The 144,179-nt window shown below is 34.5% G+C and overlaps 4 protein-coding genes across 4 annotated transcripts; 1 reads left to right on the top strand and 3 right to left on the bottom strand.

Annotated features, from left to right (window-relative positions):
• Positions 1 to 25,163: 25,163 nt before the first annotated feature.
• Positions 25,164 to 29,038, bottom strand: LOC132556956 (uncharacterized). Its single transcript, XM_060221420.1, has 3 exons — positions 28,805 to 29,038; positions 28,104 to 28,500; positions 25,164 to 25,570 (listed from the first exon to the last, which is right to left on the bottom strand). Exons 1-3 carry the CDS (start codon positions 29,036 to 29,038, stop codon positions 25,164 to 25,166), a joined length of 1,038 nt encoding a protein of 345 aa, XP_060077403.1.
• Positions 29,039 to 41,166: 12,128 nt separating this feature from the next.
• Positions 41,167 to 68,753, top strand: LOC132556955 (protein FAM135A-like). The gene is made up of 21 exons (XM_060221419.1): positions 41,167 to 41,243; positions 41,479 to 41,558; positions 42,192 to 42,331; positions 48,124 to 48,194; positions 48,395 to 48,571; positions 49,069 to 49,156; positions 51,453 to 51,600; positions 52,094 to 52,143; positions 52,512 to 52,667; positions 53,121 to 53,194; positions 53,404 to 53,589; positions 57,769 to 58,874; positions 58,962 to 59,394; positions 59,783 to 59,842; positions 60,314 to 60,417; positions 61,054 to 61,145; positions 61,707 to 61,801; positions 62,391 to 62,542; positions 63,436 to 63,546; positions 65,049 to 65,165; positions 68,548 to 68,753. The coding sequence occupies exons 1-21, from the start codon at positions 41,167 to 41,169 to the stop codon at positions 68,751 to 68,753; spliced, it is 3,723 nt and encodes a 1,240-aa protein (XP_060077402.1).
• A 12,362-nt stretch (positions 68,754 to 81,115) lies between these two features.
• Positions 81,116 to 91,507, bottom strand: LOC132557011 (IQ motif and ankyrin repeat domain-containing protein 1-like). The gene is made up of 14 exons (XM_060221476.1): positions 91,393 to 91,507; positions 89,772 to 89,974; positions 88,934 to 89,098; positions 88,442 to 88,571; positions 88,091 to 88,215; positions 87,779 to 87,841; positions 87,235 to 87,374; positions 86,724 to 86,778; positions 85,967 to 86,059; positions 85,117 to 85,231; positions 83,851 to 83,953; positions 82,439 to 82,573; positions 81,617 to 81,745; positions 81,116 to 81,329 (listed from the first exon to the last, which is right to left on the bottom strand). The coding sequence occupies exons 1-14, from the start codon at positions 91,505 to 91,507 to the stop codon at positions 81,164 to 81,166; spliced, it is 1,737 nt and encodes a 578-aa protein (XP_060077459.1). The 3' UTR covers positions 81,116 to 81,163.
• Positions 91,508 to 99,389: 7,882 nt separating this feature from the next.
• Positions 99,390 to 142,298, bottom strand: LOC132556989 (R-spondin-2-like). The gene is made up of 5 exons (XM_060221453.1): positions 141,859 to 142,298; positions 108,953 to 109,144; positions 104,196 to 104,345; positions 103,639 to 103,824; positions 99,390 to 99,837 (listed from the first exon to the last, which is right to left on the bottom strand). Exons 1-5 carry the CDS (start codon positions 141,944 to 141,946, stop codon positions 99,572 to 99,574), a joined length of 882 nt encoding a protein of 293 aa, XP_060077436.1. The 5' UTR covers positions 141,947 to 142,298; the 3' UTR covers positions 99,390 to 99,571.
• Positions 142,299 to 144,179: the final 1,881 nt, after the last annotated feature.

Here is a 144,179-nt window from a genome sequence, read left to right as displayed (position 1 = left end):
ATCATTCCCTGGTGTTGTTACCATATAAGTAAGGATAGCCTTAGGTGCTAGGCCTTTCTTATGCATATATTGAATCAAGGCTCCTTTAGCGATTTTGTCCATTTCGAAAAATTCACTTGCTACCTATAAACAGTCTGGGATACATTGTACATCAAGTTAAAAAGTCAAATCTGACATTTTCGTCACAGAACCATACATATTATCACTAATAAAGTAGGTTTTAAATCAATTCAATAATGGCTTATATCAAACGTGGGTCAAATAGCTAGAAATTTCACGTCAAATGCTTGTTACATAAGTGTTGACATTACATAAGTTGATATGATGTTACATAAGTGTTGACATTACATAAGTTGATATGATGTTACATAAGTGTTGACATTATATAAGTTGATATGATGTTACATAAGTGTTGACATTATATAAGTTGATATGATGTTACATAAGTGTTGACATTACATAAGTGTTGACATTACATAAGTTGATATGATGTTAAATAAGTGTTGATATTACATCAGTTGATGTGATGTTACATAAGTGTTGACATTACATAAGTTGATATGATGTTACATAAGTGTTGACATTACATAAGTTGATATGATGTTACATAAGTGTTGACATTACATAAGTGTTAACATTACATAAGTTGATATGATGTTACATAAGTGTTGACATTACATAAGTTGATGTGATGTTACATAAGTGTTGACATTACTGATATGATGTTACATAAGTGTTGATATGATGTTACATAGGTGTTGACATTACATAAGTTGATGTGATGTTACATAGGTGTTGACATTACATAAGTTGATGTGATGTTACTTAAGTATATTATAGTATGTTACATAACAGTATAGTATAGTACATTACATAAGTTGATATGATGTTACATAAGTGTTAGTATAGTATAGTATAGTTATATGATGTATACATAGTACAGTACAGTACAGTACATACAGTACAGTAAGTAGATGTATAGATGTTACATATAGTATATTATAGTATAGTATAGTATAGTATAGTACAGTACAGTACAGTATAGTATAGTATAGTATAGTATAGTATAGTATAGTATAGTATAGTATAGTATACAGTACAGTACAGTATATAGTATAGTATACAGTATAGTACAGTACAGTAGTATAGTATAGTATAGTATAGTATAGTATAGTATAGTATAGTATAGTATAGTATAGTATAGTACAGTACAGTACAGTACAGTACAGTACAGTACAGTACAGTACAGTACAGTACAGTACAGTATAGTATAGTATAGTATAGTATAGTATAGTATAGTATAGTATAGTATAGTATAGTACAGTACAGTACAGTACAGTACAGTACAGTAGTATAGTATAGTATAGTATAGTATAGTATAGTATAGTATAGTATAGTATAGTATAGTATAGTACAGTACAGTACAGTACAGTACAGTATAGTACAGTATAGTACAGTATAGTACAGTATAATATAGTACAGTACAGTACAGTAGTACAGTAGAGTACAGTACAGTACAATATAGTATAGTATAGTATAGTATAGTATAGTATAGTATAGTACAGTAGTATAGTATAGTATAGTATAGTATAGTATAGTACAGTACAGTACAGTAGTACAGTATAGTATAGTATAGTATAGTATAGTATAGTATAGTATAGTATAGTATAGTATAGTATAGTATAGTATAGGCAGTACAGGTTTGTAGAGTGTAGTGTAATAGAGAAGAGTAGAGTAGAGTTCAATATTGTCCATATAATTGGAATGAGACTTTCATTGAAGTTACAACCAATACATAACGACACATCGTTACTTTCGCCTCGTAAATATAAACATCTTAATGGACTCGTGTTCATTTCGTGTCGTAAAATCCCAATTACACCACCAACTTCACACGCAAGGTCAACTGTATCGAGTACAGAACGATGTTATTTTAGTCCTGAAGTGATCACATGGACCATCGCTCAGACTAATCGTTCGAGATGTGACAATATCGAGCTTGGTCAGATCACCATGGCACTGGTGTTTCTCTCGGTCACCCAAGTACACGTAAACAAAATCAAGGCTTTGTTGTGAGAAATGTCAAGAAATTCTGTGTACTGGGTTAGAGTGGTCTTAAGTAAATTTTAATGCCATTTTCAAGTAAGGAAATTTGAACTTATCTTTGCAACAGTATTGATAACTTGGTAAGGCTATAGGGATGGAAAAAACTTAACGAAATATGTGTATATTGTATCATCTGAGATAGAGTGTTATTATTGATGTACAAACATTCGGGGTTCTTTCTTTTCTTGTGAAACAAAAATGATCCCTTTTCCTTTCGTGACTTATATAATAGTTTTCGACATTGCAGATCATTTACAGCTAAAATGAAATATCAAGGTCGAATTAATTGTAAATACAAAAAAATTGAGAAAGCATGACACCCAAATGAAACAAAAATGTATTGATATTTGTTCTGGTAAACTTTCTGTCCCAGAGGTTGGCAGTTGGCTACATTTAATTCATCCGATTCGTTATACAATGCAGATATACTTGAAGTACTTTATTAAAATTACGAAATTTATACAATTTTGACGACAGTGCACCTCCTTATAAAGATTCCGACATTTCTTTCGATCATTTTCAATTTTACTTAGTCACTTCATAATAGTCATACTTTTGGCCCATATCAAGATTGCCGATTCTTAGAAATACGAACAGCTGAATGATGTCGTTCAACCCTTTATCTGGCACTACTGTATCTATTTCGGTAAAAGGTGCTGCTCAGTTGTATTTCTTCAAAGTTCTCCATCATTTAATTGATGCATTTGAACAAATTAAAAATTAGCCATTTAAATAAAGAGATGGGAAAAATCAAACAGGAAAAAGCAGAGGACAATGAAACCAAGAAATGAATGGTGAACCCTGTGTCTCTCAATACTGGCCAGTAGTTCACGATTAGCAAATGTTGGTATTGACTGTTTTGGAAAGTACAACAACTTCTGCTGAAACTGCCGGGAAAGCAGCATTATCTACCAAACTCATTGAAATAGAGAAGAACTGCAATTGTTTTCGGATTTTCAACCAATTTTTAGTTTATTTCTGAACTGAAAAAGTCTTGTCACTCATGATTTCCCAATAGAGGAAAAATATCGACAGTGCTTGATGTTTGAGATAAATTGATTTTAAAAATCTTTCTATGCAGATATTAAGGAGACTCGTAATATTTTACAGCAAATTTGTACTTAGATTGATACAATATTTTAAGAGAGCATACGAGATATGCTAATCATGACGTAGAACGACTGCATAGATAACGTTCACCAACTTTATTGCTTTACAAAGGTCACTGAATTGTTACGGATATCACGAGAACAACCTTGTGTTAACTAAGAGTACTCTGCTTAGATACACACGTCACAAGTTTTGACCGACGTAAACACGTTATCAGATGTACCATGTTCTGATATTGTGATTAGGTATAATTTGTGTGTACTAAACTGGAATGTTAAAGGAAAAATAACATTAATCACGGAAGTATGTCCTGAATTTAAGTACAGTACAGATATTATTAGAGTTCAAGTCAAATATACGTACTCTTAGTAATGTATTTAAGTGTAAACTGGGATATGAAATTACAGTTACCTTAAAACATCAGGAAATTAATAATTTTGCCGAATGTAGCTGATTCAAAATATCATAAATATATATAGATATATGAATTAATATATCATTTCACCTATATTTGTTCTAAGGTATACTTTGTCATTATATAATCCTGTACTTGTAACTTTCAATATAAAAAGACCCGGTTTCCCGCCGTCGTCTCCTAGGTGTTAAAATCAAGTTGTATGATGCAGTTTAATTCATTGTTTGGCTCGATTGCATCTTATTCTAAATAGGTGTTGAAAGGCGCTATTCACTTGTGTGTCTTTAATACAATCTTTTAAATATTTAAAATCTGTATTGCTATCAAAAAGCTATGCTAACAAAGTTTATATATAAATACACTTACCTATTGCTAATTTAAGATTTGATAACACTTACATCACATTTTCTCTACTAGAGAGCAGAATGATATTATGTCCCGAAAGAAAATAAACAACTACTTATGCAATGTTCGAGCTTGTTATTCGTTATAGATGTCACAATGACATTCCGCTGTACAATGTAGACTTAAGAAAGATATTGAACACGGAAAATATTCCGTGATCGGTGACGGCTTTGATCGATCGCAATCACAGGTATATTTGTATGTGGTTCATGTGAGTAACAACAACTCGTGCTGAGTACGTTCGGTACAATAAAGGGTGTTCGATTAATTTGGTTTGATTAAAATTATCACGCAATCTCACATTTAGTGGCATTTGTATTATCTGTAGTCTTCGTGTGTTATTTTAGTGACTGTTGTCCCTGAAGGTCCCTTTTACTTTATATTTCCCCGAAGATAACGATACTGATATCATATAAAGTGATCTGGGGCCAAACTAGTATCATAACTTGCAGTGTAATCGTCCAAGATTGACACAATCACCCAGAATAAAATAAAAACAAAGGAAATAAATCGTATGTATAATTTGGGGAAGGCGACATGGTGGTCATGAAGGTACGGGGTCAACCATCCATGCCCCCTCCTCCACTCAAAATGTCAAGACATCACAGTGTGTGAATGATTGTTCGAGAATGACACACGTGGACAGTTCTTTCAGAATTTCTAATTGAACTGTGATTCTGCAATGTTCTGAAGATACAAAATCAGTGAAACCATGGATATAATCTTGTCACAATGATCTCAACGGAAAATGCCACTTTCTTTACAATTTTTTTATCGTTAGTGCCCCGCCCCTTTTCCTGTATTCGTATTTATTTATTTATGTTTTGGTAATGCAATGCATTGTGCACGAGATTAAAAGAGTCGAGTAACGTTACTGTTTACATCTTGACTGTGGTTGTATACTAGATATTTGGCAGAACATAATGTATTGCGAACTTGCTCACCGCTATCAGGTAAGAATTTTTTTTATATATAAAAGCGTTCTAAATCAGTTGTGGTTTTACCTTTGGCTAACCATGCCTATGTCGACAGTGTGTCGACACGATGTTATCTTGTGGTTAAGACTTAGTATCTAAGACGTTCGTAGTTTACAAGGCTTAATTCAAAATTCCATTATAATGTGTATAATGCGCCTAATTGCCAGAGTATATCAATTATAACGAGTACATAGCAACAAAACTCATATGAACTTAAAAAAAATAAAATGTCATGTTTTTGTTTTACAAAAGTTGAGGTTCTTTAGTATCAACAAGCGATATATGTAAATACGCAAAAAGGTTTTCCCTTTTTATCTATTTAACTCATTAGAGGCTCGCTGAATTAAAAAGTTGTAATAAATAAATCCCGTTTGATACCGAAATAATATTTATAGTAAACGTCTCAAAAATATTTGATGAAATTGATCACGAAATGACATTTTCGCTGACTGAGTTAAAAGTCTTATCAAAGTGTTATTAAATATTATTTTCATTTTATATAAACTGGTGTTATAACGCTGATAGCCAAACCATTGTGTTGTTCTAATGAAAAGTGGGCGTGTCTCTTGTGATTGATAATGATAGGATCGATACGAACCTCAAACGACAAATCAAATAGTGTTTGTAAATATTTTATTAATCTCGTTATGGTGTTCAACTAATTTAGGAAACTTACACACTCTCTGACATAAGCCTGTTTATGAACGGCGTGAATAGCATTCTTTGGCAAATTGATTGTTCTACTCAACTTTATATATTGGCCAATGTTTAAATCAGGGCGTCTATTCTTCACATGTTCAGTAGTATGAAAAGTTTGGCGCCATGGAGATTGGAGAGATTTTGCGAGATTATAAGTAATCATTAAATAAGGGCAGTTACCTCTGTTAGCATTATATGATTAATTATATAAATCGACCGTGTCCAGAAAGAATATTTTCGAATTTTCAAATCAGTATGCACATTTTCAAAGCAAAATATAAACATAAAAGACAATACAAGTTCATTACATAAAAATACAAAGAATCCCAGCTAGTTGTCCGTTCATTTTGTAGAAAACAGGTTACAAAACTTTCTCAGATATAGTTATGAAACAATGACTACTGATAGCATCTTATTTTATATAAAACACCAATGTGACTTACGAAATAAATAATACATATTTATGCGCAGTAGTTTGTAAGTGTTGTGTAAAAATTGAATATCTCAATCAGTTACGATGAAAACATCGTTACAATTTTTATGAAACGAGTTTTTGAGAGCATGAAGACAATGGTGGAGAAAATTCGACAAGTTTGCATCATATCTGTTATTTATGAAACGAGGTTTTACAGAGGTCATAACAATCACATACTAATCACTAAAACGTGTCCGTGATTATTTTTACAATATACAAGTCGAGCTGAATATTTTCAAGAACTTTGACAGTGATTTTGATAGCCTGTATAATAATAAAACACCAATGAACCATAGTTATAAACAATAGTTTTTGTAAAGAAATCATTTTTCACGTGACACATACCATAGAAGCTGATGACGCAGTTCATTACAACGGCAGGTTATTTAACGGCGTGTGTTTAATGTACCTACTCAATGTAAAATTCCAATATTAACTTGGTAGGAATTATTACTAATTAATGACGATTCACATTTCATCTACTTGTAACAATAAAATAAAGACTGAGTAGGTCATTTTTTCCATTAAATGTTAGTTCAGCACCATAAGGTTAGGTAATGTTGTAATCCCCCACAGTGATTTCTACCCGATAGGGTTGGTAGGTCTCAAGCGTGCGTGTTACCCTGCGCCTTCCAGAACGTTGTGTTGTTGACTCTTCTACACAGGTCCTTTTATTACATACTTAACTTGATCTGATTCTCCTCATACTCTTTCCAGAATCTCTTCTTTTGTTTTGATTTCATTGAATTGAGTGTAGACTAGAATTATGTTGACGTGTTGGTGTTTTCTTGTTGTTCTTTCCTTGACCAACATGGAGAACTTAAGAGTAAATGTATGTTGGAAGCGATGAATTCTGTATTGTAAATGTTTTCTTGGCAATACAACGCTTGATTCCAAATATGTTTATGGTCACATATCGCAGTTGATACAATATTCCAATTCTTCTTACCATGGTTATGGTGTTGAAGATGGACGAAGTCAGGTACATGAAGTAAGATGTTAGGTTTAAAATGATTGAAGTTTCACTGATTGGACGAAGTCAGGTACATGAAGTAAGATGTTAGGTTTAAAATGATTGAAGTTTCACTGATTGGACGAAGTCAGGTACATGAAGTAAGATGTTAGGTTTAAAATGATTGAAGTTTCACTGATTGGACGAAGTCAGGTACATGAAGTAAGATGTAAGGTTTAAAATGATTGAAGTTTCACTGATTGGACGAAGTCAGGTACATGAAGTAAGATGTAAGGTTTAAAATGATTGAAGTTTCACTGATTGGACGAAGTCAGGTGCATGAAGTAAGATGTTAGGTTTAAAATGATTGAAGTTTCACTGATTGGACGAAGTCAGGTGCATGAAGTAAGATGTTAGGTTTAAAATGATTGAAGTTTCACTGATTGAAAATGTCTCATTGTACCCCTGCCTGAACTCATCCTTTTCATCTTCGTATACATTATAGTACAGGTCAGTGCTGTGACGAACTTCTGTTGTTCTAATCCCCTACCTAGTCGATATTTGCTTAGAATTTTAGCTTTGTTTATCGTCAGTGTTTGTTTGTTCATAAAGTAAGTTATATCACACAATTACTAAATAGATTCGAATAATCCTTTGCATTATATATATATCGGATTCCAGACTTGGTAACTTTGTGATGTCTTGTTGAGATGAAAACAAAGGGGAATCTATCTTTAAAGTGTTCCAAAAACATAAAATATTTAAAACGAGAGGAATCAATGGTGGGAGACTGGGTGATGATGTGTTCGTGATGCTGATGGCTGTACCAGAAATGTATTTTTTTGTCTCCATTTTGACCTAGTTATCTATAAAAAGTTCGTCGAGTTAACAAGTTTCGTTTAATGAATTAATCATGTTATGAAAATCTTGATCTGGACCCTTATTCGTGGGCTTTTGATAAATGTTTGTACAAGTGCAATAACAAGTACTTCTGACACACAAATAGCTCACATTACATGTCTGTGTCTAATTTACCTAGGATCTCTCGCGCATTTGTAATTGAGCTCAATGACCGCAAACTTATTCTTCAACCAAAGGAAAAATAAACTGACTCTAAATTTTCTATTTCTGTAAGGAAATTATGGAATTTATGATGGTGCTATTACACTGTATAACAGACTGAGTATATGATGGTGTTATCACACTGTATAACAGACTGAGTATATGATGGTGCTATTACACTGTATAACAGACTGAGTATATAATGGTGTTATTACACTGTATAACAGACTGAGTATATAATGGTGCTAACACACTGTATAACAGACTGGGTATATGATGGTGTTATTACACTGTATAACAGACTGAATATATGATGATGTTATTACACTGTATAACAGACTGAGTATATGATGATGTTATTACACTGTATAACAGACTGAGTATATGATGGTGTTATTACACTGTATAACAGACTGAGTATATGATGATGTTATTACACTGTATAACAGACTGAGTATATGATGATGTTATTACACTGAATAACAGACTGAGTATATGATGATTTATTACACTGTATAACAGACTGAGTATATGATGATGTAATTACACTGAATAGCAGGCTGAGTATATAATGGTGTTATTACACTGTATAACAAACTGAGTATATAATGGTGTTATTACACTGTATAACATACTGAGTATATAATGGTGTTATTACACTGTATATATGATGATGTTATTACACTGTATAACAGACTGAGTATATGATGATGTTATTACACTGAATAACTGAGTATATGATGGTGTTATTACACTGTATAACAGACTGAGTATATGATGATGTTATTACACTGTATAACAGACTGAGTATATGATGATGTTATTACACTGTATAACAGACTGAGTATATGATGATGTTATTACACTGAATAACTGAGTATATGATGATGTTATTACACTGTATAACAGTATATGATGATGTTATTACACTGTATAACAGACTATATATGATGATGTTATTACACTGTATAACAGCCTGGGTATAAGATGGTGTTATTACACTGTATAACAGACTGAGTATATGATGGTGTTATTACACTGTATAACAGACTGAGTATATGATGGTGTTATTACACTGTATAACAGACTGAGTATATGATGGTGTTATTACACTGTATAACAGACTGAGTATATGATGATGTTATTACACTGTATAACAGACTGAGTATATGATGGTGTTATTACACTGTATAACAGACTGAGTATATGATGGTGTTATTACACTGTATAACAGACTGAGTATATGATGGTGTTATTACACTGTATAACAGACTGAGTATATGATGATGTTATTACACTGTATAACAGAGTATGATGTATTACACTGTATAACAGACTGTATATGATTGTTATTACACTGTATAACAGACTGAGTATATGATATATGATGTATAACAGACTGAGTGTTATTACACTGTATAACAGACTGAGTATATGATGATGTTATTACACTGTATAACAGACTGAGTATATGATGATGTTATTACACTGAATAACTGAGTATATGATGGTGTTATTACACTGTATAACAGACTGAGTATATGATGGTGTTATTACACTGTATAACAGACTGGGTATATGATGATGTTATTACACTATATAACAGACTGAGTATATAATGGTGCTATTACACTGTATAACAGACTGAGTATATAATGGTATTATTACACTGTATAACAGACTGAGTATATGATGGTGTTATTACACTGTATAACAGACTGAGTATATGATGGTGTTATTACACTGTAAAACAGACTTATAACGATGGTTTACACTGTTTGAGTATAAGTTATTTATGATGTTTGATAGTCTAGTTATATGATGATACATTGCATCCTACTGTACAATAGCCATAGTGTTTTACACTATATAACAGAATGATAGAAATAAATGTTCTACATTAGACACATTTTGATTTCAATCTTGGTGATTTCTTTTCTTAAGATTAAGAGAACGTGTCAGGGCTTTGTTATTTTCAGCAAATATTAGCAATACTGATCACATGATTATTATTTCATCTTTTAACACACCGTGAAAATGTTATTTAAATCGTAATATTGTGTCCTGATATCTTCAGTCAGGGCACAATTGAAGGTGAAACTATTGGTTTAAAGGGACAGCGAGAATATAAAGACGATTGTGTTTCTGTATTCAGGTAAGGTCGTTCAACCATTACGGAAGTGCGTTGGAGTTGTTAAACAACAATTATTTGTTATTATGGCGTCTTACGGTTAACACATAATATCTATTTTCTTTTGTAAAATGGTAAATACGCGAAAAGTTTTTAAATTGATTTCCATTTTGTGTGTTCTGTGATAAATGCAAGACATGCGGTAGTCTTTGTTGTCGGCCATTAGCCAGTAGGTGACAGGGACTATTTAGTCCGGTGATCTATTGTTTGATGGTGTTATAATGTTCAGTCCCCTTCAGGGAAACTCCACACTTCCGCAGTGCTATTATTATTAACGAATTTCCTTGCCACCAAATCACCACTTTATATCCTTTCTCTTTAAAGGAAAAATCGGTTAATGTCTGTTCGGAAAGGTCGTCCATTTGTGTAGTAATTGTGTTAACAAGCGATTGTCCCGCATACTGCTCTGTTGTCCTGTGAACCGGAAGTATACACCGGAAGAGGTGTCTGAAGTCACTCACACATGTAAAGTAATTCACAGCGCGTCATGCAACAATGACTATGGTCAGGAACAAGGGTCTATTCTTTAAATGGGAATTTGGTGGAAGGTTCAGTCAAGTAATTACATACAAGAATGGGAAATTACTGAAGTCCATATATATGATCTCTACAAAAACTTTCACATATAGGAAATCAATAGATACGCATCGCGTGAGTCAGGAACGGTATATAAAGAGGTGGGGATGGTAAACTGTACTAGCAGATAGAGTTACGCACGTGAAGGAGTAGTAGCAAGTGGTGGGTTCACACACAACATCATTAATTATTGAAAACCGAAAGGTAGAGAATACGAATTTCAATGGAAAAAAACACACCAGAAATAACCTTACTTCAAAATTGTTGGATGCTAGTTCACCGATAACTTCAAACTATTTCAGAAAGAAAAATATCAGGTTTTAAACAAAATAGTGCTTTTCAGTTTAAAATGAAAAACTCGGCAAATGAACATTTTAGGTATTATCTTCATCGAAATTCTCTTGAAGAAAAAGAGTTAAGGCTTACGTTGGCGAGGATCGATGAAGCAAAGTGTGAAAGCTTAAGTAAACTGCGAAAGAAGAAAGACAGTTTTGTTGAACGAAATTCCAGACGTATGTTTATGCTGCATACGGACGGTACCCGTAATGGAAAATGGGCCGTGAAATCTAACATTTCAGCCGGAATAACAAAACGTGAAATAATTGATATCCAATCAATGGAACGGATGAAACGGTCTACAATTCGTAGAGAACAAACACTACTATGCAAGCGAGAGCGAACAACGACAGTTGCGTCTGTACAACTGTCTACACCGGGAAATCATCGTCCCAGACTTGTAAAGCATTTAACTGAAGACTGTATCAAACTACCTGTCATTAAACACCATCAGGCATGTCCTCGTGGAAGACCTGTACAAATACTTCGACCCAAACAAGGATCGAATGTCAACAGTATCAATGAAACCGAAACTTCTGACGATAAAGTCGAAGACGCTACAGAAGAGTTACAGGAGAAAATATCACACTCAGAAAAACTTGTCAGAACAAAAAGTGAAATGAGTATCATGAGTATAATACCTGGATCAAAACTTGAATTGTTTCGTCAGTTAAGTCATCGAGTGAATACCAGTTCAACCTGGACCTATCTATTGCGGAACGTGTTCGAAAGACTTACAAATGGTCATAGCGACCCTGTGCCTGGACAACACAGCAAACCTTTGCCTGACATATATGACCAACTGAAAGCGTGTCGATACCTCCGCATGCCAATTCTACACAAAATTACACCTACCTATATGTATGATGCTGATGACGAAGAGGACAGCAATGAAAGAAATGATAACGAATCTGATGATGAGAACAGCTTTGATGAGTGACTTTGAATGAGTCAGTGCATCTGTTTGGCGACGATGAACGAAAATTGTTTCAAACACAATGAAAGTGCAATTCTAAAAGCTGCCATCGTTGAAAAAAGGGATTTACTTCCATGCAATAACGTTCGAGAATTACATAATATGTAATGTACAAACAATTTTATCAACATCCAGGAAAAGCCTTAAACAGAAATCAATTGATATGATTTGATTTCGTGCAGAACATCGACAGAACAAATGCATTTATTGACCGCCATGCCAATTCTTAGTAAATTTATTCATAACTTCAAAGTGACAAAACACATCAATAAACGATGGATCAAGCGATTTTTCCGTCGAGTGGGTCTTTTTCTCTGGAGAATGTGTGATTTTAATGTTGTTTACATGTTGAATGCTGTTTGACTAACGTTTTCGCCCACATTACCTATTCTCCCTGTAGATTTCTTGCCATAAACGCCATGTTTCGTGATCGTTATGTGTTTAGGTGTTGCTGTATAACGAAGGAACACGGTTTGTGCATTGCGGTGCCTTATTGAATTTTTTATTAGATATAAGTATTATCGATGTTATAAAAATCAATAATTTTTCAAACTATGAAATATATTGGTCGATATGAAATCATTCGTTGTTTTTCGTTTTTTGTTAATATCAAATAGAACATTTTTACATTTTCTTTTTTCAAGGGGAATGGTAGGGTGGAAGTGGGGAGGGGGAGGGATATAAGATTCCAACGATACATCGGCTTCAAGGTTACCTTTTAACGGATTTAGGTTTAAATGTTATCTTTTCATCAAATAGTCCGTCTGTTATTCAGTGAACTATCACAACTGATATAATTCACTAACGTACTTCACCTTGGAAAGATTTTTACTGGCTGAGCCAGTCAGAAATTCACTGTAAATTCATAATATGGACATTGACCTGAGTTTTCTGAGATATGATTTTAAAAGCAGCTTAAATTTCTGGTTTTCAATGTTATGCGAGATTATATGAAATTCGCAAAAATAAAAACTTCAAAGACTCGTTTAGTTCTATTACCTTTGAATGAAAACTCATTTAAGGTCCTATATTTCTGAGCAAAAGATATGGAATATATGAAGTGTCCATTATCTGTAAGCCAATAACATTTGCTATTGTTATTTATTTTCTAGACATTTACTTATGCAGTAGATAATAAAATTGATCCTCTTAATACCATTCTTCATCCCAGACTGATTATTATTGGTATAAGTTGAACTGATTTAGAAAATGTAAATGTAAATAATTTATGATGAATTTCTATTTTGGTTGACTTTGTTGCTACTCCAAATCCACGAATAAAACAAAAAAAACAAAAAAAAAAAAAAAAAAAAAAACAAAAAACAAAAAAAAAAAAAAACAAAAACAAAAACCAAAAAAAAAACAAAAATCATGAGGATATATTTTTATTGTATGTACTTATAACAAATCACATTTCTCCTTGCCGAATTTTTCTTAATATTGCTTCAGGTTCATCTATATATTCCAACCCATGACCAACATTTCTTCGCTCTACAATCATCACTGGTGAGTCTGAAAGGCAGAAAAGTCTCATGGTATTTCATCAGTTTTTGCTAACCAAATGTATTACCACATTATTGTTTTAATAAATAATATAAAATGCTACTATGAAAGTTTGCTTTTGTACGACTAGGATCCTGTCAAATCAATATTGTGACATGTATGGATTTTACCAATGAATTTATAAGCTTTGCAGGAAACATTAGCTATTTCGCGTTAGAATAATATGTCATGTTTGTCTATTAAAACAACTACAGTGCCATACAAATGACACAAATGAATAGATTATTTTAATAACATACAACATAGCTAAAAAATGAATCAGGATGTACCATACAGCTGTTTCGTATAACTAGGACTTGTCATTGATGCTAAGGGACTAAAGTGTTGCAAACTAGGAGGCGATTTGGAAAATTCAATAAATATTACAATATAGGTGTGTCGGTGGAGAAACCCGCTAATAAAATTTGTTTTGATGAACTTCATGTAGAATTAATTGCATTTATTTAAAAATCAGAATGATCAAGTGATGTATATCATCTACAAGACTTTAAATAAATAGCGCCACATGTGCTAATGATATTACATACATCAATATTGTTTAAAAGTAACACCTTCCCCTTGTAGTGCCTCTTTACTCGCTTCTGATTTATTTCATATTCAGATTGAATTGAAGATTGCCATCAGATAGAATTACCATCAAACATTTAGAAACATCGTAAGATACAACTTCGTGGAGAAAAAAAACGAAATTCACCACAAAAACGAAACCGAAAAAAAGAGTGCTCACATCAAGTTGACAACGTAAAATGTTTCGCAAGGAATATGCCAAATAGAGGACAATTTGAAATGTAGAACCATTAAATCCACTACATTCTGATAAGTTGATATTTACTCACGTTAACTCTTCGTTTTAATGCGTTTAACTCAAATCAGTGCCCTCATTTACTTGTTATCAACCTTATATAAAATAATTATTACAATGGATTGGCAAAATACAAAATACACACATAAAGCTTTTTAACACAAACTGAAAATTGGAAACAATATATCAAACAATTATACTTCAACATGCTGTTTTTCTTTTTCTTTTATTTTTTATTTTTTTTTGTCCTTCAGTGATCCTTAGGGTATAAAAGTCGGGAGGCAACAGCGAAAAATTCCCATTGACTCGTTGAATTTTTCATGTGCTTCAAAAAAGACAAAAACATATTTATGAATCAAAATCGAAAACATTAATATGAACATAATACTCATATCTGGCTTTGCTTTATGTGGGTTTAATTCTTAAGACCAACTTCAGTATTTAGTCGTTAAATCCTGCCAGAGAGTGTGTTGTTATTGTATGATCTACGCTGACCTTCAGGTAAGGTAATGCCATGGTCAATATGTTATTAAAACACTTGTGAAGATTATCATATTAAATCACCTATTCATATTTTACATTAGTATTACATCGATTATATAAATATGTTTACTTTAATGTTATGAATTGAATCATCCCAATAATTATACTCGGAGGCCTTAGCATGTGTTGATTACTGTCATAATTTCAGTTTTTGTTTGGCCTTAACTTATTAATCGTTGTTTTCCTTTATGTTTGCATAAAATCTACGTGTTATTTCATGAAAATCAAAAATTAAAAACAAAGGAAAGATTTATATGGATACAATCAACTAGAATCAAATTATGTGTGAATGTCTTCTGCTTTAACTACACCCAGCAAAATGTCGATCTAGGTATTTAAGTTATCATACACTCTGAAATAGAGAATCATAGCACATTAACAGAACATTTTACTCTAATCATTAACGGACAAACCAATATCTCATCTTAATTCAGACCATTAGATATTCATTACTTTATTATTTTATTGCGTGTCAGTGCTATTTTCATCAGCACGACGTTTACTGTACGCATATTTCTCGCTCGCTTCCTCTTTCCTTTCAAGCATATCCCAACATTTACGAAAACAATATAAATCAAGTGAGAAGAAAGCGCGGGAGGGATTTCAATGTTGTTTTCCTAATGCTGAATATGTGGACCCCAAATATGGAAAAAGTCAATCAACATGGATAAGTTACAATATGTAACGACTGGTTAATGAATAGATATGTTTAAGGTTAACTCACAATATGAAATATGTTTGAAATAAACAATATTAGCTTTCATTCAGTTTAAAATTCAATAGTAACGTTTCAGTATACCAGAAAAAAACTAATTTTGATCTTTACATTGTTGCATGCATTCTAAAGAACCACAAATCACATTGTCAAAATGATTAATAAGAAACTACAAATATAAATAGTATTGTTTAAACCGATTTTCACATATATGTTTAAAAGATAATTTAAGTTGTTTGAGTATTAAAGAAACCATTATCTCCATATAAGAGTTTGTTAAATGGACGTTTATAGCTTATAATAACTTATTTTAATTGTATTAAAGATAAGAATAATCAATTATCTTCTAGGATGTGAAAAATCATTATCATCTTCTTAATCTTAAAATTCGTCTTTCGATTAGTTCACTTCTCATTCAACACGAAATCGGATCCAAACAGACTGGTTTCTTTATTTGTTTTTTTTTTCTTCTTTCGTTTACACAATAAAAATATAGCTAGCAACGACGGATTTAATTTTGGGAATTTTACATGAAACCTTAGTTTAACAGCAAGGTGTCGTTGACTATTGTTTTTGATACTAGCGATAGCATACTATCAGTCACTGTTGAGTGCTGGTTTACTAGTTGTAAATTAGTTATATATTAAAAAGATGTTAAGCTTTTCGCGTTGATTGTTTTAAAACTCTATTTTTGAACATTTTGCATTCTTATTATACGTTTTCATACTGATGTTGCCGAATTGAAGGAAACGGAAAATCACGATGTCTTCTCTGTTCGTCCAAAGTACTTTGGTGTGCTACGGATAAAATTAAATAAAGCGGAGGAAGCAAAATCAAAACCTTTACACATAGAACATATACATTTGCCTCATTAAATACAGTCCACTCCTAGGTTTCAATTTAGGCCCTTTGTATTCTGACAAGTCCAAGAAAGACTAAACAGCAGTTTCATTCATCATTTGGTTCCATTGAATTTATTTCTAAATTGTATTAAACTGTGCTGTCAACATTCGGTTTTTTGTACAATATTGGACACTGCTAGTGAACCCCGACGTTTGTCGAAGCCAGCATGCCACGTTTTGAGTCATTCTAATAGTTGCACGGTTCAGAATATACACATGTGCTTTACGTGCATCTGCAATGTTCTGATTTGTGAAAATTTCGAAATGAGTTGAATTATCATGCTAGTATATCTAACGATCAATTCGGATATTCCTCAGTCGCCTCCTAGGCTTCAAGGTTTAGGCCCCCTAGCATCACTTACAGTTCTAAATTATATGTATGATGCATTATTTGGCTCTATTGAATCTAAACTCCAAATTTTAATTATTGCGTGTTATTCACTTGTGTGCCTTTTAAGACGATACGATCATGATAATATAAGTGTGAATAGTTCTCTCCGAATGTAGTAAATTGATATCCATTTCCGACATGTGGATTTCTTGTCTGATTATATATGTACTGTTAGTGCAAGTGTGGAGCTTTATAGCGATATGAATAGATACATACATAGTAAAACGTAAACCGTTGGATTAAACATATTGATTTACTTTGATCAAGTACCATAGACACCTTTTCGAAAGCTTATCCGTCAAATTGACTTAAATTTTGATTACTGGCCCGCAGAGGTCGAATTGTTTGTCATTGCCAGAACACTCTATAGTTAATCCTAATCTCTCCTTAAATTCAGGACGTAAATTTGTTTACGGCTTTGTTATAAAGTATGGAGTAATTGTAAGGTTAATAGTGAGGTCATGTAATAGAGTACATAAGACCAGCCAGCGGAAACATTTTTCAGACCTGGTACTAGACGAGAAGAGAGTACATCTACAACAGAGACGTTTCATATCACTGACGTATCAGATCCACATCAACAAAGACATTCGAGAAGAAGTCCATATTTTTACATAGCGTTTTCAGCGTACGTTTGATGAGACATATTGTGATACTACGATCTTATTTCGAGATTAATTCTCATCTGCAACATGTTGGAAGGCGAAACGGATTTTAAGAAGATGTACCGTGACCACGTTCAGGAGCACATCGATCTCAAAAAGCATGTCAACAATTTAGAAGCTGCGAAAATGAAAAAACTCCAAGAAATTTCGCAAACACAGAACTCTTTTCTACGGAAATATAATAAATATGTGGACGGCTCGTTACACCCAAGCAAACGAAGGACGAGTGGATTACATAGTCCTGCTCCACTCCCTGGTATTACAACACTTGGAGGACGACGTAAAAGTGTCAGTGATATTTCAGTAACGAAAAATTCGGGAGCATCCATGCCAGTGGATTCACCGTATTCGCTGGAGTCCTGGCATACTCTTGTGAACAATGGATGCCGAGATTCAACAGCAGAGGATCCATTAAAACTTCATCGGGACCAACTGGTTCGAGCGCCCGATCCCCATGTTTTAAGCCTAGAAGAAGAAAATAAGTCAATACCACATACGCCAAACAATTCCAGCGAAGTGTCTGTGACAGTCAAGCGGAGACACAGTAAAGACCTGACATCTTTGGATAATTCTTCCAGTGATCAAAGTCAAACATACAAAAAACAATTAAGAAGGCGATCTTCGTTGGATATTTCAGATAATAGTTTGTTATTAAGACGAGAAAGAACTGAAGTCCCCAAATCCTGCTTAAATACAAGCGCTCCTAGCAAACGAAAACCTCAAGACAGACACGTGACAATAGGTGTGGATGCTGATAATACAGTTGAAAATTTGACATTGGAAACAACACAGGTAAAGTTACCTAGCATCGATCCGGACCATTCATTGAAACAGCGTCGTAATACTAATTGCGATGGTGGTGCATCTGTTGATATGCCACCAAGCACACCTTCTACTTGGTCAGGCATGACACCAAGGGTTCGACGAGGACGAAGCAACAGTTTGGCGCCAGGTATGCTTCAAAGCTTCCAAGCAACGAAAGGCTTCAACACAACTTCTCCAATTAAAGAACAAGACGAAACGGGAATAATGAAGAAAGTGAGAAGTAACAGCAGTGGGGAAATTGAGGAAATTAGAAAGAAACTTTCATCGGCCATTAAAGAAACGACTTCAGTGGAAAAAGCAGCACTTCAAATTATGGTCGAAAACAGCAAAGGAATTCACAAATTTAAATATCTCGCTAAAATGGTTAACGTTGGACTCAAGGAGATGAAAACAAATGAAAAAGAAAATAACAAATCGAAACAAACAGTTTTGGATCAGGATATCTTTTCATGCCGTTATCTCCGCATGCCCCGTGGATCCATCAGTGGACCTACAGGTGGAACAGATGTCCAATAGTTAGTTCATTAACCTTTAATGGAATCCTTGCTATTGTTTGTGTTGTATTTATTAAATCCTTTAAATTTTACATGACGATCCAATATTTAATTTTTAACACAAATTTATAAAGGTATATGAATTGATGTAGATAACAATATTTGTATGAATGTCAAAGTTACGAGGAGTTTTAAATGTTAACTTTTGATACACAATTCCATGATGATTTCATTAACGTGTCATTACAAACTGTAAATCATTTTTCATTTAATTGAATCATTAAAATGGTAATGACTTAGAAATGATCTTGTTTTGCTGTTGATGGTCATGTTTTAAAAGATATTGATGATACTTCAGCTGAACTTGTATCTTTATAATTATCATCAAAGAAAGAGCTGTGGCATAAAAGTTGTTGTATCCTATAAATTTTGTTTTGGTTTATTTATCAATTTTTTTTCTTAATGTAATCATTGTCCACATAATTGCACTCCCATGACAATCGTAAAGATTTGACAGAAGGACATCTTGCAATTATATCGATAATAATTACATTCATAAAATACTTTATTGGCTTCATTACCAACATCATTTTAGGCAAAATTTACTAGCTGTGTATTGTTAAAATGAGAGAAAATTATGCTCGCAAGACCACTGTGACGTCACACCAATGTATGTTTCAGTTATAGTCTCTAATAATTGGATACAATAGATTGATATATATTATAATCGCAATAACTTTCCAATCAAGTTCAGTCTGGTGAACCGGTGAACGTTTATTTCGTAATAACAAGATAAACAAACATGTTTTTCTCCAAATGGACAAGATGGCACACGGTCTAAATTATGGCAGATGAAAAATCAATCTATTGGAATTTATTTAATAGTATTAATCAACAGCAGAAAAGATAAAACTGGTGTTGCTGCGTTACAAATAAATAAATCACACAGATAAGAAATTTTAATTGATATATATTCGACGAAAGATGTCATGTAAATTTCAGAAGTAAAAGAACCTGTTCTAACCAGGAGCTTTATTTTACTGTTATAGATAGATGTTAATGTAATTCCCATTTTCAATGTTTTTGTTTTCTGAACAGACTTTTTCATCTCCATTACCTTGTGTTATTAGTGTTTAACACGTACTCTTTAGGTCCTCACCTGCTGGACATTTACCTAGATGTAAAAACTTCAACAGTTTTTCTCATCAAACCTTAGTAAATACCGGAAAATATTTAAATAACAGGAAAGATGTCTTTTATCAGTGGTTTTTCTCATCAAACCTTGGTAAATACCCGAAAATGTTTAAATTACAGGAAAGATGTCTTTTATTAAATTGACGCAGAAGTTATGTAACCTAACGTTGAAATATGGCACTGAAAAAATACGTTAATCTCGAAAAGTTCGTATTACCGTTTGGTGATACGTGCATATAAATATATAGGTATATGTATATAATATGATCAGTAGTTCCACGTGTAATATGGTAACGATCGGAACAAGGTTTCTTGTGAGAACTCGGTTCAAGTATTTGTTTTGATGTTAAGCAGATTAAGAATGGACCTCAAAATCTATTGACGTCATTTACTTTCATGTGATATCGGTAGGGTACTTCCAAACGCTTAGATATGGCTCAAGTTCAGGCGAACTTCACGAGAGCGATTGTATATTTATTGCATATTATAATTATGTTTTATTCATGTGCTATTTTCACAGTATACATTTCTTAGTACTTAGAAATCAATGAAAGTAAATTTCCACGGAGAAGAACGTGTTTTTCGTCTCAGAGACGATAAGAAGATGCTAAGGCCTCTTATCTTAAATCTTTACAAATTTTCCAGCCGACTATTTTAAAGCAATTCGTCTTGACATTTTTTAAAGGATTTATTTCAATATTGTTTACAATTTGTATAGAGTTTGGTTAAGTTATTGTTGTTTTACGTCCTCTTAACAGCAAGGGTCATTTTAAGGACGTGCCAGGTTTGGGTGGAGGAGGAAAACCGGAGTTCCCGGAGATAAATCACCGACCTGCGGACATACCTGCCCCACGTAGACCTCGAACCCGCGAACAAGAGATGTAGGGCATGTGATCAGTAAATTTGAATCTAACAGCTAATGTACATATTTAAGGTATGTCAAGTAGATAAATCATAGAAAGCTCATTAACATATCTCAGGATATCAAAATCAATTTCAAAATCAATGAAACGGGTGTTAAGTATGAACAAAAATATTCAAACGAAGACCCTTCAAAACATGCAAGGAATATAACTGTTGGTCAATCCAAACGAAACGACATTTAACTTTATATATTAAAAGCTAATGGGAATTTTTCCAGTGAAATCGTACTGACAACCTTAAAAACATCCCGGCTGTCTTTGTCAACCTGCATCATCAATTAAGTTTCCTATGTTATTAGCTGTATATTCTTTATAAAAAAATTGGCTGTGAAAGTATGTTTGTTTCTCTCTAAAAATTTTAATATCACAATAGGGAATATAAAGTATCCCGCTTTTCTTTCGGTTTCTATAAGGTAGATTAAAACGGTTTAAATCATTCGTAGAGCATACCTTACAGAATCCCTTTATTTCCTTCACGTGCGAAACATATTCAGGATGAGATATAAATGACAACGTGAAACAATATTTTTCCATATATGGAAGTGGACTAAATTTGATGTCTAACGGGTAATCTGAAAAGTGGTTAATTATTTGTCAGAAATACTTTGAATAGATGACGTGTTGTTGATTTCAGTGTTGAAATTGGTACACATAGTATCAACTTATTAACGAGATTGCAATGTCATCCACTTGCGTAAGAGTACTCAATATCTCCTCGTAAGCCTTGAGGTACACTACATAACGTCTTGTAAACGGCCCACGACGTTTCAAGACTCTTGAAAAAAATGGTGTCAAATAATTCAATTCATTTATAATCTTTATGTTTTGTTCTTTGTATCATTATTTTGAAAATAAACATTCTTTTCACCACTTAATGTTGCTGTAAACAGTAGGGACTTTATTGTGGAAGAATAATGATAAGTAGACTAACCGTCGTGTTTATAGTTTGTACTTTCACTTTTAAACTACCGAAGTGTTATCGAGGTACTTGTTCATATACTGTGGTATCAGTAGTAATATATGGTAATTTGGCCATGCTATTGGCCTATTTACTCTCTTCAGCGCGAGGGTTGGTGCTAAAGCTGATCGATAGCATACAAAACAGTTGTGTCCTTCGTTGCTGTTGTTGTCAGGTTTAACCAAGGCACAAGCTAACATACACGTGCACGTTCTAAGAAAAAGAAAGACATGTAAAGTATGAGCTGACAGGATATATCTCAGGATACTTAAATAAATATATGTCTTCAATAAAAACAGTAAACTATTGTCTGATGATTTAGGGGAAATACTTCACTAAATCAAGTTATAAATTCAATTCTAACATTTATTTCGACAAAGATAAACAATAGCATCACTATGTGAAGACTGTATATTCCATTTACAATGGAAGGGGAGTAACTCTTCCGAGTTTAAGGAACCAAGGTGTATCGATGATCTGAGATAGAGGGGTTTATCAAACTAAGTTTAGGATTGGATTTTTTTTAATCAATGACGAAGTCGCTCTTAATCTTATATATACGAAACACAGCTGAGATTCGACAAAGCCAGGCAAGTTATCGGACATCTTGCGTACGATACGATTTTTACAATAATATCTAAACATTTTAAATTAAGCGCTCTTTTCACACAATTGGGTTAGGAAATTACATAATATCACAATATGAACAATTAGGGATGTGAATATAGTTTATATCTTAGTAGTAAAGAGCCAGATGATCAATTTCGTTATAATATTGTGTACGCTATCATACTGACGGTCGACCCGGAAGATCAGTTGATCGGGTTTAACTAGAAAACTTCACAATTACGTCGTAAATGGTTTTCCCCATAAAATATACTGCCATTCTAGTCTTCTTTGCGCCAATGCCCAATTATAAAGGAAGTAGAGTACCTGGATAATGTAAGCAAAACTCACCCGAAGTGGACGACGCCATTTTGAATTTGTGTGTGTACCTTACTTTATGGTCACGTAGCTTCTACACATTGCTATAGATACACCCTGGTGGTATGTATATGGAATCCATAGGCACGAAAAAAATATAGGTGAATATGTGAACCTCAAAATAGCCGTTACAGTGTACTATTAGCAGAATTTCATCAGATAACTTTCTCATTTGGTACTTTATCTTCCATTATTACGCTATTTTTGGAGATATCCTGATCGTTCATTCCAAACAAATATCGGTAATAATTGTGTTTTATACCATAAAAATAACCAAAAGATTAGAAACCAATTAGGATAAACAAGATAACAAGAACTTCCCATTTTTATCTTCTTCTTTCTTTCTCTCTGATGTTTCTAATATCAATATTTAATGGGGTTTAATATATTTTGTTAATACCTGTTATCTTTGTAGTCATTGTGACTTGTAATGTTGGGAGAGAACCTAGTAATTTTGAAGAAAGTTTGCCCAATCCTTTTGTTATGCTGCAGAACATATGTTTTAATGAAGTTCCGTGACTCCTAAAGGGATGTTTTTCTTCTAACAAATGTGATGATATTAAAATTGAATAGTACTCATAATTGGTATTTTTTTTTATATTTTATATATCTTTACGGTTTCTGGTCTGAACGCATAACTCAGTTGTAGTTTGCCTACCATAGGAGAAGTCAGTTCAGCTCAAACTCCGCCCAAAAATTGACTGAAAGTCTCGGTAATCTCCGTGGGATTCTCATATAGAGCTACATTTGTATTTCATTTGATTGGCACCGCGGATAGCGAAGGGAGGATAAAGACGTGGACGAGTCTCAGTCTACCGAGGTCTTGTCATCGACAGTCAAAATAAAGGCACACTGTTCTGAAAAGAAGTTCAATATACTTTTTTCATTTTACGTACTCCATAACTGCAGTACGCCAATAATAGGTTGCGTGCGCAGAGTCAATCAGACGAGAGATGGCCGAACACCCTGAAATCTGCGAATGACTGTTTCCATCAAATGGTCTCACTTGGAGTACATTTATGAATCCTGTGTTTACAAGTATTTTTTAATGTATTGCTATGATAAACATGTAGTTCCTCTCGCCCAGACCCATTCCATACACCTTGTGTCGGGAAACCAGAGAGATGCCATGTTCCGCAAGTCCTTGCTTGTATACTTATTACTGAATCTATTGAGCTACGTTTAACCATGAATTCAGGTGTCAACGAAAAAGTGATTTCTCGTAAACCCACGGAAATGTTATCGCTTGCGGTACTTCTGCTTTGCAGGTAGACGTGTAAAAAGTATACCTACTCTCCCCAGTCCCCATTCCACTATTCGTAAGAGGCAAATCAAATAGAACTGGATCTAATCTTTTCCTTTGAAACATTTGCACCTGATGTCTCCCTTGACACTTTTTCCCACTTTTGGCCTTTAGACGACTATTCGCCCTTGTAATGAATGCCTTGGGTTTTGTCCTCTGGCCGAGACATAGTAGTCTTTAAGATAGTAAAGTATAATGTTACCAGTTGTGGTGTCCTGGTGGGAATATCTCAGTGTAGCAGTACAAAAAATTCGCCATTAGTTCTGCAGTATCACAACGTAAAGACGTAAACACGCACGCACCTCCCAAAACACACGCACTCATCATATACTCCTACTTCGCATAATTAAGACATTAATCAATATTATTTTCGTATCAAAAGCTTAATATGATGTAAAATCTGTAATACAAATTCAGAAAGAATCACAATTTGAATGCAAAGAAGTTGATTTTATTAGCAGAAATAAGAAAACACGTCAAAAAGATAAAGGAGTAGGGGTATTATTACCCTTTTTTTAAAAAAAAAAAAAAAGTTAATTGGTTATTTTTTGTCAAAGTTCAATAGTAGTTACAATCAGTTCAATAGTAGTTACAATCAGTTCAATAGTAGTTACAATCAGTTCAATAGTAGTTACAATCGCAGTGTTTCTTGCTACAGAATCCACCGTTACACATGTTTTCGCAAAATTCATTTGGTTGTGGCATTATGTCAATGTATCTGCCATACATGTAGGTACACTTTCTCTCCTGGAATTCGCACCTGCATTTACACCTATCACTGGTACATGCGTTCGATTTGGCCTGGCATTCGTTCGTGCACCAATCAAGCAAACAATCAACAGCGGGCAGAGGTGCCACAGGCGTGCATTTGAGTACGTGGTTTGGTGGACAGGAAGTCAAAGTGGCCTCAGTAGGGGCTGGTGGAGGGGCTGGTGTAGGTGCCGGTGGTGTGGGGACAGAGTCTCCTACTATTTCAATATCCATGCAGTTTCGAAACTGCTCTTGCGGATTGCCACAGCAGTTGTTGCCTGTAAAATGATACAAGATTGGTTCCTGCTTGTATTCAATTGATTTCTCTTTTTCTCAAAAAATGTATAGAGAAACATGTATGTATGATTAATAGATACGGATACCCACTGACTCGATAGAAAATGTTTGATAAAAAAAATCCGAAGAAATGGACCGCATCCTCCTTCTCCATTCTACATGGATCTACAGCTCTTATCAGTTATACCTGTATTGTACCAGTGAAAGAGACCTCGTCTGACCAAACACATGCATTTTTTAACATGTGGTGTTTAAAAATGGATTTTCAAAATTGAATCTTAAAAATCGGCTTAAATGGAATAATACGTAAATACAGACGATTGTGTTCACTTAAAACAGTTTCTCTTTCTCCAATATTAAATGACACGCGAATAAGCAAAGATCTTTCGCACAAAAATCACATAGTCATTATGCGTGTGATTGACTTATCAAGCGATAGAGTATATATAATACAAGAAAGTTGATATGTCTGTAAGGATAGTGTGTGGCCATTAGTGGAGAAATGACACGCACTTTCAATATCCGCTTTCATTCAGTAATGTGGGTCAAATTAAGTATTGGCTTCAGTCACGCACTTTCTTCGTTAAATTTAGGTATATCGTAAAAACTATAAAATCGTTAAAGAGCCAGACCCACTCCTCGACCTATATTATTTTATATAAAAAAAATCATGATTTTCTATTTTTCTCGGGTAGAAAAATTTCTGACTTACCCTGTATTACCGCAATTTAAAATTAATCGCTACCAATCTAATGAATAGATTTAAAAAAAAATTCGAAACGACTCGGTGCTAATTCATAATTATGCGGGAAGTCATGCCCTCTGACGCATGCGCAAAGAACTGGAAATAAATCTGCCGTCTTTCAACATGGCAGAAAGCGTGCGAGGGAAGCGGGGAAGAAAACGTGTTTTGACGGACTCTGGGGCGAAAAGAAGGAAGATGGCTACTTCATACTCTGTATCGCTCTCTGTTTGGCTCTCACGTGTAATATCACTCTAAAATCATATTCATAAATACTCTTATCATCGAATATTCGCTTAAGATAGATCCATTTCGCGATGTTCTATTTGTTCGTTACCGTATCGTATCCCCAATTTGAGGGCCTCTTTGCAATTAATCATATTTAATCTGCACATTTTTGTGTCATATCTAAGCATTCAAAGATGTAATTAATACATACATTAGATGATTTCCATACAGGATATATTGATTGCATTTATAGGTAAAATCTCTTTACAAGCGATGTCACATGGACGTACTACTCGCCTCTTCTTCCATTTTTGTTTTGGTTCTGACCGCGTCTGAACGTATCACGTGACTTTTCCTAGTCAATATTGATATCCTGGTGTTGATTAATGAGACTAATTCCGACACCTATATCTACGGTACCCTTTCAATTTCAAGTTCGAAACTTTATACAAGTCTTTATTTATATATTATCTATTAGTATACAACGACATTTCCAATCAATAAAATATGAAAAAAATATCTATAACGGAGTGGGTCTGGCTCTTTAAGTTTGGATACGTACGTGTGAGCTGTTTTAAAAGAACTGTATTATTTATCATTGAGAATATATATCTAGAAAAAAACCTGTTTATTTATACTTGTGTTCTCGAATATTTTAGTAAAACAGCATGATAATACACTTTAGAATATAACATGAAATTGTAATTGAAACTATAACAATATAGATTGTGCTCACAATCAGAACCGGATGTCACGAGGTGCCACCTTAATATATCTGTTTTTATAAAGAAGTGTATTTACCGAACAATAATTCAATAATTCTTACTACGTGCATCGTAATTGTGCGAAATAATCTGCTGAAAGAAATCCATGTTTTTTAACACGTGCATACAAACAGTACGGGCTTTATCTGTTTAACATATAGTGTGATTTCAAATACATTGTATGGTACCATACAGCGTTGTTCATCCATGTGTATCAATCAGCGGCAGGTAGGGAAGACGAAAAGGGAGGGGAAGGGGTAGAGCATGTGGGTGTCTATTTTTGAGGTAAGATACGACCTACACCTTTATACTAATACAGACACCGAGGAGAAAATTAAAAGTGACATGTAACGTTATGATAAGCAGTAAGTGTAACCTGTATTTTGTGAATGTGTGTTTAGGGAAAGTAAAATACTATGTCTCCAAAACTGACATGCTTTAAAGAGGATGGATTGAAATTTGTAACTGATTTATACATATCTGTTACCTCTTTGGTAATGTTAAAGACATGGCGAATGTCATAACTGGATATGTACAATATGTTAATGACCAGCATTGATTTAAATGAGGCGCATCGGGTTGTGTTTCCTTCACAAGGCAAAGTTTCTACGAGAAACCAATTTAAATGCTTAACGAGGTCTTGGATTTTATCATGGCATTTTCCGGATGGAGCAGAGAAGCCATGGAAGTCATATATAAAATCATGAGGATTTCAAAAATAATTCTGTTTTATGAGATTTATACCATAACTATACAACCGATCAAACAAAAACGCCATACCTCCTATCCAGTCCCAGCGGAGAACGCAATGGGCACACGTGACACCAGTTGGCAACACGAGCTCTAGATTGGTAATATTGCCATTTCCATTTCCCAATGGCCATACCTTGTCCCTTGTTCCCGTGATAGTATCAATGATGTCGAGAGGATATTCGTTTAGACATTGCTCGAGTTCTTTTGTCCGTCTTGTAACATTGGCGCTAGGACAGAGTTTGAAGTCGAAGAAACCCTTGTGGTTTGCCGTGACTCTAACTACTATAGAAATTGTCTCCCCTTCGTTATAGGTCTTTCCGATCCCTGCTTTACCATATTTGCCTCCCTCTTCCATATCTCGGGGCATGCCTTGAGTTATGTCGTCACCACATGGTCCGCATAGGCCACCGTTTGCTATTTGCTTCTGTAAACAAAAACAAAAAGCATTTCACCAGCATGATTAATTATCAGTTAAGATTTTTATCGTGAAATCAGCTCCTATAATATAAGACACAGACATGCTAAATATTGACATCAAACGATACACTGTTCAGAAATATGGCGAGAGAGAGAGAGAGAGAGAGAGAGAGAGAGAGAGAGAGAGAGAGAGAGAGAGAGAGAGAGAGAGAGAGAGAGATAAATCAGCAACATCATTCAACATGTAACGATAAACCGCCACAGTTGACTCCCCATGGGGTGTGGTATTTACCAAGCAGACCCCTACTCACCGATAAACCGCCACAGTTGACTCCCCAGGGGGTGTGGTATTTACCAAGCAGGCCCCTACTAGGTGGATCGATCATGTCAGCATGTCCGGACACATGCGCTACAAAACAGATTACCAGTACCAAAACGTCGACTGACCACATCTTTCTGGCAATGTTGTTCTGTCCCAACTCCTGCTTATGTGGTTCATTCCATGATGATGCGGTTTGTATACTAAGTCCCCTCAACCATAACATTGTTCCCAATAATAAAAAACATGTGAAAGTCACGACATCGTTTCAATAGTGTAAGTGATTAGATTTCATGTTGTGACTCATAAGAAGATATGGTACACCGTACGGCCCAGAAAATAGTGTAACGTTTCCATTTTGTTTATTATCGCCGTTCAATAACGTTTCCATAATGCTTCATTATCGTCGTTAATAACGTTTCCATAATGCTTCATTATCGTCGTTCAATAACGTTTCCATAATGTTTCATTATCGCCGTTCAATAACGTTTCCATAATGTTTCATTATCGTCGTTCAATAACGTTTCCATAATGCTTCATTATCGTCGTTCAATAACGTTTCCATAATGCTTCATTATCGTCGTTCAATAACGTTTCCATAATGCTTCATTATCGACGTTCAATAACGTTTCCATAATGTTTCATTATCGTCGTTCAATAACGTTTCCATAATGTTTCATTATCGTCGATCAAAATTCAAAATTTGTCCGCATTTTTTGGCTAACAATCCTTTATAGTTTTAAAGATAAAACACAAGAAAAAACACAGCCAACAAAACAACACTGAACAAAACGAACAAAGATCCAATTCATATTCCTTGTAGACGTAGAGAATTAACGGATGCCATTACAAAGTTTCGGTGATTTCTGGGTGTTCCGGAAAGGACCGACCGAGACTTACGATCGAATCGTATTGTAAAGTTTGTGAGTGTTCCGGAAATCATCAATCGAAATCATATATAGTGAGTAAAGATCGAAATACGATAGTTTAGTCTAAAAATAGCAACAAAAGAATATTAGTTGATATGGTGTTCAAATATTGAACATCATGAAATAAACATACATTTTTACAAAATCACTCTCTAAATGAACGTAAAAATGACGTTTAACAATGTAAATAACCGTTGAAATAAGCAAGTTTGAATGCTGCAATGAACAAGTTTATTTTAAAAAAATCATTAAATAGCTGTCATATCCGGTGAAATTTGGAACTATAATTCTGCGCGGAGCAATTATTTTTGCTTAAGCTATCAGGCAAAATTCAGTATAACTTCAACGTCAGGTAAACACAGATTGAACAACAAAACTATTTAAGTTGCAATGGTCTGATTTTCAGTCAATGCTCCAGGATAAATCGAATACATGGCCAGTGTCTTAAAACGTAAGCTGCATTACAGCTTTCATTTTAAGACACTAACCATGTATTCTCTATGTACGTACCAACCACTTTGCACAAGTTCCTGGCGGAAGCAAGTTCAAAACCAAATGCACTTGCAGTTAAAATAACTTTGACGCGACGTCTTAATGAATATGACAATTTAGATCGTCTGCTTGTCGTCATTTCATGGAATTCATTGGTCCTTTGATATTTGATCGAAGTTCATTTGTTTCTTTGTTTGATGTCAGAAGCCATGATCACCTATATCTGGTCTTACCTAGGTATCCGTACCTAACATCCAGAATTTGGAGATTAGATGGATGGCACAGCAATAGAATTAAAAGAAAAACGGTCAAAAGCTAGAATTGTGCATCAATAGGCGACAGTGGTGTCCCTAAGTTTTTGTTTGAAACTGATTAGGGACTCTGAAGATCCTACGTCCAGAGCGGTATTGTTTACGGACAGAAGCTGTATTTATAGTTTCGGTTTGGAAATGTTGGTTTTGACAGTGGTGAGTAGAACGAGTGAAGACGACTTGAGGCTTCTTGTAAGAAAGTGGATCTATTGAAAGTTATCTATCTTGCATAGGATAGTTTGTTTGATGTGATTTCTACTTTTTTCGAGGGATTCAAGCACGCTTACCTCGGGTTTAGTGATGTCATAAGCTTAGAAGTTGTGCACACAATCCGATTCATATAACTAATATGTGGACAACAACATTATTCTTACTGGTGATATGGGGCAAAATGGGTCACGAGCTCCGGCCGATCTAGACGGCAGTTTCCTACCAAGACTTGTAGCTCCACATACAACTCTATGTAGAGATTGGGAAGATCGAATTGACAACAATTTCTCCCAGAGTGCAACGGGATATTAAACGTGCATTTCACTCATCATATCTCGGTTGAATTGTACCTTAGGGATAGCCATGCATTCTTGAAGCAATTCATCTGACACAAAGTTGTTGCTCCAACGGCCACCGTAGTTTCTGAAGCGGACAAAAGACGATTTTACTCTCGAGTTACCTTTGTGTGTAGGTGGTGGAAATATGTAGACAAATAACTTATGTTCCAATTCGTGATCAGGAGTTAGGATAGCGTTACAAACTTCACGACAAAGTGTTTTATTTAACAGTATAGGGTTTATTTACAAGTGTGCAGGTCATGATTGGTAGTAATCTCTGACCTAAAATTCAGCTTTTCCATCAGTTATCATTACTGTGAATTACACCGAAAAACGTTTTTAGTGAAATTATATATACATTCAAAACATTTTCATGACAACCTAGATCCGAAAATATGTTGCAGGATGTTTTGTTTGCTGTAACACTATAAGGCTTATCATCATCATCATGAACCTTTGATAATCATTTTTTGTTGTCATCTGGCAAAGGAAATAAGATAAAATTATTCGTCGTTCTGTCGATTCTCTTGGTTACACGACGAATAGAGTCATTGTTTCGCTCTTTGAGGCAACAGGAAGGAGGTAATTATAATAACAATGATACCAATTCAGACACTGCAGCACGTGACCATTGCAGCGTCATTAATATGTATGGTTCATAAAAGGCGGTTCATTCAACGAATACTGTGATTGTTCCATTTCGGTGATTTCAGAACGATCGTTTTCAAACAAAATTACATTTGGTATGGGACTGAACATGTGATGAGAGTGTGAATACGAGCATTGCATGGTCTTGTTATGGCATGTATGGTTTATATAAATGACAGTTCGTCGCAGACAAACAAGGAAGATGTTGTCACAAAAAGTCTGCAAAAAGTTGTCATTTACCATAGATACCATAAGATGCAGCCCAATGTTAGATAAGGTCAACATCTAAACAAATTACCTACAACTAAGCATAAATAAATACATGTACATGAAAAAGAATGCACGTGCATGTATGGAATTCTGGTACATGTACTTTGTTTCATATTTAAATGATACAATAAAAAAACAAGCATTGACAGCACAAAAACTCCTTGGTGGATAAACATATTAAAAAGAAACTTGTTTCATCCAGTGTTTTTTTTTCAGAAACCATTATCAGCTGTCAAGATATCCAAAGTGTGCAGGCATTAAGGGGTTGCATGTGGAATGGATCTAGAGATAATATATTTGTATATACCGTGGGTTGGTAATCTTTCTGATAGCTATTTTCACATCACATGTGGGAGATGACTATGGACGTCGCTGAACATCGAGGGAATTTTGAAGATATCATGACACAAGGCCTAAGATAGTCCTTCAATTTCCTGATTACGAGTGAACAAAAGCACCTATATGTCACTTAGTCTCACTAACTTCCCGTATCAGATGGGAATGGTCTCCCCACCACCTACTGGCCCCCCACCGACGGCCCCCATGCCACGGGCCAAGTGTCTCATTTCTAAAGTTGATACCATTGAACGGGTCATGCTGGAATTGAGTGATGATGCTAAACGTTTAAAAACCCGCATGGCGGATGTGGAAAAGTCCCAAGAATTTCTTAACGCAAAATTTCAGCAGAGTAATGTCGGAGGGGATCTAAGAGACTTGAAGTCCAGTACTGACCGTGCTGCGGACGACATTTCAGACCTGAAGTGTAGGTCGATGAGGGAAAATCTGTTGTATTTTGGGATGGAAGAACTAGAAACGGATTTCATCAAAGTAACGAACGAGCAGGGGAAGGAGAGAAGGGTACCCACGGAGGACATAATAGTAGGTGATATCCAACGTCTGGCTAGAGTCAAAATGGAAATTCAGGGACCAATTGGAATTGATAGGGCTCACAGGATAGGGCAGAAGAAGAACGGACACATCAGACCAATTGTGGTTAAGTTCCTTTAAAGATAAAGAGTAAATGAGGAGGAATTCCAAGAAACTTGAAGGGTCAGATATATATATATTTCGGAACAGTTCCCTAAGGAAATTCAGGAAATCAGAAGGAAATTGTGGCCAGTTTGTCAGAAGGCGCGCAAGGATAATAAATGGGCTGTTTTGTGAAGGACAAACTTTATATCAATGATAAGTTATATACCGGACCTATTCCGGACATCCCCCCGCACGGTTCAGGAAAACCGCCCCCCCCCCCCAACTCCCCACCCCCAATCGCGGGACGTCGACAGTCGACAGAGTGACCGACAACAGTCCAAGCCACGTTAGGACAGTGAGGAGAGTAGTAAGAAGTTTCTCAATTTACTGGCATGGAATATCAATGGCGGTGTTGAAAACAAATTAAAATCTAAAAATTTCTTAAATTTCATTAAAACTTACAGTATTGTCAGAATGCTGGATAGCAATTGACTTTCAGGTTGACATTGAAGGTTATTCTACACTAGTTATACTAAGAAAACTTTCACCACATTCACAAGGTGGTGGAATATTAGTTATGATTAACTCTAGTATAGCAAAATATGTATCAGTCTGTGAAATTAATTTTGATTCAGTTGTGTGGCTAAAAATTGATAAAAATCTGATTGATCATGATAAGGATGTGTATTTAGCATGTGTGTATATACCACCTGCTAGTTCTCAATTTTATAATATGTACAATTGTGATTTGTTCTTTGAACTGGAATATGGTATTAGCCATTACTCTACTACGGGTGACATTATGATGTTGGGAGACTATAACAGTCGTACCAGTAACTTGTGTGATTTTGTAAAAAAAATGATACTGTACATGACAGTGTTCAAAGTCGGCCTTCAGATATTTTTACATATAAAAGTGACGAATTGGTTTCAGAAAGAGTCAATTCTGATTCTGGGGTTAATCACTATGGTAACCGTCTTATTGATTTATGTAAAGCTTGTTGTTTACGTATTTTCAATGGAAGAGATAAAAATAATTTCTCCAATGACTTCACATATTGCGGTCATAATGGAGTTAGTGTTATTGACTATTTGATTTTGAGTCCATCTTTACTTTCATTAGTTTACCAGTTCCTTGTTGGTAATTTCAATGTATTATCTGACCACGCCCCCTTACACGTGCAACTGTTTACTCGGTTACCTGTATCAGAGACGTATATAACACAGTGTTATATATGTCTCTGCCTGTATTGAGTGATTTTGATGTAAGCAGGGCACACATGAACAATACAATACAATACAATACAATAACCTTTATTTTGTGTCGTATATGATAAAAAAAGTCAACATTAGCTCAGAGGAGCTATTATTACGACAAAACATATCAATATAAAAGAAAAAAAAACAAAATGTGAAACATACGTGTATGGACATAAAACATGCACAGAGTAGTAACTCGAGATGTTAATTACGGGATTTCCATTGATTAAAATGTACATAAAGACACAGCATATTTAAGTTATGAAAGCACTAATGGTTATAAATTAAAATGGCCCAGAGGTCTGGTAAGTTGGGCCAGTATAGTCCCCACAAACCAGGTCCCTAGTCCATAAAAAATATATAGAAACGAACAGTAAGAAATAAACATTGGCAACATAGACCAAATGACAAACACACACAGAAAGCAGATCAAGGTTTCATTTTGGCACAGATAGAACAGGAACATATCGGGCCATCCCAGGTGTGGATCAGCCTCCTGAATTCTGGGTAGTATTCACACTTCCGTAATTCATTCGGAAGGCTGTTCCACACCCGTGCTGCCTCAAAACTAAACGATTTCTGTCCATACTTGGTAGAATTTACATTTGGCACAGTGACTGTGTAGTCCTTCCTAAAATTATAAATAGACTCTTTAAATTTCACCAGATCTTGAATGTTTTCAGGGGACAATTTGTATAAAATTTTGTAAACTTCACAGCCCATGTCTTTAAGTCTCTTGATGTGTAAAAGAGTAGTTTTACTGTTTGTTAAAAGCTGAATAAAAGACGACTCATAATCACTTTCAACAAATCTTAGAGCACGCTGATGGATCTTTTCCATCTTTCGCACACTTTTCATACTTGTAAAATTCCAGACTAATGGGCAGAATTGGAAATTTGAAAATATAAAAGAATTACTCGGGAATACCGATTCAGGTAGTGAACAGTCTACCTACCGATGGAAAGAGGATGGTATGGAACATTTTTTATCGGAACTTGTAGCACATCGTAGGGATATTGATAAATCTGTTTGTTCCCCTAATGAGATTACTCAAAATAGCATAGACGATAATGTGAATAAGTTTACAGAAATCCTAACACAAGCCATGCACCCTTTTCTTGTTACAGGTAACACACGTGTGGTGTGTGATCGTGTAGGTGCAGTAGGGCGTGACAATGTAAACAAACAAGGAAGGTGTGTCGTAGGCACACTATTGCAGGAAGACAATCCATGGTTTGACCCCGAATTAAAAAATGTTTTGCATATGTATAAAAATGTTTTGAATGTATTCAATAGTTGTAAATCTAAAAAATAAATTATAAATTACTGGAGAAAAATAAGAAAAGAATGTATTTGAAATATGAAGGGAATATATTGGAGTATCTTAGAAAATATAATCCCAAGCAATTTTATAAGAAATTTGCTTCACCTAAGGCAGCTGGACCTCAGATGAGTATGGAAAATTTATATTTGCATTTTAAAAATTTGTCATCAGAGGCTGTTAACACTTCAGAGGCAGCAGTTAGTGGTGTAGATGTTAATGTTATTAATGATATTAATGATGACTCTATTCCAATTTATGATGAGTTAGATTGTCCAATTACATTGAATGAAATTTCTGCAGCTAATTGTAAACTGAAGCGTGGAAGTCTCATGGCCTAGATGTGATTTTAAATGAATGTCTCCTGGTGGGTAAAGATATACTTCGGCCAGCTTTTCATGTGTTATTTAATACAATTCTGAATTCGGGATTTTTTCCATCAGAATGGTCGCAGGCAGTGATTACTCCTGTACATAAGAAAGGTGTCAAGACTGACCCTGATAATTTCAGAGGGATTAGTTTATTAAGTTGCCTTGGAAAGTTATTTACATCTATATTGAGTATTAGGTTGGTTAAATGGTCAGAATCTTGTGAAATTATTACTGATGCGCAGTTTGGTTTTCGCTCAGGGCTTAGTACATTTGATACTGTATTTGCCTTACATTCTATAATAACAAAGTCTTTTAGTGAAAATAAACGCCTTTACTGCTGTGTTGTAGATTTTAGGAAGGCATTCGACTGTGTTGACCGGATAAATTTATGGTATAAACTATCTAAGTTAGGAATAAAGGGTAAACTTCTGTGTGTCATTAAGTCAATAAATAAAAATGTGAGGTCTTGTTTGAAATTTAATGGCCGCATATCAGATTTTTTTTGCTAATGACATCGGTTTGATGCAAGGGGAAATTTTGTCCCCAATTCTATTTTCTATGTTTGTAAATGATTTTGAATCTCATTTCATCTCAAATTGTAGTAACCAATATAACTTTGGTGAAGTAAGTCTTTTTCTTATGTTATATGCAGATGATTTAGTTCTGTTCTCTGAGACTGTTGAGGGTTTACAGGAACTACTAGACAATCTTGCTAGCTATACTGAGCAATGGAAGCTATCTGTTAATATAGATTAGACAAAAATTCTTGTTTTTCGAAACAGTGGGAAAATTCGCAACACTGAAGTTTGGTCATATAAAGGTAATCCAGTTGATTGTGTCGATCAGTTCTCGTACCTGGGTGTGTTATTCAAATACAATAACGAGTTTAATATTATTCAGAAACATTTATCTGAGCAAGATCTTAAAGCAATGTTTGCTTTGTTGTCGAAATGTTCTACTCGAAATCTTAACTGTACAACTATGTTAAGTTTTTTTGACACATATATAAGTAGCATATTGGTCTATGCATGTAAAATATGGGGATCCATAAAGGCACTAAATATAGAAAAAAATCACTTAAATTTTTGTAAGAAAGTTCTTAAAGTAAAAAAAACAACATGAAATGTTATGGTTTATTGTGAACTTGGGCGTCTGCCATTAGAGTACATGAGAAAATATAGAATTATCAAGTATTGGTTTAAGTTGCTTGATACCGAAAATTGTATTTTGAATTGTGCACATGAATTTTTACGAGATAGACCCACAGGTACCTGATTTAATTGGTTACATTATGTGAAAGATCAATTGTTTTTCTTAGGTTTTGGTGGTGTTTGGTTAGCCCAATCTCCATTCAATATTAATTTCATTTTACCTCTTATTCGTCAAAGAATTATTTATCAAGGCCAACAACACTTAAGAGGCCTGCTAGAAGCTTCATCCAAATGTTTCCTTTATAAACACCTTGTAGACAATTTATCCATACAGTTTTACTTAACAAGATATATTCCTAAGAAATTAAGAATAAATTTAACAAAATTACGTTTGTCTGCACATTCCTTAGCGATCGAGACAGACAGATACCGAAATATTGCTCGATCCCAGAGATATTGTATATCATGTAATTCAAATAATGAAGTTGAAGATGAGTATCATTTTGTTTTAATATGTCAGTCATATCGAAATTTAAGAACACTATATATAAAGAAATATTATTGGAAAATACCATCAATGTTTAAGTTTTCACAATTATTAAGTACTAGGAATACAAAAAGAACTATGTCAGCTTGGTAAATACATTGTTGAAGCTAACAAGTTGAGAAATGAATGTCTTCTTCTTTCATACTAATAATATACTACTCTCTCCACTGTAGCACTGTGCGTCGTGCCAATATGCATGATTTGTATGTATATGCATTGTACTGATGAGCCGGAAGGCCAAAAGTCAATAAAATGAAAAAAAAAAAGAAAAAAAAATTGAAATACAAACTTAAATACAAACAGAAGTACTAAGGGAGGTAACTCTTACTTAACAATATGCAGAAAAAGGTCGTTCTATTTCTCCGTGCATTACTGACTACATACTCGATATTCCAGGGGTTACGATTACTTTCGCTCTCTGCACCCCGGGAACATGTCATGGCAAAATTAAAAGTTCCATGCGCGACACCTTGTGAACAGGACAAAAAGAATAGTTTGATCCTTTGATGTACATCAAACGAATCTCGAGGTCGCATAAAGGTATATTGTAATTTGTAATGGCATTTAAGTTGCTTCTTTGTAATTTCAAAAGGAGCGTATCAGTCGGCGATTGGTCTGTTTTTTACTCCTGGAACCAATCAAATTATTTCGCTTTTGCCTTCAATTTTGCCATCACAGGAAGAGAATGTGACCGTAACCCATGGAGTATCGAGGATGGAAAGGTACATGTACATCACTTGCTGTCGCTAATTCTGCTAATATAATGAAATTATTTCTACAGTCCAATTTCCCACCATTCATTTCGCATGTTGCGTTTTGTGATTTTTATGTAAATTGTATTTTGCTTTTCGTAGTCTAACTCGGGGCATAACATTTTCGATCGCGGAATATTAAGTAAACAATGTCCTGAGAGGACGTATGTCTGATCAGAGACGTATGTATCACGTGTTATATATGTCTCTGGTCTGATGATGGAATTCCAGTTCATCATTCTTGCAAGAAATTGTCACTTGGTAAATTCTACATTGTGCTCGCCGGGTGCACACCACATCTCCACCGGTCTAAGGTCATTTAAAATTCTTCTCTTCCCGTGATAACGACCTAGTCACATACCGATTGAAACCGGAAACGTTTTACGAAATCAATGATGTAAAGGGGCGCCAGACCCAGTATTTTCAGAAGGTTTTGGAATAGGTGATGACTGACCCACCACCCCATCCCCAGACACACACACACCCTCCCCTCTCACACATCGTGCCACACAATAAAAATATCCCTAAGAACATTCACAAGCACCAGATAATTTTACATGTTCATCCATATGTCCCTTATCAATATTGTGTGGAAATCAGGGCAATTTTTTCTAGCAGAAACTGAGAAAATGGTGCTATAGCTGTATTTTCATGCATGACTTCGAGATTTGATTGTACTTACAAACAGAACTTTGTATAAATCTAAAGCTTTCCTGAAGATTTTTCTAGTGTTTGTTGTTAGTAATTTTAGGTCAACAGAATATTTCCCGCCAGAATGTCAAGCGGTCGGAAACCCTCTTACGCATGTGCAAAATTACAGGAAGTGGAAATCTGTCTGGCATGTCAGTCAGTTTACATTAGACATGATTGCTAGGGTAATCTTAAATTACGCCCAAACTTGGCATTTATGGTGAGGGTTTTCTGGGAGAGGATATACCGAAGCACTCACAAGGTTTGTAGTCAACACGAAATCGTACAGTTGAGAACGAGAGATAAATGTTTGATAAAAATGTCTGCCGAAATGTCAACACGTTAGGGTTCAGTGATTCACATCGACAAAATGACAAGTAAAACCTGTCCCTGTTATGTCACAGATACCTGACCAATTATATATTGATAATGTGATACGGGTTTGGGGTGTGGAAAGGAATTCAAATTATTTCAGTGATGTAAATGTTTCCTGTTATGTTTTATCACGCATAATCTGTACTGTAAATAAGTTGTACAGTGCTACAGTACACATAATTGTAAATTAAATGTTTAGAGTCAATGGCAGACCAGTCTCTCGATAGTGATATCAAGCACCATAATAAAAAGGTACATGTATTGTGGTATTAAAATCTGGTTTCATTTTCTGTTATCTTCTTCCTCGTTAGGACTTAAGAGAGCTCAAATGTCTTGGTTCTTTGTTATGTATCTTTAAAGAAAGAAGAGCTCCACTTCGTTTTGTATTGACTTATTCACAACATACCATTTATATACATATATAGATGCCATATCCTGTAGGAAATGAAAGGAAAAATCGGTCATACATGTTTGCCCCACTTCCTGTATATTTTTGTTATATGTATATATAAAATACCCCCTTAATCACTGTTTCCAACGTTAAAACATATTTTTTTCAAAAAACATGTTAGTGATGATATTATTTACATAATCAGTTAGTCAAAATGTTTGCAGATTTGTCACTACATATAGCTGCAATTATATATCTGAATTATTAACATAAATTACAGTCAAATTGTTTTCAAAGTCTTGGTACATGTTATGTTGATGCTGCAAATTTTTTTAATTTAATTTCACCCAGATATGAAAAGTATTAGAATGATCATTAAATGAGTCCAAGACTGGCTTTAATTTTGCCTTTCAGTTTGCAAGTATTACTATATGACTTACCAGTGTGGCATATTTAATCTGCCAGTTCAAACTTCAAATCTGACTCCATGCATGTGGCCATGTATTTATCCTGCAACTGGCACTGCCGTTGTCGGAACACATCTACCATATATATTTTGGTTGTATTTGTCATTGATGGAAAACAGCTGTATTTTAGGATGTTCATTAATTTTGACAGTACTTCTTCCTGATTTGCATAATCATTTCAGTCAAAGTATAAAAATAACTTTTTTAAGCTAACTGGTTTGTTGTTACAAAAAAACATTTTCCGGGAGTGTGGAACTATATTTCCAGAGGAGCAATTATATTGATGTGCCTCATCAGGCACGATTCAGCATAGCTTCAACGACAGGTGAACAAAGATTGCATAGCCTGTTGAAATTTCAGTAGTCTGAATTTGAAATAAGCAGGATAAATAGAATATATGGTCAGTGTCTTAAAATATAAGCTGTAGTTTACAAAGATGAAGAAAAACAGAAGTGGCGAGTAGATAACTTTATGCAATCATGAATAACATGTTCTCACCACATTCTCATAAATGTCTTTAACTTTGAAAATTAGGTCCAGATTCTCGATTTCTCAATTATTAGTGATATCACAAATTAGAACAAGTATGTTTTGCTAGAATTAATCTGTAAAATGTTGATACTACATCTATATTTGCATTTTGTATATAACTGAAATAAGGTGCATGCTAGCCATGCCATTTAAGACCAGATTTTGATTTAACAATTTTTTTTTTATCCAGTTCCACCAAAAAGTACAAAAATTGATGACAATCTTAATTTGGTATAAAATGTCTTTGTTCTAAAGGTTGTATTCATCATAGTCCACTTTTATTACTGGCTAATGGTGATGAAATTCTATTTCTTGTGATTTCAGAGGCATGACAGAACTTCAGGCTACTCTCGAGTTCTCGGTGGAGTACAACAAGTTCTATAATGTAGATCTCTTTCAAAGAGGGTAAGTTCTGACATTAGCTTGTATTGTTTTAAGGGACCAATGATTGTAGAGATTTGAAATAGAACAGGATATATATACAAGATTGTATGAGAAAAGAGAGATCCTATCAGATACTTTATTCAGCTCTAATTCCAAATATTACTCAGGTCACTAATTAACATTTTGAAATAAGAATATCAATGCTTTTCATGAAGTATCCACCAGTAAGTTCAAAAGTTATTTCATTATTTTACAGGTATTATAATATCAGAACCAGTCTGAAGACAAGTCCAAGAACTCCAGCTAAAATAGAAGTGACCCTAGCCAAGGCATCAGGTATTGTATTTGAATTCAACTCCATCTTCATTAAGATTATCATATAGTTGCACTGAAAGGAATGGGCCATATCTAGCAACTTAATGTCAATTTCAAAATTCAAAAGGTCTGTGTAAATTAAAAACTATTTTTGTAAAATTGGAGATGTGTTATAAGGGGATTCTCACTACATGTTCCTTCAGGATTTGTTGTTATGACATTTCCTGTCAGGGTAATTGAAATTTTTATGTAATTTAGTGTTTTTCAGAAGCTCTGTCCCGTTTTCATAGTAATTTCACTAAAATTTTGACTTGCTACATATTTTGAGGTGGTGAACTTTTAATGTTAAAACCAAGCAATTAGTTCTTTAGGTTGGCTTTTGACTTATGACAAATTTTTAATTCAAATCATCCGTAACATGAGATATTAAGAGCATAAAATAAAAGCATATAGACATATCCTGATAACTCTAAAAGTCTAAACTCACTATTTGAGTGAAGTAGAAATCATGTTAAACATGCTAACTAAGAAAAAGTGTTATTGTATTGCTGGAACAATGCTAATAGACGTGAAGGTAAAGTTATAAAAAAAAAGATTGATATGGACATCCCTGTCAACATGATTAGGTTTTAAAGCCTGAACTTTGCCTTACAGAGGATGTACTAGTGCTACCTGCTTGTGTTGTAAATGGAACAGCCTACAGCAAGACTTTCCAAATACTTTACCGTAATGAAGATGTTCCAATCAATGACCTGGTGTTGTATCGTCTCCACACACTTGTCGACAGCTCCAAGGTAATTGATGTTATTGTATTAAATTTACTGTGAAGTATTTGCTGTGTTTTTTTGTTTTCTTGCAGCAAAGTTGCAAAAATGAGACTATTTCCTTACTTATCCAGACAGTGTTAACTTCCAAGTATCAACATCAAAAAGTTGCTTTTATATCAATGACTGAGGAAGAGTTGTAACGGCAACCCAGTTATGTGTTATGTAAGATTTTAGGGTGTACAACCCAGATTTGGTCATAATTTGTGATTTTGATTTTAGTTCAGACATAACTTGGACTTCTAACCTACAATCTTACAGATAATTTGAATATCTATTGCTTTTTTTCCGTACTCCAAAAAGTCTGTCTTGTGAATTATTTGCTGTTGATAGGATGCGAGAGATAGCTGACAGTGGCCACTCTGAATTTCGAAAATTGACCTGCAAAATTTGTTTAGCACTTTCGCCAATTGTTTTTGTAGTATTCGAGTCATTGTTACCATCTTGTGGGTTTTAAATTTTTTTTTCCATTTGTCATAATGTACATAAGACTATAGTACAGCCCAAAAAGTTGGTTGATTCCTCACCATTTCATACACTATGTATGTCAGTGCTAGTATACTTCATAATTGTTATTTGTCTGATGAAGGGGTAGTCATAGTGCCTCACACAAATCTTCTACTGGTTGTGTTATAAGAACTACTATTCTGTTGACATTACCAACCTGGAGAAAATGTTCTGAAGCATCTTGTACCCAAGTTTTGTGTTATGGATGCACACCTGGACACAATGCATGCATAAAAAGATAATGAATTTTGAAGAATTAAGCAATCTGGTGTACAAATAAAAAGGATTTGAGAACCAGCACCAGAAGTACCTATCACTGATTATTTTATTTAAATTATCTCGTGGCCTGATATTTCTATGGGCCTTCTGCCCTTTGATTGTGTCTGTAGTGGAAATCTAGTGGGGAAGGGTATGAGTGGACAATATATTGGAGTCAGAGCTCCAAGTCAGTGAGAATACAATTATTGGAAAACATTTTCATGCCAAAATTTACTTGTCAAATATTTACTGAGAATGATGAAATATTTCTTTTATTAGTGTATTGTTATATTACTTTATTAATATTTAAAGTTTTGAGAAGTGAAAGGAGATTTTTTGTCTTCCTTTACATAGATCAATGCACTAATGTTCACTGTGTCGTTTATCGTCTAATTGATCCTGTGAACATGTCTGGGTTCAGTCACTCACAGTCTCCTGTATAATACATGGTCAGTAAATCTAAAGAAATGGTGATTCTCTAGAGAACAGTTTTATTTCTTATTCGATACATTTATCTCTTCAGTGTGAGGTTTGTACATAATGTAGATAGACCTGTTACTGTTAAGATCCCATCTCAAACAAAGATAAGTGCTTCGAATGCACATGCCTGAAACACAGATTATACTCAAGGTCATGGAGAGATCCATTGGATAAGTTATAAAAGAAGAACTTATGGGAATAACATATAATATGTACAATGTATTATTATGTATTAAACACTTAGTACACATTCTGTTCTTATTTTTCATGTTATTGGTAACAATTTTCTTCCTAAATGCTACTGGATGACAGGAAAGAATACATGTATATTCTGTCTAGCTAACAGTTTGACTGGTAATAATATCCACACCTATAAAAATGCTAATCATGGTCCTTCAGTAAGTCAAGTCTAAACTAAGTAAGAATTTCTTCTGTTGATCCCTTCCCCGGGGCTTTTTGCTATCCATTCCCCATCCCAGACCTTTCTGTTGATCTCTTCCCCTTCCTGGGCCTTTCTGTTGATCTCTTTCCCTTCCTTTGTCTTTCTGTTGATTTCTTCCCTTTCCTGGGCCTTTCTGTTGATCTATTCTCCTTCCCTGGGCCTTTCTGTTGATTCCTTCCCCATCCCAGATCTTTCTGTTGATTCCTTCTCTTTCCCAGGCCTTTCTATTGATCTTTTCCCCTTCCCAGACCTTTCTGTTGATCTCTTCCCCCTTCCCTGTTGATCTCTTTTCCTTTCAAGGCCTTTCTGTTGATTTCTTCCCCCTTCCCTTGCCTTTCTTTTGATCTCTTCCCTTTCCCTGACCATTCTGTTGATCTCTTTCCCTTCCTGGGCCTTTCTGTTGATCTCTTCTCCCTTCCCTGACATTTCTGTTGATCTCTTTCCCTTTCCAGGCCTTTCTGTTGATCTCTTCTCCTTCCCTGGGCCTTTCTGTTGATCCATTCCCCATCCCAGATCTTTCTGTTGATTCCTTCCCCATCCCAGACTTTTCTGTTGATCCCTTCCCCAGCCCAGACCTTTCTGTTGATCCCTTCCCCTTCCCAGACCTTTCTGTTGATTTCTTCCCCTTTCCAGGCCTTTCTGTTGATCTCTCCTCCTTCCCTGGGCCTTTCTGTTGATCCATTCCCCATCCCAGACCTTTCTGTTGATTTCTTCCCCTTCCCAGGCCTTTCTGTTGATCTCTCCTCCTTCCCTGGGCCTTTCTGTTGATCCATTCCCCATCCCAGACCTTTCTGTTGATCCCTTCCCCCTTCCCTGACATTTCTGTTGATCTCTTTCTCTTCCCCGTCCTTTTTGTTGATCTCTTCCCCTAATCGGGCCTTTCTGTTGATTTCTTTCCCTTCCCTTGCCTTTCCGTTGATCTCTTTCCCTTCCTGGGCCTTTCTGTTGATCTATTCTCCTTCCCTAGGCCTTTCTGTTGATTCCTTCCCCATCCCAGATCTTTCTGTTGATTCCTTCTCTTTCCCAGGCCTTTCTATTGATCTTTTCCCCTTCCCAGACCTTTCTGTTGATCTCTTCCCCCTTCCCTGTTGATCTCTTTCCCTTCCTTTGTCTTTCTGTTGATTTCTTCCCCCTTCCCTTGCCTTTCTTTTGATCTTTTCCCTTTCCCTGACCATTCTGTTGATCTCTTTCCCTTCCTGGGCCTTTCTGTTGATCTCTTCCCCCTTCCCTGACATTTCTGTTGATCTCTTTCCCTTCCCAGGCCTTTCTGTTGATCTCTTCTCCTTCCCTGGGCCTTTCTGTTGATCCATTCCCCATCCCAGATCTTTCTGTTGATTCCTTCCCCATCCCAGACTTTTCTGTTGATCCCTTCCCCAGCCCAGACCTTTCTGTTGATCCCTTCCCCATCCCAGACCTTTCTGTTGATTTCTTCCCCTTCCCAGGCCTTTCTGTTGATCTCTCCTCCTTCCCTGGGCCTTTCTGTTGATCCATTCCCCATCCCAGACCTTTCTGTTGATCCCTTCCCCCTTCCCTGACATTTCTGTTGATCTCTTTCTCTTCCCCGGCCTTTTTGTTGATCTCTTCCCCTAATCGGGCCTTTCTGTTGATTTCTTCCCCTTCCCTTGCCTTTCCGTTGATCTCTTTCCCTTCCTGGGCCTTTCTGTTGATCTCTTTCCCTTCCTTTGTCTTTCTGTTGATTTCTTCCCTTTCCTGGGCCTTTCTGTTGATTTCTTCCCTTTCCCTTGCCTTTCTGTTGATCTCTTTCCCTTCCTGGGCCTTTCTGTTGATCTCTTTCCCTTCCTTTGTCTTTCTGTTGATTTCTTCCCTTTCCTGGGCCTTTCTGTTGATCTCTTTCCCTTCCTTTGTCTTTCTGTTGATTTCTTCCCTTTCCTGGGCCTTTCTGTTGATTCCTTCTCTTTCCCAGGCCTTTCTGTTGATCTCTTCCCCTTTCCGGACCTTTCTGTTGATCTCTTTTTCTTTCAAGGCCTTTCTGTTGATCGCTTCCCCCTTCCCTGACCATTCTGTTGATCTCTTTTCCTTCCCTGGTCGTTTTGTTGATTTCTTCCCCTTCCCAGACCTTTTCGCTGATCTCTTCACCTTCCCAGGCCTTTTTGTTGATCTCTTCCAAGATAAGAAAATACAGCAAGAAAATAGGAGATGTAGCACCAACATCAGAGATTCCATGAATTAGTGTTTGTATTGTTGATGTGTTTCGGATGACGATGATAACCATCATCACAACAATTTTACATCGAGCATTGGATAGCTAAGGTGTAAATTGCAGTTCAGAAATTATGTTGTCATCATCACCTGATATACAATTGTTTAGTGTGAGGGGAAATTGTGAAATTAATGTATGAGAGCATACATGTAAATATCATTACCCAATAAATGAACACTTCAAATTATATACAGCCATTATATACAGCCATGATTTGCACTGATACTTGGTTCAGTGGAAGATGTAGTATACTAGTTAAATACCAGCATATATAAATATGGACATTTTCATCCGATTTGGTCCTAAGATTTATTGACAGTAAAGAAAATCAGCTTGGGCTGAGTGAAATCAATATGAAGTATTAGAGCAATAGCGCAACTATAGGATGATTTGTAAAACAGCTTGTCTGGTGAACTGTGTTGTTCTGTACCAGTGTTGTTCTGTGTAGAGGTGGCATTCACGTAATGGCAGAGTCATGTCCACTATTTATCTTTAATCAATAATTATATACTCCGTTGAGTCGGCAACCAGTAAATAAGTGTAATAGCCTCTACTTAAGATGCACACGCTGGGTCTGATCAATGGACATCTCTGTAACAAGTCACAGCTACACACAGTGTATTTCTGCAAAAGACTATTTAAAGTAAAATTATTGATTAGCAGGAAATGTGGACATGCTTGCATCCTGTACATATATTTCAAGAGGCTAGAGATTTTTTAAAAAAGAGACCTGCATGAATGCTGTACTGTTTATTCTGACACCCTTTTAGATTAACTACCTGAAACTTATATTCGGTCAAAATTCACCTGTCCGTCCTGATTCTTGTGAGATTTACAATATCTGAAACTTAAAGTATTTGGTCAAAATTCACCTGTCTTATCTGACAACCTGCGAGATAAGCAATATCGCATAAATCATTTGGTCAAAATTCACCTGTCTTATCTGACAACCTGCAAGATAAGCAATATCGCATAAATCATTTGGTCAAAATTTACCTGTCTTATCTGACAACCTGCAAGATAAGTAATATCGCATAAATCATTTGGTCAAAATTTGCCTGTTCAGTTAGACACCTTGTAAGATTTACTTTATCCGACACTTTATGTATTTGGTAAAAATTTACCTGTTCAATCTGACACCTTGTGAGATATACAATATTTGAAGTATTCAATCAGAAGTTAACTTGCCAATCTGACACCAGTTAGATTTTACAATATTTGACACTTAAGGACATGGTAAAATTTACCTGTTCAACATGGAACCTTGTGAGATAACAGTATTTAGCCAAATCTAATGTGTAGTCTGACTTTTTGAGAAAAGGCATATGACGTAACTCCTAATAACTTGAGTAAAATTTGTGTGGAATAAGTAGTTTTTTTAATCACAATTTTGTGGACGCTTCATGTGGTTGATAAACATCGTTATATAGAAGTTGTACTCAACATTCATTGACATATTACTTTGTGGATTAAACATACCCGAAATATCAACACAAAAATCACCCCTCACCCAAGGAAAATTGATAAGATTGTAATGTCACTGCATTTATCTCCACCTGATCATTTCTCCTGACATTCACATTTTTCTTCTTTGTTACTCCTTTTCATGTCAAAATTTTAACTGCAATTCAACAACTGAATGAGAAATAACATAACATTCATAAATGGCAAATGTTTGGCACAGTGTGTCAGATGGTAAATAATTTTGATCAAAAGTTTGGAGACAATAGAATTTTTGTGGAAATGTTACTCTATATCATCAAACCAGGTTGAAAGACAAGCTTTTGTAGAATTCTAAATGTAAAGAAGATGAAGTTTGATTTTTGTATTATATACTCCGTATTTTATTTTCAGATAGAGGAAAGCCTGGAGAAACTTGAACTGCAAGTAGAATTGGAACTATGGTTTTCAGAAGAGGAGAGTGGGTAAGTGTTAAACATATGTCCAATGAAAACTGATGCATACACCACATTCAACTAAATACTTTTAAAATACATTTTTTTAATTGTGCACACAAGATTCTGATTCACTACATATATATACCGTATAAATCTAGAATTTCAACAGAAATATCATTTGTTGAATGTCCTATATTAAATGTTGTTGTTCATTGTCCCTATTTCAGACCTCAAGGCCTCCACGAAAAGATGGAATGTGTATCCCAGCGTACCCTTCAGCTCCATTTCAGTCCCACAAAGGGACTCCACCACCACATCCCCGTCCTGTTTGACTACTTTCATCTGTGTGCCCTGGAAACCACCGTCCACGGGACTCTCATTGCAATACACCAACCCTACATAAGGTAAGGACAGGCCTGTAAAATTTGTCATTCAAAATTGTTTCCATTTAGGGGCAATTTAGATTGGTAAATCTTAACCCAAGAAACTTGACTCTTGATTGTTTAAGAAACTTATTCCAAGGGTTGAGATTTTGCCTTTGCCTCTCAGTATATTTGAAGTAAGTATTTTACTCTAAACCAATACCATGTCTACATTTTTGGGACCTTTCATGAAATGATGTGGACCAGATGTCAACATGCACATTCCATTTCCTTCATGATGCGTTCATATATTTGGTGATTTATATATGAACATACAACAGCTTATCAAAACAATTAGAATACTCAGCACATCAGGTTAAAAGATAAAGTCACATTTAAGGTCTAATGCTTCTGGCTTATCTTGACACTTAGGCTAGCTAGGGTTGAAGTAGCTAAACAATTTTCTGGGGAATTTATGGAAAAACTGCTGCAACTATTATTGTATGTACAATATGAATATTCTTTAATATCTACTGCAGTGTCCCCAGACCTCAAAAGTCCAACAAACCAGTACCAGAGCCTGCTACATTAGAGATGGTGTATTTTGGAAGTAAAACCATCTCAGGGGTAAGTCTATTGATATTTCTAAAATATTGTAAAATCATTCATTTTTTGCCAGATTTTTATTATGTTCTGTCTGTTGTACATAATTTGTCCACAGTAAACACAAAAACGATATACGGTATCAACATAAAACTTCATAGGTAGGTAGATAACAGCAAGGAGAAATGCAGTGCACAAGAAATATCACGCTTTATTGCATAATTTAGGAGTTGTTGCCCTTTGTTATTTTTCATACTTAAATTTTGTCTGGAGCATTACACTAAAACTATATACAGTATCAACATAAAACTTCATAGGTAGATAGATTTTAACCAGGAGAAATGCAGTGCAAAAGAACCATCACTTTCTTTTGCATAATTTTGGAGTTATTGCCCTTAGTTCGTTTTCAAACTTAAATTTTGTCTGGAGCATTACCCTAAAATTACAAGATGTGTAGGCATGAAACTTTATAGGTAAATAGATGTCAGCAAGGAGGAGTGCAGTGCCCTTTGTTATTTTTCATACTGAAATTTTGTCCAGAGCACAACATTAAAACTGTAGGCCGCATCGAGTAGGTGGGCAGTTCACAAGAATCGTAACCCTCTTATTTCCCTTTATTATTTTTCATGCTTAAAGTTGACCCTATCGGGCAGCATAACCTGTCTCTGACAGCAGTTGTTTTTATGGAAATTAGTTCTCCACAAATTGTCCATGAATTGCTAACATTGGAATAAGTAGATTTTTTAAGCTGTATCTACCCACGAAATCAGGTGTCCGTAAGAAAGAAGTTAATTGAAAAACCACAAAAACTGAGTCCAAAGAAAATATATATATACATATACAGAAGCCAATTTAAGAAATTTTTGAGGAATTATTATAAACTTCAAATATTTCAAAACTATTTTAAGGTCTCATTTATCTTCTGATTCTTTGAAATATACAGTTTGGTTCATTCATATGAAACATCTCTCTTTGTTTTGAATCAAAATTGTTGTTTGTCTGTCATATCCTTTATCCATCTTTATCTGGAATATCTTAAATAATGAAAAAAATTTGCTTTAGGACAAGTATAAACAAAGATTTTAAGACCAGTATTAACTAAAGGAGGTCTTCAAATGTTATATTTCCGTGACCCAGTTTTTCTACAAAGATGAACAGGCAAGGAAGGGTCTCATTTTCAGAATATGGAACTGTGTTTGTTTGTTTACTTTTACTGTTATGTCCAAAGAAGTGATAAGCTATTTATGGATCTCTCTAAATTATTCCCATATGTTAGTTAAGATACCAAGACCTTTTATATTTTTAGTCAACCATTAACAAATTTTGAGGTATTCAAATTGCCTCACATCGGTGGTCTGTTGTCAGTCAGTCATCATTCACATGTGAACAGTTCCTGTTAGCTATTTCTTAGAAGTTCTGGATTAATCTTTCTCAAATTTTATATGCAGGTTTCCCTAGATCCCCTTTGTTATTTGAACTGATTAGGTAAACAAAGTGACTGACATTACAGCCGTCTGGGATTTGAGAGTTTAATATTATCACCAATTTTTTTTGAGAGGATTCTCAAATTTCATACAGTGAAGAGGTAAAAATACAGGGATTAAGAGAGGAAAAAGTGAAAACATCAAACTTTGAGAGAAGAAATAAAGATCTCTCTGGGATCTCTCATTTGTTTACAGGAGGCTCTTTTTAGTGATGCCATTAAGATGCAAAATGTTAGTTATGATTTTTGTTTGTTACTTTACAGGAACCTGTGTTTACTGATACCATCAAGATGCACAATGTGAGATTTAGTTGTTGTTTTTCTACAGGAGCCTGTGCTTAGTGATACCATCAAGATGCACAATGTGAGATGGAGTTTTTGTTTTTTTTTTACAGGATCAGTATTTAATGATACCTGCAAGATGCACAATTTGAAATTTAGTTTTTGTTTTTTTACAGGAGCCTGTGTTTAATGATACTATCAAGATGCACAATGTGAGATTTAGTTTTTGTTTTTCTACAGGAGCCTGTGTTTAGTGATACCATCAAGATGCACAATGTGAGATGGAGTTTTTTTTTTTTTTTTTTACAGGATCAGTATTTAATGTAAACCTGCAAGATGCACAATTTGAAATTTAGTTTTTGTTTTCCTGTGTTTAATGATACTATCAAGATGCACAATGTGAGATTTAGTTTTTGTTTTTCTACAGGAGCCTGTGTTTAGTGATACCATCAAGATGCACAATGTAAGATTTAGTTTTTGTTTTTCTACAAGAGCCTGTGTTTAGTGATACCATCAAGATGCACAATGTGAGATGTAGTTTTTGTTTTTTTACAGGAGCCTGTGTTTAGTGATACCATCAAGATGCACAATGCCTACAATGTACATAAGAAGCTGTGTACCATTCTACTGTCCACCTTTGAATCTCTACAGTCCACATTTCAGCTGTATCTCTCGAAAATCTCAGGATCACAGTTCAAACTCGGTAATTTGATATTATGCGTCTTCATTAACTGGGTATATGGTAGCTAGCATTGAGTTTCCATACTTGTGAATCTTCGTCCATTAACACCACAGGGCTCTTTCCTATTCCCAATTGTGGTTATTTCATAATATGGCCACATTCCAAAGATATATCTTACTCCTTTAAGTTTCATTCACATTTCCCAAATGAGTGGAAAAAGTCATGCACCACATTTTTTTTTCTTTTTCTTTCTGATGGATGTAAACACATACAGGAATGAATTCACAATTTAACTAGGAATAGAAAAGTCATAATTCATGGGAAATAAGTTTCTACAAAGAGAAACTTTGATGAACCGATGTTATTTCAACCAATTTAACTACTGTGAAAATGTCTTAAAAGAAATGTTTGTCATTTCGGATAATGTATTAGTTTATATAGTGAATGGCTTACCGTATACTTTAGAAAACACAAACTTATTACTTTTGACACTGTTTTATGATTTGTTTTATAGAACAGAAGAATTGTCATGTATGGCTAGAGACCTTAGTTAATAATTTACAGGTAAGTGTTCTGTATCAAAATTTAGACTGCCTTATTATCATTTCTGATGCAAATAGTTCAATTCTTTAAAATACCAGAAAGAAAAATCACTTGCAAATAATTTTAGCAGCATATCTACAACAGACTACAATATCATTTCTTGCATCAGTAGTTCTGAGAAAAAAAATCATGTTTGGAGATTTAAAGGTAAGCTTTAATTAATTAAGGTTAAAATTATTTGGTATTTTGCATATGACACTTGTATGTGTATGAATAAATATTTGTGGTTTTATACTTGAGTAGACACACTTTGTATGAAGTGGTTGTCCTTTTAACATAAAATGGTCTCGTGCTTAAAATTTGAGATATATTCATTGTATGTTGATCAGAATTTTGACAATGAGGAGGACCTCCTGCAGACAGCCACTACAGACATCACACAGCTGTGTGCCGAAAATGTGATTCTGTGGACGCAGTTCTTGGAGATTGTCTCCCTTGATCAGTCTGTGATGCACTATCTGGCTAAGGAGCACCACTCAGCCAGGGTATGTAAACTGAGCTTTGTGTGGGTAACTCCAGACTTGTTGGATGAAATAGGGAAGACAGGTGACATGAATGCTGAGGGATAAGGAGGGGAGGGGTATATAGAACAGGAGGGAAGGGAAGTTGGGGCAGGGGAGGATGCAGAGACTGGAAGTAGGTATAAATGAGGTGTAATGGTGTAATGGTTGTTTATTCATGCTGCCCTACTGAAATTCTTTCTTTCTTCGCTAAAGAGAAGTCTTCCTGAAACTTTTTTAGAGATATATGAGGCATAAAAATATCAAAAGAATTAAAATTCAGAAGGAATGGTCAATTGTGTTGATTAAAAATCACTTTTTTTGTATTCAGGATATACATACAACAGCTGCAGCTGTCTACCTGCAAAAGTTTTATTTGAAAATCTCACTACTGTAGCCAGTTTGATAATGAATTTCTTTTTTTCTTATTCTTTGTAGGTAAAACGATTTGCTGAAGGTTTTTTCACTCATGATTATCCAAAACCTGAATGCCTCTCTTGCTATGAACCAAGGTAAGTGTTTTCAAAGTTTCTGTTCCTTAAAAATGATGTGCTGTCAAACTTCATTAACCTTAACATCATGGAGATTTTAAAAGAACAAAAATAAAGTTTAATTGGAAATCACAAAAATTCACTGGATGTTTTTTCTTTCCCTTTTTTCTTAAGTTAAAGCAAATTGTAAATAGTTTTGACTGATTACAATCCACCTTTTTCCTGTGTAGCTACCATGGCCATGCTGATATGGCTAACATGGTACGCGAGTCACAATATTTCCGCAGCATTCCAGCACTGAGTGTAGAGTGTACAGAGATGGATGGCGACAGCCTAACTGTTCCGCTGATATTTGAAGATATATACTGCGACCATATACCTATGACTTTAGGTAAGTATATCATCACCATCACAATGTTTATAAAGGTATCTCTATACCAAAGTTTTCTTAGGTATTTAGCTTTACCATGAAAAATTTCTGGAAAATGCATTTCCAAGGAGAAAAAGAAAACAATAGAAGATTTCAATCTGGGCACTGGTTGTCTGAGATTTATTGATGAAAGTGGAAAACGTCACTTTTGTGTGTATTCATAAAACACCAGTATAATTGAAGTTATTTAATATTATGTACAACATAAGTTTATTAGGACACATATATCATTATCTCAGAATTTTGGTAATTTTTCTTCATGAAGAAATTAGGGTGTTTCAAAGTAAAAAAAGAATTTTTGCATGGAATTGGCTGCATGGAAGCTGTCCTCTTTCCTTCAGGAATAGTGAATCATTTGATAGTTCCCTGAAGACAATGACTACAAATTGTTAAAGATTTCATGCATGCTGTTTATATTTTGCCCCCCAGATGAAAGTTGCTTGTTATGTCTTGAATGAAACCTGTCCTATCTGACACCCTGTGAAACTGAATATTTATGATTAGGCAGGGCATCAGAGAATACAGCTCCTTTTGCCAGTATTGAATAAATTTAACAAAAAAATGTGGATGACAGCATATTGTTAGTATGACAGAATGTTGGAAAACTCAGTGTCAAATTAGACAGGTTTCATTGTACAGAGTACAGAGAAAGCTTCAAAGTCAGGATTATAACTGGACTTCCTCCTTGTTGGTATGGCCTGCTTGCTTTTGTAGTGAAGCCTCTCTTCTTCTATCCCTCACCTGTATGTTAAGATAAACTATTATTTAAAATGTTCCTGTTTGGTTTCTTTTGGAATGGCAGCAGTTATATCAGTTTGAAAATAGACTCTTAGCATTGGCACAGCTATGAATGATAGATATTTTTTCAAATTATTTCGAAATAAGATGAGGTAGATCATCTGGTTTATGAAAGGTGTTTTAACTGAGCATCAGATTTGTAGTTTTATCTCTACCCTGTTGCTGTCATAGTTGTGTCTGGACATCACACTTTCACCCTCAGTTGCACAAGCTTTTAAAAGGAGACCTAGCTAAAAATGACCTTGATTGTTTACAGGGCGGTAACCTTGGCAAAATAACAGAAATTGTATATTTTGAAATGAATTTTTAATGAATCATAGAACCTCTGTGAAAAGGCAATGCACATTAAAGGCAGATTTTAACGTTAACGTCCAAATATCTTGTCTTTACGTGTTAAGTGTTATTAGAGTCACTGAAGCCTGAGATAATTTTGTGTGCTATTTCAATCACAAACCCACAGAGCGAACCCAAAAGAAGGCTCTTATGGAACTCTTTCAAACAATCAACCCCAACAAAAACGGGGTCCAACAAAAAGGTACCCGAGTAGGTGGTGAGTAGTCCCGGCCATCACTATAAACATCAATGTGTGTTTTGATCTTTTTCTCATCTGCATGTTGTGTTCCTGTTATATGATTGATTGATTTAGTCGTTGTTAGAGGACATGTTTGTTATAAAAAGTGTTCCTTCCTAACTTACTGCATGATTTTGTAAAACACATGTTGACCATTCCCTCCAGTACTTAAAGTCCTTCTTTGCTTCTCTCTCCAAGTACTTATTCATTATTATCCGAATTTTCTTTGGAGTCAAGTTCCATTTCTGAATCTCTCTCAGTTAGATGCATATCAATAATTATTAGGTCATTCCCTTTTTAGATATTGAGTACTGTGAAAAAAGAGAAGAAAAAAATTCTCTGACATCTCGAAAGATACTGAGCTCAGAGTTTTCCTAAACAGTGATTCACATTGCTAGTGAATATGATACTGTGTTGAGCAGATTCAATATGTAATACACTGAGTTAAGATTAACCCTGCGTGTAATTCTTGGTTGTTAGGACAGCAAGTGAAATAGGTTCATTTTATTTCAACTTAAGTCATGCATTGTCAAGTTGCTGATTTCATTTCAGAATGAGTCATTTTCATACTTGATTTCATTTCAGATTGAATCAGTGTCAAGCAGTTCATTTTTGTTTAAATCGAGTCAGTGACAAAAATCTGTTTTCATCTCAAATCAGTATTGTATTATGAACATTGATTTTCAGATTTCAGATATATATAAATACACCAAATAGTTACCAGGGCTCTCACATCCCATTTTGGGACTGGGGCCCGGGGCCCTTAGAATTGGGAAAAATAATGGTGTTTTCCTTAAAATTGGGAAAACTTGGGTTCGAAATTTGGGAAAAAAGATACTATTTTGCATTGGGAATGGGGCCGAATATCGGCAGATCGAGAGCCCTGGTTACTTAATATCATAATACACAATCTGCTTCTTATTTTAAAACAGTGTAGTTTTATATCCATTGTAAGTTGTCTTAAATTTGTATCTGTTTCCATATTCTCTGTTACATAAATATTGGCAATTCAGTTATTTGAATATGGCAGTTTATTTTTTTCTTGACTGAATGTAATCAAAGTATCTCTTCCAATATGTGCAATTTACATACACCTTACTTTTTAAAATCTCATCAAAAATGGTTAGCAAAAACACTGAAATGTTGAAAGTATATTCTATTTTTGCTTCATTTATTATTCAATGGCTTGTGATTTTTTAATACCTGTTGTGGTTTGTTATATAGTGTGTGATCTACCTTGTTTAGTGACCCTTGACCCATCAGTTACAGCAGCTGATAGTGTAGATGGATCAGGTTTGATTGGCTGTTGAGACAAATATAAGACTTCCCGTCTGTTTCCTTTCATTTTTGTAAACTGCATACCATTGTACCATTTTAAGTATACATGTAAATGGGAACTGACCTACAGACATGAAGACAGACCTCATAGACCTCATCAGATAGCAAAATAATATCAACAGGGCATAATTCATAAACAAACAATTGTGATGTAACTCATCCAAACAATAAAACAAAACAATACCAATGGCCCAAATTGTTCTGATGGTTTAGTGATGTTTAGGCCAATAATGGGTTCTATTCTCCATTGAAATTATTCATATTTGATCATATCTAGGCCATTCTTTTTGGAGGAAGATGATTGGGCTCATTCCCTATTGAAATTTGTTCATATTAAAGCTGAATCCCAACCCCCAACCCCCATCTCCTCAAAAAAGGAAAAAATGCAAAATTGCAATTTGTACTCCTGAACATTTTCCTTCACAATTAACCAGATCTGTTCCCATCCATAGTCCTGCTTCTGATGTTTTCTTGTAGTATAGCAGCAGATATGCTGGCCTAATGCAGGTCACAGGGATTAACGTATTCTTCAGAAACTTCATGCCATGTAACAACAAGCTTTCTGACTATATATGGGAAATGATATTTTCAAATATTTACATCTGTGAACACAACACAACACACACACACACATCCTCACACACCCTCACATACCCTCACATGCCCCTGATCTCCATTTCTCTATCGGTCCCCAACCAAGATAAAGCAATACACCTGCTACCTTGTAATATTCAATGTGTGTACTCTTACACACAAATGCATCACCACGAACAAATCTATATGTTAGTACATCCATGCTCTCAGCCTTAAACAAAACATATGTCTTGCATGGCCCTGTGTGTGGGTGTTGTGTTATATATATATAGGTCCAGTGTGTTGTTGCTGGTCAACTAGTGCATGAACTTGGAAAGTATTTTGTCATGTTTTGTTGTGAAAAGTTTATCCTTGAAATATCAATAAACTAAATCATGACACATAAGATTAAATAGAACATGTCATTTTCAATAAGTTCTTTTCCTTTTACACATATTGGACTGGAGGACAATTTAATAAATTTGAATATTTGTTAGTTATATATGTGAATTAATTTGAATACTAAAATTCAAAATTAAGACATTTTAGTAAAATTAAATGATCAATACAAAGAAATTATTAGCAAAATAGTTTAGTTTATGTGAATGGTCTTCTACTAGTTGTTCAAATGAATGAAATTACGCCCTAACAAAACAATGATATTTACAGCCTCAGGTGATACGAAAAATTAGTAGCATAATGATATACCTAATTATATGTCTTTTTATCACAAACAGAAATTTAGTACTTTTCAGGGTTTGATAAAGGATTATGTGCACAGACAGTGTGAAAAGTTCATTTCTTAGATTTCATTTGGTATGGTTTAGAATTCTTGTCAGTTACAATGTATTTGTTTTCAGACATTGCTCGTGATAGACCCTACAGTGCCTCATCAAAGAAAGGAGATAAAGTCGAGAGACAGTCCTACAAAAAGACCGAGCCTTCGTTATCAAAAAATAACAGCCAGGAGTCTCCCCAGCTCAAGTTCAAACACAAGAAGAAATTTATCAAGAACATCCGACCAGATGCTTTTCGACGACCATCAACATACTCTTGCTCCGAGGCAGAAGCAAAAGGGAAGGTTGTTGGTAAGGATTGTCAGCTTGTTGGATACAGAAAGAAAGTTCCAGACTATGAGACCAGTTCGTCTTCTAGCTACGACCCCAAATCTGTGATAGGTACATTCAGTCCCAACTCATCCTCCATGGATTCATGTGGTGACCCTGGGAACATGCTGTTAACTAACTCACTCTCAATGCCATCCCTAATGTCTAAATCTAGTTGGAGTCGTGCTAGTATAAACTCACTACCAGATTATATGGATCGTGAGAAAACGCCCTATGGCAGGCGGAGGCAGATCAAGTCGGAGCTCTTCCCTAAGGGGGTGGTACGTTCTGACCCTGATATGCGGGGCCGAATTCAATTTGAGCAAGTGCACGGAGAAACATCTGTGTCATCCACTTTACCTAAGCAAAAGGCATGGACTGGGGAGGGGTCGGGGGCAGACTTAACAAGTCAGCCTGTCTCATCTCAAGAGGATGACAGCATGTCCATTACTCCCCCAAGGATTATTGATAAACCTCCGCCTGCCCCTAGGACCTGTGATAAACCCCTCCTTCCCCTGGGGGATAGTGATAAATCTCACCCTTCCACTGGAGAAAGTGACAGTGGACTGTCTAGTGCAGTATCTAGCACAGTGTCTATAACAGGGCATATAGAAGCCACGTCAAGTGCAACCAAAGGCAAGTCTGGCCGTAAAAACAAATCTATGCTAGACAGCACTGCCTTTACGAGTCTAGCTAATGATATTACTAAAGCTTTAAACGAAAATGAAAGTTGGTATGTGACATCGAATGATACGAACAATGATGATCAAAGTGATGATGAGACTTGTGTCGCTAATGGCTATGATGAATTCTTAGAAAATGTATGTAGTTCAGAGAGTAAAAACAATTCCTCAAATATACCTCAGGATAAAGATTCTTTTGATAGTGTAAGGCCAGGTACTCGGAAAGTGTCTGAAGGAGATCCCCAGCCTGACTTGTCCCAGCAACTAGGTGTACGGCCTCGCGAATCAGAGGGGATGGAGGAGGGGTCAACGCCCAGTCTGTCTAAAGACAGTGGTATTATCACCCAGGAATCCGAGGAGTCAGATCTAGGAGAGGATAAAATGACTGTGATTGAATTTCTAAGGACAGAGTATGGGGGGACTCTGATGGGGAAAGGGCTGGGCCCTGGAGCCCCCATCCGTCTCAGTCAGCGAATGTCTCTCTCCACTACAACACAGCATCAACAACGAGCAGCCAGTGACACAAACATACATCAAAGTGCAGGAACGCCAACGTCATCGTCGGGATCTGTGGATACGGTTGTGTGTGAGGCCCCGGAGTCTTCCTCTAATGAGGTGATGTCTCGACCCGTAGTGTCCTCGTTCTCTTTCCCGGAGCTCTCAAAGTATGCTGACAATGACCGCCCGAAGCTTGTCACACAAGTGGGCTTTTCCACTCTCAGGTATGATCTGTTTTCTATATCTTTGTTATAGATTTAATGAAGGTAAAATCATGTATGTTTTGTGGGACTCAAATTAAGAAAAAAAAAAAAAAAATTCTGTTGACACTTCATATATGTAGGTTAATTAAATACAGTATGTGCATGCAATAAAATATATTATTGATATTACATAGTCTTGTTTTAAGAGTTAACTGGTCTGAAGGCATAAGAACTCATGGTTGAATGAGTACCCATGATATCAATGAAAATAAATTCCCCCAAATATAAATGAGTTTACATTATTCATTCTTATTAATACCAGATGTCTATCAAATTTTTAAAAGACAGTAATTATTTTGTTGAATAATTATTTCATTATACGTCAACATGGTTGTCTTATATTTTGTAGTTTTATAAGTTTAAGAGAATCGCTCAAACAACAGCTAAAGTTTGAGGGAGAGATGTACAGGTAAGTTACAACATACAGCTGATCACTGGAACAGAATTAGTCTGTTTTTTTAAATTATCAGTGCTCCCTGTGGCTTTTTAAAACCAGGGATACAATGTATTCCTATCAGTCCATTTATATAGGGAAGTCCCTGAAAACCAGCGGTACATATTCTGAGTTTTTGCCCATTCCTGGGTCATAATGGCCACAGAACACTGAATCACCTACTTCAATACTAAAATGTACATATAAATTATAAATTAGATCTTCTGTACACTTTTCTACTTTGTCAAAAACAGCAATTGAATACAATATTGTATAAATACATGTTATTCGATATTTGGATGTTTCAAGTAACATGCGGAAGTCACTTGTAAGGATGTTTTTCATTTGCTTGAGATAACAGTAGGCTGAGTGATGTTAGTGATATGGCCATTAATATGTGTGGGAAATCATTATTAAGTATAAACTACCTAACCTATCTGTTTACAGTGAGGCTTCCAGCTTAGCTTCCACCATTCCGTATTTCCACACGCCGGACGATGTGGACTTTGGGGATGGGGTACATCTGGTGGTGTGTGTGCATGGCTTAGATGGTAAGTTTTTATGTCCGTAAAACTATAGGAATGAAATCTGGAACTTTGATTCTGACCTCTGGAAGTAAAATTGCTTAATTTCTGTATTCTTTGGCATACTTTAATCTTCAAAAGCAAAACATGGAACTTACATGCTAAACTAATTCTTTGGAGGAAAACTATTGAATTTTTATTACAGAAATAGTGTTGTTGTCTCATTTTTGAAAACAAAAATTCGTGCAGACAAAAGACATATTAGTGAATGGCACCTTTTTACATGATGTAGAATTAGATACTGCAGAACCAAAAAATTACTTAAACTGCATCATACAGCTGTTTTGTCCTTTTAGGACTTGTCATGAATGCTAAGTGCCAGATTTTTTAAATACATGTGTATGCTGCAGAATAAGTCATCCCAATAATGTCATTGTAAGGATGAGTTCAGATTAAACTAGCGTTTTCATCCCTAGAAAAGTTGTCAAATTTATTGGAACATCTCAATTCATGATTGTTTTGGCAAAAAATAGTAGTTTTAAGATAGTGTTTAAGTGTTATGAGATTTTTTATATTCACCATCACACTTCCTAGTTCTGTAATGACTTACCTGAGGTGAGACCATCTTTGCATGTTGTAACATGTTGGTTGCCATGACAACAGGTAACAGTGCTGACTTGCGACTTGTACGGACGTACGTAGAAATGGCTCTGCCAGGCTACAGGATTGAGTTCCTCATGTCAGAACGGAATCAGGTATTGTAATGAAAGTCGGAAGGATCAGTCACCAATTCATAAAGATTTTCAGTAAATAAAATTCATCATTCAAAGAATGTTTGTTTCTTCTACCACTTTGTAAAATATTTGGAGGATAATTAATATTTAATGACTTCAAATGAAAAAAAAAAAAAAAATAAATCATTGATATGTGAGGAAGTTGATATTTTCCAATTTTATAGCTGAGAATATTAACAGATGATATGGTGTTGTAAAAGAAATTAATTAAAAATTCTCTTAAAAATAGGAAGTAAATAACTCTCTTAGCAAGCTTATTTAGCGAGATTTCCTTTATAAAATATCAAAAATTATTTATCTTAGATTGAATTATTATTGACAGTAAGTTATGACAGAAAAAATATGAACAACTTCACTGAAAGGTTGAATAGCTGAAAGTTTCTGTATTACATGTTATTTATACAAAGAATTATGAAATGAATCATTGATTACCATAGTTTAATGCTTAAAGAAAAAAAAGTGTTTTGTGACAGAAATATTGGTACAATGATTTAATGTTTTATCATGTTTGACTGCTTGCAGGATACGTTTGCTGACTTTGAGTTGATGACTGATCGCCTGGAGTCAGAGATATTATCATTCCTAGATCTGTATGGTATCAACCCTTCTAAAGTCAGGTAGGTTTGCTTCAATAGTGCTTGAATGGATTGGATTCATAGCTCTTTAGTCTAACTGGTAACTGATTGTAGGTAAAATAAATTGTATACAGTTGTGTAATGTTAACTGTGAAACAAAGATAAACCATAAGTACAAAGCCTTAGAATTTAAAAAGCTTACTTAAATAAAAAGAAGAAAAAAAGTCTGATTGATGTCTGTGGTGTGATGAATTAACAAATTACTCTTTTAAAAGGACGGACTTCTAACTAGATAAAACTCCCGCTGGAAAAGTCTCTTTAATATTAACCTGTTTTTAATAATAACCTTTAAATTGAGGAAAAATGAAACATTTAATCAGCCCCTGGCACCATGTTGTAGGCTATAAAAGTTATTAAGAATACCCAGATAGTATTTTTACATTCAATGTAATGTGTACATGTCTTGATCGTATATATAGGGTAGATTTGGACTGAATCTGATATTAGATGAAATATGGATACTTGATAACTAACTGCATCATTACTGTGTTCTTTGGGATCATTGCTAATTGTCTTGTTATTAATTATTTTTTAAAAAAAAATGTAGGAAAATGTCATTTGTTTGTTGCAGCTTTGTGGGACATTCCCTGGGAAACATCATTGTGAGGTCTGTAGTGTCACGTCCTAAGCTGGCTCACCTGGTGCCTAAACTCTACACATTTCTATCCCTCTCTGGGCCCCACCTTGGGACACTGTACAACAGCAGTGGCTTAGTAAATATGGGTAGGTATTGTCCAGTTCCTCTATTAATGTCATCTAGATATCCAACGCAGCATCTGTTTTCCCTTCTTTTGCACCACGCATGGATCAGTCAGTTCAATGCCATGTAATATTTATGTTTTAATAGGAGATTGATGGGAATATAAGTGTAGATTAATGGAACACTAAATGGGTTTGTGTGATGGGATTATCCTTTGAAATTAATGGCCCTAAATCCAATAGTGGGATATTTGGAAAACTTTTGCCCCTTTTCCAACCTTGATATGTACAATATAATGTTTTATCTATTCTGTAATAAGCCCATGGAGCTGTGCTTTAAATGTTTCGAAGTAGGAAGGTTGGCCTATTTCAGAGGAATTCTGTTGTATTTGTTGTGTTCTGACTGAACGGGCCACATTAGCTCATTTGGTAGAGTTTTAGACATTGCAACTTCAGGTGAATATCTCAGGTGTTTAATTTTATGCTCCAACTTAATGTGAATACCCAAGGCCTTAAGTTTTACACTTCAACTTCATGTGAATATCTACAGTGTTATGATTTACATTCCAACTTTATTTGAATATCTAGATGTTAAGTTTTATTCTCCTTTCCCATAATGATTTGAGTTTCATGGGAATCTGTGAACGAGACCTGTCTGTACTGAAGTGATTGTGTCCTACCAAAATTGTTCTGTATGGCATTTCGACCGGTCTCCCATTTGTTGTTCAGTTAGGTATCCACCACTGACTACAAGGGGACCCTGCCTGAAAATGACCATAGTGAACGATATACCTAGCAAACAAATAAATAATGAAAAAAACTTCTTACAATATGTAATCTCATTATGTTTTATTTTGCTTATCAAATATAAAGTGAATGATGACCTGTGTTGATATTTTTCCTGTCTACATCACTAGGGATGTGGTTTATGCAGAAGTGGAAGAAATCAGGATCCTTGTTGCAACTTTCCCTCAAAGACCACAATGACCCCCGTCAATCATTCCTGTACAAACTCAGTCAGAAAGCTGGTAAGTCACCCTACAGGAAAGTTGCTCTTGTCAATCATTTTTGTACAAACTCAGTCAGAAAGCTGGTAAGTCACCATGCAGTAAAGTTGCTCTTGTCAATCATTTCTGTACAAACTCAGTCAGAAAGCTGGTAAGTCACCTTGCAGGAAAGTTGCTCTCGTCAATTATTTCTATACAAACTTAAGACAGCTGGTAAGTCACCCTACAGGAAAGTTGCTCAAGTCAGTCATTCTTGTACAAACTCAGATAGCTAGTAAGTCACCCTACAGGAAAGTTGCTCAAAGTCAGTCATGCTTGTGCAAACTCAGTCAGAAAGCTAGTAAGTCACCCTACAGGAAAGTTGCTCAAAGTCAGTCATGCTTGTGCAAACTCAGTCAGAAAGCTAGTAAGTCACCCTACAGGAAAGTTGCTCAAAGTCAGTCATGCTTGTACAAACTCAGTCAGAAAGCTAGTAAGTCACCCTACAGGAAAGTTGCTCAAAGTCAGTCATGCTTGTACAAACTCAGTCAGAAAGCTAGTAAGTCACCCTACAGGAAAGTTGCTCAAAGTCAGTCATGCTTGTACAAACTCAGTCAGAAAGCTAGTAAGTCACCCTACCGGATAGTTGCTCAAGTCAGTCATTCTTGTACAAACTCAGTCAGATAGCTAGTAAGTCACCCTACAGGAAAGTTGCTCAAGTCAGTCATTCTTGTACAAACTCAGATAGCTAGTAAGTCACCCTACAGGAAAGTTGCTCAAAGTCAGTCATGCTTGTACAAACTCAGATAGCTAGTAAGTCACCCTACAGGAAAGTTGCTCAAAGACAGTCATGCTTGTACAAACTCAGATAGCTAGTAAGTCACCCTACAGGATAGTTGCTCAAAGTCAGTCATGCTTGTACAAACTCAGAAAGCTAGTAAGTCACCCTACAGGATAGTTGCTCAAAGTCAGTCATGCTTGTACAAACTCAGAAAGTTGTAAAGTCTTCCTCTTTCAAAAACTGCCCAAGTAAATTTTTCATTAGGCTGGTTGCAAAACAAAATCTGTTGCAAAATAAGGCTTCGAATATATAATATATTGATTATTGTCGGGTCATAATAAGTTTTTTGGTCACAATTCTTCACTTGTTCATGTTGCATTATACACTTCATCGCCAAAGCATATACAATAATTAGCAAGAGAGCAATTGTATTAAAATGTATGTGGTGCTTTGAATGAAACTTGAAGTCTGACGAAAAAAAAATTCTTTTAAGTGATTTCTTGAAGACTTAAATCATTTGAAGAAGTCCATTGAGTGAAAATGGATCACAGAAAAATCATTCAGAAATATGATATCTCAAAAAGTTCTAAAAGTTGGAATGAGGCCATGAAAAATTCTTACAAGTGTGACTCACTATTTAATACTTTCATCTAAAAAGTTCAAGTTTCCCATCAAGTTTCTTGTTGCTCTTCATATTTAGAAAGGAGATACAGATCAGAGAATCAGCTAGCATGCTTCATTAACATAATTTATGATTTTTCAGGTTTGGAAATGTTCCGCCATGTACTTCTGGTAGGATCTTCTCAGGATCGCTATGTACCGTACCATTCCTCTAGGATAGAAATGTGCAAGGCAGCTCAACGAGAAAGCTCAGGAATGGGTAAGTGTTTGATGGATCTCTAGTGTCAGAGAAAGCTCAGGTATGGGGAAGTGTTTGGTGGATCTCTAGTGTCAGAGAAAGCTCAGGTATGGGGAAGTGTTTGGTGGGTCTCTAGTGTCAGAGAAAGCTCAGGTATGGGGAAGTGTTTGGTGGGTCTCTAGTGTCAGAGAAAGCTCAGGTATGGGGAAGTGTTTGGTGGGTCTCTAGTGTCAGAGAAAGCTCAGGTATGGGGAAGTGTTTGGTGGTTCAGAAAAAGCTCGGGTATGGGGAAGTGTTTGGTGGGTCTGTAGTGTCAGAGAAAGCTCAGGTATGGGGAAGTGTTTGGTGGATCTCTGTATGTCAGAGAAAGCTCAGGTATGGGGAAGTGTTTGGTGGATCTCTAGTGTCAGAGAAAGCTCAGGTATGGGGAAGTGTTTGGTGGTTCTCTGTATGTCAGAGAAAGCTCAGGTATGGGGAAGTGTTTGGTGGGTCTCTAGTGTCAGAGAAAGCTCAGGTATGGGGAAGTGTTTGGTGGATCTCTAGTGTCAGAGAAAGCTCAGGTATGGGGAAGTGTTTGGTGGATCTCTAGTGTCAGAGAAAGCTCAGGTATGGGGAAGTGTTTGGTGGGTCTCTAGTGTCAGAGAAAGCTCAGGTATGGGGAAGTGTTTGGTGGGTCTCTAGTGTCAGAGAAAGCTCAGGTATGGGGAAGTGTTTGGTGGATCTCTAGTGTCAGAGAAAGCTCAGGTATGGGGAAGTGTTTGGTGGGTCTCTAGTGTCAGAGAAAGCTCAGGTATGGGGAAGTGTTTGGTGGGTCTCTAGTGTCAGAGAAAGCTCAGGTATGGGGGAATGTTTGGTGGATCTCTAGTGTCAGAGAAAGCTCAGGTATGGGGAAGTGTTTGGTGGGTCTCTAGTGTCAGAGAAAGCTCAGGTATGGGGAAGTGTTTGGTGGGTCTCTAGTGTCAGAGAAAGCTCAGGTATGGGGAAGTGTTTGGTGGTTCTCTGTATGTCAGAGAAAGCTCAGGTATGGGGAAGTGTTTGGTGGGTCTCTGTATGTCAGAGAAAGCTCAGGTATGGGGAAGTGTTTGGTGGGTCTCTGTATGTTAGAGAAAGCTCAGGTATGGGGAAGTGTTTGGTGGATCTCTAGTGTCAGAGAAAGCTCAGGTATGGGGAAGTGTTTGGTGGGTCTCTAGTGTCAGAGAAAGCTCAGGTATGGGGAAGTGTTTGGTGGGTCTCTAGTGTCAGAGAAAGCTCAGGTATGGGGAAGTGTTTGGTGGATCTCTAGTGTCAGAGAAAGCTCAGGTATGGGGAAGTGTTTGGTGGATCTCTAGTGTCAGAGAAAGCTCAGGTATGGGGAAGTGTTTGGTGGATCTCTAGTGTCAGAGAAAGCTCAGGTATGGGGAAGTGTTTGGTGGATCTCTAGTGTCAGAGAAAGCTCAGGTATGGGGAAGTGTTTGGTGGATCTCTAGTGTCAGAGAAAGCTCAGGTATGGGGAAGTGTTTGGTGGATCTCTAGTGTCAGAGAAAGCTCAGGTATGGGGGAATGTTTGGTGGATCTCTAGTGTCAGAGAAAGCTCAGGTATGGGGAAGTGTTTGGTGGATCTCTAGTGTCAGAGAAAGCTCGGGTATTGGGAAGTGTTTGGTGGATCTCTAGTGTCGGAGAAAGCTCAGGTATGGGGAAGTGTTTTGTGGATCTCTGTATGTTAGAGAAAGCTCAGGTTGATGAACATCTGGTGGATCTCTACATATCAATGAAAACTCAGAAATGAGTAAGTACTTTTGACTTTTTAAGTCTTTGGGAGAGAAAGACTTGAAAGTATTGAAGGTTTGCTTCTGTTTTTATTTAATGATCAACATATTAACATGATATAGTCAGAGGCAACATTCAGATTTTTTATCTATGAACTCTCCTTGGCCCAGAATGTTCCATACATAACAAATTTAACACTATCCTTGTATTTCCTCTGCATCCAACACTAGATTAATGACAGCTTTACAAAAACAGGCTCCAAACCAGAATCTGTCAGTCTTATGTCTAATGTCTGGTGTTAAAGGGAGCTGAAAGTTTGACTAGCGTTATAGTCAGTCGAAATCTTAACAAAAACGGGCTCCAAACCAGAATCTGTCAGTCTTATGTCTAATGTCTGGTGTTAAAGGGAGCTGAAAGTTAGACTAGCGTTATAGTCAGTCGAAATCTTAACAAAAACGGGCTCCAAACCAGAATCTGTCAGTCTTATGTCTAATGTCTGGTGTTAAAGGGAGCTGAAAGTTAGACTAGCGTTATAGTCAGTCGAAATCTTAACAAAAACGGGCTCCAAACCAGAATCTGTCAGTCTTATGTCTAATGTCTGGTGTTAAAGGGAGCTGAAAGTTAGACTAGCGTTATAGTCAGTCGAAATCTTAACAAAAAGGGGCTCCAAACCAGAATCTGTCAGTCTTATGTCTAATGTCTGGTGTTAAAGGGAGCTGAAAGTTAGACTAGCGTTATAGTCAGTCGAAATCTTAACAAAAAGGGGCTCCAAACCAATCTTATGTCTAATGTCTGGTATTAAAGCGAGCTGAAAGTTAGACTAGCGTTAAAGCCAGTCGAAATCTTAACAAAAAGGGGCTCCAAACCAGAATCTGTCAGTCTTATGTCTAATGTCTGGTGTTAAAAAAAGGGGCTCCTTAACAAAAACCAGAATCTGTCAGTCTTATGTCTAATGTCTGGTGTTAAAGGGAGCTGAAAGTTAGACTAGCGTTATAGTCAGTCGAAATCTTAACAAAAACGGGCTCCAAACCAGAATCTGTCAGTCTTATGTCTAATGTCTGGTGTTAAAACAAGCTGAAAGTTTGACTAGCGTTATAGTCAGTCGAAATCTTAACAAAAACGGGCTCCAAACCAGAATCTGTCAGTCTTATGTCTAATGTCTGGTGTTAAAGGGAGCTGAAAGTTAGACTAGCGTTATAGTCAGTCGAAATCTTAACAAAAACGGGCTCCAAACCAGAATCTGTCAGTCTTATGTCTAATGTCTGGTGTTAAAGGGAGCTGAAATTTAGACTAGCGTTATAGTCAGTCGAAATCTTAACAAAAACGGGCTCCAAACCAGAATCTGTCAGTCTTATGTCTAATGTCTGGTGTTAAAACAAGCTGAAAGTTTGACTAGCGTTATAGTCAGTCGAAATCTTAACAAAAACGGGCTCCAAACCAGAATCTGTCAGTCTTATGTCTAATGTCTGGTGTTAAAGGGAGCTGAAAGTTAGACTAGCATTATAGTCAGTCGAAATCTTAACAAAAACGGGATCAAAACCAGAATCTGTCAGTCTTATGTCTAATTTCTGGTGTTAAAGGGAGCTGAAAGTTAGACTAGCGTTATAGTCAGTCGAAATAACATGCTGTTGACTGATTAAACCGTTTATTTCTACAGGTGCTATCTATAGTGAGATGGTGGCTAATATCCTGACGCCAATCGTCAACAACCCCAAGTGTAAACTCATTCGCTATGATGTCTTTCATGCCCTCACCAACACAGCAAATACAATCATTGGAAGGGCTGCTCACATCGCTGTACTTGACTCCGAAATGTTCATAGAAAAATTCATGACTGTAGCTGGACTGCAATATTTCAAGTAAATTACACGTTTTTATCCCATTCTGTATTTCAATTATTCAACCAAACTCAGAAGTTGACACACTGTCTGCATATTTAAGATTTTATAGTTCTACTTAACGAACTTAGACTTCACTTTTGTGTTAATGTTCTGAGGAAAAGACTGTGGTAAGTGTTGAATACATTTGTTTACTTTGGTTCAGGTAGAAGTTTGGACATTTTTATTTTTCTGTCTGTTACATCAACAAACTCTGACCTTGAAGTATTTGTTTCTAAGGTAATTGTGAAGAGAAAAATTAGTCTACTACTTTTTGTAATTTTCTTTCTTTCAAGGAAGGTTTTCTAAGGAATAACCCATTTTGTTCTAAATTTGTACACTTTTGACATAATGTTACAATCAATACAGTGTTCATGTATTTTTGATTGTTAAGATTTATTTAAAGATGTTAGAAGATTGGATGAAATACCCAATGATTAGTTGTTTACAAAAGTGCATGGAAATGATGGCAGAAGGATTCTTCATTTCATATTAATGCAATAAGCTTTTTGATGGCATAATAAACAATATCAGATGTAAAAGGTCAAGGACATTAATTCTCAGTTACTTGATCTTGGTACAGATAACAGGTAAATGAAGGTGTAAATTATATATTACAAGCAAATTAGTGCAGATTAGTTGGTGATTTTTTTTATGTATGTTTTTATTTGTTTACTTAATATACACATTTCTACATAATGTGTGATGGTTGTTCGTACACAAGAATCGTATGTTTTGAATCTCGCCCTCTACCTAAAACATATTCCAATTTATGTGATTTTAGTTCAGCTCATTATTTTTCACTTTTTGACCAACACATAGATTTCCTATCCATGGTTTATTTGATTTTTCCTGTCAGGTGAATGTCGTCCTCAATACTTATCCTCAGATTACCCGTCCTTACAGGCCCAGTATTTTAAACTTTGCATAATAAAGATTAGAGGAATAGTTTTGTTGATAAAGACAAACTTATCATTCAGTAAATACTCTACCATCGGCCATTAAGAGAATATCTTTTTCCTAGTTTTGACACTCATCAGATTTGTGCAATCAAATAGACTCGTATTTTGAACCATTATGATATTTGATAAATTATTACCAGAATTGAGGATAATCGTAGTCACAGACATTTTTAGGTTTTCTTATTGTAATGATATGATTACCAACTTAATTTCCGTTTCATAAACATTTGTCTTTTTGGTTTTGAAGTTGATGTGCTGCTGAAGATAATACAAATGTACATTGTATGAGTGAAAATTTAAACACATCACCTGGTAGCACTCTCTGATGACTCTAGATCAAATTGCTGGCTCAGGGGTTCAAACTCACATTTTTTGTTTACAAAAATATTTCTCAATTAATTGTTTAGTAAACTTTTTTTTTTGCTCAGTTTTCTTAATCTTTCTGCATACATGTAATAAACATTGGTATCTAAATATGTTTGACCATGTGGGAGTTGATTTTTATTTATTTATTTATTTTTTTTGAAGATAATGAATCATTAAGCCATGAATTTTTGAATTTCAGGAATATTTGTGAATATTCAATTCTAAAAGTGAACATTTGTGTAATCTAAATATACCCTAGAGTCACATATCAATTTTTTAATTGTTTCTTCTCTGTTTTTCTCTATTTAATTATACTTAAAAGATGGACATATTGTACTTAGAAATATGTCGAAGGTATCCCAAAGTGACACTCCTGTGATATAATCAACTCATTCCATTCTTAGTCTGATAATGTGATATAAAGTACCTTTCACAGCAATATTGAGATAAGTTAATGATCTACTGTCACAAAAAAATGGAAACTTATTTTGAGATGTGAAATATTTAAAAATCATGACTATTGAAAGTGAAAAGGGAATTATGAAATCCAGAAAGATTGAAAAAAGAATCATCACACTTGATTATAGTTATGGCTTTTTTTTTTACATATACTGATGATTTTTACATATTCTTCTTAGACATTTTCAAGTTTGCTTTACTTATCAACAAAATCAGTTGTCTATAAAATGTTTCAGTTTAAAAAATATAACGACTCAAGAGAAGAGCAAGCAAAAAAAAATTTTAAAAAAATTATAATTAGTTACTTTCTTTTTATGCTTCCTGTGTTTACCAAAATTTAGATGCAGAAAAGATGTGTTTTTTCATGGAAGGCCTTGAAAGTAGACTATGTTTTTCCATTTCATTGTCTTTTTTTTTTGTACTTTTCTTCCATGTTTTTTCCACCTTTGAAAATCGTGGAATAGAGTCCCTTTATTAAAGAATTAAATCAGAAACATTTCTTAAATGTTTAAAAGAAATTAATGTAAAGGTTCTAAGTAAGAATTTTATTGTAGTTTTTTTTTCACTGAATACTGAAGTTTGTTTGATATATTTTATTTAAGAGAGTCCTAGTTTGTTGGTTATCATGGCTTAGAAATGGTAAAGAATTTCAAAAAAAATCCCTTGTTTTTCCTAGATATTAATTGCTGTGTATTCAGTGTCATTATAGACCCGAGATATTAATATCAGAGTTTTGCATATTTCATGTCAATAATCTATTTCTTTAGAAAGTATTCTGCCTTTGTCAGTGTAGTTTATCAGATCTGAGTAAAGATTTTATTTTAGAGGATAAAATATAATGTACTAAACCTTGACATAAAGATTGTATAAATTCTGTATTTAATGTTGACTCTAACCTAGAAATCTGCAGGAAATTTTACAGTTTTAGTCCTTTAATGAGGTCAATGTGTAGTTTTATCAACCCTATCTAGTCCCTCTGTATCTAGTTGTATGTTGTTGAAATGCTGTTATTTTTGTAGAGATTGCCACCATGTCAGTGATTGGTGCTAAATTGTGTTCTTTGTTGAAATTAATGTTTCATTCAACTTAAAATTTACTCCAATGAATTCCATAGATATCTTTTTACCAACAAAAAGATATACAAGGACATATTCATTTAACATGTGTCATTATTTTTTTGAAATTATTTTTACAAAACAAGAAATTGTATCTTCAGTGTGTGAAAAGTTCCAAAAACATCACTTCTTTTTCTGCAGTTTTTTTTTAATTTGTAAACATTTGTGTATTTCAAAATGTTGAGTTGCCTTTAAGAATACTAATTTGTTGCCTCTTTGGAAAGATGTGGAGTGAGAAATATAATATTGACTACTATTATGATAATGATTAATACACATGTACCACACATCTTACACAACTGATTTTTGTGCAAATTTTATGGTAGTTTCCTTTAGCCTTCACAAGGTTGTTTAGGGTTTGAGGTTGAACTTGTGATAAACAATTAAAATATATGTTCAAGAGGGTGAAAGATGTTTGTACTTCATTAAACAACATTAATTTGTATGATACTTATTTTTAATTGTAATTTATTAACTTATAGAGATGTGATTTATTATAATTTGTAGTGCTATGTGAGATTTTGATTAAAACTATTCTTTTGTTGTTTAAAGTTTCGATTGTGAATTTTAATTTCTAATTTCTTTTTAAGCATTTGAACCCTCCCTGCATTAAATGAGAGTAGCATACTCCAGTGTTATAGCTAGGTTGTCTTTCCTTCATTATTTGCTCAGTCTGCTAAATAATTAGCTTCTGAAATGGGTTATTTATTGCCTTCTGCTTTTATATTTATATTTGTAAGGGTGGTAGGAAATTTAGTACAGCAGGGGACATATGATTTCTGTAGGTATAATCAGTCAGCTTTTTCAGCAGACAAACTGACTGTTTAAATTTGTAATATTTTCTCTCGACTAACCATTTAAAGATATCAAAGCCAGTTATCCACAGGGAAACATTTACAGAATTTCTTGCCATTTTAACAATATGAAGTCTAGAGGATAATCTTGAGTGAAATTTAAATTTTGAATAATAATTTTTGTACTTGGGTAGAATATTGTGAAATGTTCACATTTTACCATGACTTGTAATCTAATATACATAAAACAGAGGAAGGCTTCATGGACAAAATATTTTACCAATTATCGTATTTCTTTCACTGGAACTTATCAGCTAGTTCCAAAGATACCAAAAGCATTTAAATTTCACTTCATGATAAAGCTTATAACAGGAATATGACTTTAAGTAATAGGGTCATTTGTCAGCATACAAACGCATATGTTGAGTATAAGCATTTTTATGCAGTTTTGAATTCTATGTTATAGATCCACTGACTTATACTGCATAAGAACTAGTGTTGTAGGTAATTTTGTAGATGCATGTAAATAGTATTTTATTTTTTGATGTAGTGCAAAGATTCTATTTTTGTGGAAAGTTTTAATTAATATGGAGGTTGAGAATTAAACTTTTTCCTATACATAAAAGCAAATAGTACTAAAATGTATCCAAATAATTGTACAGCTTTACATGATCAAGTGTACAGCTTTACATGAATATGTAAATTAGATGTACCACTTGACATGAATATGTAAATTAGATGTACAGCTTTACAGGGCTATGTAAATGAGGTGTACAGCTTTATATGGGCATATAAATTAATGAAACATCATCACATGTCTAATCATATGTGAATAAAATATACAGTTTTACATAGGTAAGTTAATAATACAATTTCACTCGTTTATTATGTTAATTGAGGAGTTGTACATGAATATGTCAATTGTAAAAAATCATAATATTTTGAATATGTAAAGTATGATAATTTAATGATTCCAATATATATATGTACAGTATATCTTAAGCAACATAACAGAGTCACAAAATAATGTTTAATTCTAGGTGGTTTTCATTCCTGAAGAAAACATTTTCTCATCAATACAATTTCAGTTAGAATATAAATTCTTTCACTTTGAGAATTTTGTTGCACAAATGTCTTTTATTGTGGTCTTGATTTAAGTAAAGAAATAACAATCATATTTTTTCTGCATTGTGTAACCTTGTCTTGATAAGTTGTTAATTGTATTTATTGTTAACAAGAAGAACTTATATCTAATCTATAGATACCAGCAAACAACAGAAGTAGTTCTGGTATTACCTACCATGTTAGTATTCACACATTTTGTACCAGTTTTAATCATTATTTGGTAAAGGGTTCCAATGGACACGAAAACATAATACAAGAAAAGTTTTGTTATAGCCATTTTTTCTTTGACTTGGTCCAGATAGAGTATTCTCCTTTGCAACAGAGGTATATGCTGAAGCAACCACAAGTATTTTGTTTCACTTAAGTGTTTTTTCTATTCAATGAAAGTTGGTCTTGTAATGGCAACCTATTAAGTGTTAGCTCTTAAGTTCAGCTTATGAAATTTCTGTTCAAATTTTTGTTTCCATGTCCTCTAATTTTATTTATATTTGTTTTTGTGCAAAAATTCCTATACATTTACAATAGAATATTCCTTGATGAAAAAGACTTTAAATGCCACTGGTTTCAAGTCCCAATGCAATATATTTCATAGTTATTTAACCTCTATATTAGATCACTTCTAATGAAAACTTTTAATCCCCAACCATATATTTGCGGTCTATCTTATTATACAGTCTTCAGGTGTCTTTTGCTAAAAGGAAATCCAATGATATTTTAACTTCTTTTGTAATGTCTTCAGTGCAGTATACAACCAAACTACTTTTACTGGCTGTCTGTATTGAAAAATCTCCTGACATGAACATGTATGAATCACTTTGAAGATTAAGGGATTTGGGTGCAACACTTGTGTGAGTTGATTTTCTTCAATGATTGATCACATCATCATAGTTTTCTAATGATTTAAATAAATATGCAACCTGTGACATTAATACAGCCTCCAATCCAAAAAGAGTTCTTCATAAAGAGATACTGTACAGGTATTTTCAATAATCCAGTCATCCTCCACCTTTATTACCAGTAGCAGGGTAACCCCACTGCCTTTCATTGTTTTTTCTTCATGAGATAATCCAGTTTTAGGTTTATTGCATCTTAAAAATGTCTCGTTTTCAGTAGATAATCCATTCTCTTCTCAAGATATTATCCTGTCACTTTTGTTTCAAGTAGATTATCCAGTTCTTTATAAACCCTGTCAACTTTAGCCCAAGAAGACAAAAACGTGTTCCTTTCATTCCTTGAAAAAAATTTCAGTTACTGTCTTTCATGATAGGAAATCTAGTCAATGTTATTAGTAATAGTCCACCCAACTCCATTTTCATTTCCATGTAGAAAATCTCTACCACTTCTTTCTCAAAGGTAATTCACCACCTCCACTCCAATAGACAATCCAGTCACCTTAGGACATTATCTGTTCCTCATTGTAGCCTTTTTTTATATCCAGTAGAATTGTTGGATTATGAAATGGCAGGACAACCAAACAGTTGTGTATCTATATCAGAAGAGGGCAATAATGGTCTCAGATGCATTGCTTGGATTTTGAAAAGATTTGGTGACAGAATTTATACCTGATGAGATTACTAGATTGGTGGTGACTGGATTAATACCAGATGGGATGACAAGATTAGTGGTGACTGGATTAAAGAGACCTGCATGATCAACTGTACAGCATCTGTAATACATATTTTCAGTATATCTAAACTAAATGGAAACAGATATAACCAAAACTTTTAAACAATTTTGATTAAAAACTGGGAGAGCGAAACACAATTTAATGACACTGTAAACATTACATGTTTTGAAGTGTGATAAATTCACAGGTCGGAGAGAATTAATTGAGGGTTGGGTAATCATCAATAATGCATTATGTAGCTTAAGTACTGGATGACAATTTTAGGTCATCTGAGACCACCTGAGACTAGTCTCAAGTGACCTATTGCAATCATCTTTTCTCCGGCGTCATGCATCATTTACTTTTCAACTTGTTTTCAGTTACCAAAAAGCCAAGAGTCATGGTATTGGGTCAATAGCATGTTGGGAAGAAGGGCTACCAAGTTTGTTCAAATAAATGACCTAGTCTTTCATTTACAAGGTCACAGGGGTCAAATATGCTGAACTACAACAACAGACAGTGTTTTCAGTTCCAATTGATTTAATATTAAGCCTTTAAACTTGAAAACAATATAAACTTTGTTAGTTCTCCTATATCATTTTCCATTTTGTCTGCCCTAAAGCTGGAACTAATGGACAGGCTCTAAAGCTGTCCCAAGACCTGAAGACCTCAGGTGACTGTTAAGGCCCATAGGTCTGTTGTTTTGTATCATTATGTTGCTAAAGTACTGGATGACATTTTTGTGTATCATTTTGTTTAACCGTATTTAAATGTTAGTATTATACACATTAAGATAGGTCAGAATGACGAGGCATGGCTGTTAAATACACAATAGTTCTAGTACAGATTAAGACCAGGATTAGAAGGATGTGGGTCAGTTGAGACAGGTTCTCGTTATAAAACGTCAGTAAAAATAGATTTAAGTATTTAGAATTATTTCACTTCAGGTGAGATTCTCCCTTTCCCTCCTTTTCCCACTCTAAAGGGCGTTATTTTCTCTCAGTATTATGATTATTATATTTACACAATTTCTGTTTTATTTATCTTTCTGTTTTCTGATTTTTGTTTGCGTGTTTTATCAAACATGTAATACTTTGGGAGGACACAGTGATTGAATTATTTATGTTACTGGTATATTTTTACTTCTAAGATACCAGCACTGACAGGAGCTCCCTACCAGGAGAATGAAGGGTGACTCTGTGATGGGACTGTAGGGTAGTTTTAATCCTTGCCCTAGAGGCCTAGTGCAACACTGAACCCTTTGCCTACGGGACCACAGTTAGGCATATTGACAAATCAAGCATGGAAATTAGGCCACAGTTAGGCTTATTGACACATCATACATGGCAATCTGTTTTCTTTTGTTTCACAAATTCCATAAATAAACATCTATCAAATACTACTGTTGTTTGTTGTCTTTTTAGACCATCATCACCATCCGATAGTTGGTTGTTCAAACTGCCCTACTTTTGTCGTCTGTCCTAAAAACATTTTTTTATCATTGATTCTAGAGAAGTGTTTAGGTTCACTCTGGTCCTTAGTTCATAATTGATTTAGGTAGAAAGCTAAATCGCCATCTTGGTTTCTAATAAACATAGATTGTTATTGCTTTTTTTTAACGAGTGGATCTTTCTCATATTTCATAAGATAGTTCCCCTTTGGCCTTAGATGTGCTCTTCTGATTTTGGGACTGATCAAAATACCAAAATGGCAAACATGTGGCCATCTTTGATTTCAATGGGGAAAGTTTGTACTTGGTACATCTTCTCAAATTTCATAACTATGCATGTCTCTAGTTGTGCTTGTTTAATTTTGAGACTAATCAGTGAAACAAAACGGCAGACACATTGCAAGTTTGGATTATTATCACTATTTCTCAAATGGAATTTATAGAATGCATATGATTATTACAAGGAAAATAGAAATGAAGAGAAAAGATCAAAACTTTTATAGAACAAGACAAAGATCAAATTAATGGTACGGGTCAAGGTCCTTCTGAAATCTCTTTAGAGTTTGAACATTGTGAACCTTAATGCTTCCATTAAGACCATTTAGCTATCATTGTAACATAAGCAGTTTGTAGCGCACTGAACTTTCTGATAGTATCCATATTTTTCTCTGTGTATTGTTGTTCACTAAAATCTTTGTCATTTCTCACAAAAGTTCAAGAAAGAATGAAACTATGCAATTGGAATGCCACTGAATTGGACCCAAGAGATGACCTAAATACATTAAATTCTATCAATAACTTATCAAGAATTTTTGCAGTAGAAGATAGCATGAGGCTTAAATGAAGGGTTTTGATTTCATAGGTCAAATCTGTACAGGATATCTAAGTATTATAAGACCAGGTTATATTTTCCTGTATTTAACTTACAGCTAACTACAAATTTTGAAGCTATCAGATGGTAAATACTGACAGTTTATCATGAAATAAGCCAAGGGAGGTGACCTCGGACTCCTGGGGTGGGCTTATTATTTGTCAATGAAATAGAATCTGTTAGTTAGTGAGCAGTAATTATATTGAGTGGGATTATTACCAAGCATAAGGCTGTTGAAAATAAAAAAAGTAAAATATGCGTAAAGATCTAAGACTAGATATATGAGGACTGATTGATAAGTTGTGAGCCCCATATTTAACGGTTTTACTTCTGGTAGACATATTGCATTATTTTTCAACATAATCCCCTTCAGTATCTATACACTTTTGCCAGCAATGTTTCAGGGCCTCAATGCCACTTTTAAAGAAGTCTTTTTCTTCACCATTCAAAAAGTCCTCCACTGCAGGTATGACATCATTTGAATGAAACTGGGTACTTTTTCAATTCAATTTTGGAAATAGATGAAAGTCTGATGGAGCGAGATCAGGTGAATAAGACAAAGGCTTAATCAATTCAAAGCCACAGGATCTGCCCCTAAACGGTTTGATTAGCATGCGATAAAGAGCCTGGTGTGCTTCAGATCAACTGTTGGAAGTCTTGGTATCCAACAGGCTGAAAGCTTTCTCATTGCAAGATCTTCCGTAAGTATGGTATGTAATCGTTATTGTGAAATCCCAGCTGCACTGGCTCTATATCTCTCTGTAACTCGCCCGTCAGCCATGGCAATATCGGCCACCCACCTTTTCACTGTAGCATATGAAGGGGCATCATTCCCTAGTGTTGCTACCATATCAGTATGGATATCCTTACTTACTTGACCTTTCTTATGGAAATGTTGAATCACACTGCTCTTTCCAACTATTTTTTTCGGTTTTGCCTTGTTTACTTTATAGTGCTAATTCTTCAACATAAACTGACCAAATGACACTAGTCTTAGGGTACACAGCTTTAAATTGTCAGGGAAGAGTAAAGTGGAAAAAGGACATCCCTTCTTAATTTCTTCAATGCAAGGCTCACAACTTATCAATCAGCCCTCATATTAGCAAAAAAGAATGCTTAATTTTTACGGTAATACTACCAGTTAAGCTAATTAAGTAGTGATAGCGGTTAACGTATCTAAGGAAGTCCTATAGTTAATATTTTATCACTGTATTCTGTGACAAATCAACAAACTACAAAATTTATAAAAATAGTAATTTAATACCTTAAATTGTAAAATCTAGATACAAAAGTAACAAAACATAGATAAAAGATTTTAATTACATCTCCAAGATGTAGTTACATGGACTGGACATAAAATTGTTTTGAAGAAACATTTTGAAAACTTCTCTGTTTACAAACACATGATTTACAGTAAAATGAAATTAATAAAACATGATGTTAGTAAAGATATATTAAAATAATTTCAATGATATTTACAGTTAAAACAAAATTAAATGTTCCTTTGAAAAAATTTCTATCCAATATTTAGAGAAGTTGAGGCTATTTTCTACCTATATAGCTAGAGGTATTTACATACGCAAGTTCTCGGTTGTGCACTACCTTGGTATACAGCTTTATGCATATTGGAATAACAGCTTAATCTTTAATATTACTCTGAATTATTTTGCAAACTTACCACTTCAGACATATTTGAAATACATGATCTCCCGAATGTTGATCCAGTAATGCCTTTAAATTTTCGAATGAACATGGAGTCATACCCAATTGACATGGATGCCAGCAAGACTAATTTAAGTACAAATACCAGCAAGGGATTTGAATTAGTGATTGACTCTCCTCGTGTATTGATGCAAAAATTAATTCCACACAAAATGTTAGTGATTTACAGTATAAGATTCCAATATGTACATTTTCCATACTTTACAATGTATGTATACATTATTGGACGATATTATATAAAACAACAATTGAACTTTATCATGTACCTGGCAGTGCCATTGTCAAAACACAGCTGCCATATATATTTTTGCTGTGTTTGTTAGTGACGGAAAGCAGCTGTGTTTTAGCATGTGCGGTAATTCAACTGAAATATACTCTCTGAATTTACTTTGAAAATATGTTTAATAATATAAATAACTGTTGAAATAAGTGATTTTATTTGTTGTAATGAATAAGTTTATTTATGAAAATTCATAAAATCACTGTCATATCCATTAAATTTTGAAACTACATTTCTGCACAGAGCAATTATTTTGGTGAACGTCATCGGGCAAAATTCAGCAAAACGTCGACAGGTAAACAAAGACTGAAGAACAAACTACTGAAGTTTCGATTTTCTGATTTTCATTCAATGTTGCAGGATAAACAGAATACATGGCCAGTGTCTTAGAATGTAAGCTGTATTTTGACTTGGGACCCTTGCTAAATATACAGCTGATATTTTAAGACACTGACCATGTATTCTCTATAGAAACATGCCTGGCTTTGATTTCCCATGGACAACATATTTTGTCCATGGAAACCCTGGGAAAGACTGGAGTTATACAGTTTTCCATGTTTTTACTTCCAGTCCCAGCTAAAAACATCCAGAACAATGTCCGTAGGTAATGGAGATCTTAGAAGTGGATATTCTACCACTGGGTTTCAAATTTACAGCACAACTCTCATAAGGAGATAAAATGTCTATCTAAATCAAAGGTGATAGCTGATCTGTTGAAAAAGTTTTTTATCCATTTTTAAATAGAACTGTACCTCTACAACAAATGATATGACACATCAATTACCCTGTACAGTAGAGACCAATGTAATGAATTATTATACATTTTGATTGTACATTGCTTATCATAATTTATTCTATTAGAATTACAATTAAAGAATAAAAAACCTTGCAGCACATGAAGTACTGTGATCCACTTTTTTAACGATGATAGTGTAAAAGTTAATGTGGAATGGAACCCCAAACTCTGTGAAAGTGAAGTCTCCTACCTTGTTATACTTTGGTAAAGTAAGATAATTTACCACAGCTAAATATTGTATACAATGTATATTTTACTATTGATTTGGCTTTGATAGAGATAAAACATATCACTGTGATTACATATACATGTATCTAACTACAGGAAGGCAGAAAAAACTTTTTCTTTCACTGGTTTGGGAAGACACCTTTTTACCCCCATCTTGGGAAATTGGTAAATTGTGAAGGATATTTTCAGGAGTAAATTGCAAATATTTAAGGGAATTCAACATAAACATGAAATAAGTTCATTTGGGACTGATGTCAGGAAATTCAGAATACCTTTACATGTAGTTTTTGATAAAAGCACCTTAGACAAGCAATATTTTCAATGATCTTACAGACCCAGTACTAGTAACATCTTGCATAGCTACCATTTGCATGTCTATAAAAGACTCCAGTTTCAATTGGACCTTAGTCATCTACATTTCTGACTTTTTCAAGTAATTTTATTTCATATTTCTTATTTATGTTTTTTCAATTGGCATTCAAACTGAAAATCATTAAATTTCCCTACTGTAACAATAAATTATGCTTTACCAACAACTTTCAACATTCAGATCTCTTCTTAATAATTTGTACATTCGGCTTAATTTATCAGGATTCCAGAATCCATGGCGATGAAAACGCCATCAGGTAGGTACGTACATGCGGATGACATAGGTTTGTTCCAATAATTCATCTGGAGGATATGGATTCTTAGTGATTATGAAAAATCGGAAATTTTTTGTCCGTAAGTCATTGAACTTTGTCTTTGCGTACTCGTCTCCATCTGATTTTTTCACCAATTTTAAGTATCTGTAAAGAATGAATAATACATATGAATTGGAAATGACAAAACCATTACCCAGATTAGTTAATTTGTATATGACAAGAAAAATCTCTCATAGAGAAATGTTTCCTAAGTGATGTAAATGTTTTAAAAGCTTTCATCTTTAATGATTACTCTCTTTAGTGTTTGACATTTGATTTCTCTGAAATATTAGTTTTCAAGTATCTTATATAATAATCAAACAAAGTATTAAAATCTAACAGGCCTGGAGAAACCTTTAATCATATATTAATTACCATGAGAAAATACTTACATTTCTTCCTCCAATACACTTTTGTCCATAATCTTTCCCATGAGGCCCTCAAGAATTTCATCAAACCTCATAGTAACAGTGTCGAACATGTCAACTTCCATCATATCCAACACCAGAGGTTTACCATACCTTATACATAAAATCAAGGACTTAAATAAACCTCAAGATCATATATTTCATATCGCACAAAATTACATACTTTTTCACAAATCATTTTTTCTGGACACTTCTTTTCATTGATGTATATGATACTGAAGAAATCCACTGAAACTTAAAAAAATTTATATCAACTTTTTAACATTTAATTATCTAATTTCAGGTAAATATGCATATATTCATGGATGAGGAGAGTCCATGAAATCAATGAAAATACCTGTTAAATTTTCCTCAAAATTTATTCTGACAGAAGACAAATGGATATACATTCAGGACACATTACTGTTCTTGACTTGTGTATTTCTCTTTATCCAAAGGTTGATTATCTGGTTAAGGAGCAAAACGTTCATTAATTTGAGCCTAAGTGGGGTCAGGATTGACATTATATTACTCCTTCCTATCGTGAATTTGGGGTCACTAATTACTGTAATAGTGGAGGCTGCATAGGAAAATGAACATTTTTTGATTACTTGAAAATAAATAACCAGGGTTGTGACTAGTCTGGACAAGTGGGAATTTGCCTTTACTTGAACAGCAGATCAAGTGTATTTATCTTTAGAGTGAGTCTTGTTTGCTCAATTGAGTCAGAGACCTGGTAGAGCCTGGGCATTTTTCATCACTCCTTACTATTACATAACAGAGGCATGGGAGGGTATAACATTTTACCTTATAGACCCTATGATTGCCATTCTGGCCTTGTCTGCCTCCATCTGGGCTGGACTAAGGGCATTGAGGTAGTTTGTGTCACGATAACGTAGGAAGGTTGCGACCTGGGCATTAGGATCGATGATCAATGGCCACCTGGTTTAAAAAAAGGGAAAAAATCCAGTGAATAATGAAACAGATCATAAACTTTGTTTCAAATTAAAAAGTATTGTGAACCATTAAAATATTCCTGAATGACTGAAACCATTACATGGCTTCAATATCACAAATGATTTCTCAGATCTCAAGATAAAATTATAAAATTGATCTCTACTGAGATTTGCCATCATGGACGAACAACAAATCTTAATTGTGATGCTCAAGCTTAGTTTATAAAGATACTCTTTCACTAACTATATTTCATAAATATAGCCAACACCTAAACCTTCCTACATCATAAATACCTGTATATAAAGACCACCTCTATAATCAAATACATGTACCTGTCTATAAAGACCACATCTACATAACAAATACCTGTCTAACAAGGTCCCCTCTATTTAACAACTAGCTGTATATAAAGATAACCTCTACATATCACATACCTGTATATAAAGTCCACCCCTGTATATCACAGACCTGTCTATAAAATCCACCTCTATTGAACAATTAGCTGTCTATAAAGGCCACCTCTATTCAACAATTAGCTGTCGATAATGTCCACCTCTATTTAACAAATACCCGTATATAAAGATCATCTCTATTTATCAAATAGCTGTCTATAAAGTTAACCTCTGCATATCATATACCTGTCTATAAAGGCTGCCTCAATATAACAAAAACCTTTCTGTAAAGTTAACCTCTGCATATCATATACCTGTCTATAAAGGCTGCCTCAATATAACAAAAACCTTTCTGTAAAGTTCACCTCTGCATATCATTTACCTGTCTATAAAGGCCACCTCTATATAACAAACACCTTTCTGTTAAGTTCACCTCTGAATATCATTTACCTGTCTATAAAGGCTGCCTCAATATAACAAAAACCTGTCGGTAAATGCCACCTCTATTTATCATATACCTGTCTCTTTCATTTGGTCCCAATATGATATATCTATATTGAACCTCTATATAAAGGCCATTTGTCTATTATAACAACCTTATTCCTCTGCTCCAAAGAGTGGCCTTTTTAGCAGGTTTGACTATGTATACAAGGATCATCTAATTTTTATGTCACAGTTTTGTTTGTATATGAAATCAGTGCTGAAGCTCCAAATTGCAGTTCTCAACGTTCCCATTTAAAACAATAAACTTGTGAAAAGTGATTACTTGCATCATGAGACTTCTTTTAACTCTTTATTGCATTTAAGATATTTTGAATGGAATTTTGAAATACAAGGCTGACTTAATATGTTGATTAGCTGTGAACTTACTTGCCAGAGTCTTTGATTTTATTACCCACATCCCTAAGTAAAACATCTTCCAGTTCTCGGGTCATTACTTTGACCCCTGGTAGTTCCTCTTCATCAAGAGCAGCTATATATAAAATAAACGTTATCATTATTGTATTATACTTAAATAACATCTGTCTTTCAAAAAGTGTCCAGGTTCCATTTTCTTTTGCTTCACTGACACATCAGCTCCATCTGTTCATAAATTGAAAACTAAAGATATTTTGTATTGCAATCTTTAAGACTGCAGGTGGTAGACACTGGTGGTGGACATTTAGTCCCAGAGTTTTGCTGTAACCATTTGTATAGTGGCAAGATTCAGAATATAAATACATACTTTACATAATAAACAGATATATAAAAAATCAGTTATTTATTCATTTATTTATTTGTTTATTTAAGTGCATGTGCCCAGCTAAATTTTGACAATTCTTTCCAACACTTTGGATCTAACTCTGTCCCTTTCTAGACTTCAAAATTTAAGTCCTTAACATCACTTGAGAGCCCTAGAAGCATGAAACAGCTGTATGATGCAGTTAAATTCATTGTTTTGGCTCTACTGTATCTAACTGTTAATTTGTAGGAAAAGGTGCTATCCACTTGTGTGTGCTTTGTACAATATTCTAGACGGCAACACATGGCCATTGTTGATTGAGAAAAATGGGGATGCAGGGTCACCAGCTATATATGCCACATTGGTCAATAAATACCTCAGTTGTTTTCATATCTTATAATCTATAAATATTGAAATCAATAATTTTCAGCAGTTCAGTTGCCAGATACATGTATGCATGTATGCTGGAGATGGGATAAAGATTAACTGAATAAAGTCTTTATAAATGGGCAAAATGAATTGATAATTTCAATAAGACATTTTCCCTCTAAATATCATAATACAGGTTTTATCATCAAAAAAGTGCAATCTCCAGCCATGTATATTTCAATTTTTTCTGGAATTGCCCCTCGGACCATGTTTCAGGGAGGGAGCATCCAAGTCCCCTAAAATGGTCCTTTATTTTCTCTCAAGCATGCTTTACAGTAACAGTAAATTATGATTCAAACGATGGACCTTCAATCTGAAACCAGACACAGTCTAACAATTTTGCAACACTATTCTTCTTCTTCTGTTTAATGGATAATCTTTATCACAAAGGTGTTTTCTTGTAAACAAAAAAAAACAAAAAAACAGAAAAGATGATATACAGAAATTTCCTGCCAAGGAAGGAAAAGAAAAAAAAACCCAATTACATTGTCCTGCTCTCTTCTGTTCACGGAGTTCCAGTTTGGCGTTTGCTAACTTTTCTCGAGCTTTCTCTGTATTCAGTTTCAATACCTCAACTTCATCCTCACCATCATGGATTGCCTGTGATAAGAGAGGGATCACACTTTGATAATGTCAAAATCTGTAGCATCTTTCAAGAAAATGTGACTAGACATAAATACATCATATATTAGTTCACTTTCTGTTTCTTCTACCTCAAAGAATTAAATTACATGCACTCATTCAACAGTGTTGATATATGCAGATTTTCGATCTAAAATTTCCATTATTAATGGTTTATCAAAACATCACCATTCCTAGTCAGGCTTATGGCAATTTGGATGGTTGGTTACAGGTTGTCTGTCTCCATTCTTATGACAAAATGAGACAGCATCTTATATATCCCAACATGTGATCCTGGAAACCCCTCCGAAATATGTCTTTATCCTTTTATTTCATTGTCAATTTACTTTTAAGAATTATCAAAATACATTTGTACCTTGATGAATATATTGACTGCTTGTACATATCAAGATATGCTACAAACAAAATATTTATAGATAACACTTTTACCTATCATATTTATCAGGTAATAATCCCATCCATATATATCTTAATTTTAATAGCCAACATGATTTCAAAATGTCCTGCAATAAGCCCACCCCTTGACTTCGGAAAGAAGTACTGTGTTGGCCCCTTGGGCTTATTGGAGAAGAAATACAATAAATGATGGTCAGGATTCAATTAATCAAAATCAGGAATAATTCTAAACAGATTTTTTTCATGGTTAACTTCAGATTTACAAAATTTATCCATCCATAGTGAATATCAAATTACCTGTAGGGTGACATCTGGACGATCAAATCCACTGTTCATCGCCTCATCATGTTCCGAGATCCTCTTCTCAAGCTCACAGTAAGCTTTATTTAACTAGAATAAAGGAAATTGAAAGAAATAAAAAAATGCTCAGGTATGTACAGCCAGTGTTACAAAATGTCTGGTACAGAAATGCTGCATCTTGGAAATGACTAACCCTCCATATTCATGTCCCTTACATATAAACATGCTGTAGAGAAACATTGTCTGAGAACTCAAATTTGAAAGCATTTTTAGTAATAGTTTTTAATGTAGATATGCACAATGATGAATTGTTCTCTACAAAATTCACCATTATAGAAAACAATTAAATACATTTTAATTGTTAATTCAATGCAATATCAAATTTAAACAAGTAAAAGTAACAGAACAAGATTACCTGGTAAGTACATGGTTAAAAGATAATGAATAATAAAAAAGTTAACCCAATGATATATGAGGTCACATTAAGTAATTTGCATAAAATGTTTCAATATATTTACATGTTTTTTAGCATTCACAACCAAAATTACTATAGTATGGGGTTGTCTGACATCAGTATTTCTGACACAATTATAAACATCATTTGAAAAGAACTTGTTGCTGGTAATTCACAGACTGAAGAATCTTTTGATTTGTCAACTTTTTACTTTACAGTCAGATATCTGTAATCCCTATGAATGTATACTAGTGTATAATCTGCATTCAAAGATTAATTTATGTTTAAAAGTATACAAACTTGTTTCTGTAAAACATCATATTCATGTTGAGCAGCTTCAACCTTGCTTTCAAGTCTGTAACAAAGAAATGTGTGTATTATAAACACAACACAATAATAAAGTGAAAAAACAAAAACACACAACCACATACACAAAAAAATAATAATAATAAAAAAAAAATAAATAAAACATAATACATGTACCTGGACTTTAACATAAATTCTCATCTTTTTGATAGCTTATAAACGAAAAAAGAACAAATGAAAACTGACTATTGACTTCAGTTGAAAAAATGTACAGATCAAGTGTTAAGTTCTATCTCATTATTAATTCTGGGAGCTGTTTGCTGCAGATTTTTCCATCCCAAACCTCAATCATAGTTATATTCTGTAATTTTGAGTTGCATCTTTAAACTTCCAGCATGCTATACAGAACTGGTTTTTACGATGGTGCTTGTGTCTGTCTGTGTGGACAAAAAGACAAAAACAAAATAGCACCAATGTACAATCCAATGTGAAGTGAGATACATACTTGCTCTGCTCAAATTCATTTCTCTTCCTTTGTTCTTCCATGCGTTGTTCTTTGGCTGCTTCAAGTTTAGCCAGTAGGATATCTGTTTGGGCAACATCCCAGTCCCCTATCAAGTCCTGTACAGCTTTCTGAGAGGCTATCTAAAAATAAAGGGAGATAATCTTAAGGTTGCATTCCAAAGACTTTAAACAAGGAAAATTCAGTCATGTCTCCTGTATACTACACTGGAGTAAACAAGTCACTTTCATCTTCATTTATACAAATTTGTGAATTTTCAAAATAAATGTAAATAACACTGAATCCATACATTTTATTTGTAAATCTACTTAAAGACTGTAAATGTAAAATTGATAACTGTATCAATATAATGTATGGGAAATAAACATCCATTTTTTTTTCTTTCTTTCTTTTTATCGTCATTTGCCCTTGAATTACACAATATGTGTGGTAAAAACATGCCACTCTCTAGAATGGAAACATGATTGACAATGTATATATATTTCTTCATTTTAAGAAAGCTATGACGAGTGGCAAATCGTTTTACCTGTTGTGGAGTCTGGCTATCACTGGCATAGATTCTTGGATCAGCACCATTTTGAAGTAACAACTGCCCAAAAAAACAAATTAACCAAATAAACCAAAATAAAACTGTCAATAACTTATCATTACAGAGAGAAAGTAAAAATGTTGCCAAAATTACATCTGATTTCATTGCTTTATTTGACTATAATATTAAATGAAATCATTTCAGGTACTTGATCAAGAGTAGAAACAATGTTGAACATCATGTAAATTTTCAAATTCTTGAATCGACCAAAGAGATTTAAAACATATAATTCTTAATTAAGAACTATACCTGACAAGCTTCCAGATGTCCAGCGAAAGCAGCTCGGTAAAGAGGTGTACGGCCAAACTGACCCTTTGTGTTAGGGTCAGCTCCCTTGTCAAGAAGAAATTTTATGGTCTCCACACTTCCACCATCTACAGGTAAAAGTAAAAAAATATAGGATAGCAGTTCTTTAGCAATTGTATGCTGTTTTCTCTCAGGACTGATAATTCAAGCAATTAAATTGTTAAAAGGGGGGGGGGGGGGGTGAATTACTTTTTTTTATTTGAGTAGGAATCTTCATTACAACTGTAAAAGGACAAGGAAAACCTCCAAATTAGAAAAAGCACCATATCAAATGAATTGAAACTCTTAACTTACTTGCTGCCTCAGACAGAGGTGTGTTATCATTGGGATCTTCACATTCCACAACAGCCATCTCATGTTTATTTCTTAAAGCCATCCCAATGGAGTCCTTTCCTACTTCATTTTTATCATCTAAATCTTTGACCTGACAACAAAACAAATTTTTAAGTTCAATTTTGTATCTTCTTTTTTTAAATTTGAAAATATTTTCAGTGTTTAGTCCGCTGACAGTGTCTTTATAGAGATGAAGATTAATTCTTCTATCATAAAATATAACACAAAATATGTGATATATAATAATGAAAGAATGTGATAATAATTAAAGAATGTGATATTAACAGAGATATCAACTGATATATAACATTATAAAGAATGTGATATTAACATAGATATCAACTAATATGTAACATTATTAAGAATGTGATATTAACTGATATATGATAAAATAAGGAATGTGGTAATAACTTGTGTGATGTAAGGAAAGTAACTTTGCTATTTTATACAAACCTCCTGTAATACTGCCATAATTTCATCAAGATCTCCCTCAAAGGCTGCTTCCAGCATCCTCTTCCTTCTCTTGGCCTCAGCCTGTCTTCTTCGCCTCTCTTCTTCTTCCTTCTTACGCTGACGTTCTGCTTCTTCTTGCTCCATTTGAACTAACTTCATAAATGCCTAAACAAAAGTTGATGAGATCAATAAGTACAATTCACCTGGTGTATATAGATAGATTACGTCTAATGTCGTGTGATACACAGTGTCCGGTAAAGGTATTCTGAGCAGGTAACTAACACCATTTCTCTCAGCCATGCTGCACAGTTTGATCCTACGTGTTAAAATAGATCAGGTGGTCAGGTGGCGCAGTGGTAGCATACTTGGTAAGGGGTCACCTGCCCGGCCACCTGGGTTTCACTGGGTACTTCGGTTCATCAATTGTCAGCTTGGAACAGTTGGGGGTTTTTTTTTCTTTCTTTTTTGTATAGATTTTTGCTGTTGTTGTTGTTGTTTTAACATATGCTTTTCAGGATTAGAAGGAGAGTTTTATTCATTTGCAGCAGAGAAAAAAAACCGATTCAGAGCTATTGTCCTTTCATCTCTTTTACACTTGTAAAATTAAGAAGATGAAGTGCCTTAATGTAAATATTAGATGATACACTATGGTTTTTCTAAATGAAAATGTCATAAACATGACTCACTATATTGAGATGTAGCTGTATGTCTCAAAGCTGAAATACATGAATTTCCATTTCTGTTTACTTACTATTTTTTGACAGAATTTGTTACAGTTGTTTGAATATGTACCCACTGGCATATCCCGTTGTTTACTTTATCAAAATTTATAAATTACCTCTTTTTCAAGTTTATCCATGAGTTCTTCATAGTCTGCTTTTTCCTTTTTCTTTTGTGCAAGTTTTTTTTTGGCCAAAAACTGTCTGATCTTGCACTGTATTTTCCTGGCTGCATCATCCTTTGGGGTCCAAACTTTTTCTTTAGGTTTTGCTGGCTCTGCTTTACCTTTTGCTGGAGCAGCTGCTCCTCCTTTCTTTACACCTAAAATTTGCAGATTTTCTGCTATTTATTTGTGTGTTATTGACTTAGGTATTAAAAGGATTCTGTCGAACAGTCACTAATCTAACCTGTTTAAAGAAAAAACATATTACAGGAAAAAACGTGAGGAAAAAATTCACATTCTCATGTTACTGATAAAGATTTTTTGGACTGAGACTTAATGAATAACAGAAAGTTTCTGCATGGCACTGCTAGCTTGCCTTACTGGTAAATCAAATTTGGACACAACTTGGTCATCTAGTCTTAAAGGAAGTCTTAAGAGAAGTTCTCCATAGCTGAGCAGTATATTGCGGGCAGTATTTACCAGGGTTAAATACTCTCTCTCCAGAAAATCACTTGTCTTTGAGTTTCAAAGTTTTACCTCGACATACGTGGGACAATGCTAAAAATTATTCCAGAGTCCCTAAATGCGTGCCAATGTAACAGAGGTCATTATTTATTTCAATGCCTCTGCTAGACAATGGAACATGGAATCTGTTGCTTACTAGTCTAATGCTCAAACGATCGAGCTAAAGAAAGGTTCTCTCTAGCTGAGTGGCTTGTTGTGATTAATAGCTTGAATGTCCCCTTCGAAGCAAACCCTAAAGATTACACACGCAAAGAAAAAAAAAGTGAAAATTTTCACACATACTATCAGACATGAAGTTGTGACTCGTAAGTGGAATTCCTAGTAATGCTTTGCGCCAATGGCAGATAGCAACATAGCCGACATGAAACAAATAGTCTGATTCACCAAGATGTTCATCATGTGTACAGACAACTAGAGACTGCAGACTGAACATGACTATATGATTAGTAACTTTAAAGAGATTGTCCATAAGGATAAACAAGGAATAACAAAACACCATGAACTAGTTAGGAACACAATAAATACAATACTCAAGGAAGAAAGAGTTCCTTACACTTAAGGTTAAATGATTATTGTCAGCAAATGTTTTGTCATGTTTGTTTGCTACAATAAAAATAAGTAAGTTATATACTACTATCACTCTAAATGGCTTTGCCATAATTCATATCATTTTACCAGGAAAAGAATGTTACATGTAGACAGGAAAATTTTTGGATTGATGCAAGTTGATATTATGCAATTTTACTACAATTAACATACAATACGGTATAGGTGCCAGGTAAGTTATCGCTAACCATATGAGCGAGAATTTAACTTATAAGCATATGTGAGGGGGGAGGGGGGTGTCCAAACAGTAAATTGTACTGTATAGTATATAATGTGCGTCGTGGTTAGATTCAAACAAATGTCGCTATTATCGCAGTGATATAGTGGATTTGTAATATTGAAGTCTATATAAATAAAACACATGTGAAGAACTCTGACAACAGATTTTAAACACCGGCTGACTGCAGCTGGATTAGTAGGGCTATCGACTGTTTATACAATATACCTGCAGCCGGAGCACCTCGCTTTGCGGGAGCCCCCCTCCCTGCTGGTTTCGCTGGTGCAGGCTTTGCTGCAGGTCGCGCAGGTGCTTTCGCAGGAACTGGCTTTTTAGGAGGCATTTTCAGTCAAATCTGTTTCTTCTTGGTGATGTCAGATGCAAAGTCAAGCAAAATAACAAGTTGCAAGGGTGTTTTCATACACCATCCTCCATTTGTCAACAACACAGGACCGCACTTAGCAATAAAAAAAGACTTAATCTGATTGGTTGATAGCATATATCGCCTTCCGTTATGAAGTTTTCGAGTTCGATGCTCAGTCTCGCTAGCCCACAAACATACTATTTTTATTATTTCAATATATCAACGTACATTATTAACAAACCAAATATTCGGTAAAACTTTGTAATTTTATACGCGATACCCCTTCCTTTATTTATTTAGACATTCTAATAACGGAGACGGAATATGATGAAACCCTCCGCATGTTCTGATTTATTTTCACAATTAAGGTATCTGACATACCTTGATGATGCCTTGTCTTTTAATTTAAAGAGATTTGTTGGTTATGTTCATCGTATGTACCACCAAAATCGGAAATCAAGGACACGACAGACTCTTTTACATCTGCCGCGTACATGTACCTTGCAATGAAACTGACAGGGACACAAAGCTGTACGGAAAGCGTGATGATTTCAGTTTTCTCCTTTTTTATTTTTTGTTTCTGGATAGCAACCTTCCTACATCCTCATCATATCATGTTTATATGTTGAAGTTGATTCGACATTCAAAGGCGTGTTCCCAATATTACGAATTTCATACAACAATTATTGTTCTAGCTGCTCAGGATATAAAATATCTCAATTTCAGATTTCCTCAAGCCCAGATTTTCCTCAGCTAATATCTCCTTGAAAATATCTTGTATGAAAATTCCTCAAGGAATTTCAGGACATCCTAGCCGATGACTTCCTCCTGTTCCATGAGAAAATTTTATACAAGCCGTTTTTGAGGAGATATCAGCTGAGGAAAATCTCGACTTGAGGAAATTTCAAGTTGAGATGTTTTATACAAGTGGGGCTAGGTCCTTCTGTAGAACGAACCGCAGAGGATTTTGGACCTGTACTAGGAATGCTTTACAACTTCGGGTTTCTTCATCCATGAACATTATACAGCATGATCCGTAATTTTAGACACATTTCTTTCTTCATTGCTAAAACAATTCAAAATAAACACATCAACCTGTTTCATATTCATCATGAAACTCGTATTTTGCCTTTCTGTTCCTTGTGTTTTCACTGTATCTCCTGTCATGATAGCCCTAGGACCCTAATTGTCTTTGAATCAAGCATTAAACTCTGGCTCATTTTCACCTGATCGTCGACTCTTTTCCTGATTTGCTAATGAAAACAGGATTTTTAAAGTCAGCTGGTGGTTATTGCTATATGTAGATCTGTCGACAATCACTTAAATTTACTTCTTGTCTTTATCCTAGCCTCCTAGTACTTATCTTGTTCTTACAATGAAGAATAGTACACAATTACTTGGGTTGACTGATACTTTAGGCAGACTTTCTAATTGTCGACAAGGAAGCTGGAAACGTTTATCCTTTCGGAGCACCTAGTCTTATTTTCCTTCTAGTATTCCGGGTGTATTGGTGTAAGTCTTTATTTTTTCATTTTTTTAACAGATTCTCTTTCTGCTATGATAGGCACTGTTAGGAGCACAATCTTTCTGTTATGATAAGCACTGTTAGGGTTACAACCTTATGCTTTGATAAGCACTGTTAGGGTTACAACCTTTTAATGCGATACAAAAGTTGCTTAAAAAGCAATGTGGATTTTGGAAATTACGAACATCTTTTGATCCATTAATCAAGCAAGAAAAAATGTCTTCATATATTTAATCTTCCACTGGCCACAAACGCTCTCTTAATAACACCTTGTTATATTCATATAAATCCTACTGGAGGTTCAGATTTATTTGTTGTGAGCTGCGGTACGCTGGAACGTATTTCGTAATAAACTCAGTACAGAGGGATTCGAGATATGCAGGAGGTTAACAGAGATAATGGTGAATTCTTATGATCTTCAAAAGGATCTTATTCGGAAATATTCTATATCCTTGTGCAATATGAATTTTGGCGTTTTTGATGCTCGTTAGTATGCTTTGTGGTTCCATTGTTGTTGACATTGTTCTCATTATGGAACGTGACATTACTTACCTTGATTGACCGATGTTTACAAGGCGGATATTGTCGATACCCTCCAGGGACATGTTGTCGTATTCCTTTTGTCCCTTTACAGAGAGATCCCCGTGGACACGTTTCTTTTGTTCTTTATTCAAGATTCGGTTTGCCTGTATTGTCTTTGTTTACATTCAATCATGACTAAGGTCAGATTGAAATGATTTTTAAGTGCTATTTGAGCTTGTTGTCAAGATCTCGTTCGCTGGCATGTCCATACAACAAAATGTTCCCCGAATTCCATGTGTTTTCTTTTCAGAACTGGAAACAAAGCTTTGCTGTGTCCTTAAATTTCAGTTTTAGCTATACACACATATATCAATATGACGTTTTTCCTTAAAACTACAAGAAAACTATTAAATAGCCGTATATGTGTGATAAGTCAGGCCTTTATGATTGTTCTGTTCCCAGATAGTAATTTTCTAACTTCATTGTCTTATTGGGTTGAATGTTGTAGATGGTTTGACATTCAAGGGCTTGTTGACATTTACAATGTCCTTGCTAGGCGTCGAAAAAATGGCGAAACACGGAATTTTCTTTCATTCTTTCAAACGCGCAATATGGGTATCAATGTTTGTGATGTTAGTGTGTATGCTTAGCAGTGTTGTAACCACTCATATCCTATTTTGAAGAAATAGAAATTACTTGAAAGTTTCAATTCATTACATTCTTACCAAATACAGTTTCACATGCACGAAGAATGATTTTGATGTATCAAGTTGTGCAAACCCATGAGTTGTATTTGAGAAAAAAAATAAACAAAAAAAAAAAAAAAAAGGAAAAAGAAAGGTGTGAAACAAGAAAGTATCCCTGAAGCATTCTTACGTGTAATTACGTCATCACGTCCAGCGGTATGTGGCAGTTCATTAGCAGTCTATTGATATTGATGTTTCATTGTAACAGTAATGTCTGCATGGCGATTGGATGCGTATATAGATCATAGCAGTAGTCATAGCTTTATTCAATATAAACATATTTTATAAAACCACTACCATATTTCAGCCAATCACATGATATAACTAAGATGCCTATATCTGGGCAATGGAATATTCAGTGGATCCTTCGTTGCAACCTCTTTGTGTTACCAATGTATATCGTGTTATCTAACACGTTTTTACAAACTGATTCTTGTATACTAAATCTTTATGTAGCCAATATCATTGATGACACAGCAGACGTTCGTAATTCTCACTAAAAGAGTCGGATTTTGTTTATAGATCTCTTCGGAAAAAAACGAGTTACAATTTATTGATATTCACTTCCTTTCGGTTTTGTTGCTTACTGTCTCTTAATTTCTTTAAAAAATTGTTTCATTTTTTTATATTTTTTTTATTAATGGGGAAGGGGGGTTTCCCTGCAGATTCAATATGGAAAATGATCCAGAAAGTCGGACTGACATGAACATGAGGACAGACAGTTATTAAGATTATAGCTGAGAAAGCACAGAGAACATATTGTTGCTTAAGGTGCACATTAAACACCACTGCTGACCCGCCAATCAGACGACGTCGCAGAATAAGGGTTGAAACGGCCGGCGATGGTTGGAATCCACCTGACGACGCTGTTAACAGTAATCTCCATTTCGCCAGTGTTAAACTAAAGTAGCGGTAGCAGAGAAATAAGTAAGTCATTTACATTTCAAAAGTAGTTTGGAAATATTGACGTTGTAGCATATTTTGGCATTTACGGTTGACAGTAAGATGACGTCATTTTAAACAGACCACTTTACGTGATAATCTACCGTTTCATACTGTTATCTGGTAGGAATCTCCAACAAAACTGTTTAACACATTAAAATTTTAACATTAGTGAAAACTCGAATTGTACATGAAAAAGATTTGATGGAAAACCATATTCAAACTTATTCATTCTCCGCTTCAATTTCGTGCGAAAAGGAGAACAGGAGAAATTTTCTGCAGGGACTAAAAGCACCGCTCTGATTAGTCAAAACTACGAAAGCTATATCACCAATAAAAAGTTTCATCATTACTAATGATAAGAAATTCTTTTTTATTTTATTGATAAATTCCATTGTCTCACCGACAAAAATATAATCTTCTTCTCGTGAAAAATGCAGATAAAGCATCAAGGTATTGTATAATACTAGTATTTTTTATGATGTTTAACAGGAAATCATGAAGTATCCTCAGTATACGACTTATCATATATATTCAACAAATACCTCTCCTCGAGGTATAGAAAAAATCTTCAGTCAATCTATAGCTACTGACAGACTCCGTAATATAAACAGATATCTGCCAATTCCATCAATTGTGAGCCACCTACACACACCTGCAGCATCATCAACATCATCCTTCGCATCATATAGGTCGAGTGTCTCATCAGGTTAAATAGTCTATATGACAGGATACTTTAGCATTTAATGTTTTCATATTAGAAAATAAACGTCCAAATACTTGGCAGGTTGAAGTTACTTGAAGAGACGTACAATAACGCTGGTTGATTTATCTGATACAGAATTCGTTTATCCCACTGGGTCATCTAATAGTGGTTCCACAGTTTCGTGAGTGTACATCTCCATTTCATTTTGTCTCGTTATTTCCTCGGTGTCTTATTTGTATTGCTATAATTCTATCGTGCTTGTTGTGTTACATAAAAGATGTATTTCTTTAACAATTTGGAATATATTTTACAATATTGTTATTTAGGTTTTGCTGTTTTGTGAACTAAGAACAAAAACATAGGTATTGATATAACACCAAAGTCCTACCTGAAATCAAAGCGTTCGATAGATACAAGATCGTGAACCCTTCAGTGGCAAACTTTCAAGTTTGAGGATGACCTGGAAATCTTTGCCATTGGAGGCGGAAGTCACTGCTGGTGAACTTTCCGTCCCCGAGATTTGTCGTATCCTGCATACTACGTTTGATTTCATTCAAATGTTGGCATGGTTCAGAGTATACATCTGCACTTAAATTGTCAGGTTTATGAAAATTACTACAGTTATTGAAATTCTGTCTCGATCACTTTGGAATTTCCTCTGTCGCTTCAATGCTCGCAAAACTCAGACCTTAACATCACTGACGAGTCCTTGAAGGACGGAACAGCTGTGTGATACAGATTTATTAATTACTTATTAAATTAATTAATTCACTGTTGTATCTAATGTTTAAGTGTATTACAATGTGATACTCACTGGTGTGTCTTTTGGACACTAAAGGTAACAAAAAAGCAACAACAAAAACGTGCATTCTTATTTGAATTTTTAATTCTGTAAATGTTATATTCTACCAACTATTAAAAATGTTCTGTTACATAAATCTTGTACAACTTTCCTTTCTACAAGACCAAATTTTTGTGCGTTACCGTTTTGGTTTTTACGCGATTACGAAAATTAAAATTTTTGTAGTGAAAAATCCTCTATTTTCATAGAGCTGTTTTTTTTGTTGATTTCGTAGGCATTCTTGATCCACGAATACAAGTGCCCATGAAAAAGAAATTCTATGAAAACCACGAAATTTGAGCCCCACGTAAGCTTATGGTTTTACAGTACATGTTTGGGTATATTCAAAGAAACAACATCAGACAATATGTGTGGTTTAAAATTTGATTGACATAATATTATCTAAAAGAATCGCTAATTGTTTTATTCAGTAATATATACAGAAACACTGGAATTTCAATAATTTATTCTCATATGTGAAAATTCAACTGCTTTTTAACAGGAGAGATATTCTATAAATCTAGAGTAAAGCAGGCTCAATTTTTAACTTATCCTTTTGGAAATCTTGAATAATGAAATGTCCGATGAATTATTTTTAAATGAAAGGTCTTTATCTTCACCTGTAGTGCTAAAGATAGTTCTGACATCAATATACATCCCTTAACATGTTTCACTATCCTTATAGGTAAACGATGTCAAATAGAAATGGGATCTAAAAAAATCATGCGTGCCCAATAAGATGGATGGCTACTCGTACAATACACCATTATAATCCTCCTTTCTGAAACGAACGATATTTTGTTATCGTCATTGATCGATATATTGCACTACAATGCAGTTGTATAAATGAACTACGAAAACAATATTTAGTTCACCGAGTCTGAATATAATCTCAAACTAGAAAAATCCTACTAAGTGCCTTGTAATGTTGGCGTTGGTCACCAACTGATCACTAGTCAGAATTCAGGAGCAATCAAACTGGAAATCGCAAATATTTTTTAAGTCTTCGTTTATGCTAATTTAGGCATTACGATATTAAGTGCAATGGCGTTTGTCTTGGAAGCAATCTTACAAAGATTCCAATTCATTTAAACTAAAATGGTTTATGAAATACCGACAATATGGTTCTATTGACTGAATATCCAATCAATGGTTGACTGCCCTCATCCGTATGACTGCAATACTGAGGTATTAACGCGACTGATATCATTAAACTCCATTAAAAATCATAAATACACAAATATGTATTTTGAAACTTCTAAAATAACCGAACAGATGAAATAATTGCTTTCATGTTAGACTTATATAGTGATAAAACTGGGTTTTTTTTATTGTTTTATCAGGGTAAAAAGTAATCTGTACATACATGTATAATCGTACGCTGGTGGACATCGTTTCCTAAAAACAATGTACATAAATATATTTATCATAATTAAAATGTCATCAAAGTGTAGTCAGGACACAACTATAGCATATAGCTCTTTTGCCTTCAAATAAAATATCTTATACCTTGCCTTCAAATAAAATATTTCATACCAACACCGCTTGTCTTTATAGAAATACAACTGTACATACTGCAAAATAAATACAATATTTTTGTTTGCAATTGAATAGGAACATAAAAATCAAAGTGATTGGCATTAATACCTTCGAAATCAATTACATGAACCACACATTATAATCCTACTAGTTTCCTATACGGACATTTATTCATTTATCACTTTTGAACCAAGCTCAATTGTTTCAAATCCATATTTCAAAAAAAATGTCTGAAATTTCTGTAAACAATTTAAAAAATGATCGCTGTCTTTTTTCTGTTTAATCAAGTCATTCGCACGTTTGACAGGATCATATGTTTACGTCGTTAAATGTATGAAGTTGAATTCCTTTGAATCCATGTGATTAATCGCTATATTGTGTGGAATTATAAACATTTGTCGATGTTCCACAGTGCTCACGTCGGCAGTTTCTATACCGCCTGGTGCTACATTGAGCTCAATCATATATGCTAAACGCTATTCAAATATCACATTTATAGACAAGCAATGTGACTAAAATACATCTTGTACACAAATATATAAATCCATCTCTCTGGGTACACTGCATCTTAAATCACATATGTAGGTATGGAATAATATGGCAGTGACGTCACAGTCACAAAAAAACACAACCAGAATATTACCCGCCTTTGCACTCCATCTTAGACACAGATTATTTTCCTTAAACCGCCCTTGTATGACGTAGTTAGTTGAAACAAAACATTTTCCCTACGACTTCTTCACAAAAAAATAAAATAAGCAATGACGCCACTGTTAAATGATGCAGTAAGTTGAAAAGAACATTAAACTCCTTAGCAGAATTCTACCGCAAGTAAACATCATCAGTTCCGGAAGTTCAACTGAGAATTAATTCTTCATTATTATAAATATCACTTTTTAAGTACAAAACACATTCAAAAGAAATTCGGTTTCTTGTTTTAACACTGTTGATTGCTCATGGCCAACTTCAACAGAGATGGCGTGTCAAATGGGTGGTTCCCAAATAGTGTTTGTTCTTTAAACTTCTCTATTGAAGACAGCAACACCTAGTCATTCTCGATCTCACAATCACTAACAGAAGAACCTTGATCCATTACTGGGTCTGTATTCACAGTACGTTCACTTGAACCTGTATAATATATAATAATAGGTTCTTTAGGGAACGATCCACCATACACTTTTGTATAGCACTAACGAGACACATAAGATGTATGCCCTCATTTTTATCCATTAGAAAGAATATGAATATCATTATACACTCGGTCGCGGCCACAAAACACTTCCCATGCCTTTTTTTGTAATCTTTGTTTTCGTTTTCTTTGTAATCTCTTTCTATTTCGATGTTTGTTCTTTCTTCCGCGTCTTCGTTTCTTTCCCCTTTTTCTTTTTCTGTACTTTCGTTTCTTTTTTCGTCTCCGTCGTCTCTTTCGTTTTCCAAATGGCTTTTTCCTTTTCTCAAGCGTAAGATCTGAGTTATTGAGTAACAGATCTGGAAGTATACATTAGATGCCTCATCAGGCTATAGTTTGATTAACCTCCCCAAGATTGGGTCATTGTTAGCCAGGATTGAATATACATTAGAATTATATATAAAAAAGGATGATAATGAACACGTCAGTGAGGCACATCCGGACCATGCTCCACTCTTGTATTTCCACTTCCGGTTTATACTCATACTTGTATTAAAGATCGACCGGATGTTAATTAACAGAAATCACATGCATTATAAAAATATATCGGGATTCATGCAAAATTCTTATAAAACCAAAAGTAACATGGAAACGGTTTCAAAGTTCTAGTCATAACAAATTTAATACAGTATGATATACAATAGGATTATGGTATCCATGATTCCAAAATATAATTGGCACTATGCATTTTACAATTTTGTAACTTATTGTGAAAAATATCATTCGCCTTAAAGTTGCTTGACGAAAACGCTTTGAAACCACTCCGAGGCAAGTTATGTAAACATCAAGTGAAAATTACGTTGTGGACGAAAATGTGCTGCTGACTAGTTCAGAGGATTTCTGTCAACAAGTATATACAAAGAAAACATTGTGATAGGAACCGCTTAATTCGGAGAAGTGTAAGGTCAACATGGCCGTGTGTGGTCTGTAACGGTCAAACCGAGTAATTACACACACGAGGTTACCAAGTGATTTATCTTACCGTAGATAACACGCGTTTATATATACGAAATAATGTATTTGTTCCGTTATAATTTAGAGAATTCACACTTTCTACACGGTTATTTTCAAATATTTTGAAATTGCGTTATGTTCTAAAACTTTGAAATAATACATTTCAATTTGAGAACATACACATAAATTCTAACGGATATGTAAAACACAAATTACATCTTTTTTGCTTATTTTAGATTGAACTTTTTGAAAAGCAAAATACCTTAAAGTACCAAGATTTTATTTCCATGTTTACATAAAAGAACATTTATTCAGTGAAAGTTTTTGACTTGGAAATTCATCAAATCTGAGTCCTTTACAAGTATAAGGTGCGTTTTCCAATTCTTCACAGTAAATAGCTGTATAAACATTTTGAAGCCTATTAAAAAGTGCATGTTGTCTGGTACGTATTTGCTAAAAAATGAAATAGAAATGAAAAGAAAACCGCTTGAACCAAAGACGTGATTAGTTACACTGAATAATGAACCCATTAAACCAACTTGTTTACAAAAGTTTCATTCGTACTTATTACAAAACTATTCAACAAAGGCTACGTAAACACAAATGCTGACCACGTGACCAGTCAGTACTTCGCAATGCAGTGGATGTCGTTCTTGTTATTTTCATATCTATTTTCCGTGGTGATATTTACAGTGATAAATAATGTTGTCAACTACATTTGGGAATTGACCCAAAATTTCCCGCACTCCAAAATATCCCCCATAAACCATTCCCGACTTCAAACTGAACGTGTGTGTTAGATATCGTGAATACTGAAAAGATTTTCAAGCGAAGTAATATCGCGATAAAAAAATTACCATTAATTGAAAAAAAAATCATGACGTCTGTGAAAACATAACCTATATAACTTCAAGTATTTGGTAAAAACCAGCAAAAATTTCATCGTCAATCCAAACAACTTTTACAATTTGCAATTTTAGATATGGTCAGTAAATGTAAACGTTACTGTTAATAGCAGTGAACTGTAACATATATACAATGTACGTATTATATACAAGTTAATGGATGAAAACATTTTATCAAATGTTTCATAACCTTTAAAGGCAACCAATCTCGTGATTCTCTTTACCCTGCGTGTGGAGTAGGTGACAAGATATTAAATCTAATCATTTTTCTTCATTTTCATCCGGCTTCCTTTTACATCATATAATTACAGTAATGAAGATCAACAACGCTTCTTAATAATAAATACATTGTAATACTGTTTTAGAAATGCGTATATGATATTGTGTTTATTTATTATATATTTAGACCGTTTCGTGCAATGACTATAATGTCTTATTGTGATTTTAGTGTTATTTTAATTATAATGTTCTGTACAAACGATCTAAATAGCATTCATCATTTTACATGTCGACCTTATTGGAAACGATTGCCTCTCAGTGATACTCTACTAGAGCGAATCGTCTGGAGACAACACTATAATTGGAAAGCAATATATGTCCGCTCAATCAAATGCAGTTATATACAGTTAAAGTAATCCCTCCCTCGTCTCAATGTGTGCACAGTGCAGCCACAATAAAAGGAAGCAAACCTTAATCAATCGATTATCTCATCAACTCCTGGTGTAGTTTCTATATCTGTTCCTCACCATCTTTTAATGTCATTTCCAAGAACTGTTCTTATAATCTTTTGTAAAGTTTTATACATATCTTAATCAATCCCTCGTGCCATGTGTTTATTGAAATAGAGGCTAATTTCTGGAGATTTTCATTATAAAAAATCCGTTCCTCAGACCCGAGGAACATCGACGTCTGAAAAGCCGGAGAAGACTGCAGTATTGTAGTGTAAATTGTCGATGAGTTATTGGATTGGAGAAAACTTCCATTTTATATTGCAACGGAAAACATGCTTTATCATAAATTCTTTAATAAATGTTCATATACACGAATTTGTATTTACTCAAGTTGTTTATGAGTACCAAGAAAACAACACATTCCGCTAACCTTTCACAACAGGTTAATTTCTTTCCATTTATAGGTAGTCATATGCATGCTTTAATTCGGTTACGTTGCTGCGTCGACGAACTGATTCGATATACCACCACGTGGCGGGATTCTACATACATCATATTTGACAAGGTTAACTCATGCATTCAAAACTATACATATAAAAGTTTAGTATTAACTGCATGCAAAGCATAGTAAAAAGCATAAAAGTGATTGGGTGTATACCTGCTTAATTATGTACGTCTTAAAAAATTAATGACAAAATTTTGTATTTTATATCAGTAATAGAAATATTCGGTCAATACTTTCGGTTCATTATTGAATTTTAACGATTAAGCTTAATAGGAAGGGCTTCTATATAAATAAAATATAAATATATAAGTAAATTTTGATTACGTTAGTAATCACTTGCTGCCGAATCGTTTGGTATTTTTTATGTGTCTTTAATCTCCAATGGCAAAATTTAAAAATATTTTTGATTGAATACGTTGTCCTGTATTTCGTTCCCATTATGCTACCTTACTAATCATTTCATTCCGTGTTGTGTTTTCGTGTTGTCTCCCTTGTCATGTTCAAGTTATTGAATATATTCAATAATTATATTTTAAAAAATCACCTTGTAATCCATAGAACACGTGTAAGAGGCATTCGTGTACATCACTACGATTGCATAAATTCGTTAACTTAAATAACCATATGAGATTTTATTCCCCACGCACGGAATGCCACATATAGGTTGAAAGTTGACGTAAATTCAGTAACATTTGACCCTGAAACTACGGCTGATTCTATTGTTTTATATTCGCATCTCAGAAATAGAAAAGTCTCTCGACTTACAATTGTTCGCTCATATAGTTGTATACATTTGGTTTAACATACTATTCATTTGACAAGAATCTATACAGTTTAATTTAGACGGACAGGGAGAAGTTTCAAACTTATAACAGATGGAATGTTTTGGCGGAGATTAACTTAATTCCCCAATCGTTCGGCAGCGCATGCATATATATAGCAAGATAATGACAATGCACGGAACCAAATAAGAACCTATTTTGCTGAAATCCAGATGCATAATTATTTTTTTAGAGACAGTAGCTTTAAAAAACCCGATCCCAATTGCTTGAAACCTCTCCTCACCTGCGCAATGTCGCATCGTCATGCGACAGCAAGTATTCTCTGCCAGAGCCGGACAACTTATTCCGTTTGGAGACGGATGCTCCAGAATCTGTCGTGTCCGTGTGGCTATTCCGTATGTGTATCCACACGTTTGACCATTCCGCGTGCACGGTCCCCACGGGTCCCATGGTCCCACCATACAGTCGACTGTAAGCATGCCCAAACAAAGGCAAAATTATCGCATCATAAGAAATCTTTCAACCCTTACTCTTCTACAATTGTAAAACAAGTTGTCGCAACAGAAAATGAAATTATTGAATTATGGCAACGCACATAGCATAGATCTAGAAACTGAAGTACCCATTAGTCGAGGAAGTGACTTTCTTCTTTTTTTTCTCTACAATTCTAAATTACCATGAAACCGAGACTAATCTATGAGTAGCGAAAAAAGGTGGAAATGTAGCAAGACAGTTTGGGTGTTAATAGACCAAAAAACACCTAATGCGATGGATTCGCTGCCAATACTGATGGTTTTCTTTCAACTGTTAATATGTTGATGGCAAACCGATATACTTTACCTATCATGCGACAGTCTTTGGAATAATTTGCATAATGTAGTCCGTCTGGACATCGTTCGATACAGCGCCCCCTGTAGGATATATATGGAGGCCGACATTGGGTACAGTAGTTCTGGTTGAAGCACGTCTCACAATTCGGAATCTGACAATCTGTTAGAGAAGATCAAACACTATCAATACCAAAACATTAAAATGTTATATAGGAACGCATATCTGCAGGGTCTGAAATTCATGGACACCGGCATATTAACATATTAAGTCAGTGTTTCTTGTTAACAAATGAACATGACTGATCTCCCGATCTTGTTATTTTTTTTCGTGTGCATCAGAAAAACACGTCTCCGTAACATCATTTTTCAAAGGAAAAAACATGTGAAAATATACTCTTAAGGACATATGGGACAAAACCAAAGAAAATATTTCCTCTTTTTTTCTCATAAGATCTTTCAATTATAGTTTTTGCTTCCTGTCTGAGTTTATGAAACTAGTCTTAAACGTTTTTTGTTTCCTGTCTAAGTTTATGAAACTAGTCTTTAAAAAATCATTTTGTGAACACTCAACTCCAAGTCCAAGCGTGTGGCAGCGTCGTCAAGACATCCATTTGTAATAAAAGCGTTGTATGAGTGAAAGAGTATATGGATTGCAAGATAGTGAAGTGAGTCGCCTCATGCAATCATATAATAAGGGCAGCAAGCACCATTCTTACGCCCTATCTGCAGCGTAGTGATGTAAGGACGGCCAAGAGCTGTTCGTTAAAACTGGAGGAAGCAACTTCCCTTTATTTATTTATTCATTTATCTATTTATGTTTGTATTTAAGTATTATGTGTTTAACAGATCTCACTAACATATTTGCATATCCCCACGTAAGTACGTTTCTCAACGTCATCAGTCTTGGAAGAGGTATATTTGCAAAAAGAAAAAAAAATGATTTAGAAAACATTAATTCATATTTCTCTTGTTTTAGGTCCTAATTTAAGAATGACGATGACGTTGTTAGCCGATTAGATTAGAAGGTCTTACTAGATGCTGGTTTTTCTTTCATCTATCTCAGCGTGAAACTTTATAAAACGAACTAATCTCAGCTTCCACCTACATGTATTCCCTCACAACTATAAGTCTTATCTCTCCTATAGCAATCTAATTTTATTGTCAGTCTCTGCTTTAAATTAAAATGACAATTAAGAGAAAAATAATATAGCTTTTCACAAAACACTTTTTTTTCACTTATCTGTTTTCTATTTTTTTTTTTAATTATTTTAATTATTTTAAAAAGTAACAGTCATAAATTAGAAGTAGACGCCATCTTTAACATTCGTGTTCCTTTGTTGGGAATTTTCTTCACCGATTCAATGAATTATAATATCCCAATGATTTTCACACACAAAATGCATTAATACATTCATGCATATAAAACTGCACTTCGTTTTTAACCCTACACTGACTAAACAAAATCACAAAAAAAATATTTAAAAGTAAAATGGTGTCTATTATGGGATTTTGTATGACGAATTCAGACAGATTCTTTGATATTTATTAATTACTTCTGCCGTGAACGGTACACTAAGGTCGTTGTGGGTGGCAGGTTCATACTCAAAGCCGAAGAAGTCATAGTTCAGATTGTCATACATGGGGAATATATTGTGTTCGAGTCGTCCTTTGTGAGCAAGGAGGAGCTGGGGCAGGGATGTATTCATCCGCGCGGCGCGTTCGAGTTTTTTCTTCTATTGTGAACTTCATGATGAAGACACTTTTGAAGTGATAGGCAAATATCAGTGATAAATGGAAAAGCTTCTCTATTTTGTCCGGTATTCTCGGTCACACAAGTGCACAGTTACGATAGATCAGACCATTTTACAGAATGATGATACTCTTAGATCAGGGCCCGTGGCCGACATTTCTCAGAGACATTATATCACCTGTGAGTAATACACTATTTAATATGTTGTCGTCATTGATAAAACTCAAATATTTACAATATATGGAGGATTCAATGTTCAATTTAAATAGCCATCTTAGAGCATCCTGCAAGGAGAGATTCCTAGACTTTGATTGTTGTTTGATAATGCAATAAGGATTTTAGCTGTTTAATATTTATTTTTTCTTCTTATCCAAAAACAGAAAGGATACAATATTTACTAAATTTTGTGAGTTTCATCATTAAGTTACAATGAGCCTTTGTGAAATACTCTACTGCTTGCTTGTATTACACTGCAAAAATGGAGACTTAAGTGATATCTTTTGAAAATTATCCGAAAAGTAAAACCAGGTTTCGCAAGCTGCGATATACTCACTTCTGGAGCCAACTTGAATCCTTCATTCAAGCACACAGATACTACACTAATCTTAGTTTACATACTAGAAAACAGCTTAGATAGAGACATTTTAAAGTTTCAGTAATTTAACGTCATCGACTAAAACGAGATATTGAAAACGTTCATAAACGACCTACAGTATTGTTATAGACGTAATATATGAGTAAAGGTGGGATAAGGTAGCAGAAAAATAGATTAATAATATTTTCTATAGAAACTGAATTTCAATTCTGATACATTTAAAATGCAGTTAGAAGAGTAATGTACAATGTTTGTAGGCGTTTTCTTTTAATTCTATTAATAAGGACTTTATATGTTTAGTCGAAAATTCTTTTTAAAATTACGATGTGAGTGAGTCAGTATTAGTGAACATTGAGAGAGTAGAGTAAAAAGATGGCGTGTGTTTTAAGATAGCCGTTAACATAAACAAATGATATGATAGTGTTATGTCTTCGGTAATCGGGAAGCGTTTTACATATGGCCTGTGAATTGGTTTTCTGTTGATATTTTGTCAGAGATTATTGGACAATTCTGAATCACTCGCACTCTCAACGTAACATAGAGATTAAATCATTATACGAGCGCCTCTTTATTCCTTCGCATTTAAGATATCGCTGACGATAACAAGACTATCTTGTTAAATCGAATATCTGGTGCTAAATCAGTGTGGGAATTTCAAATGAAGTGTATTCATCCTCGTAAAGTGACTTCACTCCGTAATGAGTATATCACGACTAGACAGTTTACAGGCGTTAGTATAAAATTGAAACCGGAAGGCACACGATTGCTATCATATTCCGGAAAATATACGACGGTCGTAAAAATATAGTCAATTTCACCTCTATTACTACGAACAAAATATAATTGACTTATTGTTGATAAAATCCGAAACGATCACTTGTTGATAGCTATGGAATAGTATGACAGTTTATGAATGATACGCTATTATATGTAATTAATCCATCAGGCTTTTGCTTGATAAAAAAACAAAAAAATACAAAAAACAAAAACAAAACAAAAAACAGCAAAAAACCAAATAAACAGCAAAACAAACCCATATATATATATATATGTATTTTTTTTCGTTTATATATATATAGATATATATAATATTTTTCATTTTTCCCTTTTAAAATCAATTACACATCGTTGTCTTAGTATTAATGAAAAATGAAAAATTACCGATTGGAAAGATATACAGCTAGGTTCGTTCTAAGACATCGACGTAAAATCAAATGTGTACGTAAGGGAACGTTTATAATTTGTAATCACCAAATGTATTTCCTTATGTTAAAGTTTAATTTACCATAGTGACCACATCAAGAATAAAAACTTTCTGTCGATTTTTTTTTCTAAATACTATAGCGGTTTGATCTTTAACTTCCAGTTTCCGATAAAATTCTCTTATTTTGTATACCATAATTCCATGTTCTAGCAATTTTGAATAAGGGTGTTTGCGCTTTGTTTTAGACTAAACTGTTTATAGATACCAGTCGGCTAAATCACTCAAGGCTGGACGCTACACGTGTCCGCGTGTTTATTTCCGACACGCGCCATTACTTGCGACACGTGTCATTAATCGTGATCAAAGGGCAATAACTACTCATGACGAGGCATCTCTCCCATCGCCCGATTAAAGAAAGAAAAGAAAGAAAGAAGAATCATCAAGATTTTCAAAGACATATTTTGAATTAATTCTATCATACAGTATTTTGTTTTCCATTTCAGAGGAAATAAAAAAAAGCCCCAAAGAATTCCATAGTTCTCTCTGAGTTAGCTCCATCGATTGGTTATTAATAGATAATGTGTTAGTACGTTGTACTTATCAACATACACGATGTATTATTTTCTAATATGTTAAGAGAGCTAAAATCTAATTCGTTTGTATTCACATTGTTGTGCATTGTACGTGTGATCTGTAGATTTGTGGATTTCGGAAGGAAATACACAGAAAACTGATGTATTTTTTAGCAGTCACAAGTAGATAATGTAAAAATACGAGTGTATTGATTTTAGTAAAGAGACATAAGTAATATGTCGACATTTAGGTTTGGAAAATTTATCCTTGGACAGCACTTTGAGTTTGAATTAACCTAGGAAAATGGATTTATTGTGCAATTTTCTATTTACATTTATGGTTTAGCCTGACGTTTGACTTCCAGCGCAGATTAAGACAATTACATCGACATAACATTCATATTTCTCTTGTCTGTTTTTTATGTTAAAATTCTGCCGCGTCTATTTTAAATATTTTTTTTGTGACTTTCTCCCCGTAGAAGAGAGTATTGACACAACAGAGCACAGGATCATATCACAATCTCCCCCATCCCATGATCAGTGGGTGTTTATTATGATATTTACTGTATATATAATGGTTGCAGCCCTATTTCAAGTATAATTGATGTAAACATCTTCAGTGTCTTTATTCTCACTGGTTACTTACGATAGCAGACGCTGTACTCCTGACGTCGGACCCCGTAATAATCTGGTGGACAACTGTGGGTACACACGCCTCTTTGTCTCATACCTCTTCTCTCCAGGAACAAAAACAGGCGTGGTCGACAGGTGACACACCCGTTAAACCGTGAGCAACTGGTACACCCCCGGGGACACACGGGGTAGTGCCCCACCACCGCTGGAAAAATAACAGGAAGAAAAAATTGAAATTGGTTCAATCGGTTTACACCCGGTTTTACGTAATCGTTCCTCAACGCGATATTTGGACCAAAACTTATCAGAAATGGGAAATTGTCATCCAAATTTAAAGGAATTGGTGTATATTAGGACGTCTTCTACACCACACATAAACTTTCCAGTTAGGAATAAAGGATGATATTTCTATTGAGAGTTTGAAATGCGGGGTGCTAATATCATGATATATAGCTGAATGATGTCCATGGTGTAGAACATGCTGCATAAAGACTCAAATCAATAATCTTATATGTTTAGACGAAATTAGTATCAATGGAATATATCCATACAGATTAAAAAGTCTCACCATATTCTATAAAATAGCATGACTGATTTCTCAGATATTCCCCTCAACTGTGAGACTGCATAAACTTAACTAACTAAAAGAATTTCTTTCAGTTGAAAACTATCGTGGAACGGTACCCTGAAAAATCTATGAAGTTATTACATCATCTTCGGGCATTTCCGCCATGAACGGAAAATCCGTTCTGGTATTATTTTGTTGTCTGTTACATGTACATTATATGGTATTTCCGGAACTGATTTAAACGGAATGTTGACGTAACGCCCACAACGTAATGAACACTGAAATAGAATTACCTGAGATCGCATTTCAATCGCTCAGAATAAGACATTGATCAAATCGGTTTAAGATTGATAGAAAGTATACATGTACAAGGTAAATATATAGCCCTTCCCGTTTTTGTTTTGGTGAAGTCTACAGTCTAAAGTGCCTGTCAATCAATTCTGACGTAATTTGACCTTTACTGAAAACATTAACGTGTCTCAAATTCTCCAAGTCGGGCGAGGCGACGATAGCCAGTTTTCATCATAATAGACGTTGACAATTAATGGGTGTACATGTTTTCGTAGAATGGCGGCGTTATAAATCCATAAGGATGTTATGAAATCTCGCGTTGATGGGCGAGAAAGAACGATAGGAATTCTTTGTTCCTTTTTATGTGAAACAAGAATTTATTGAACTTCTGTTAAGAGTTAGATGAACGCAATGGCATAGGCGCTTGAGAACCAGTTTCGGTAGAGTCTATATGTGTGTAGACCTATGTTTAAAGAGGTTCCCCGACAGTTAATGGTCCCTGTATTAGTTTGTAGTGTACAGTAATAGATTAACACAGCATGTGAACCATCTGCCAAAAACATCAATTTTGACTGGGTAAACAAATTGATCTAAGATGTTCATTTATATAAAATGATCTGTGAATATATAGGCAAATTATCATCTACAGTTAATAATACAAAAAATCAATGGTTACAACTGTTTTGAAATGAAAAAAAGAAAATATTTGTCATGTTTGATTTGAGGTTCTTCATAATGTTTCTGGTTTTGTTTTTACTCTGTATAAGTCTCTCAAAACAAAAACGCAGTTTTGTAGATAAATTTAAATTTTTTAAAGTAAAAGAAAAAATATAAAACTATATGTGTATTAGATTGTTAACAGTGCCAAAGGTTAGACCTGCAATGCTTAGTCTCTGGAAGTGTAAAACATATAGATTTATGGGATCAAAAATTCTCTGTAAATATCAAATTCTAGAGACGATGACCAGCCTTCACATGAGTTAAACAAATCACTCGTTGGTCATTACGCACGCGCGTTATTTGTTTATCGTACGTACGTACTCTAGCCTTTGTGTTCGGTCAGCTGAATGACTGTTAACACTGTCCAGCACTGACCAGTTCACAAACACTACAAACCTCAAAGTTACCATGGTCAGATGCCTCCTGAACGAGATTACCGAGAGTCATTGTTGGAATAATGTCGGTTAAGTTTTCACAATAATAACTTTTGAACGGTGGACGGTGATTAAATTTTCTTATGTAAGTCATTAATTTGAACAATTTTGTTATATGCTCTAGCGGGTCTGTTCGGTTACTTTCCAAATCAACAAGTGACATGAATCTATATTCGTTGCCATATTTTAGAAACTATATTGCTGTGCAGTGTCGAAAACAATTAGAGACGTTTTTAGGAGTGTTAGATTATCTCGGTAAGATTGGTTTCCCCCGTCGATCACGTAGGGTTTTCATACAAACAATTCACTACTGATCTTTAGGGGTGATTTTCATTTTTTCCCTCAAAAAGCCTTTGGTGTGTTGAAGTCATTATTGATAGACCAATTAAGTAATCGAATGTGAATTTACACAAAGAACACCAGTGTTTATTTTCTAATGTTTATAGCACATGAAACTGAGTAAGCTCTGAAGGAACGAACGATAAATATATAAAAAGATCAGTCCTTTTTGATACAAAAGGTGTCATTTTCAAAGAAGCATCACATATGGAGCGAATTATTATGGGATGCTATCAACAGAGTAAGGATTATTTATAAACAGCAGCACCTAATATCCGTACTTTTGCAGGTCATGCTATCTTGACCGCGAACACAGTTGTTTGAAGACAAGCTCTTATTATTACAAGTCCACAACCAAAGAAAGAACGTGCTTGATATTTATCGTTCGAAGTGTATGAAATCAAAGAGAATAAGAAGAAAGGTAGCGCCAGAGTGGTCCCCCTTTACGTAAACCACCCATATCTGTTTAAATGAAGAACGTCAAGATGGCTTTAATAAACCAACACCGGAAGTTATCAAGGAATTCTGGGTCTAAATTGTGTTTGAAGGTATTTGGAAGACAGTTTAAGACTTTACTGAAAAAAGTTCTCTGGTGTGTTTAACATTATGTCAAAGTGGTAATTTGTTAGATTCCGAGACCCACATGCTAGTGTTTACAAAACCTGTAACCTGCTGAGGCATACGTGAAGTCGACACCTACTAGATAGATAGTTTTTGTTTGGATTTAGCTCGTGCTGTACGCCCAGTATCAATAACACACGGCATTCTTACGCAATGTTGATATTGTTTTAGATCTATCAGAGGAAGCTTATTTCAAGCGTTCAGCAAACAGGTGGCAAAATTATCTTTATGTAGTTTAATGTGTCTATGAAGCAAATTGCAGACTTGCCCGGTGGATGTTTCTTTCCCAGAATGAGGGAATTTGTTTGTATCTTTTAACGATATAGGTAATTTTACTGATATATGTACGGCTTTCTCCAAGGGTGGGAGATGTTTATGTTAATCGTTCGCCTCAGGAACAGCAGAATCTTTATTACTATGCACAGTGTTACATAATGATCACATCGCTCTTCGTGTCAAACTATCTTCCTCTGCCATCGATCATTTCAGAATCCACGGCATGTTTCAATTATAACGGAATAAGATTACTAATCATGTATGTCTCATCTTTATGAGAGAAAGAATCAAGAAAATTCCATAATTCAGTTTTTCATAATTATCGCTTATATTGGTTTTAGTTTGGTAGTTTTAAGCTCATTTGCGGTTTGGATTTCACAGAAATCCTTGACGCTTTTTACTTATTCTGTCGGAGCTTATTAGTTCCAAGTTCGATTCTTATTGACGCTTTTCAAGTTAGCAAGTTCGACAGAAATTTCTTAAATGCCCACATGTCCACTACAACAGTTTGTCTTCATTGTGTTAATGGTTTTATTTTTAACTTCATTACCAATGTAGGTCAAAGGTCATGGTCAAGGATACATGGTCAGCAAGTTTGGTACCGGCAGAAAGGTTTTGTCACAAGGAACACACATGCCAAATATGAAAGCCATACCTCTTATGATACAATAGTTAAGGCCAACGATTTTTTTAAATATAGGTCAAAGGTCACGGTCAAGGTCACATGGTCAACAATTTTGGTATCACCAGAAAGTTCTTATCACAAGAAACATACAATCCAAATATCAAAGCCCAACTTCTTATGGTACAATAGTTTGGGCAAGGTTATAGTTGACAACAGATGAACAAATAGCACAAAACAAAATGAACAACAACAACAACAACAACAACAAGAAACAACAATTATAAACAACATTGTATGCACTACAGGTGGAATCCAACATGACCTGATCCACTGTCTTTTGTTATACCATATAACAAAGGAAACAGATAAGACAACGGGACCTCAAGACGTTTTGAAACAGGTTTAGCCGCGTCGAATAAAGTGAAACGTTAACGATATTTAATGAAAGCTTTCTGGATTTATTATCCACCGAACACAAAACATAGTATTTGGCTATAAATGAATGCATGAAAGTTCATTGTATCGACACTAAAGGTAGCGCTAGAGACATATTGACATATACATTTTTGTATCATAAACACAATATACATGTTAACCGAAAATAACCAATATTACAAACTATGCCGAGAGAAAGACACTTATAATCAGGCGTCCCATCAAGGTTTTCTCCAGATGGCACACGCATTAAGATTTTAAAATTAGTAAGTAAATAGATAGATAAATAAATAAAAAAAACGAAACGGATTATGTGCTAAAACCTATTTGTACACTATATAAGAATGCTGATCGATACATCAATATATCAATTCTTATATTAAAATAGCAAAATGGAATAAAACCATTTTGTGTTAAGTACATAGTAGAATACTTTATGAATATCTGAAAGGCATTATTTTCAAAAGATATGAAAAGTCTGTTCTAAATACTAATTCTTTAAAGAAGCGCTATCATAGCGTTAGAAGAGTGAAATCGATTCTCGATGGGCTGTGTTTGGTGTCGAACGTGTTACACAGAATGTACTTTTCTGGGACGGTGGTATGCTAGCAGTTTCTCGTACTTCCAAGGCGTACAAGAACTCCACGTGTTCATTAATTATACATTTATATCTATTTGTTTATATAAAACGGTTATTTGAAGGGTTGATGAGGCGCCGACAGGATTACTGAAAGCCGTCTTTCGTCAAATATCAGTCACATCGTTTAAACGTTTTTCGCTACACAAGTTTGAGGCTGTATATCATAGCGTCTATACTACACGGATGCAATACAACAGTATCACCCTTTTCTGTTCTATAACTAACAGCAGAGAGCAGACTATCCACACGAATTGTTTATAATACTTCTAGCTCTTGTTTGACGTTACACCAGTGGAACAGTACCAAGGAAAATCCTTATGGAACATCAAACACAGATAAGTTATTTAAAGAAAGAACAAAGTTTAAATAAAGAAAACATGTTAAGCATATTTTCTGGCAAGAATGCGACGGGCATTTTTCTTTACAATGGGGACCTTTCAAGCAGGATACTTTTAACGTGACTTGGTAAATTGCAAATTCAGCATGGCATCGGACATTTATTGCCCAATAACATTACATACCAAGCGATCCGGAAGACGTTAATTCCGCACTGACAAGAACATGTATTTTTCCACGTCAACGCAAAAAAAAAAAAAAAAAAATACTACTTGAAATGAAAACTGCATAACGATTGCGGTATCAAGACATTGTCATAAAGAGACGGATAAGTGGGCGTCGTTATTCAAACAAGTGTGTTTTATTTGGAATGTAAATTACCTTCAGCGTCACTAATTGATTTTGCTTATAGACACAACAATGAACAAAACGTAAGGAATTGCCTATTTCGAATCCACTTTCCTACCTCTTTAACATGAAAATTATAAGATGTGAGAAAGGCTCACACGTTCAAATTGAACTCAAAATAACATAAAAGACTAAATCTGGCCAATTTTTGTTCTGCTCAATCAAGTTTAGACCTCTAACAGCAAGCACTGACGAGTCCCAGCAATATGATGCAGTTCAATTCATTATCTGGCTATACTAAAAAGTGATGTTTACTTGTGTTTTTTGTACATTCATTGAACAATAAATGAATATGAACATGTTTATTTTCCTCTGAAGTATTTTTTGAGTGTAGATTATTGCTTGTTTAAGTTGCATGAAGCTTAGTGGCAATCTAAACAAGCAAGCAGTGCGAATAAGATGGTAGAGCAAAAACCACGAAATTGTGTTACCACAAACCCTTTGATATTTTTCAAAGGTAACTGAGCTATGATCAAGAGGAAGCATTTACATCGAAACGAAAAGAATATACCAAAAACCTCGTTTCTGTTGATAAATCAGGACAATGATTGTTATTTTACTGACAGATGTGAACTATTCAAAGAAAATATTTTGTGGGAGCGTAAGTATCGTTCAGCAAGTACTAGAGAGTGTTTTAGGTCTGACATTACTGTATGAAATTGTCTGTCATTACTGTTGATGTTTTATTAAAATATCTAAACTGCTGAATGTTTACACACTAACACGTGTCGAAGTTGTTCAATCTATTTTTATTGATATTCAATTATGTTTTTTAATGAGAAAATAAGAAAAAAATGCTTCTAAACAAAATCGCTGTTACAGCTTAAACTTGATAAAACTAAAACAGTGAACGAATAACAGAGTGGGACAAAGGGAGATATTTTGACTGAAATATAATTTAGGATGTTTGTAGCCATATAAACATATTTTGTTGACAAGCGTTAAGTTTGGATATTCTAGAATAACTAAGCATACTGACACTTCTAGCTGTAATGCACCAATGTTTGTTTGTTTTTTACCAAATGAAAGTCTTTATCATTAAGGATTTCAGAATAAATTACCGACACACTGATAAACAACATTTCTTATAATCGTATAAGTTGGCTTTTGTATGCTGTCATACGGTCAAATCATAAAATATCGTAAGACACATGAACAATAACATTATTGTGATACGAATGTTAAGAAGAAAACGCAGTTCTTAAATAGTATTTTATCTTACCTGAGCTGAGAAAACTTATGTATAAGGAAATGTCTTTTAATCAATTAATTGTGTGACTCTTAAACACGTCTTCAAGCCATCTTTGTTGCTAGTGTTATTTGTTTACGTGTGTTTGATTAAGATTTCCATCAACTTCTACTCAAAGATTTAATTAGAAGGGTTGCTAGCTAGGACGTTCAACTCCTTACGATTAATTAAAGAGTGCGTATACATAAGAAAGGGAAAGTGGATAAATAACATTAATATATATAACCGTGAATGTGCAAAAGCAAATATCACATTAACATTTTGACTCATCCAACGTAGTCAGCAGCCTACATACATATACGAAAACGTAACGTCATGTTAGAACGCGATATTAACTTATATCGTGTCATAAAGGCCCATGATACAGTCACAGGCATTAAGCATTCGTTAATCATTTGGAGAAAAAGAAATGTAATAATAATATGCCACTTGGCGGGAAACAAGAAATAAATACTACTACTTTGTTGCCTGTATTGTACCTGATGTAGTTTACATTACTTGTCTGTATGGAGCTAGTACATTATACCATGATTATAATCTCGGCCTAGCTATCACGGGTGTCACAGTTAGCATACATCACAGAAGCCTACAGTTAATGAGTGGAGACATTTTACAGCATTCCCATCCAAGACATACTTCGACGGCGGCTTCCGTGCTATAAGTATATGATATATTGGTGTTTGAGGGGGCTAGAGAATGACTACATATACCTACCTCTCGGCGGAAACCTTGTAAACAACATCAATCTACTTGTCTATTAAATCTTAGTCATTGGCATATCTTAATTAAAAAAAGACAGGAAAAACATTAAAACTGCTGTCAACCTCCTTTAATCTTGAAAACGTTTCTTTTTTCCTGTTTAGGATATATTTTTTGCGGAAGGATGAAAATATTAGCATCGTCTTTCTTTATTTCGACATATGACTTTCCTCTGACTCGTTTTGGTGTCATGTTTTAAATCAATGCTTAATTAGCATGTTTTTATTTCCTGTATTTATGTGTATACTAGTTTGCCTGTTTCGTTACGCGATAATATAAACAATGCTACATAAACAATGCTACATAAATGAAGACACGTTCTTATCTGTCTCGTCAAGTCATTAAAAACTTCCCAATTACAGATTGCGTTCCCTTCTTACACACATATATATATTTGAAAATGCTGTAAACATCATCATTTTCCGTGTATGCAATATATGATGACGTTGTAAACGACTAATTAGAAGCATAATATGATGAAAATATGAACCTAAGATTACACCTTCTCTATACCATTTCATATACTTTTTTAAATGCATTTTCTTTTATCATATTTACAAAAAATACGTGAAAGTCAAACAGTTGAAATGGATCGGATAAAACTAACTCACGAAATCTATGGGAACATCCAGGGAAATGACCAGTTTCATTCCGTGTTTATCGGGTAAGTGTACGTTGTGGTCAAAGTAGGTGTGAACTTCCTAGCCAACCTCATAGTTACAGGAGAGTAACTATATACAATTTGTAGACAACATACAATTTCATGGAAAACAGCGAATGGAAACTACGAGAAAAACGAGTCAGTAATCACCAGTGCAGTTAATGTGGTTTTTGTGATATAGGTGCGTTGTAGGTATTGAATGTACAACGGATATTCCCTACTCCGTGAACTTTCATATAACGCTTTCTTCCACCAAAGAATAACGTTTTTCTGAAGATACCTAAAATAACTCTTCTGATGAGATATCAATGGAGGTCTTGTATAATCATTGATAAGCTTAATGAATTTGATATGAAATATTCTTCCCTATATATTTTGCGGTTTAAGGTGCAACACAATGGGTATTGCAAATTCTTAATCCTTGTATTTCGAAATTAACAGATAATGATCGAAATCTAAGCGATACCGCCAAGCTGAAAATCGATAAAAGCGAATGCGAAATATGAAAACTTTTCCAACAGAAACCCATGAAAAGAATGTGACAATGTACTCGTGCAGGAGAAGTGTTTTCTAGTTCATCAGCGACGTCCGCAATCTAAATCTAGGTAGGTAAGTAATCTCATGTTCACAAAGTGAGAATCGGGGTACCAAAATATCAAGCATCCTTAAGGCCATTGAACACAACCATCAATAAATGAATAAGATTATTTAGCCAGTAAATAACTTTTAATGCTATTCATCAGTTAAACAGATGTTAAAACAATGTTTTGGGGAGGTTTTGTATTTTATCAGGTTGGTTATAAGTATTATGATAGGTATCGTTTGTCGAAAGAAACTATCAACATGGTACAAGTATGTCTGATGTCTGTCATAATTTAAAATGTGAGAAATAAAAAAACATTGGTTTAAATATCTGCCAGACGTGATATGTTTATCTGCTCTCAGTGAAGACTCTATGCATATAAAATAAATGGCTTGTGAATTTAAACGATAAATTTTAGTTGAAATTCCATAGTAACATATTCCAACTGTTATATAACGGTTAAGACACCGACTGACCTTAGGGACACCTGTTACTTAATGCGGAGGGGGTAGGAGGACATACTATTCTCTCTACACGAAAGTTTGAAACCATCACCAAACGCCAAGACTGGTGATGATATAAGTAACGTGCGGAAAGCGATCTCCCTGATAACGCGAGTCTTTATCCAGTTATCAACAGTGGTTTATCGCCAATTTCACTACCAAGGAAATATACACGTCGACGGAACATGATAAGTATGAATAGCAATTCCACGTGTCCGTATCTTCTGTAAGGTCACATGATTTCTTGATCCACGGGATTCATTCCCAGCGGGAAGCAATCGGGAAAATTGGGCAATTAGGTATATTAGTGATACGAACGGGAGGTCTCGCACTACGAAGACGGAAATATTCTAATCTATATATCGGAAATTTTGTTTAGAACTAACGGCTGTTTATGTATCATCTGTATCTAATCTTACCAAAACGCTGCTAATACGATATAATATGCATCCCACTGCCAAAATATTTATTGGTTTATTTTTTATTTGATTCCGTTTTGATGCCTGTTCTGGTTTTATTTGTATACTACCCACGTTAAGTTTTAGTATTGTTCTTGTATAATACTAAATTCTGAATCTATACCTTTCATCTGTGACTTATTGCTATTATTATGTTTTAAATTTAATTACCGATTCTTTAAAAAAAACAATATATATTAACGTTTTAGTGATAGATATAGAATATACATCTCTATTTGACGTTCTTCAGAAATTGTCAGATATATGAAAATTGCCAAATTTATTGAATTATGGGGCTAGTGCACCTCATTTAGATTTCGAAATATCTTTCGATCAATTTTGACTCCTGGGTAGCCTCATAAATTTCAAAATTTGGACCATGAGCATCACAGACGAGTCCTAAACAATTAATTTGTTTCCTTTTTCCTAGGGCTCGTCAGTGATGCTCGGGTCCTGAATGTTATCAGGTACTCTGATAAATAAAGACTAATGCCTAAACACAAACGAATTGGTGCCAGGCCTAATTTGGATGACGAGCATTCAAAAAATAATTTTGAATATTTTTTATAAACCTCTGAAATACCTTAAAAACTACACATTCTCCAACTTACGAACTTAATGACAAGTGGAACATTATCAATGTGGAGGGGCGGAAACCATCAGCAGTTCCGATTACCTCAAATGAGCACTTGAACCTTAAAGTTCAAATGAGTTGAAACAATGATAAACGGTAGCAGGATTCACTTACCTGAATTCAATTGCACGGTATTAGAAGTATGTACATTAACATTCCCGTAAAAGCATGTGGAAATGGACCTACTGGTACGTAAAGTATATGTGAGTTAAAAAAAGTCTTGACGCAAGTAACATATTTTGATGTTACTGATTCAAGTACAAGCCTGTCAACGAACCAGTGATCTATTTAACCACATCAAAGAATATAACACCAATTGACTTGATTAATCCGAATCCTCTAATTTCAAATTTCTATATGAAGGATTGTACAAATGACACCCAAGTGAATAACACCTTTTAATCAAATTCAGATAAGATACAGTGGAGCCAAACAATGAACTTAACTGCATTATACAGCTGTTTCGTCCTTCTAGGACTTCTCAGTGATGCTAAGGACATAAGCCTGGAACCCAGGAAGCGACAGAGGAAAATCCAAAGTGATAGAAAGAAATGTCAAACTTAAGACGGGGAGATACACAAGCTTCAGAATTTAGTATTTTTTCGGATTCAGTATACCTGATAAGTTAAGAAGAATGTTAAGTACATGTGTATATTCTGAACCGCGGCATCATTCAAATGAACGTGGCATACAGGTTATGGCAAACCTCGCAGGCAAAAAGTCCAACAACAGTGTCTACCACCTGCAGTCTCGAAGATTTTCAAAAGGCAAACAAATGAACAGCAGTTTTTTTTTATATGATTTAGTATTACATACAGTAGAGCCAGACAATGAAATAATCTGTATCCTTCAGATGTTTCGTCCTTCTAGGACTCGTTAGTGGTGCTAACGTCCTTCTAGGACTCGTTAGTGGTGCTAAGGGCATAAATGTGAAACTAGGAGGCGTCAACTAAGTATGAAGAACATCTAATACGTGTATTCTGATTACTCTTCATCTACATGTAGAACAAAGTACTTGTTTAGCAATGAGATATTCACACGATTTCATGCCAATCAATTATAACAATTTTGAAAAAGGTGATTTTGATATGAAACATACTTATGCTAAGTATGTTTTCCCGTCATTTCAGTCAATCCTGACGCAAGTAACATGTTATGATAGTACTGATACAAACAAATACAATCCTTTGAACGAACAAACAGCCGATAAAAATGTATTACCTCTATTTCCATTTCCTGCTACTAAACTTTTACAAGAAACATCACACATATTGAGATGATGTAGTGCATTGTTCAACATAGAGATACAGAAACGTGATTGCAGGATGTTCTTCACTGAAAACATGCCTGTATTTTTATATGGGTCTGTTCAGAAGATTTTTTGTTTTTGATTTTATTTCATACCAAAGACATCCTCATATGCTTCTGTATCGTTTGATATGTTAACATAACGCAATATCAAGTTTCATTCAACCCCTTACTAAACTGTGTTGCAAATGGAAAAAAACCTAGTTTTTTTTTTTTTTAGAGAAAATGAGGTTACTTATATAACCATCGTAATGTAGCATCATATAAATCGAATTCAGAATTGAATTTAGTTTATAGGTTTAATATTTCGTCATACGAAGTGGGGTTTGATAAAACGTTCTTGAATTTGTATGGAACTCTAAAATGGGTATTGCGAAAAGGTGCAGGTATTGAAAACCAGAACGGCCCACGATCCTCAGAATCAGGACAAATTATATCATTTAAATGTTTATAAAAAAACATGATGTTTTCCTTACCTGCTATTCATGCATGGGCATTTTGGTATCGTCTTAGGTGATTAATCAGATAAGGGAAAAAAGCTAAAACATACAACTGCATTTTTACAGCATCACGGAAAAAGTGTTAAACGATTTCAACATTTCTTTATTTCACTCACTGAATAAAAACACTTAATGTTAAGTTACATATTCACGGAAGGAAATGGAAATGGCGGGATACGATAAAATCAGTATTTTAGAGAATACTTGATATTAAGTTTTTGTTCCTATGAACTTTTCAATATGAAAAACCACAGAAGCATTACACACATAAAATAAACCTTTTATCTTTGTCAAATTAGACTGTATACAGTAAAAGGTTGGTGTTTGTGGAGATATTGATCAATTCTAGTAACAAACATACAATATATAGCAAAGCAAAGCTATATCTAACACATGATTAGAAGGAAGGGGCAGTAAACCAAATTGTTCTTGTATGTCTGTGAAACAGAAGACACTGCTGCAGCTCGACTCTGCAGTGGGTGACACATTATGCGCCTCATACGATGACATATGCGGTGCGATATGAAAGTCTAGGTTTTCTCCGAATTTGGTGCCGGTTTATAATGTAGGCAGAATATAAAAAAATACAAATGTCAAAGAACACAGGAACAGTTAAAAGTAGCCAAATATTAAAGACAATGAAAGAAAGAAACATTGTGGAAATATCGAATAAATATCTAAGCTCACAATGTTATCTTTATCAAATTATATACTATTTCATATGTTTCTTTTATAATGTAATCAGTCCATTTAAAAGGATCTTACTTATATGGCTTATGTCGTCGATAGAGAAGACGCTTACCGTTCTAGAACACATGGTTTACCTATATTTATATATATAAAACTTTATAGTACTATTTCAAATACATCTTTGCAAATCTTTCCGTCTTTTATATTTTTTCCCCTCATTTAATTCTACTTTATATTTTGGTTACAATCTTGTAAACATGTTTGTATTTGCATGCCATCTTTATATTTATTCATATTAGTATCATTTAGAGCGGAAATCGATAAATCAAAACTTGTGAATAACATGGGGAACATTTTATACATTTAATAACCTAACATTCATAAACTGATATAAGACGATTTCGACTTGTGTGGCATTAATGCCAACACCCTTTGCCCATAAAGATAATGATAACCTTAAGGAATCAAATCACATTTTCTGATAAATCGTTTCTGTTGGAATTTGATTAAAACTGATGACGTTGTCAGCAGTACGTAATGCTTCTTTTCTTACACGTTAACTGATTACAAATAACCTTGAAATCTCTGAACAACATTTAGCTGTTATCCGAATGATAAACAAAATCTGCATATCGGCAATGCACAAGTGAACTCTTTGTCTATACATGGTATTATTGTTTGCTTTCACCCAGAAAACAATTGGTTCCGCATTCTTTAATCATTGTCCTTATCATTTTCTTTTTCCAGATTTGAAACAATGTTGGTTCTCGCATTCTTTAATCATTGAAATCCTTATCATTTTCTTTGATTTCCGATTAATATTGATTTTCTCAATCGCCACAGGTTTCAGAATGTATTTTTTTTATCATCACTGTTGATTTATAAAAGGATGACCAGGCTATTTGTTGCAGTTGAATACATTACTATTGTATCTAATCCTCAATTTGTATTAAAAAGTGCTATTCACTTGTGTATGTTTTTTCGATCTGCACTCATATGTAATAATTGTGAACCTTTACTCCTGTATATACCTGACAAAAGTGCACTAAAAGAAGTATTGATTTCACCCTTTGCCCAAGTCAAAAGATTGCTAACATTTGTATCTGTAAAGCTGAATCAAAATTGCAAATAAATGACTATCGATAAAGCGAGAGTAAAATATGAACATAATAAATACATACAATTTGGCCAATAGGTCTTCCGGGGCAATAAGTGACCACACTGGTTTATGTTTGGTCAAAACTTTGTTTATGTCAAAATATATTTATCTGGTAATTATGATGTTGTTTATGAATGACGAGATATGCTACTTCGTATTCTAATGAAATTATGTTTTTTTATCAAACTTATATTAAGATGAAGTAAGATCAGTTGTAATTGGTCAACCTATTGATGAATATCTACAAATCCTATGAAACTTTAAAGTTTAAAATCCCGATGCTGTTTTCATATAACTTGTAAGGTATAGTGTTTCAAAAATGAATAAAGCCATGTAGTTAATAAATAGAAAGAAGTAAATATTTCGAGGCGATATATCGCAAACAATTACTAACCCAACATATATAACCTCAAAATGTTGTCACGAAATAACAAAGGGCATTAACTCTGTAAATAGTGAACACGAAACACTATACATTCAACCATCCCAGTTTGAAGAATGCATATATGGAAGGAATGGCAGAGGGACAGTTAATTATTTTCACCCATGAAGGTACCATTGGAAGGGCTTAAAACTACAAAACTTTTGTCTTCTTGAACAGTATTAACGCGCAGCTGTTGACTTTGACTAATCTGGAATACTTGCCACTTGTTTCAAACATTTCTTTTATGTCTCTTTTCGTGCACATAAGTGATGACCTTAGTCTTTCAGTGTTATGCTATATTGTTGCTTAATTAAGTGATATAACGAGGCTAAGTTAAACGGATCACTACCACAAAGGTTCCATAAATTGTTTTTCTGTGAAGTGCTTTGGTAGATATTCAGGTCGACGTTTATCTGAAACTTAATGAGGGAGAAAACCCAAAAATAAAATAATTTGAAAATAGCAGCGATACTTATTAGTACAGTCTAGTTGAATAAGAACATCCGAACAATTAAATAAGTATAATACCTTCCAGCTGACGTTGTGTAAAAATAATTTAGGCGTGAATTATAATATGATTTATTCCAAAAAATGTTTCCTTTTCTGGTTACAAATGTACAGTTTTCATTATTAAAGAAAAACGATGGGTAAATTGTAAATAAAACCTAATGTACATTTCGCGTGCAATAATAGATTATGTTAAAGATATTATATATATTTGTATATAAAACATTCTCAAGGTGCAACACTCCGGTATAATAACCTTTTTCACAGCTGGGGACTACCTCAAAGTGTTCAATGCTATTTGTTCGATCATTTCCTCCAATCAGATTTTCTTTATCTATGTTGCTTAATCATTTTTATTCCAAAATGAAAATTGAGAAATAACTAGGATAAATTAGTATATATAAGTAGCTCATACCCATTCAATCACGCTGTCGGTAAAGTAATTAGGATTTTACCTATAAGTGCCCTACCTTGATATATAAACGACATTTTTCATACGTACCATAGCAATATGAACTTTATTAAAGGAATGTGACAATCTGCTATTCAAATGTGTGATAATCTCTTCTTATATTGCTCAAATATTTTTTTTCTAAAAAAGACTTAAAAGTCATAATATCTTTTGCAATATGTGTTCGTTATAGTAAAACAAAAATAGATATGCAAGTTCACAATAAATCATTCTCATATCATGTGAGTATATAATCAACAAAAACGTGAAGAATGCCCGAATATGACACTACTACCACAGTGGTGGGACTCTCTACCTTAACAAGGTCTGTATACAGTAGTACAGTGGTGGGACAGTCTACCTTAACAAGGTCTGTATACAGTAGTACAGTGGTGGGACTCTCTACCTTAACAAGGTCTGTGTACAGTAGTACAGTGGTGGGACTCTCTACCTTAACAAGGTCTGTATACAGTAGTACAGTGGTGGGACTCTCTACCTAAACAAGGTCTGTATACAGTTTTCCAGTGGTGGGGCTCTCTACCTTAACATGGTCTGTATACAGTAGTACAGTGGTGGGACTCTCTACCTTAACAAGGTCTGTATACAGTAGCATAGTGGCGGGGCTCTCTACCTTAACAAGGTCTGTATACAGTAGTACAGTGGTGGGACTCTCTACCTTAACAAGGTCTGTATACAGTAGTACAGTGGTGGGACTCTCTACCTTAACAAGGTCTGTATACAGTAGTACAGTGGTGGGACTCTCTACCTTAACAAGGTCTGTATACAGTAGTACAGTGGTGGGGCTCTCTACCTTAACAAGGTCTGTATACAGTAGTACAGTGGTGGGACTCTCTACCTTAACAAGGTCTGTATACAGTAGTACAGTGGTGGGACTCTCTACCTTAACAAGGTCTGTATACAGTAGTACAGTGGTACAGTGGTGGGGTGGGACTCTCTACCTTAACAAGGTCTGTATACAGTAGTACAGTGGTGGGACTCTCTACCTTAACAAGGTCTGTATACAGTAGTACAGTGGTGGGGCTCTCTACCTAAACAAGGTCTGTATACAGTAGTACAGTGGTGGGACTCTCTACCTTAACAAGGTCTGTATACAGTAGTACAGTGGTGGGACTCTCTACCTTAACAAGGTCTGTATACAGTAGTACAGTGGTGGGGCTCTCTACCTTAACAAGGTCTGTATACAGTAGTACAGTGGTGGGACTCTCTACCTTAACAAGGTCTGTATACAGTAGTACAGTGGTGGGGCTCTCTACCTTAACAAGGTCTGTATACAGTAGTACAGTGGTGGGGCTCTCTACCTTAACAAGGTCTGTATACAGTAGCATAGTGGCGGGGCTCTCTACCTTAACAAGGTCTGTATACAGTAGTACAGTGGTGGGGCTCTCTACCTTAACATGGTCTGTATACAGTAGTACAGTGGTGGGACTCTCTACCTTAACAAGGTCTGTATACAGTAGCATAGTGGCGGGGCTCTCTACCTTAACAAGGTCTGTATACAGTAGTACAGTGGTGGGGCTCTTTACCTTAACAAGGTCTGTATACAGTAGTACAGTGGTGGGGTCTCTACCTTAACAAGGTTTGTATACAGTAGTACAGTGGTGGGGCTCTCTACCTTAACAAGGTCTGTGTACAATTGTACAGTGGTGGGACTCTCTACCTTAACAAGGTTTGTATACAGTAGTACAGTGGTGGGGCTCTCTACCTTAACAAGGTCTGTATACAGTTGTACAGTGGTGGGGCTCTCTACCTTAACAAGGTCTGTATACAGTAGTACAGTGGTGGGGCTCTCTACCTTAACATGGTCTGTATACAGTAGTACAGTGGTGGGACTCTCTACCTTAACAAGGTCTGTATACAGTAGCATAGTGGCGGGGCTCTCTACCTTAACAAGGTCTGTATACAGTAGTACAGTGGTGGGGCTCTCTACCTTAACAAGGTCTGTGTACAATTGTACAGTGGTGGGACTCTCTACCTTAACAAGGTTTGTATACAGTAGTACAGTGGTGGGGCTCTCTACCTTAACAAGGTCTGTATACAGTTGTACAGTGGTGGGGCTCTCTACCCTAACAAGGTTTGTATACAGTTGTACAGTGGTAGGACTCTCTACCTTAACAAGGTTTGTATACAGTTGTACAGTGGTGGGACTCTCTACCTTAACAAGGTCTGTATACAGTAGCACACTGGTGGGGCTCTCTACCTTAAAAAGGTCTGTACACAGTAGTACAGTGGTGAGACTCTCTACCTTTAAAATGTTTGTATACAGTACTACAGTGGTGGGGCTCTCTACCTTAACATGGTCTGTGTACAATTGTACAGTGGTGGGACTATCTACCTTAACAAGGTTTGTATACAGTAGTACAGTGGTGGGACTATCTACCTTAACAAGGTCTGTATACAGTTGTACAGTGGTGGGGCTCTCTACCTTAACAAGGTTTGTATACAGTTGTACAGTGGTGGGACTCTCTACCTTAACAAGGTCTGTATACAGTACTACAGTGCTGGGGCTCTCTACCTTAACAAGGTCTGTATACAGTTGTACAGTGGTGGGGCTCTCTACCTGAATATGGTCCCTATACAGTGGAGTAGTGATTAAGTTTCTATGCCCTCTGTCTAAGGTGAATGCTTTTATCAATCGTCAATAAGGTTTTCCTGTCATCATAAGCCAAACGCCAATGGCGTAGTTTCAATAAATTATATCTTAGGTTGAGTTGCGGTGGTAGAAGTCGTATCACTTTGAAACTTTATGATTTTGAAAAAAAAGAGTTTAATTTTAAGTCAGGGGAAAAGGATTTTTCTCTTACAACGGTTTTACTCAAAACTTCTCCATTCATTGGATGTTTATAACTCTGCTGATTTAACCAGGTGGGAGCGTTGCAGTACATGGGTAATAGGGTTAAATTAAAGTTATCTAGAAAAAAAGATTGTGTATTTGATATACGGTAGATGTCCTTAAGAAACGGAGGAAATACAACTAGCCACCTTGAACACGGAAGCCTGTGGGAAACAATGAGAACCTGTTTCCTGTTAATATTCTAGTTCTTATTATCATCAACGCTTCAATTGCCTCAAGCCAAAGTAAAGCTTCGTTCCGCATGTATTTAACACATATGATTAGATCTAATGTCAGTTCCGGTTTACTTTGGGTGTTGATGATACCATAACGTGTTTATCTCTTACCTTACCGTGATCGAAATACAGACAAGAAATTGTTTTGTATCCATATATCTATCTTATCGGTTATTTGAAATATTAGCTTCCTATATTATGTATTGTGAAGTTATGTTTTCTAATCTAAAAGCAATAATTAATATGTGTCATTGCGTAATTGGACATCTCGAGTCGGTAAACTGTGATATCGGTTATCGTTGAAAATGAGGACATATTTCAAAAAGTGTCTATAACAATAATAATGTTCCTTTAGGACAAATAAAGTTCACAGATAGGTAGAGTAATTGAAATAATTTACTATTGCAAGGATTAGGAAGGAATATTTTCTGGATTGAGATAAATATGTTGATAATATAATGAGATCAATTAAGTACAATTAGGAAAACATTGTGTTAACAAAGCTTTACCTGATAAAGCCTCAAATTCATATAAGGGAACAATATATTGTTTTACAACGGCAATCAATGGTTTACAGCGTCCTATTATATAGTGAATTTTCCTGTATTACATGTGACGAAAGGACACTGTTCATCACAATTTAAAAGGTTGTTAAAACATTTCAGCTTTTGTATCGCGTACCGTAAACTAATTTCTACCCTGGTTCTTATTCTGAGGACATGACATTGTTGTGATCCGGCCTAGATTTACAAGCACTGTATTGTCGATGAAGCAGAAGACGCTTGTCATTATCACCTTAAACTAGTTATAATATTTTATATGTACCCGTGTAAGTTTTCGCTCTCGCAGTTTTGAGTTTGTCCGTCAGTTGCCGACATCTTGCAAGAATAAATTGTTATGCTGGGGAAAATCCTTAATGTATCGAATCAGCTGCGTATCAAAACCGTAGGTTTGGGATACAAGAGTGTTGCTATCTAGAAACAGACGTAACCAAAGCCGTCAGTTAGAACATGAAAAGAGTCGACATAATCATTGTATTTATTGTTGTTTTGTTTGCTGGGTTTATGGACCAGAAAACAGACAGTGTTATTTTGTGGCATGGTCTTGTAGAAGTTACCTTACTGAACAACGTGAGGGAGACCCATCGCATGTCTTTCCTATGGACACTGCTACGCCAGCACAGACCGGCCGATTTCTCAGCTTCCTGTGGAGCACGTACTGCCATCGATAGGTAACGTCGAACTACGCGCCCTATTTTTATATGAAATCATATAATGTACTTAATTCTATTTCCTATGCATATTTTATGGTTGATATGCTATTTGCTTTTCATGCCAGGAGTATTCAATAAGACATAGGAATGATAGCCGGATCATTATAAGAGAAAAACAATCATATTTACTTATGGCCATTAATTACATATGAACTAAATAAAGATCGTCTTCGGAGGAAAACAGCTCGAGATTCACATAAACTGATGTTGTGGAACATTCTAGAAATTATTGACTTCTACTTATCTTAATGTAGGAAAATTATTTGATGTACCAGGATTCTGAAACTAACGCGAAGGATCAAAAGCAAACAGATCCGCTACTGCATATATTTTCGATATATAACAAATTGGATAACTACATTTATATCTGCACTAATTGCACTCAAACATTGTACAGAAAGCACACAGATGAATAATGCCTTTAAATGCCTTCCATTTTTACAGGAAAGCTGAGAAACGGATCAGTCTAGATAACATGCGACAGGACTACCCTATCTTCTTATTTTGAGGAAGCAATTGGTCACTACAAGAATTAAAACATTTAAATGATCTTGGCGGTCCTCAGGGTGATAAATCCTACACACCAACAATCATTACATCCGATCGTTGATTAAATCATTTTTCTTCCTGGTAAGTTTTTAATATATCTCTTCATTATATGCCCCAAATATCGACCTTTTAGTATGGATAAAATTTAATAACTGTCGGCAGGCCAAAACAGAAAATTATTAGATAGGAACAGTAACTGTTAAGATAAAAGACAAATTTAACGATGTAGTTGGCATATGAGAGATTTAAGATAATATTCATGTAGATCACAAATGCAGACTTTTAACAAGGAAAATGACATTGAAATTTAACTCAATAAAACGATTTAAGCTTCAAACGATATTTATAATGACTTTGTTTAGAGACATTAACCATAATCTCTTTAATTCATTATTTTACTTTTGAAGCCGAATATGGCTTTTTCATAACCGTCAGAAATAGTAATTGAGCTTCTTTTCCTACAGGATATAATTGTTTTAATGCTTATTGAAGATTTCATCTGAGATTGAATTTTTCCGGTTCAAGATCCTTGAGATTGTAAAACTCCCTTGCTCTATGAATCAGTTTTTGGGTCTTCGTATCTGGTAACTTGGCGGAAAGTAGAATGAGAATGATTATATTCATCTATTGTAGATTTGTGTTCATCTGAAATCATTGTAGATTTGTGTTCATCTGAAATCGTTGTAGATTTGTGTTCATCTGAAATCGTTGTAGATTTGTGTTTATCTTAAGTCATTGTAGATTTGTGTTTATCTTAAGCCCATGTAGATTTGTGTTCATCTGAAATCATTGTAGATTTGTGTTCATCTGAAATCATTGTAGATTTGTGTTCATCTGAAATCATTGTAGATTTGTGTTTATCTTAAGTCATTGTAGATTTGTGTTTATCTGAAGTCATTGTGAACTTGTGTTCATCTAAAATTATTGTAGATTTGTGTTCATCTGAAATCATTGTAGATTTGTGTTCATCTGAAATCGTTGTAGATTTGTGTTTATCTTAAGTCATTGTAGATTTGTGTTTATCTTAAGCCCATGTAGATTTGTGTTCATCTGAAATCATTGTAGATTTGTGTTCATCTGAAATCATTGTAGATTTGTGTTCATCTGAAATCATTGTAGATTTGTGTTTATCTTAAGCCCATGTAGATTTGTGTTTATCTTAAGTCATTGTAGATTTGTGTTTATCTGAAATCATTGTAGATTTGTGTTAATCTTAAATCATTGTATATGTGTGTTCATCTTAAGTCATTGTAGATTTGTGTTTATCTTAAGTCATTGTAGATTTGTGTTTATCTTAAGTCATTGTAGATTTGTGTTCATCTGAAATCATTGTAGATTTGTGTTAATCTTAAATCATTGTATATTTGTGTTCATCTTAAGCCATTGTAGATTTGTGTTTATCTTAAGTCATCGTAGATTTGTGTTCATCTTAAGCCCATGTAGATTTGTGTTAATCTTAAGTCAGTGTAGATTTGTGTTCATCTTAAGTCATTGTAGATTTGTGTTCATCTGAGATCAGAACAGATTTGTGTTCATCTTAATTCAGTGTAAATTTGTGTTTATCTGAAATCATTGTAGATTTGTGTTCATCTTCAGTCATTTAAATCATTGTAGATTTGTGCTAATCTTAAGTCAGTGTAGATTTGTGTTCATCTTAAGTCATTGAAAATTTGTATTCATCTTAAGTCTTTGTAGATTTGTGTTCATCTTAAGTCATTGTAGATTTGTGTTCATCTGAGATCAGAACAGATTTGTGTTCATCTTAATTCAGTGTAAATTTGTGTTTATCTGAAATCATTGTAGATTTGTGTTCATCTTCAGTCATTTAAATCATTGTAGATTTGTGCTAATCTTAAGTTATTGTAGATTTGTGTTCATCTTAAGTCATTGTAGATTTGTGTTCATCTGAGATCAGAACAGATTTGTGTTCATCTTAATTCAGTGCAGAATTGTGATCATCTTAAGTCATTGAAGACTTGTGTTCATCTGAGGTCAGAACAGATTTGTGTTCATCTTAATTAAGTGCAGATTTGTGTTCATCTTAAATCATTGTAGATTTGTGATCATCTTAAGTCATTGTAGACTTGTGTTCATCTGAGGTCAGAACAGATTTTTGTTCATCTAAAGTCATTGTAAATTTGTGTTCATCTGAAGTCAGTGCAGATTTGTGTTCATCTTAAGTCATTGTAGATTTGTGTTCATCTTAAGTCATTGTAAATTTGTGATCATCTTAAGTCAGTGCAGATTTGTGTTCATCATAAGTCATTGTAGATTTGTGTTCATCTGAAATCATTGTAGATTTGTGTTCATCTGAAGTCAGTGCAGATTTGTGTTCATCTTAAGTCAGTGTTGATTTGTGTTCATCTTAAGTCAGTACAGATTTGTGTTCATCTTAAGTCAGTGTAGATTTGTGATTATCTGAAGTCATTGTAGACTTGTGTTCATCTGAGGTCAGAACAGATTTGTGTTCATCTTAATTCAGTGTAAATTTGTGTTTATCTGAAATCATTGTAGATTTGTGTTCATCTGAAGTCAGTGCAGATTTGTGTTCATCTTAAGTCAGTGTAGATTTGTGTTCATCTTAAGTCTTTGTAGACTTGTGTTCATCTTAAGTCATTGTAGATTTGTGTTCATCTTAAGTCAGTGTTGATTTGTGTTCATCTTAAGTCAGTGTAGATTTGTGTTCATCTTAAGTCTTTGTAGACTTGTGTTTATCTGAGGTCAGAACAGATCTGTGTTCATCTTAAGTCATGGTAGATTTAAGATGAACACAAATTTACAATGATTTAAGATGAACATAAATCTGAAATCATTGTAGATTTGTGTTCATCTTAAGTCATTGTAGATTTGTATTCATCTTAAGTCATTGTAGATTTGTATTCATCTTAAGTCATTGTAGATTTGTATTCATCTTAAGTCATTGTAGATTTGTATTCATCTGAAGTCATTGTAGATTTGTATTCATCTTAAGTCATTGTAGATTTGTATTCATCTTAAGTCATTGTAGATTTGTATTCATCTGAAGTCAATGTAGATTTGTGTTCATCTGAAGTCATTGTAGATTTGTGACTATAATGAAGCATGGCTTATCTACGTTTTAAGATATATATTTGTAAATGTGAATTTAAACGTGCATTTTATCTTCTAATGTTTGTGTTGTAGTTTTCTTTTGTCATTAACCTCTAAAGAGAGGATGACGTTAGACTTTAAAAAGTAATCGGAAGACAGAACAATTGATCTAAATGTGAAACCTTTATGTCCATGGGCTATTTTATCACCTCCCGCTGTAAAATTCAAATGATTGACACTATGTAAGATACATGAAAATGAGTTGATATAAAAGAAGCTATAAAAATAAATTAATAAAAACGTGACGATATCTTTGCCTGTTAATCAAACGACAACCATCTGGTTTTAAATTTCCTGGTATATATCAATCATAAATCTTCGCTATTAAACACTTATTATTCATATACTAAACCCATCACATTTATTATTGATACTAAACTCAATATTGAGATCAGATCAATATATGAAACTCACTTCGGTTTCCCGATACAGACACGGAGTTCTTAAAAGTATCTTTATTAATGTACATAGATTAATGTAGCATCTTCCAATACAAATTAAATACAATCAAACCAAGTGATGAATTAAACTGCATCATACACCTGTTTCATCGATCTGGTACTCGTCAGTGATACTAAGGGCCTAATTTTTGTAACCATTCAGGCGTTTGAAAAAAAAACCCATTGTGATTGATAATTCATAAACAACGTCACTTTCATGTGTTTATTCTGAGACGAGTCATTACAAGTTATGCCAAACCCTGAGGACAAAAAAAGTTCATCAGCACTGCAGTCTCTAAGATTGTACAAAAGTCACACTGTTATCTACTTAACAATGAAAACGGGGTTCCAAGTAGAACAATTGCCTGAGTGTGATTAATGATACCTCTCTCTACATCTATGTGTTTTGAATGTTGATAAGAAGTTCAAGCCTTTTTGTGATGTGTAAAACTGACTAAAACGGTAAACAACTTATAATGTGAAGAGATGAAAATTGCGGAATATTTGGATAAAGATTTTAGGTCTTTGTAAAGAGCTATTCAAAAGTCATTTGTATTTTGCCTTACAAACGCAACGAAAACTCTAAACAATAAGCACACCCTAAGTGTTTCATTTAATCTTGAAGAGCAAAATATATCAAACATAGCATAAAACGGCATTCTTTACACCATGTGAAACTATCAAACGATGTGTATTTACTTAAGTGTGTAAAAAGTAATAGCAATAGGATTTAACGGTTGGTGAAGCCATGCTCTCTTAAACATGCTAATATACAAATCCGAATTTCATGTTTTTTATTTGTCTGGTTAGAATGAATTCCGCAGGATTATACACTTTAACAGCACTGTTGTGTCTATGACTTGTATGTACAAACCATGCACTTAATTGGAATCCTCATTTCATTCTTGTTTATGTACTGTTGTATATACAGTAGATAAAAACACGATACTGATCATTACATTAAATTTCTTAAATAGGTGTAGTTATATGTATTATATATAACTGTAAAACGAATTACCTCTAATGTTTACAAGATTTAGATCTGCACCAAATTTACAGCAAAAAAGAGCGAAAGAGTTAATTAATCACAAAAGCAGAAAAAAATCCCATTCTGAGCCGAGATTTGAAGAAATAATTTATACCAGCTTATTTACACTGCGTTGAACCTACTAATGTTACAACGAATGTAGAACGCCATAGAAAGCTTTCAGGGAAGTAGAATGACAAAAGCAGTCGGTATCATTCTAACGGTTGATTACACATAGTCTTCATTTCACGTTATGTCAAACAGTCAGATGAACGACGTGTGTGATATCAATGGCATTATTAGGCGAGGAACGAGGGGGAAGACTTGAGTTATAAAGCGTATAGGAGGACACCAAATAGTTGACTTTTTATCCGATGACAAAGCGCGTTATAGTTTAGCGTGATCTTTTCAGTCTGTGCATCTACATACAGACGCTCATAATCACTACCAGCATCTAGACATTTTCCGTCCCACTAAATCTAGAAAATGGCTTCCCCTCCTACAAGCGGAAGAGCAATATGTGTCATATTCCATACAAACGTGCTTACTAGGAATATGAATCGGCTACTTTTCACCGTAGCTACCTATCTGGAAGCCCAGTGTCTATAAGAAGTTTTACTTTTATTAGCCAATACTTCAGAGAATAAAAACAATCTTTATCATCTTAGTTTACGTCAAAATAAAATTTGAATTTCAACTCCGCAATGACAGATCTTGAATTTCATACCGATACTGGTTGATTGGTGACGCTGTATATGCCCTTATCTTTATTTCTGTCAGAAAATATGCAGCATTAACTCAATAACCTTCTTTTTGTGATTATCGGGACGATTGATACTATATCCATAAAATTCTAACAGGAAAGGAAGAAAGAAATAGACAATAAACAGACAGTTATTGCCAACTACAAACAATTTGCCAAGTTAAGAGTAAAAGCAAATATATGATAAACCTGCAACATTATTTCATGTATCTCCTCTGTAACATGATGTTATTTTCTTTGGTATCCGAAACAACAGAGTATGATAGTAATCTAATGCAAACGTTAATCGATCACATTGTAACATAATGATGGTCCGGTTTCAGTTATACTCTATAGATAGAAAACGAACAATAAAAGTGTAATAAACATAAGGAAGGATATCTCATGAAGGAATTCAGCAAATCATTATATTTGCTTTACATTTTCGATATAGAAAAGACAAAAATCATCTTCATAACACATATTGTTAGGTGGTACCATATGTCACATGCTCGCTGGAATGTGCAACTAGTAAACTAATCAATCATAGTAAATTGTACTTGAAATTGATTAATTATTTAAAACCTTGCATGTGCAATATATGTATCCATTGAACCATTACAGATATTTTATGCAACTTAGGTTTGTAGATATTGGCAAAAGTCTTAATCGTGGTTGGAAAGGAAAAATAGATTATGTTCAAGTTTACTGGATAAAGTTGAAAAGTACAATGAGAATAAGACCATGTTTTCCAAAGTCGAAGGCGTCCCCTGCTTCATAGACGACACTCACCATGTAAATCTTGGTTAATCCAAGTATGTAATGTAACGTTCTCAAATGCGAACAAGGTATACAAGAACGAAACCAACTGGCAGACTAACGAGATTTAACACTTCCTGTTTTATATCACAAAAATAAATAGGATATTCCTGAATGAGATCACTCCGACGACCATAAAACCTCGCCATAATTTTCACGAATGAATCTGCATCGTTTGAAATCCTGTGTCATGAGTTATGGGAAATTAGTAATGATGATATCAAAAAAACGAATGTGCCTGGTCAAAGAACCTACTATCTAATCTCCAAAACATAATTAAGCAAAAAGCAAGCTACATCAACAAAAAACGAAAACAAATATATTTAGCATGTCCGTATGGCCATACAAAGGGCAACGTTTTTGTTTTATTCATACAAATGATCTGACTAGAAGTATAAATTAAAATTTTTGGTGAAACTTTCATGAAACCTGTATCAGATTTTTGTTTTTTTTCAATTTTGATACCATCTTTAATATATATATATGTAAATTCTTAATTCTCCTGATACAGTTAAACTTGATCGAAACCTAGCCTACAATCTACATTTTATTTAGAAAAAAGAAACAATTAATCTGTGATATATTTCGTAGTCGTGTGTGTTTTGAAGGTGAAATTCCCCACGTGGATACTATAGTTCATAGCCATTTGTCAAATACAACAAAAGGTTTGACAACAAAATAACATGAACATGCGAGACCAATTACTACAGGAAATTGTACCCAGAATATATAAGTTGAACGCTAAATGTCTTTAACAAAATGTCGCCGATAAAGCTAGCATAAAATTGATGAAACTGTTTTCTTTTATAAAGGTTCTCAATATATGTGCCCCCTTGACCCATTTCATTCGCAGCTTTACCTAGAAATTACACGGAGTAATAAATGTTTGTCTATCAATGATCAAACGGATATGTGTTAAAAAAGAACGGCAATTTGTCCGTCTTTATCCCTGAGTTCGGTAATCTATCTCAAGTTTTCTATCAGGTAAGCATACATGATGTACTACAAGGATAGCTATCGAATTGTGTTTCCTATAATTATCAATTGAGTTATTAAACTTCATTCACAACAGGGGTTTTAAATCCTACCGGTGTCATTTCGTTTGTAATCGCTACATGAATGAATTTTGTGAAGGCCATTTACAAGATAACACGGATATTTCTTTCCGAACTGAAATGGGATTAAAACCCATCATAGTACACCCATTTAATTGATAATATAACTACAAACACATTTCGAAAGTGCAGTATCATAGACATTACTGTGTGAAGTGGTTTCATGGATAGTGTTTCGCAAAAAAAAATCGTTTTTAATAATGTGGTAATTCTTTATTAAATTTCCATGCAAGTAATAAGACTGGCACTTGAAACCATTGTAACAGTATGTAAAATTGATCAAATCAGCAGATTATTAATTTCTATACAATGTATACTTTTCAATTTGATTTTATTTTTGTATTTTATCTGATTGATTTAAAGTTTGAAAATGAAAATATATTGAAGTTTAAAGCGACTTCTTTCTGTATCCGGTTGGTAATATACATCTGAAATAGTTGAAAATCTTAAATAAATTTCACAAATACATTATGAAAGTTTACATGTGAAATAATTACAACAAACATCTTCTTTAAGTATGATAAATAGCTTGTGTTATGGAATTAGCATGAAAAACGAAAACACAAAACAAAATCATTATATAATAAGTGTCGAAGCATTATACATAAACACCTGTTATTTTTAGAAACCTCATGTAATTTATAAAAGTATATACATTCTTATCATAGACATCAAATATTTAACAGCTGTCCAGATGTATTACAAGAAATCATAACAAATATTACTATGAAACTGAAGAGGCCAGACTTCATTTTGAAAAAAAATGCCGTTTCTCTTAGAATTTATCAACATAGTGGGATTTTGCAATAGTTGTATAAATCACCATACGGAAAAGGGCTAAATGTTTGTTGTATGTTGTATGGTACGTTCGTTTACCTTCAACAGTTGCACTGATTTAGGGCTCATGAATCTTAAAATTTAAGAATGATAAAACATGTAATCAACAGGTTTTATGTCAAATAGTGGTCACTATTTGATGCGTTGACGAAATTTATCATATTTCCTGTTAATAATTGTCTGCTTATTTCTAATAAAGTAATAGATATATGAGAAATTCGTATTTCAACATTATTTGAAGTCTGCAATTAGTGTTAATCTTGAATGGGAGATTATGCTGAAATTTACAGTTAAAATGACTTTTCTGAAATGTGTCTGAAAAAATAACTTGAATTTCATATTAATTTCCGGTAGTATTGTGATACGTATCGGTGTCTCTCAAAACGAGGTAAATTACATATTCATATTTGGTTTAAGGAAGACGCAAATTTAGCTAAGGGTTGCTCCGGAAGACCTCGAAACCCCCTGGATCTGCCACTAATTTGTAACGGAAATGTATTTGCCTATATAAATAACAAAAACTTAATAAACAAAGGAAAAGTTTGCATGAAAATAACATTTTATACTAGTCAATAATAAAAATCCGGATATGAATATGCAAATAAAGTCTTTATCGATACACAATCTTAGTATTTACGTCTGCAATCATGAATTGGATCGTTACGCAGGTGCGTGAAACACACCTGTGTGAAGGTTTAGATGATATGAAGAGGACATTGACTGAATCTGAGCGTTTAGATGTTAGCGGAGAGAAGGTGTAGACATGCCTGAAGCGATGAAAGGTTTACTACGCACAAGATGACAGGTAGATATCGGATCAGCATGGGAATAACGTCTTGTCTCCTACCCTCCTCTGGATTATATCAAACACATAAACCACATACTCAATATTAAAAACAAACCACATACATAGTATCAAAAGCATTAAACACATACTCAAAATCAAAAACGTAAACCACACACTCAATATCAAAAACATAAACCACATACTCAGTATCATACAACATAAACAACATACTCAATATCAAAAACATAAACCACATACTTAATATCAAAAACAGAAACCACATACTCAATATCAAAACATAAACCACATACTCAATATCAAAAACTGAAACCGCTTACTCAATGTCAAAATCAGAAACCACATGCTCAGTATCATAAAACATAAACCACATACTCAAAACTGGGAAAACACTCACAAAAAACCCAGTTATTCAAAACCATAGTGTCACTAATAATTACCCGCGTCAAGCACCTCATACATGTTGTTTTTATTTTCAAAATGGGACGGTGATATATCAAACTTTGTGCTAGGTTATGTGTCACCTTAACATTGAAATTGATAGTTAACAATAGTTTTCGTTATTTTGTAGTAAATTTACGAGTGTAAACATTATCAATGTATTTCTATAAGTACAGCTGGAATTTAAGACAGAAAATATCATCCCATAAAGCCAACGATTTTGTTAAAATTGAATTCGTCATGACGTGTTTTATTGCAATGCTAGAAATCAAATTTTAGCTAACATACCGTCCATTGTAGTTGAGTTACATTAAGCAGTGACAAAGTGTTGACAATTTTTTCTATATGAAAATGATGTGAGGAAGTGTCCACAAAGTCCTTCAATGTATTTACTATTATATTGTATTGAATAGAAAGATAGGTTGTAAAAAACGCTTTTAACAGGTTGACATAAAGGAAGATTTGTGCTCGGAAGGAATTAATGTTCCATAATATAGTTTAATAAATCATACCGCTGAAGCAAAGCATCTACATGTTGATGTAATTCTTCACATTGTCTAAGTATATCTCGATTTTTCAATATCTTCGTATTGAAACGATTTGTCCGAATTTCAATATCAATCACTTTATATTTTAAATGAAAAGACATGCTTAAACCAAAACTATAGCAATATTAACATTCACGGCTACAACGATATGATTATGTAACCATCATCTGTCACTAAAAATACTCGATATAAATGCTCAATGTCAGAATAGGTGCAATAGAATTAACGCTAGGCATCCTGTCATTAAACCAAAGTGTTGGCAATACCCTAAATATTTGAACAATAACAGACTGTGAATAAAAAGACACGATTATTTATTCCTTGATACTGTAATGTTGTAACACTCCATCAATCTTCATGATTAAAAGAAACCCGGTAAGTATCAATAGTTCTTCTTATAGTGATACAACGCACGTGTATAAATGTCTATCAAATCTTACGAAATTGGCACGTCGGAGAAGAAGTCAACTTCAAGCTGTAACGAATATCGTTCTCTTATTTTAAAACTAATAATAAATGTACTTCTGTCTATACGTAAGTACAATGAAAACATTTGAACCATACAGAAAACACAGGAAGTCAACAGGTCATAACTTACTGTTGATTAGAAATATTCCGACAAAACGTTTGCCGCAAGTCATTCAGATGTTTGATTGGAGTGGAGAGATAGCAGGTAATAAAGTGTAGATATAAATGTCTTCCGGCGAGATATTCACAAACAATAAAATATCATAAAATTCACAGATATCTAAAGAGGTCTTTCTGTACAATATATTTATCTTTACGCTATTAGCAGAATTTAAATGTTATTTAACTCCCAATGTATCCATTAATGATTATCATAAATCGTAAACCATTGATATTGTCTAAGCCACAGAAAACAGTAGCATATTTTTTTCTCTACAGCAAAAAAAAGTAGTAATTTTTCACACTTAGGTTGAAATTCTCCTTATAATATCATGTCGTGCATATCGCGAAATATTTTCCTCTTTTTCTGTTAACGATACAGGCACCCATAAAACCGCACTTCGAGCACCTCCTTTAACACATTAATCTTACAAGGGTTTTGATCAAACAAATTGCAATTTACATTTCGCACTTTGAGGCGTTTAATAAGCACAGCTTCGTCTACCAAATTGGTGAGGTGAGGGCAGTCTGTGTAACGCGTACCCTAATATTATCTACAGGGAACATAGCCATCACATTTGTATTTTAAATGCTAAAAGGTTAGACATACAATTGGTGGAGTAATTGAAACCAGGTTTGGTATAGATTCATCTTTCAATGTTACAGTATGATGGAATTGATACAAACGTATCTGCCCCTCTTCTTCCCGACCTTCCAGTGTTCCTAGCATATCAAAGAAGTCTGACAACACTACGCAAAGTATAACTAAGATATAATTCGGTGCAATAAACTACCGGTTTCGGGAGAGCTTTTTTTCAGCAAGTTCTGCATCTATATGCCCTCTTATCAGCTTAATGAATACATAGACAATTGCATGGACGAAAGCACCTCGAATACATGAAACATTATTACAGAGAGCTTTTCTGTGTCCTTTCATCCTTAACGAGGCTATCTCAAACCGCCCCTATACGAGAAGAGGTTATATCATTAAAACATGATGTTAATACTACTCATTTTAACAACATCCTTGTGCTAAAAATCATTATTCCCTTCTTTTGAGATTTGTTAGATTTAATTTTATCATCATCAAAGACGTAACAAGTGTATAATATAATCTGCAACGTACATTAGCAGGAAACCACATACTGTGTATCATGTGGATGGTTTGTAACCTTCACGGAGTAATCAACACTTAGAAATATGCAACTGAAAAAAGTAAATAAAACGTTGGTAGTAGTAGATAAATAACAAAACCCTTCAAATAATTTTAAGCATATAAGATTTTCCTCTTTTGTTTGGTATTATCATTAAAATGTTCATCAAATCTATTTTTCATATAAATATATGTTCACTTTATGATTTGTTTTGGATTGGCAGAGATATACATTTTAATTTTAAAAATGATAGTACAACAGTACAACATCGGATATACTAATTCAATTTACAATCGCTGATGTATTGCATGATGCTTTGGCTAGGTACCACCAGAAAAGTTAATCACCACGGAGCTGTCATTGGGTCAGGAACAATGTTTTTGTCTCTACTTGTCAGACATATTACACGTTCGTCCCAAGGTTGATACTTAGGGTACTAGACATTGGGTGGTATTCTCAGAACAAGCATTACCCTTCATATAACAGATGTAACGAAAGATACAGAGTGAAACACGTGCAACAGTACGCACTAAGATCAATCATATTCATAATTAAACCTATGTTTAAAATATGTTTATATTTACAGGTAAACTTCCTGTAAACATCAAACATCAGTATGCTTGTAAGCGAAGCGTGTAAGTGAATGTAAATTATACAGGTACTTGCATAAGTATACAAGCATGGACTTATGTAAACACAGGTATCTGTTGATAAAATAGAACAAAAGTAAAATATATGTGTACTTACTCCTTTTGAGTCGGACCTCCGCTGTGACTATCCTAACAGAGAATTTACATACCATTAGATGAAAAGTTACTAGAATCCACAAAATCATGGTACATTATTTTCGAAGATGTGAAAACACTACATAGATGGTGATAAAGTCAAAGTATTTTCATCCTTCCGATAGTTACAACTTCTCCAGTACTCCGAACCGAGGAATGACACTCTCAGATCAGATTCATCCAATAATTCCTTGTTATTAATCCTTTGCTCTATCCCATAGCGATCATGTATAAATCCCATCGTTAGAATTAGACATATATACTATTCATTTTATAAGGTGAACAGTTGAGAGCCGACAAGATACTTTGGACAGCGGTCGACTCTTGACTTTTTTCTATTTGGTAGTATGCCAGTGTATGTCTCCTCCCCCTAACACACCGCGTGACTCTCTACACGGCCAGACACACACCGCTACAGTAACTCACTCACTCAGGGAGGGGGTTATATCCCGCCGCACTGATCTTCACCAAAGTCCCTGTCTTGTTAACACGTTTGGGGAAGCCCATTCACTATCCGAACCGTCAATCATTTTTCTCCTACCAGATATCGTAACTAGGACGTCAAATATTTCTGATAATGTATATGTGTTGTGTTAAGCTTTTAATTTCTGCATACTGCTGATTCTATAATGCTTTTTATTAACAAAGGTTTTTAACTAACCTAACCTTTTTCCTCTACACATATCCTTTACGGTCAGACAGTATACTATCATATCGTCTCGGTATATCTTGTAGATATCGTATGTAGTAAGTAATAGAGGTAAGTATATAACACTTGCCTAGGTATGTCAATCGGAACAATATATATATATAGATGTTGTATATAACCAAAAACCAATACTCGTGTTGAAAACATCTGGTGGATGATCAATTAGTAATAGCACGTGATTCCGTGGTTAACATGTTAATGACGGTTAAAAAAAAACTAGGTAACCTTGGAAAACATTGGCGGGCACTTCGGTACGTTTATCAGGAAAATTATAGTGATTACACGTGCAGCGATGCTATCTCGATACACGAGAGGTCCTTACATACATGCGTATAGATGTCAGCATTCATATTAGTCAAAACACCTATTCTTTCCCGCTTTCTATCAAAACCATACAGTTTTTCATTAGGTATATAGATTGTGTTTATGTTTGTGAAGAATTTAAATATAATTTTGGTGGTATGATACCTGCTGTTATGTACAATATATCTTATATTTTAATCAATATTGATGTCTAGTTATCGACATTTAATACAATATAATTATTTTTACCTTTTTACCTTTAAGGTATCATTGGTATGATACTGGCATTTCAGCGTACTTCAGATTTCAATTAATTGGGACATCATGCTTCAAGATATTGATAATTAACTACGAAAATTGGTTTAAAGGCCGTTCTCTAGCCATGCTTATCAGGAGTACCCTGTGCCAGGCCCGGTGTCTAGATCATCACACTCAGCGGAGCAAATTAGTCTACAGCAATTCTTTCCACTCCAAGGTCAATTCAATTTTTAAGATCAATTGAAAATATCAGTTTCTCCTCCCCTCACCGGGAGATAGAGATAAAATTGAAACATTATATATATTATGACGAGATGAACAGTGGAGGTGAGAGGGGGCGTGGCACGTGAAACACAGCGTCAAACATCAGAGCTCCATTCAGGGATTCTATATGAAGACGATTGTTACGTCTCGTGGTTTTGAATCAAAGACCTATCTGAGAAGGGTTTAACAAGAGGTTGTTTTGAAAAATAAAACAGGTTTAACTTTTAGATATGGAATACAGAATAAATGTCTTTATTATGAACCCTTTTTCCTAGTGAAATGATATTATAACTAAAGGAAAATGTACATAATTCGTTACCTTAAATTAATATATCAGATTATTTACAAACTAAACTAGATACTTATTCCCGCCCATTTCTGATGTTTTGATTGGGATTCTTATAGGGTTTGTGGTGGAGGTGGGGATGTATGGGGCGAGAGTTAAAGTGTCTTCCGCGTTAAAGTTTTGTCGAAATTAATCGTGCACACTTTTGCATAGACATGATATTTATAGTCTGGATGTTGAACGAGAATGGCAGGAGTCATTATTTGGGTACTTAAGGAATTTTGTCGGAGATATATGCAGTGCGGTGAGGAATCCATAATACAAATACGGTGTTGAACGCAGTTCCTGTACATTATATAACGTTATAAATACCTTCAGAAAGAAATAGTTATATATATAGGGATCTACAGATACTGAATCATGGCTATCAGGTTGTGTAATGAGAAATATACAGTGAACATTA

The sequence above is a fragment of the Ylistrum balloti genome, unplaced genomic scaffold (assembly GCF_031769215.1).
Source record: "Ylistrum balloti isolate Yb309-2 unplaced genomic scaffold, AGI_CSIRO_Ybal_v1 Utg370612, whole genome shotgun sequence".
NCBI classification, from domain to species: domain Eukaryota; kingdom Metazoa; phylum Mollusca; class Bivalvia; order Pectinida; family Pectinidae; genus Ylistrum; species Ylistrum balloti.
The sequence above is the reverse complement of the archived record's forward strand: the minus strand, read 5'-3'. Positions and strand labels throughout refer to the sequence as shown.

Coding starts and splice junctions, on each gene's coding strand:
- LOC132556955 (XM_060221419.1), top strand. CDS start 41,167: ATGACAGAACTTCAGGCTACTCTCGAGTTCTCGGTGGAGTACAACAAG. Junction 42,332..48,123: donor CACTTGTCGACAGCTCCAAG/GTAATTGATGTT, acceptor TTTTATTTTCAG/ATAGAGGAAAGCCTGGAGAA. Junction 61,146..61,706: donor TCATGTCAGAACGGAATCAG/GTATTGTAATGA, acceptor GACTGCTTGCAG/GATACGTTTGCTGACTTTGA.
- LOC132557011 (XM_060221476.1), bottom strand. CDS start 91,507: ATGCCTCCTAAAAAGCCAGTTCCTGCGAAAGCACCTGCGCGACCTGCA. Junction 89,975..91,392: donor GCGAGGTGCTCCGGCTGCAG/GTATATTGTATA, acceptor TGCAAATTTTAG/GTGTAAAGAAAGGAGGAGCA. Junction 86,779..87,234: donor AATGAATTTGAGCAGAGCAA/GTATGTATCTCA, acceptor TCTTTGTTACAG/ACTTGAAAGCAAGGTTGAAG.
- LOC132556956 (XM_060221420.1), bottom strand. CDS start 29,038: ATGTTATGGTTGAGGGGACTTAGTATACAAACCGCATCATCATGGAAT. Junction 28,501..28,804: donor TCAACTGTGGCGGTTTATCG/GTGAGTAGGGGT, acceptor TTTTGTTTACAG/AAGCAAATAGCAAACGGTGG. Junction 25,571..28,103: donor CCGCTGGGACTGGATAGGAG/GTATGGCGTTTT, acceptor ATCATTTTACAG/GCAACAACTGCTGTGGCAAT.
- LOC132556989 (XM_060221453.1), bottom strand. CDS start 141,946: ATGATTTTGTGGATTCTAGTAACTTTTCATCTAATGGTATGTAAATTC. Junction 103,825..104,195: donor CAAAGACTGTCGCATGATAG/GTAAAGTATATC, acceptor GCATGCTTACAG/TCGACTGTATGGTGGGACCA. Junction 99,838..103,638: donor GACGATGCGACATTGCGCAG/GTGAGGAGAGGT, acceptor GTATACTTCCAG/ATCTGTTACTCAATAACTCA.